At 48.9% G+C, this 125412-nt stretch overlaps 7 protein-coding genes, 1 long non-coding RNA gene and 1 pseudogene across 33 annotated transcripts; 3 read left to right on the forward strand and 6 right to left on the reverse strand.

Annotated features, from left to right (window-relative positions):
• The first annotated feature begins 12453 nt into the window (after positions 1 to 12453).
• On the forward strand, positions 12454 to 16557 carry TUFM (Tu translation elongation factor, mitochondrial). Its single transcript, XM_036303189.1, has 10 exons — positions 12454 to 12585; positions 12689 to 12883; positions 13568 to 13734; positions 13977 to 14081; positions 14168 to 14332; positions 14483 to 14615; positions 14700 to 14804; positions 14924 to 15075; positions 15161 to 15280; positions 16197 to 16557. The coding sequence occupies exons 1-10, from the start codon at positions 12543 to 12545 to the stop codon at positions 16368 to 16370; spliced, it is 1359 nt and encodes a 452-aa protein (XP_036159082.1). The 5' UTR covers positions 12454 to 12542; the 3' UTR covers positions 16371 to 16557.
• Positions 16558 to 19767: 3210 nt separating this feature from the next.
• ATXN2L (ataxin 2 like) lies at positions 19768 to 32093 on the reverse strand. 23 transcript variants are annotated; one of them, XM_036303098.1, is made up of 24 exons: positions 31531 to 32093; positions 30025 to 30061; positions 29746 to 29802; positions 29594 to 29665; positions 29079 to 29229; positions 28332 to 28456; positions 27447 to 27538; positions 26813 to 27013; positions 25800 to 25975; positions 25556 to 25663; positions 24577 to 24789; positions 24412 to 24483; positions 24107 to 24177; positions 23635 to 23927; positions 23485 to 23554; positions 22807 to 22953; positions 22609 to 22681; positions 22331 to 22518; positions 21833 to 21962; positions 21622 to 21743; positions 21245 to 21457; positions 20873 to 21062; positions 20510 to 20546; positions 19768 to 20245 (listed from the first exon to the last, which is right to left on the reverse strand). In XM_036303098.1, exons 1-23 carry the CDS (start codon positions 31830 to 31832, stop codon positions 20515 to 20517), a joined length of 3135 nt encoding a protein of 1044 aa, XP_036158991.1. In that variant the 5' UTR covers positions 31833 to 32093; the 3' UTR covers positions 19768 to 20245; positions 20510 to 20514. The 23 variants fall into 23 exon arrangements, 21 of the variants coding, with proteins under 21 accessions (XP_036158991.1, XP_036158990.1, XP_036158983.1 ...); XM_036303097.1 differs by having other exon boundaries at positions 19768 to 20268; XM_036303090.1 differs by having other exon boundaries at positions 20819 to 21062.
• LOC118652883 lies at positions 31024 to 44583 on the forward strand. 3 transcript variants are annotated; one of them, XR_004966721.1, is made up of 3 exons: positions 31024 to 31178; positions 42903 to 43030; positions 44479 to 44583. It is a non-coding gene; the product is annotated as an uncharacterized LOC118652883 (long non-coding RNA). The 3 variants fall into 3 exon arrangements; XR_004966722.1 differs by lacking the exon at positions 42903 to 43030; XR_004966720.1 differs by lacking the exon at positions 31024 to 31178 and having other exon boundaries at positions 42488 to 43030.
• A 2562-nt stretch (positions 44584 to 47145) lies between these two features.
• On the reverse strand, positions 47146 to 64797 carry LOC118652870 (eukaryotic translation initiation factor 3 subunit C). The gene is made up of 21 exons (XM_036303058.1): positions 64708 to 64797; positions 64434 to 64572; positions 62564 to 62629; positions 62284 to 62473; positions 61787 to 61912; positions 61549 to 61603; positions 61343 to 61446; positions 60867 to 60994; positions 59270 to 59429; positions 59029 to 59132; positions 58470 to 58611; positions 57925 to 58050; positions 57701 to 57794; positions 56708 to 56898; positions 56243 to 56467; positions 50474 to 50837; positions 47997 to 48156; positions 47846 to 47911; positions 47676 to 47763; positions 47412 to 47574; positions 47146 to 47313 (listed from the first exon to the last, which is right to left on the reverse strand). The coding sequence occupies exons 2-21, from the start codon at positions 64532 to 64534 to the stop codon at positions 47231 to 47233; spliced, it is 2736 nt and encodes a 911-aa protein (XP_036158951.1). The 5' UTR covers positions 64535 to 64572; positions 64708 to 64797; the 3' UTR covers positions 47146 to 47230.
• A 15534-nt stretch (positions 64798 to 80331) lies between these two features.
• On the reverse strand, positions 80332 to 81823 carry LOC118652859 (annotated as a pseudogene).
• A 1206-nt stretch (positions 81824 to 83029) lies between these two features.
• On the reverse strand, positions 83030 to 94271 carry CLN3 (CLN3 lysosomal/endosomal transmembrane protein, battenin). Of its 2 annotated transcripts, none has more exons than XM_036303156.1 (16): positions 93443 to 94271; positions 93140 to 93267; positions 92903 to 92990; positions 91249 to 91300; positions 89776 to 89847; positions 89337 to 89416; positions 89144 to 89229; positions 88348 to 88420; positions 88117 to 88260; positions 87231 to 87361; positions 86523 to 86569; positions 86365 to 86433; positions 86217 to 86272; positions 86005 to 86098; positions 83499 to 83639; positions 83030 to 83392 (listed from the first exon to the last, which is right to left on the reverse strand). In XM_036303156.1, exons 2-16 carry the CDS (start codon positions 93183 to 93185, stop codon positions 83273 to 83275), a joined length of 1299 nt encoding a protein of 432 aa, XP_036159049.1. In that variant the 5' UTR covers positions 93186 to 93267; positions 93443 to 94271; the 3' UTR covers positions 83030 to 83272. The 2 variants fall into 2 exon arrangements, with proteins under 2 accessions (XP_036159049.1, XP_036159048.1); XM_036303155.1 differs by having other exon boundaries at positions 91249 to 91345; positions 93443 to 94266.
• An 813-nt stretch (positions 94272 to 95084) lies between these two features.
• Positions 95085 to 100722, forward strand: APOBR (apolipoprotein B receptor). Its single transcript, XM_036303175.1, has 4 exons — positions 95085 to 95468; positions 95801 to 98632; positions 98717 to 98982; positions 99083 to 100722. Exons 1-4 carry the CDS (start codon positions 95112 to 95114, stop codon positions 99150 to 99152), a joined length of 3525 nt encoding a protein of 1174 aa, XP_036159068.1. The 5' UTR covers positions 95085 to 95111; the 3' UTR covers positions 99153 to 100722.
• On the reverse strand, positions 99842 to 105503 carry IL27 (interleukin 27). The gene is made up of 5 exons (XM_036303177.1): positions 104529 to 105503; positions 102521 to 102684; positions 102338 to 102436; positions 101353 to 101511; positions 99842 to 100381 (listed from the first exon to the last, which is right to left on the reverse strand). Exons 1-5 carry the CDS (start codon positions 104557 to 104559, stop codon positions 100130 to 100132), a joined length of 705 nt encoding a protein of 234 aa, XP_036159070.1. The 5' UTR covers positions 104560 to 105503; the 3' UTR covers positions 99842 to 100129.
• A 17830-nt stretch (positions 105504 to 123333) lies between these two features.
• On the reverse strand, positions 123334 to 124719 carry NUPR1 (nuclear protein 1, transcriptional regulator). Its single transcript, XM_036303225.1, has 3 exons — positions 124503 to 124719; positions 123943 to 124090; positions 123334 to 123626 (listed from the first exon to the last, which is right to left on the reverse strand). Exons 1-2 carry the CDS (start codon positions 124615 to 124617, stop codon positions 123954 to 123956), a joined length of 252 nt encoding a protein of 83 aa, XP_036159118.1. The 5' UTR covers positions 124618 to 124719; the 3' UTR covers positions 123334 to 123626; positions 123943 to 123953.
• Between the last annotated feature and the right edge of the window lie 693 nt (positions 124720 to 125412).

Below are 125412 nucleotides of genomic sequence, written 5' to 3' on the forward strand. Positions count from 1 at the left end.
GCGACGGCGGGGATGCCGCCCCGAGGAGCTGGTCCCGGGAAGACCCCGCGAGGAGGCGGAGCCTGGACCGGCGGCCTTGGCTCCTCGAGGAAACGGCGAGAGGTTGGACGAGGCTCCCTCTCCGACCTGGGGATAAAGGCAGGGGCGGGGAGAGAGCCAGGAATAACGCCCGTTTGGGCCGTGTCGGTGGACTTGGGAGGCGGCGGACGTTCAGTCCGGGGCTCAGGCGAGCCATCGAGGCCGGAGACAGAACCTGAGGAGCGTGAGGGTGCAGAGGATGCTCACACCGAGCGCAGAGACCTGTCAGTCCGGTTCCTCTGACCGCCCGACTCCCCGCGCAGTAAGGGAACTGCTTGCTGGAGCGGCTGAAAACCCCGGAGTGGGCTCCGCTTCCTCAGGACGACCCACCGGAGTCAGAGGCCGAGAGGTGCCGGGAGCCCGTGCCCACCTCCTCCCGGCTCCCGGCTCTCCCCGGCCCCAAACGCTGCGTCCTCGCAGCTCAGCGCCTCCAGCAGGAGCATGCCTCTCCCCTGAGGTGCGCCGTTTCCAGAACTGACGTTAGCTTTTCGGTCTGGGTTCAGTGCTCATCCTGGAACACGGAGGCAAGGACCCAGGAGCGTGGCGATGGGGAAAAGCCTGATCTCACACACGCACGTTGGTGCAAGGCCGAGGCTGCCTGGCGCCGTTGGGAACATCCACTGTGGCCTGGCCAGCCTTGGTGCCCCCGGCCTGCGCTCTCACCGGACATCAGCGCACACATAGCCTTTGTTAATGCCTCCGTCCATCTTCGTCCACCCATCTTCCCGGTTCAGAGAAAGATATCGATGGAAAAGAGTTTAGTTCTGTGGTCGCCTTCTTCCTCCCTGGTACTGGACACTCACCTTCTCTGTAGTTGGCCCGTCACTGTCTAGGACAGGGATCGTGGGGGAATGTAAGGAAAGCAAGGGGCTGGTGATGAGGTTAAGTTTGGAAATGTGTCCACGCTGTCCAGTAAAACGTTCTGCAATGAGAGAAATGTCCTATGTTGGCACTGTCCAATGTGGTAACCACCAGCTGCATGTGGCTAGTGTGACTAAGTGTTGTAGGCCCTGGGAATGGCACCAGGTGTCAGACCAGTGGGGTTAGAGTTAGACCAAACCTGGGTTCAGCAACCTTGGTCCTTGGGTTCTGGCTAGGTAAGAATTCAGAGCCAAGATAACATTTATTTGGCAAATCAAGTACGTGTGAAAGAAGTAATTACTAGAAATGGGCTTAGGAAACAAGTCACGAAGGTAAAGGGAGGGCCCTTGGAGCTTGGGAGTGAGGAAGCCAATAGGGGTGAAAGGGGGTGGGGTTGGGGAGGGGGGAGGCAGGGCTAGCAGAGCCCACTGGGTCCCCTTCCTGAGGGTTTTAAGGGTGGAGATTTTAAGGGAAGTCCCAGGAGAAGATCTCAATAGAATAATCAGCTGCTTTCCAGGTGTGTCCTTTCAGGGTTGTGGTTTCCACTGATTGACTGGCGGGCACCAGGAAAGGGGGGGGGAGGGGGGTGTCATTATTCAGCGCAACAGGTCCTGACATCAGCCTGGCTGGTTTTGTTGTTTCTCTGGGCCTGGAGCTGACACATAACTCAGGCATAGATATTACCTCTAGAGAGGAAAGGTTAGGGGTCCAAACCCCATGGCGAGAGATATGCTAGGGGAGGAAAGGTCACCGGGGGAGCAGGGTCCCACCCTTTAATGGATTGTCTGTTGTTAGGCACCTGGGGCTTTACACCCTGGTGACCTGCACCTGGTCCATTGCCCTTGCTCTGCTCATGTCTGTTTAACGGCCTGTCACAAAGAGCATGTGGCTAGTGACTACTGTATCCGTCCAGGAGGTGTCTGGCCAACCAAGTGGAGCTCTTCAGCAGAGATGATCAATGGTCTGACTGCACAAAGCAGTTTAGTGGGGATCAGACATGATAGTGGTTGAAACCATGGATATGAATGACATTGTCCAGGTAATATATGTAGAAAGAGGAGTAAAAAAAATTGCAGAGATGATGTCTTCTTCCCAGAAGCAGACCCTGAGATGAGGATTTGTGTGCAAGTTATTTATTTAAAATGTGCTACAAGAAGAAACCAGTAAGGGAGCGGGGAAAGCAAGAGAGAAAACCAAGCAAGCATGTGATCTCAGGCAGCTTTACCATGGGGGAGCTCTGGATGTTAAGTTATGCCTCAGATTTGTCAGGAAATGAGGGAACTGGGCCTTACATATACCAACATCCCTTAGCTGTTGACCAAGGGTTGCCCCAGGAGATGTCAATTCCAAGGCCAAGCCTCCAACATTCCTCAAACAAAAAACAAAAACAGAAAAGAAAGAAAAACCACCTGGAAGTTCTATTAGAAACCACACACCAAAGACCAGGGGGTGTGGGAGTATAGAGTGTATATGGGGGGGGGGGGGAGGGATGGGCAAAAACAAATGATAAACAGAGATCCATAATACTGCTATTGTTTCTATAATGACTACCATTGCTCAGTGACCTTGGGGAGAATAATTTTAGGGACATGGTGGAAGCAGAAGCCAAATGGTAGAGGATTGAAGAACAAATGGAAGGTGAATAAGTGGGAGGAGGGATGTGGAGAACTATCTCACAGTGTGACCAAAAGGAAGGAAAGAGATATGGCGGGCTGTAGTTTGAAAGGGAAGAAAAGATTTGCCTGTGTATATCCCGAGGAAGACCTACTTATATCAAAAGTCTAAGGAGAAAGGAGCCAGTAGAAAGGATGGTAATTGAAGGAATGAGTTTGGGGAAGGTGGGAAGGATGGGATCCAGGGCCCAGGTTAAGCCAAGATACTGATAAGGAAGTGAGAAACATGGCTTCCTCAGTAAGAGGGCATTTACTTCTCAGGATGCTTTCAGCTACAGTGGAAACTCCAATTTAAGGTTGATTGAACATAAAAAGAGGGGGAGTTTGTTGGTTCACAAATTTGAAAAATCAAAGATAGAATGACTTCAGGCATGCTTAGAGCCAAAAGCTCAATGTCCATTTGAACTTGGTCTCTTTCTCTTAGTTCTGCTTTTTTTCTGGACTATCTTCATTCTCAGGCAGGTTGCACCCTCAGAGATAGCAATATGGCTGCCTGCAGCTGCAAGCTTACCGGAGTAACAACCCTAGCAGAAAAAGATCCTGGCTTTCCCAACAGCTCCAACAAACGCAGTTGGGTTGAATTTCATCAGCTCAGCTTGGGTCACCCAATAAACATCTGTTGTATAATAAAGAATTTGTCTGATCTTTGTCCCATGTTCCTGGCACAGAGGATTAAAAGTACTTGGTAATTCCAGAGTGATAGAAGTGTCTGTTATTCATGAGCCCCTTAGGTGACTCACGGCAGGCCCCTAAATATCTTCAGGATGGGGGCTGGTCACCACAAAGACCAACGTTGTGATAAGAGGGTTGGGATTTTGAGCCAGCTCAGCATCCAAGAGGGCAGGGAGGGGGCCTGGAGATTGTGTTCAGTCACATGGTAACGATTTAATCAATCATGCCTAAATAATGAAGCCCCAATAACTACTCTGGACAGTGAAGCCCAACCAGTTCTTCCTGGTTGGTGAATGCATTGATGTTCCAGGAGGAGGATATGTTGATTCCATGGGGTGAGTGGATGGATGCTTTGTATTTGGACCCTCCTAGACCTCAACCTATGTGTCTCTTCATCTGGCTGTTCCTGACTTGTATCCTTGATTATGAAACTGTAAGCATGAACCATAGTGCTTTCCTGCATTCTGAGTTGTCCTTGCAAATTATCAAACAGGGAGTGGGGGTCATGGGAAACGCCCACATCTGTAGCCAGTTGGTCAGAAGTGCAAGTGGCTGGGGGACTCCACTTGCAGCTGGCATTTGAGGTGGGGGCAGTCTTGTCAAGGACTGAGCCCTTAACTCGTGTCTATGCTAACTTTGGGCAGTTAGTGCCAGAACTGAACTTGGTTAGTACGCCAGTTGGGGTAGAAACAATACTAACCCTGAACCAATACTTGCAACCAGGAGGGATAGAGTATGCTAATTTGTAAACTGGATCGTGGACCCATCTGAGATTGGAGTGGGCTGAGCATGGCAGAAGGTGGTGCTTTAAAGGAAAAACAGGGTCCGACTGAAGGGAAGTGGTTGCTTGTGGGATTCTTCTGGAGGTCATCCTGACCCTCCCTCACCCCAAGAGAAGGGGCTTTCTGGTATTTTGTCTTCTTTCCTGGATGTCACAATCAGCCTTGGTGCTTTGGCCTAGACCTCCTGGCCCTCCAGGTCATACTCGGTTCTGTCAGGGCAGTTTGACAGCCCAAAGAACTCCGGCTTTACTTCGGCTCTGCCTCTGAACGACACACACCATCTCCCTCACTGCTGTCCATCTTCTTCCCTCTGGTTTCAGGCTTCAAAGCGTGTTCCCCTCCAGGAAACCAGGAGTGGCCGAACCACCTGGGCCACCTCTCAAGTGCCTTTTACTTGGCAGCTTTTGGGTGACATTCACTAAGTTTTCAATTAGAATGTCTCCAGTCACATCTGAGTGACACGGGTATGATCAAAGTTCTGTGTTGGGAAGGGCATTCAGGTCCAGCATGGCCTGGGGCCTGGGGACTGGAAGCAGAGAGGAGACTGTTGCAGTGCCTGGGAGAGCTGATGCAGACCTGGCCAGGGTAGTGCAGCGGGGTTATACCAAGAAGAATGTCCAGAGAGATCTCTGAGGAAGCACTGCCAGGCTGGCTGGTGGGGAGAAGAGTGAAGGATGGCCTTGAGCTTCCAAAAAGTCTGTTCAGTGACTCTGAGGACAAAGCTCTGGGTCCTGGTCCTCAATTTCCCATTAAGTTGCTGGCCAGCCCAGTACTCATTTCAATTACAACCTCCTTTTAGAAGTCAGGGTTCCAATAAAGCTAAGAAACCATACGGTTTAACCTTGCCACTCCATCCCCATTTTATAGATAACAGAAGCTCCAAAAGTTAGTGACTCATCTTTATTTTATTTTATTAAATATATTTTTATTGATTTCAGAGAGGAAGGAGGAAATAGAAACATCAATGATGAGAGAGAATCATTGATCGGCTGCCTCCTGCATGTCCCCTACTGGGGATCGAGCCCACAACCTGGGCATGTGCCCTTGACTGGAATCGAACCTGGGACCCTTCAGTCTGCAGGTTGACGCTCTATCCACTGAGCCAAACTAGCTAGGGCGACTCATCTTTATTTTTAAAATGAATGTGAATACAAAATTTGCTTTCTATTGAAAACATCAGAAAACTTAACAAGCCCAATACAAATGCTCAACTGATACGATTCAACACATAATTCCTTCAACAAATACTTCTTCACCTGTTAGGCACTGTACTTAAAAGTAAAAAATAAGTTCTTATTTCATGAGCTGGTGAGACAGAAAAAACAACAACCAAGCAAACTTTATAATTTTGAATATTTAGGTGCAATGACGAAAATCAAAGGGGACAATTGATAACAGGATGACCTGGCGTTACTTTAGATACCAGAGGTGAGACCTGAATGAGGAGAAAGAACAAGCCATGGGGAAAGCTACAGGAAAAACATCAAAGCCCTTGCCGGTTTGGCTCAGTGTGGCTGGGAGGGAGGAAGAGGAAACTCATACTAGATGGGTCAAAGAGGTAGGCAGGGGCCAGATCATGCAGGAGTTTGGATTCTTTAATAACAGCTTTATTGTGATAAAATTTACCTGCCTGCAGTTCATCCATTTCAAGTAAGAGTTTGGTTTTTATACTAAGTGTCATAAGGAGTCATTGAAGGGGGATTAATTTTTCACCCATATTTTAAAGACTGATGTGGCTGCTGAGTGGAGGATGGATTTGACAGGTATTGAGAATAAGAGTAGAAGCCGATGCCGACCAGCGTGGCTCAGTGGACACCTATGAACCGGGAAGTCACAGTTCAATTCCCCATCAGGGTGCATGCCTAGGTTGTGGGCTGGATCCCCACTGGGGGGGCATGTGGGAGGCAGCCAACCAATGATGCCCTCTCATCGATGATGTTTCTAACTCTCCCTCTCCCTTCCTCTCTAAAATCAATAAAAATTATTATTATTATTTTTAAAGGGTAGAAGCTGACAGGCCCACTAGAGAACCTATAAGGTGACCTAGATGAGAGATGATCCCATATTGAACCACAGTGTCCACAGTTGAGCTAGGAAGATGTGGTCACATTCAGGATATATTTTGGAGCAAGAACCAGCAGTGGCCAGGCACAGAGGATATGGAGATAAAGGAAGCCCAGTCCTGGCCTACTCAAGTCACTGTCTCACACGAGTGAAACCAAGAAGTATGTCTCAGGGGACAAGCACTATAATCTGTTAGGATTTGGCTGCAAATAACAGACAACTCTGACACAGTCTGGGTTAAACTATAAGAACATTGTCATTACATACCACAAGGAGTCCAGCCTTCTAAGATCCTCTTTACTTCGCTCTCTTCTGGATTTTGGCTGTATTATTGCCTGGGAACAAAATGGGCACAGGAGTTCTAGGCTCCCCATCCAGACAAGGACCACTCAGAATCAGAAGAAGGTCTATTTCTTTGGTGTTTCCTTCTTAAGAATAAGGAATCCCCCATAAGCAGACCTCTTACTAATCATTGGCCCCATAGGAGTAGCAACCAAACCTAAACAAACCGCCTGGCCAGGAGAATAGGACCATGAGAGTGGACCAGACCTGTCAGGGTTTATCCCCGGAACAGGAGAAGGGCCACTCTGAACAAAATCAGAGCCCTGCCTACAGGAAGATGGAAAATGGTTATTAGCAGGAACTCAAAGTGTCTCCCACATAGCAGAATGAATGGACTCTTGGGGGTGGAGGTGGGGCAGAAGGGCATGTGATTTCAAGAGCATCTTTTTAAAGAGTTCAAGATTCTACATAAAAAACTTTTTGTTTTTAACTATAATCACATAAAATGTTTGAAAGAGAGAACAATCTCTCTCCTTAAGCAAATTCAGTCTCCTAAAGACATAATTGTTTTCGACTTCCTTTGTCTCTCACCCCACCTTATATGCATGCTATCCTAATATATAAAAAGCCAGGGGCCGTCAGGACTGAAACAACCAGATGGATGACCAAACAGCAGGCTGTGTGGGGTGACCAGGCCTGCGGGGGGGGGGGGGGGCAGTTAGGGACAACCAGGCCAGCAGAGGGGGGCAGTTGGGGGTGATCAGGCCGTTGGGGGGGCAGTTAGGGGTGATCAGGCCAGCAGGCAGAGGTGGTTAGGGGTGATCAGGCTAGCAGGGGGGGCGTTTAGGGTGATCAGGCAGGCAGGCAGGTGAGCAGTTAGGAGCCAGCAGTCCTGGATTGTGAGAGGGATGTCCGACTACCGGTTTAGGCCTGATCCCTGGGATCATTGCCAACATAGATTTGGTGAATCTATGTTGGGATCAGGCCTAAACTGGCAGTTGGACATCCCCGAGGAGTCCCAGATTGGACAGTGTGCAGGCTGGGCTGAATTTTTGTGTGAATTTTGTGCACCAGGTCTCTAGTTTTTCTACAGCAGCAAGCCTTCCTCTTCATTTAGCATGACTCACAAGCATTTACACAGTTGGTTGGCAACTCTTGTCTCTGTAGTTTGAACTCACTCCAATATTTCATCCAGCGGCTGTGCCAAAATTCATGCCACCATATCCACGTACGGGACATTTGTGTTCCTCCCACTCTTTTACTGTGACATTGGCCACAGGCATCTGGGGAAATTCCCTGCTACTAGTTCTGCCCCCAACATCAAAGAATACATCTCTGAGCCTGCTCCAATACATATGTGAGACTTTGAATTTGCCAGGCTTGGGGGGCGGGGGAGGGGGGGAGAGCGGGGAGAGAGGTCGCTTTCCTGATGCAGCAGAGTTGTCAGTGCCACCAGCAGTAGCTGTTGCAGAGAAGTCTAAGTCCCGGCATTTAGTGTTTGGTGGCAGTGGCAGTGGCAACAGTTTTCTTATCAGATCAGTTCTATGGCTTGGGAGCTATTCCTCCAGCCCATCCCATAGTTCTATAAGCTGCCCAATACTATCCTGAAACAAATCCCTTTTTCACTTAAATCAGCCAATGTAAAGTCTGTCACCTGTAAATCAAAACTCCTGACTATTACAGAGGCTGCTACATCAACAGCTCTGTGAGAATTTTTCTCCCTTTGGACTTTTGTGAGCAATGTGTTCCTCGAACTTCAGGGATCAAAAGTTGTTTGATCCCTGGTCAGGGTTGCAGAGTTGCAACTGCCTCACTTACAGTCCCTGACTCCTGTTGTGGCCGCTGACAGCCCGGCACTGACCCTACCTTCACAAAATTTGTCATCTTTTCATATCACCCACAATGTTATCTATCAAGTATTATTTCAAAAACTGATTCATTTTTAACAGTATTTACTTATGTCAGTCTTCTTTCTCAAGCTAATTAAAAAAATTAAAATTGATACAGCAACACTAAAACACATTAAAATTGATACAGCAACACTAAGAAGTAAAGTATTGTTCCTTTAAGAAGTTTACCATCCCCCAAAATCTCACAATTCAGTAGTGGTCAATAGTGTCATGGGATAGATTTCCAGGAGTGGAGTGACTAAGGAACAAGAAAAAAAAATGGCTTTTTATACTGTACCAGCCCCTTCCTAAGCAGATGAGGTTGGAGAATCAGGAGATAAGTCTTAGCAAGTTCCTCATTTTATCATTAACACTAGAGGCCCAGTGCATGGGATTCGTGCACTTCGGCGGGGGGTTGTCCCTCAGCCTAGCCTGTGCCCTCTCCGCAGTCTGCATTCTGGGAGCACTCGGGGGATGTCCGACTGATGGCTTAGGCCTGCTCCCTGGCAATTGGACATCCTTAGTGCAGCCGTGGAGAAGCCATGAGCCCGGCTTCTGGCTGAGTGGCACTCCCCCTGTGGGAGCGCACTGACCACCATGGGCAGCTCCTGCATTGAGCCCTCTGGTGGTCAGTGAGCATCATAGTGACTGGTTGTTCTGCAGTTCAGTCAATTTGCATATTACCCTTTTATTATATAGGATGACGCAAATATAGTACAGTGCAGTAGTTAAGTGCACACTTTGGAGTTTAGTTATATTGGGTTCCTTAATCACCTGGTGCTGTTTTCTCACCTGTAAAATGGGGGCAATACCAGCTCCTGCTGATAACTGGAATGGTGAGTTGAGGTTTTTTCCCCGGGGTTGTCTCTCTCAGTGCTGAAGAATGAGCTCCGAGGACCAGAAGATTTAAGCAAAAGTGTGGAAAATTTATTACAAGCAGACTTAGACTCCCCGCATGGGGAGGGGGGCTCAATAATGGCTGCCCATGAGCCCTGTAGTCCAGGGGTATATATTTGCTACAAGCCTGCTTTATATCTACCTGTGTCACCACCTGATTTCTTTGTTCACGCCCAGCAATGGACCTGAACTTTGTGTTTCTATGTATTTGTACACTTTTTTTGCTGCAGGCCTCCCTTGGTTTCCCATACCTCCCGTTCTGTCCAAAAACATTCTATTATTTCAGCATGGTTGTTTTTTGTGATTAGGCTTACTCGAACTGCTGTGTCTGTCCCTGCCTACATTCCACTTGCCTTTGTTTCACACTGGACCCCTGACCTATCTGCCTGCGTTCAAGCTAACTTCTCTCACTACCACACAGGGTAACACTGAGAAGGGTGTGTGTATGTGTGTAATAAATAAATATGGCCCTGACCGGTTTGGCTCAGTGGATAGAGCATCAGCCTGCAGACTGAAGGGTCCCAGGTTCGATTCCAGTTAGGAGCATGTACCTTGGTTGCGGGCACATCCCCAGTAGGGAGTGTGCAGGAAGCAGCTTAATGGATGTTTCTCTCTCACCGATGTTTCTAACTCTCTATTCCTCTCCTTCTCCCTTCCTCTCTGTAAAAAAATCAATAAAATATATTTAAAAACAAATAAATAAATTGGTTTCCCTTTCTGTGCCCAGACCCTACTGAACATAATTTAGAGAGGGGATTCAGGAAATCTTTTTGAAATATAGTTAATTGAGTCCTAGGATCTGGTGCATTTTGGAAACATTAACTAGGGTTAAAAATAAGCATCTGCTATTATCATTCCAGGGTGATGAGATGAGGGATGTGAAAGTTAAAGGTTATATACTCTCCTTGAACTCATTCATTCAGTTAACAGACATCTACTGAGCACTCACTGGGTGCCCCGCCCTGTGTTAGCTGCTGGGGACAAGCGGGAATAAGAAAGACTCAAGCTGCACTCTCTCTTTTTTTAAATGTATTTTTATTGACTTCAGAGAGGAAGGGAGAGCAAGATAGAAATATCAGTGATGAGAGAGTATCACTGATCGGCTAGACCCCCGAACACCCCACACTGGGGATGGAGCCTGCAACCCAGCATGTGCCCCTACAGGAAATAAGCTGCCACTGGGAGTCCAACTGTTACCTGTGTTAACATAAAAACATTCAAACCTGTAAAGAATTTTTGTGAGTTTATTTGAGCCAAACTGTAGACACTTGCTGGGAAGCAGAACCTCAACGGATTGAGATAATGCTCCAGAGAATGGCGGGTTACATCTATATTTATACACTAGAGGCCCGGTGTATGGATTTGTGCCCTGGTGGGGGTCCCTTGGCCCCGCCTGCAGGGATTGGGCTGAAACTGGCTCTCTGACACCCCCCAAGGGATCCCAGATTGCGAGAGGGCACAGGCCAGCCTGAGGAACCCCACTGGTGCATGAATCCATGCACCAGGTCTCTAGTATGCATATAAGATCTTTGGTTAGCCCTAGCTGGTTTGGCTCTATGGGTAGAGCATCAGCCTGCAGACTGAAGGGTCCCAGGTTCGATTCCAGTCAAGGGCACATGCCCAGGTTGTGGGTTTGATCCCCAGCAGGGGGCATGGAGGAGGCAGCCAATCAATGATTCTCTCTCATCATTGGTGTTTCTATTTCTCCCTTCCTCTCTGAAATCAATAAAAATATATTAAAAAAAAAAATCTTTGGTTAATCTCTTCCCGCCCTCCCCTTTCCCTCTCCCCTGTTCCATGTTTCCAAGCCTGTGATTTCCGTTGAGCATCTGCCCCTGGTGGTCAGTGCACATCATAGCTACCAGGTGGTTGGCTGGTAGCTTAGGCTTTTATATATAGACTGCAATCAAAGGAAGGGATGTAGGTGGGTTATATGAAATCCAATGGTGACAGACGAGAGAGGCAGGAAAAAGCAAAACCAGGAAACCCCTGGGATTGGATAAAAAGTAAAATGATAAACACATACTTAGGTGGGTGCAGGAACAATTAACATGATAACAATGAAGGAATTTGTGATATCTGTCCTGGCATCCTGGTTGTGCCCTGAGTGGTCTAGAAAAAGGGAAGTTACAAGTTACCCAGACACTTCAAGGATATGTTATTATAGATGCAAAAAGACAGATAGGCTCAGTTAAGGTAAAGGGTGACCTTGTCAATGAAGATACCAGTCTAGGATGTAACCACCCACCATAACCGTTTAATTTCCAACCATCCTTTGTGGTTACTTTAGTTCTCTGAGTTTGCAAGATCGTCATGCAGGCCTTCCCTGAGCTTGTCAGGTTAGCACCTGGTCCCTTCTGTCCACAGCGGGTTCATAGGTCAATGCTCAACCACCCCACCAGGCCAGCTGGGCTCAAGCTGCTCGTAATGGTACCTGAGGGTGGCCCCTCATCCTTGGTGTCATCAGTAAAACTGGGTGGGTGGGTGAGGCAATCAACAGGGAATTATTTCTGGAACTGCTGAGGTGTGACGGTGGATGGCAAGGCTTGTCTGTCCCCGCAGGCTGTGGGCTAGGAGGGCAGGTTTTTGAGGTTTAAGGACTGTGCGACCAGGAGGCCTCGGGACCCCACTCCTGCTTCTTCTCCAGCTCATTCATTCCCAGAGCAGGGTCTCTCTATGCGGTAGATGTTACTACTGTAATCCCATTTTACAGATAAAAAAACAAAGGCTCAGCACTGAGGTGGGTCTTACCTGAGCCCCACCCCCGAAAGGCGCCCAGGACCCTCTTCCTCAGCCCGCGGCAGGGCCTCGTCCTACCTCCCTCTTGACAGACCCGCGCAGTGGGTCGGACTCCAGGGGTTCGAGTCGTGGACGTTCCCGAGCAGTCCGCGCCGGCTGCCTCTGCCTGGCGGAGGCCGGGAGCCTCCCTCCCCACCCGGCCTCCCCGTCCCTACCTCCTCCCCTAAGCGCAAACACAGCCCGCCGCTCTGGGAACCCCGGAGTCCACAGGTCCTCCGGGCGCTGGTGCATCATGGGAGGCTCACATCGTCCCCTGGCGGCGTCGGAGAGAACTGCGTGCTCCCTCCTCCCGCGGGGCCCGAGTGGGTGTGGAAACCTCCATCCTTCCCCGCCCCCGCGCTCCAGTATTTACTTTCCTTGACGTCTTCCGGCCCGCGCCCGGAAGTCGGCGGAGATGACCATAGAAAACTGGTGGCTAGAGGTGCCCGGATTTGCCCTCTTGGTCCTCACTTCCGCCGGAAGTAACCTCCGGTCGCAATTGCCCTCTCTGCACGCGCGGGCATCAGGTACCTCGCACCGGTACTCGGGGCGTGAGTACGACCACAATGGCCGTCACCACCTTGCTGCGCGCGACGCCCCTCTTCAGCGGTGAGGAGGCGGGGAGGGCGATGACACGTGGGGGTCCGGGGACACGCGGGGGTCGTCGGGAGTGGCCGAGCTGCGACCTGACTGCACGCCTCTGTCCCGGCAGGTCTCGGCGCCGGCCCGACCCCACTCCTGCAGGGCCTGTTGCGGCCGCTGACGGCCCCGGCACTGACCCTCTTGTGCCGCGGCCTGGCCGTGGAGGCCAAGAAGACCTATGTGCGCGACAAGCCCCATGTGAACGTGGGTACCATCGGCCATGTGGACCACGGCAAGACCACACTGACCGCGGCCATCACGAAAAGTAAGCGGGTTGCAGAGGGGGCATCCGGCAGCGCCAGCTCTGCAAGCGGGACCTGGAGCCAGGGAGGCGGGGCCCGCACAGTGGCCGCTGGAGGTGTTTAGTGTAGCCCCAGGAGCCAGAACTCCAGTGGGCGGGGGGCGGGGCTGGAAGATTTCTGTTCAGGAGACAGATTTCCCCTGAACAGAAGAACTTTGTGGTGCATAATTGGGGGACCCTGAATGGCCTCCCTGTAGCCGTAGGGACGGCCCTGTAAGCGGAGGCTTTACCCTAGAACAGCGGTTCTCAACCTGTGGGTCGCGACCCCTTTGGCGGTCGAACGACCCTTTCACAGGGGCCGCCTAAGACCATCCTGCATATCAGATATTTGCATGAGGATTCATAACAGTAGCAACATTACAGTTATGAAGTAGCAACGAAATTAATTTTATGGTTGGGTCTCAACATGAAGAACTGCATTTAAAGGGCCAGAAGGTTGAGAACCACTGTCCTAGAAAGTCGCTGAACGTGACCTTCAGGCCTTTCTTTCTTTCTGACTGGTGATCTCTGCAGAAGTTGAGGGAGGGTCCATCCCCCAGGCTGTCCGATTCAGGCTGTGTAAGTGGGAGGGACCTAGGCGTGCCCTGAGCCCCGCCTCTACCTCTGGAACTATAGCTGAGAGCTGTGTTCCCTTGCCTTCCCCCTTAGTTTTAGCCGAGGGCGGTGGGGCCAAGTTTAAGAAGTATGAAGAGATTGACAATGCCCCAGAGGAGCGAGCCCGCGGTATCACCATCAATGCAGCTCACGTGGAGTACAGCACTGCTGCCCGCCACTATGCCCACACAGACTGTCCCGGCCACGCCGATTACGTTAAGGTGAGAGCATTGCTGGGACAGGCCAGGAGCTGCCTCCTGCCAGGAGAACCGTTAGGCTTGTGGGAGGAGCTTAAGATACTCAAGATGTTTAGGTTTGAGGTCATGGATTTGTGGGCATGGCTGATTAAAGTGGGTGGTGAGATGGCAGAGAAAGGTGAGCCTCAGTTCCTAACGGCTGTGCTTGGCTAGATGGATGTGGAGCTGAGGTCACTGAACGAGGCCGTGTTTCCTCCCCTACCCAGAATATGATCACAGGCACTGCCCCCCTTGACGGCTGCATCCTGGTGGTGGCAGCCAATGATGGCCCCATGCCCCAGACCCGAGAGCACTTACTACTGGCCAAACAGGTATGCGGCGCCTGGGTAGGAGTGGAAAGAGGAAGCGAGGGGAGTTGGGCCGCTAAGGACACCATCTCCCTCTTTCCCATCCGCAGATCGGAGTAGAGCATGTTGTGGTGTATGTGAACAAGGCAGATGCTGTCCAGGACTCTGAGATGGTGGAGCTAGTCGAGCTGGAGATCCGGGAACTGCTCACTGAGTTTGGCTACAAAGGGGAGGAGACCCCGGTCATCGTAGGCTCTGCCCTCTGTGCCCTTGAGGTGAAGGCAGGGTCAGGCAGGGGCTGCTGTGGCAGAGGATGGGGCGGGATAGGCATCGGAGCTGTGCTCTGAGTCTGGGGGGTACTAGTAGTTCTTGGTAAGCAGAATGGAAACTTCAGAGTCCTGCCATACCCCTCCCACCCCTTCCAGCAACGTGACCCTGAGTTAGGCCTGAAGTCTGTGCAGAAGCTGCTGGATGCTGTGGACACTCACATCCCAGTGCCCACCCGGGACCTAGAGAAGCCTTTCCTGCTGCCTGTAGAGTCAGTTTACTCTATCCCTGGTGAGGACCCTGCTCATTTGCATTCTCTTCCCCTAACGAGAGCCTTGCCCAAGGTCCCTAATGTCCGTCCTTGTTCCCTCCCAGGCCGGGGCACGGTGGTGACAGGTACGCTAGAACGTGGAATTTTGAAGAAGGGAGACGAGTGTGAGTTCCTGGGACATAACAAGAACATTCGCACTGTGGTAACAGGTATGGGAAGAAAGCCTTGAGACCCAGGGGCTGGCTCCAGGATGACCTCCTGCCTTGCAGACCCCTGTGCCTTCCCTCTGCTCCAGATGGTCCTCCCTTTCTCCTCTTCTCCCTCCTAGGAATTGAGATGTTCCACAAGAGCCTGGAGAGGGCAGAGGCCGGCGATAATCTTGGGGCCCTGGTTCGAGGCTTGAAGCGGGAGGACCTGAGACGTGGCCTGGTTATGGCCAAACCAGGTTCCATCCAGCCCCACCAGAAGGTGGAGGCACAGGTGAGGCTTCAGGCAAAGGACAGGGCTGACTGAGACGGATTGCCCCCTAGAGGCAGTGCTTCTAGCCACTTGCTCTCTTTTCCAGGTTTACATCCTCACCAAAGAGGAAGGTGGCCGCCACAAGCCCTTTGTATCTCACTTCATGCCTGTCATGTTCTCCCTGACTTGGGACATGTCCTGTCGTATCATCTTGCCTCCAGGGAAGGTATGGTGGGTACAGGGGTGGGATGTGAAGGAGCGCTCTTCCTATTAGGCCTGCGTCACTTAGAGTTCCAAAGATGTGACAGGGCGGGTGACTTTTCCTTGGGTGAAGAGAAGCTGGCTGATGATGTAGATCAGTGGTTCTCAACCTTCTGGCCCTTTAAATACAGTTCCTCATGTTGTGACCCAACCATAAAATTATTTTCGTTGCTACTTCATAACTGTAATGTTGCTACTGTTATGAATCGCAATGTAAATATCTGATAGGCAGGATGGTCTTAGGCGACCCCTGTGAAAGGGTCATTCGACCGCCAAAGGGGTTGTGACCCACAGGTTGAGAACCGCTGATGTAGATGAACCTAGTGATGGAAGGGTCTGGACCAATGGGTTTTGGAGGAGTGAGTCCTCATTCACTATTCCCTAGGCCAGTGGTCGGCTCTTTGGCCCCTTGAGTATGGCTCTTACACAAAATACCGACTTCTGCACATGGGCCACGAAGTTTCAATCTCATTGTATGTGCACCCAGACGTGGTATTTTGTGGAAGAGCTACACTCAAGGGGCCAAAGAGCCGCATGTGGCTCACGAGCCATAGTTTGCCGACCACTGCCCTAGGCTGAAGTAGTTGAAAAACTTAGTTATATTACCATTTACCCAGAGACTTCTATACGTACGGCTTTGAGAAGTTCCTAAGAGACCTACGTAGCCCAAAATTTCAACATTTTCCCTTAAGAACATACCTTAGGAATACTGATCAGTGGTCCTTTTTTTGCCTTTACATCTGCCTGGCAGCTGGGTTGAAGCTGTTCCCAGAAATCATCATCATGCTGCATTTCCCCACAGTCACTTTGGTAGCCAGCAAAACAGTTGGAATAAAGACATCTTGAAGGCCAAGCATGATCCCTGTTTCTGTCCCCTCTAGGAGCTTGCCATGCCTGGGGAGGACCTGAAGCTTAGCCTAATCTTGCGGCAACCAATGATCTTAGAGAAAGGCCAGCGTTTTACTCTGCGAGATGGCAACCGGACCATTGGCACTGGCCTCGTCACTGACACACCAGCCATGACTGAGGAGGATAAGAACATCAAGTGGAGTTGAGTGCGGACCTCTGCTCAGGCTCTTGTATGCAGGGCTGTGCTGGCCAGTGTTCTGTTTCTCATGCCCCCTTCCCAGGGCATAGGCTGCAACCCAGCAGAGTTGCAACTAGACCATCACTTCTCCTGGCCAGAAGGGCCACACGGCCTGCCAGGTGAGGTAGGTCAATAAACTGTTCTGTGAATAGTAAGCTAGCCTGGGTCTTGTGTCCTTTGTTTAAGTTGGAAGGATGGAGGAACATAAAAAGGGAGCCAGAGCCAGGCTGGCGTGGCTCAATGAACCAGGTCATGGTTCAATTTCTGGTCGGGGCATATACCTGGGCTTGATCCCAGTGGGGAGACATGAAGGAGGCAGCCTATCAGTGATTTTCTCTCATCATTGATGTTCCTCTCCCTCTCCTCTGAAATCAATAAAAATATCTTTTAAAAAGTGGGGGAGCCACAAGCCCAGGAGGTGCCCTGGAGCCGGCTATTTTAACTGAGTTCTCTCTCTAGCCTTAGTTCATCTCAATGAAAGCTCCTTTGCTGTGGCAATTGGAGAGAAGCCAAAGGGCTGAAAGCTCGTCTTGTGAGCTTTGTATGCTACAGTAGAATATTAGTGGATGTCTTTTTGGGAGACGGTGGGAAAGGATTTATCACTTGGAGCCAGCATGGGCTCAGCTCATTTCCTCCTTGGGTAGGCACTGACAATGTCTAGCTCTCCTTGTTTAAGCTCTGATATGTATCTTACCTCTGGAACCAGCACCCATGTGGTCTGTGCTTGATGGGTTATTACTGTGGTCACCAATTCCAAATAGGCTTGAGATGATGTAGAATGAAGGTTTCACTTTTCAACGTTTGAGAAAAATGCTGTATTAAATAATCAGAATAAAATGCTGAGGTTTTTAAAAAATTGAGGCCCTGACTGGGTAGTTAAGTGGGTTAGAGCGGCATTCTTGATGCACCAAGGTTATGTGTTTGATTCCTGGTCAGGGCACATAAAAGAATCAACCAGTGAATGCATACCAAAGTGGAACAGCAAATCAATGTCTCTCTAAAATCAATTTTAAAAAGAAAAAAAAAATTGAACCTACTGACCAGGATGCTGCCTCGAAACAAAAGGTAACGTTCAGCAGGGAATAATGGGTCCACCTTTCACACCTGGTCCTGACAAATGAGTATATCCCAGACATCCATCCTACTGAGTCCTGAGAGGAGAGGCTGAGGGCTGTTTGGAAAAACTCAGAACCTGATTTGACTCATGAGAAGAGGCTCAAGGGAAGGAGGATTTAGGATTAAGAGGGATTCCTGGCTGGCTGGAGTATAAGCTCCCAACTTTGAGATTTCTGCTCTTAGGGGTAAGATAAAGCCAATCTGCAATTTTTTTTTTTAAATGTATTTTTAGCCGAAACCGGTTTGGCTCAGTGGATGGAGCGTCAGCCTGTGGACTGAAGGGTCCCGGGTTCGATTCCGGTGAAGGCCATGTGCCTGGGTTGCGGGCACATCCCCAGTGGGAGGTGTGCAGGAGGCAGCTGATGTTTCTCTCATCATCGATGTCTCTAGCTCTCTCTCCCTTCCTCTCTGTAAAAAATCAATAAAATACATTTTAAAAAAAGTATTATAGCCTTGACCAGTTTGGCTCAGTGGATAGAGCGTCGGCCTGCGGACTCAAGGGTCCCAGGTTCGATTCCGGTCAAGGGCATGTACCTTGGTTGCGGGCACATCCCCAGTGGGGAGTGTGCAGGAGGCAGCTGATTGGTGTTTCTCTCTCATCGATGTTTCTGGCTCTCTATCTCTCTCCCTTCCTCTCTGTAAAAAATCAATAAAATATATTTTTTAAAAAAAAGGTATTATAAGAGAGAAACATCAATGATGAGAATCATTGATTGGCTACCTCCTGCACGCCCCCCACTGGGGACCGAGCCCACAACCCAGGCATGCGCCCCTGACCGGAATCGAACCTGGGACCCTTCAGTCCGCAGGCCGGCGCTCTATCCACTGAGCCAAACCAGCCAGGCCCAATCTGCAATTCTTAACACATCAAAAGGACTAGTAGGGCCCTGGCCAGTGTGGCTGTTAAGTGTCCCATTCACCAAAAAGCCACCAGTTTGATTCCCAGTCAGGCACATCCCTAGGTTGTGAGTTCGATCCCCAGTTCAGGTGTGTATGGGAGGCAATAGATGTTTCTCTACAAAATCTTTAAAAAATTCGTTGTTTTTTTTTAGAAGTACTACTACTTGCCCTAGGTGGTTTGGCTCAGTGGATAGAGCGTGGTCCTGCGCACTGAAGGGTCCCGGGTTTGATTCCAGTCAAGGGCACATGCCCAGGTTGCAGGCTCAATCCCTAGTAGGCCCCGTGCAGGAGGCAGCCAGTCAGTGATTCTCATCATTAATGTTTCTCACTCTCTCTCTGAAGTCAAAAATACATTATTAAAAAAAAAAGTACTAGTTAACACCTGCAATTAAATCACTCAGTACTAGAGACCTGCATTTCAAACATCCTCAGGCCTGCCCGGCCAGTGTGGTTTAGTGGTTGTCTCAACCTATGAACCAAGGGTTGAAGTTTGATTCCTGGTCAGGGCATATGCCCAGGTTGCTGGTTGGCTGGGGCACATGCTCAGGTTGTGGGCTTGATCCCCAGTGGGGGTGTGCAAGAGGCCCTATTGCTATTACTATCTCTCCCTCTCGGAAAGGTTTTCCTGCTTCTTCCAACATTGCCCCCACATCCCCAACTGACATCCCCTAGAGAGTTCTTTAATTTGGGACCTCAAAACTTACCCTCCCTCCCCAACCCCATGCCCACCATGTTTCAGATCCTGGGAATTCTTTCCCAATAGCTCATCTTCATTCTTCCTGTCCCAGTCCCAGCCAATTTTCTCTGGCTTTGCTCAGAGCTAAAAGTCCCCTGCCTACAATTAAGCACCAGTCCTTACAATTCCCTAAGGGTGAAATAATCTCTATTTCACAGACAAAACCAAGGCCAGGTCAAAAAAAGAATTCCTACTGCTGCCTGGAACAAAAAACCCCAAACCCCTGAAGCCTGATTTTTCTACATCTCACGCTTGGTTCTTGTCCTAGTGTAGCTCCAATTCCCCATCACCTGGCTCCCCAACCTAGCCCTCCCCCTTTTCCCACTGCAACTTCTTTTTTATAGGTCTCACCCATACCCAAGCCCACTCACCAGTCAAACCTCTATTTCCAGTGGCCACACACACACAAGTGCATTTCAGTCAGGAGATGCACTTCAGGAGGACCAAGCTGGAGGGGAGGAAATTCACTAGGAGGTGGGGGACCTGTCAGCGGTAGAGCCAGAAGGGCAACATCCTCAGGCTGAAGGGCCCACCTTGGGAACCGTATCACACCACGTTTAAGACTGATGGCCACATCTTAACTGTATTCTCCAAAAAGTAAACTTTAGGCAGGTTAAGTTAGTTTAAAATTTTATTTTTTTAATTTTTTTTAATATTTTTATGTAATAAAAAGTAAAAGTCCTTGTCCAACCATCCTTGTGGGGCATCTGTCTCTCACGCAGGTCACTCAAGTTAATGGGGAAGAAAGAACGGGGGCCCAAGTCTGACATATAAATAATAGAAAATAAAAGATCTTCCGTTTCCAGTGGGGGACAAGAGGATGGGAGGGCAAGATGGGGTGGGGATGGGCAGGGGCAGAGCAGGAACCCCCCCACCCCCGCTGGACCCTGGCCCACCCACTTTGAGGCCTCTCCCATTCAAGGTGCTTGGCAGGAATTCCCCAGCTCCCCCGGGGAAAGGGGGGTTTTGGGGAGCTGGGACTGGTCCGAGCTGCTGGGGGAAGAGACATAGAGATCACTCTTCCCTCCACTCATGGAGGTCTCAGGTCGCGGCCAGGACAATCTTCAGTTCCCCGGGGGGTGGAAGGGGAGCTGCTGGGAGGGATGAGATTGAACTGGTTGGAGGGGAAAGAGAAGAGAGCAGGAGCATTAGAACCCAAGCAGCTGTCCCTTCATCCAATGCCGTCCAGTGTGGGGTGTGGGGGGAGTGGGTAGGAGCGGCCTCCTCAAGGTGTCTCATGGGGCTGTCAGAAGCACAAATCAAACACTGTTTCCCAGTGAGCCAGAGCCCTTCCTCGTGTGCCCAGCTCAGCCCCCCACACCCCAGCCTGGCCCTGTCTGCTGCGCTGCCCTTACCTCGGCTAAGTCAGGAGACAGTCGGGGTCACTGAGAGCTGGGGAGGCAGTGGGGAGGGGGGCTGCTGGATCACAACTGAGCGAGGACGGAGGGAAGCAAAGGACAGAGCCAGGAGCAAGCCCCTGGCGGCGGCGACTGTGGCTTCTGCCCACCCTACATACTTCACAGACAGGTGCAGGTCGGCAGGCGCCCTGTGGGACAGCCCTGCCTCCAAGACCCCTCACTCCCCACCCAGAACCCGTGCATCCTGCCCCACCTGCAGCCCATCAGCTCTTCCATGCCAAATTCCCCCAGCTAACGAGAACTCACGAATCCTGTCATCGGCTCCTCCTGGAAATCCAGGCGCCTGGCCAGGCTGCTCACCTTGGGGGTGTCCGATGTAGGGGTAGGGTGAGGGTGTGGAAGCTGAGAGTGCAGGCACCCCACTCTGGGGCACTGCGCCTTGGGGGGGTCCCCCATGGCTCTGGGGTGGGTGCAGCAGCATCACCTGGGGCGGGTGGGGAGCCCCAGGGTGAGGGGGCGGGGCTGCTGTGATTCCAGTTTGGACATGGGCCTGCAGAAAACAGAGAGTAGTTAAGAGCACCCCAGAAGCCTGACAAAGGCGCCAAGAATCCTAGTGTCAGGAGCATGACGTAGAGGCAGCACGGCACCAGGGACTCAGGAATGGGACAGTCTCGTGGCCCAGGTCCTCATGGCAAAACAAACCCAGACAAAGCAGGTTCCTGGAGTTCTTACCTGGGTAACATGGGCCATGTTGGTGAAGCCGTGGGGCAGCTGCTGGTGGGCATGGATGGCATACACAGCAGCTGGTTGGGGGAAGCTGCTCTGAGGGGACTGGGCAGAAGGTCCCGGTGGCAGAGAAGGAGGCGTGCCTGTCAGGGCCCCTGGGTGGTACAGATTCTGCTGTGGCTGTCCACTGCCCAGGTGTGGGGCCTGCCCTGCCTGGTGCTGTCAGGTGAAGGGGAAGGTTAAGCGCCACTCACTGCTCTGATACCCAGGCCTTCTACCCACTGACCCCTAATCCACCCCGCTGGGGAAATACCCCAAGCTCTACCGCTCTCCCTCAGCCACCCACTCCTGCCCCGACCACTCAGCTCCCCCAAGGCAAGCACCTGGACAGGACTGGGGGCCGCATGCTGGGACTGGGGCTGGCTCCCCGTAGGCGTGGTGGCCGGCTGCGGCTGGTGGGCATGGAGCTGCGTGGCATGGTGTGGATAGGACTGGTGAACAGTGGCTACAGATGGAAGGAGAGATAATCAGTGCTGAGCACATGGAGGGGACTGAGGAGCACAGCCTGGAGGGAGAGGGTCCAGCAGAACTCACCATAAAGGGCTTGGGGGGTGGGCTGCTCTGCTGAAGGGTACTGGGGGGTGGAGGACGACACAATGGCCTGGGGATGGCTCCCCGATGTCAGCATGCGTGGGTTGCTTTGAAGCATGGGGGCAAACACCGGCTGGAGTGGCAGAGAGAAATGGTCAGCACAGGACTTGGAAGGCATAACTCTGCACAGCAATGCTCTGGCCTTGTCACAACTACCTTGTTGGACATTCACAAATAACCTAACTACACAGACGCTATTTTACTGACACTTTAGTCAAGGCTTGGGTGATGGCTGGTTTTTAATTTTTATTTTATTTGTCTGGGGCTTGGGTCTTTAGGTGCCTTGCAACAGGTCCTACCAGAGCCAGGACTGAATCCCCAGCCTGGCACCACCATCCAGAACACTGCCTGCCTCTCTCACCAGCTCCTCCGTGTCTGGGAGGTGGAGATGGGATCCTAGCAAGGCCTCTTGCCCCCGTGTCCCTCCCGTGCTTCAGTCACCTGTGAGGGATAGTGGGCCATGGGCTGCATCATGGCGGGCTGGCCCGGGAACTGCTGTGGGTTGTAGGGGATGTAGGAAGAATAAGGTGTGGCAGCCACCAGAGGTGGGCCAGCAGCAGCGGCAGCCTGCATCATCGGAGGGGCCGAGGCAGGCTGGTGTTGGTCCGAGCGCTGGGGAGGCAGGGAGCCTGGGAGCAGAGGAAAAATAGTGCAGAGCTCAAGCTCCATCTGCCAGGAGGCACTGGGCAGCCCCGACTGCCCCTCCCGACCCTGCTCACCTTTTGCTCCCCGGTACTTGCCCTGCTGTCCAGGCACTGAGTTGGATACAGGATATGGATACATCTGAGGTGCCTAGGGACAGTAATGCAGAGAAGGCTGAATGGCTTGCATACAAATGCCCAGAACAGGTCTGACCTGGTCCCTCAGCCAGCCCAACCAAACCTCTTACCCTGGGCCCACGGAGCCCCTTCTCTTACCTGAACAGCTGGTCCCATGTGGATCTGAGGTATGTAGGAAATGTACTGGGGGCTATACAGCCCACTCTGGCCTGCTGTAAGCACCGGGATGGAGGGAGTAGAATGAGTCCGGGGCCCCGGAGAAGTTGGGGTACTGGTGGATTTATTCTGTAAGAGGCAAGGGAGGATGTGTATAAAGTATCTTACGATTTTTCTATTAACCATAACAACCCCCTTGCCTATACAGTAACAGCATTTATGGAGGGAGTATTGTGTCCCAAACACATTCTACACTCTATTTTGGTTAAGCCTCACGTCAACCCTATGAGTTGGACACACTCGAGTTATAGCTGACAGTACTGAGGCAGAGGTAGGTTAAGTGGCTTGTCCAAGATCACAAAGCTTCTAAGTAAGTGCAGGGGTTTAAGCCAAGTCAGTGAGTCCAAATGAAGCTCATGCTCTTAACTACCACACTCAGACAATTCCTGAGCCAAATGCTAAGTACCAGAGAGAAACCCATCAATACTTGTCGGACATATCACAATCCTTTGCCACCCAGCCCTGAACTTGGTCTGTTTTCCCCAAACCAGCCTACACACTTTCACACGTCTTCTCTCTGCCTGGTGGCAAGCACTCTCCCCTCCAGTGCTTCTACCCCATTCCCAAGTCTCCTTTATGGAAGATGCTCCCCCATCTCACCACAGACAGCAGAGGCTTTGCAGGATTGAATTCCTTGGCATTAGGATTCAATGTGGACTTCTTCACTTGTCTATGAGAGAAGAACAAAGTAAATCCTCGTGGCTTGCCCCTCATCGCCCCGACACCCACCCACCTCCCCACCCAACTCACTCGGCAACAGGGCCCTCATCCTTGTCATCTCCCTTGATGAGGCCCACTGGGGGGCTGCCAGTTTGGCTTGGGCAAGGTGGTGGGAGCTGATCTGGCCCCTCGGTGCCTCCTGCTGGTGGCAGGGGCGGTTTGTCCTCCTTATCCAGTAAGGACTCTGTCTTGGAGATCGGGGACCCCATGGGCTCTGAAGTCAATAGACCATCAACTTCCTTCTCCTTCCCTTTGGCCTCCTCCTTTAAGATCCGGGGAGGAAAAGGATCCAGGCAGGTCTCAGGAGAGCTACTGGGCTGAAGCTGGAAGGAGAAAATCACACATACAACATTGGGCCAGACCCAAGGCCTTGCTTCCTTCGTTCACCCTTGCTCTCATCTCTTCTACCCCACCTAGTCCTGTGCCTCTTCTTTAAGTTGCCCAGACCCACTTCACCTTCACCCTGTTAGCATCCTAGAGCTCATCCCCACACTTTTCTCACCTTAAACTGGGCCCCAAACTTTCTCAGTTCTTCCAGCTGAAAGCGTTTCTGTTCATTCTGAAGGCCAGGGACTATGAGAAACAGTTAAGAGAGAAAGTATACATTTCTTTGTTCAAAGGTGGCTACACAGTGCCAGTAGCCCACAGTATAAAAACCTAAAAAACAGAAGAAGAACCCAAGGCCTAATAGACTGTTTTTGTTTTGTTTTGAATAGACATTGTTTTTGAATTCCAACAACTTTCTAACCGAAATGCTCTCCTAATCAAAGGGGCATTATACTTTGGCAGAAAAAAAACAATCCTTACCTTTCCCAGATATCCGGGACAGCTCCTGGGATTCCAGAGTTCTTCCAGGGTCCTTGGCCACGAGTTCTTTTACTGAGCAAGAGACAGACAGACGGACACCTGAAGGTCTTCTTTCCCAGAACCATACTTCACATGGTCCACAGCCCTGAACCATCTGGCTCTTACCATCCGTGGGGGCCAGTGAGATCTTTGGAGAAGCTGGGGAAATGGAACCTACTCCAGGATCCACAACTGATGACGTCACAGGGATGGAAGCTGAAGAGGTTGGTACTGCCGAGCCAATGGGAGGCTCAGGACAGGAGGCTGAGGCTGGGGCAGGGGCAGCCGACTTGGGAGAGCGTGGGGGGTACATCCGGCCCACTGGAAGAAAAGGGAAAGCTGCACAATGGTTACTGCTGGCCAATTATCAATGGGTACAAAGGACTTACTAAAAACACCAAGAAAAGTTGATCCACTTTTTTATATACAAGTTCACAAACCTAAATGCCTAGAAGGGCAAAGCAGGTAAAATGGCCTCATGGGCACCACGAAAGGCTCAAAAAGGGCAGCCATGACTCAGTCCCAGACAACTGAAGCTATGCAGCAAGAGAGGTCAGTGTTGCCTTAGCCGTCTGGCTCAGTGGACAGAGCATCGGCCTGCAGACCTAAGGGTCCCAGGTTCGATACTGGTCAAGGGCACATACCTTGGTTGCAAACTCAATCCCCAGCCCAGTCAGGGTGTGTGTGGGAGGCAACCAATTGTGTCTCTCCCCCTCCCTTCCACTCTCTCTAAAAATCAATGGAAAACTATCTTTGGGTGAGGATTAACAACAACAAAAAGACAAGTCAGTGTTGGCAGAACTTCCTGTATTTCAATAAAATTAGAAATTGTCTGATTTCTCCTATTTTAAAGTGCTGGCAACTAATTTAAACAAAGTTATCTGCCAGCCAGACACACCCACAAATCCAGACACACCCACAAATCACTATACTGGGGTTTCTGCATGAGGGAAACTGAAAAATTCTTTGCTAAAAAGCATAAACCCAAACCTTTCAAAATACTTTTTACATCTTGAAACTGTCTCCCAGCCCAGTATTCCAACAACCGACATTTATATTTCTACAAATTCCTACCCATCTCTTCCTGTGACATGCTGAACTTTACCTGCAGGAGGCGGCGGAACAGAAGCTTCTCCAGGCCTACTGCTAGGTGAAGACAGAGTCTTGGCACCTCTCACAGGCCGCTGTGCCTTAGGGGACATGCGGGAAGGGCCTATTTTTTTTTTTTAAAAGGTGGGAAAAAAAGAGGGAGAGTACCTGCTAGTACATTATCACAAATCCATCATCCTTCCAACCCATTCCTTTCAATAATCCTTCCCTGTCCCCCACAAGTCTGCTTCACAACTCACCTCCATTAATACCACGTGTCTCAGAACCTGGGCCAGGGCTGCTATTGTCAAGATGGTGAGGGCCACGGGGTGGCAAAGAGCTAAGGCCAGGTCGGCCGCCCCGAGAACTACTGCATCGAACTCCTCCCCGGGGACCTTCCCGAACTCGTTGGGGTAGAGGGATATACTTTCCTTCCCTAGGGGTGGAGGGAAGAGTTCAAATGAGGTCAAGTAGCCACAAAATCCACACATTTTGGAAAGATGAAGCCCTTCCTTTTAAAGTCCACCTTCCACCCAAAACACACACACACACACACACACACACACACACACACACACACTCTCTCTCTCTCTCTCTCTCTCTCTCTCTCTCTCTCTCACACACACACACATCTCTCTCTCTCCCTAGCTCCAGCTTTTTGCACTATCCCACTTGAAGACCTGTCCTAGTTAAATGTTCTGTGGCTACAGGCTCATGACCTTACATTTTGTCAACCCTAACCCGACCAACCAGGCTAATATCCCATAATTCTACCACCCCTGTTTGATTCTATTTTCACAAAGGGAGTAATAAGAGATGCATATAGATCAGCGGTTCTCAACTTGTGGGTCGCGACCCTGAAAAATACATCCTGCATATCAGATATTTACATTACGATTCATAACAGTAGCAAAATTAGTTATTAAGTAGCAACGAAAATAATTTTATGGTTGGGGGTCACCACAACATGAGGAACTGTATTAAAGGGTCGCGGCATTAGGAAGGTTGAGAACCACTGAATAGATGAATATGCAGATAAAAAAAGAGAAAGAATATATATCAAAATTCTGAAACAATCTTTTTTTCTAACTTTAGTCTTGTTACTATGGGTAAAGCACTTAACCACTCTAGATTTCAACCTCCTAAAATAGTAATTGGGAATAACTATTTATTAACCTACATCTCATATGGCTGTGAGGCTCAAACAAGAGTGTACAAAACTCTTGGCTCATTCAGTGAGCCCCAAACATACCAGGCTGCCCCCAGGACTTACCTAGACACCAAACTGGGGCTCTCCCGTCCTGAACCCTGCCGCTGGACTGCACTGTGCTTCTCCTCTTCAGTGCGTCCATCATCATTCTCCATGGCAATCCGCAGGCGGTACTGGGGGCTGGATTCAATCTCCCGAGCCAACTGGGCTGCACGCAGCTCCCGCTGACGAAACTCTTCTGAGTTGTCCTTCTCTAAGGGCACCCTGAGAAGACCACCGGAGACCACCACCATCCCAGTGCCAGGGGACAAAAGGGAAAAAAAAGAAAAACATTTCTATCAGTCCTATCACAACCCAGCATTATTTAATGGACATCTACTAAAGTGCCCCAGGCAGAGCAGCAAGGCAGCTCTGATTCTGGGGGGACACTTAAAATACATATTTAAGTACATTTTAAGTTCTAGAGGAAAAGTATGGACAAATGGGCAAGCAATTAGTTTTACCCATGAGGTGGCCTGGAATCAAGATTAAAAGCATATTTTTGAAAGCAGTTCACAAGGCATAACAGGAGTGGGGAGAGGGCAATCTGAACACCCAGAAAAGCATGAAAAAAGCCACGTTCCACCTAAAGACCTGCCCCTCTGTTGGTGACCCCATGCCTCAAACTGCACCATATGTGGAGTACCAAGACACTCACGTGTAAGATGAGAGACTGCTATCATAGGTGGTCTTTACACCATAGTTCTCCTCATTGAACTTGAACATTTCATTGGGGTCCCATCCATTGGACTAGGAGGAAGGAGGGAGAATGTTTTAACACCCAGCGAGGAAAGCAACAATGACCTATCATTTTCTGTCAGACTGAAAAATTGAAAAATCTGACCATACCAAAGATTGGAACACAGCTGTCGAGATTATCAACTAGAACTATCAACTGCACAAATTGGCAGTAACTAGTAAAACTGAAGTCATAAAACCTAAGAACTCCATTTTCAGGTTTATATCCAGAGAAATTTTGGTATATGTGCATGTTCTAAAAATTCAATAAGGCAACTATGACAAAAAAAAAGCACAGATCAGTAGGGAAAGAGAGAAATACAACGTGGGTATTCATAGATAGGTTCATAAGTAGAACAGTACACAACAGTTAAAAGCAATAAACTACATCTATGGAGCAACACGAAACATTCAAAAACAGGCAAAAAAGGAAATTGTACAAATTAAACAGCAATTCTCACTTATGAGAATTTTAAATGATTCAAAGTATAGTAGCTGTTTTTTTGGAAGAGAAATGTGCCTACACAGTATTCACTCTTGTCTAGACTTTGTGTTAAGTTGAAAAAAATGACTTGAAGCAAACATTAACAATTGTCAAGCACAGTCGATGAGAGAACAGGTATTTCTGTTTTGTTACTTTCTGTGCCTTTCCAGTTGGAATCTGATTTCATGAACAGGCAAGAATAAACAATCCCCCCACCCTCCCCAGAAGCAACTCAGTTCCAAGAATGACAGTGGTGTCAATAACCCACACTCTGGCAGCAGAGCTGCCCAGCTCTAAGGGTCTCAGGGAAGGAGACTGTACCATATCAGAATCGAGGTCGTAATCATCACTGTTGCTGTCACCACCCTCCCAGCGCTGAAGCACCTTCTCTTTGTGTTCCCCATTCACTTTCGAGTTCATGGCAATGGCCGAATCAGTGAACTTGTCTGTGGGCACAGAGATGAAGATCAGGAATCATGTGATATCTCATAGGCTTTCCCCCAATGCCCCCCTTCCCATAAATTGTTTAGAAGCAAAGAAAAGTTTACGTGTGCCACGGTTTGGGGGTTGGGTAGGCACAGCATAAAAATTATCATCTTAGCCCTAACCGGTTTGGCTCAGCGGATAGAGCGTCGGCCTGCGGACTGAAGGGTCCCAGGTTCCATTCCGGTCAAGGGCATGTACCTTGGTTGTGGGCACATCCCCAGTGGGGAGTGTGCAGGAGGCAGCTGATCGATGTTTCTCTCTCATTGATATTTCTAATCTCTATCCCTCTCCCTTCCTCTCTGTAAAAATCAATAAAATATATATATTTTAAAAAATTATCATCTTAGTAAGCTCATAAGCAGCAAGGAGTTGAAAAGAAAGCAAACAGGAAGAGCCACAACATAGGCCAAATTTGTCCCACATTATCTTACACATCAAGATATATTCTCAAGAAAAATCCAGTCATCTTCCTCAGAAAACAAGGTAGTAAAATGGGTGGTTATGGGAGCGAATCAAGCATCATGTAACTGCTCTCAGCTCTCCATCACAGAGTGGGTTTGACATAAGAGCATGGCACAATACCTTTAGTGGCATAATTGAAGTCAACGTTTCGGAAATGGACAAGCATGACATCACTTGGCTTAAACACCATGGTGTCCACAATGTCTTCCCGACGAGGGCCACCTACTGGCTCGGATGCTTTCCGGTGCACAGCGTCTACTGCCAGTTCAAACTAAAAAAAAAAAGGTCCCATTTTTCAACACCCAAGGTCAATATATTAAGGCAAATATGACTATTTTTCTCTTTACCTTTCTAAACTTCCCAACATCATGCATAATGTCTTCTCAATATCAGCCACAGAACTTAGCATAAGTCCCCAAATTAAAATTTTACACTTCAAATTTTAAGCGTTTTTACATTAAAAGTACCCAGCCCTCACATTTCAGACCTATGCCTTTCATTGCTTGCAGCACTGAAATCCAGCGCAAGCCTGAAGAAATGCTGTCAACACCACTCTATTCACATCTTCAATGAACCCACTTCATTATCCTTTCTTCCACACAACTCCAAAAATAAGCTAATTTAAGTACACTGACCTTTGAGCTCAGAGTCTTGAAGATACCTTCATAGGTGGTACCATTCTTCACCTTTACATCACAAGTGGAGCCCTAGGAAAGTGTGAAAAATAAGAAAATCGAACAGATGCATGGCATCTCTCCAACAACCTAGAGGTTAGGTACCCACTTACCACAACAGCTGTAAGGAAATGCAGCATTCTGGAATTATTGTAGACACCCTCAAATACCTGTAACATAGGAGGGAGAAATAAATAGCCAGTTAACATCTCACCTTCCAAAAACGCATACTACACACACACACACCTTGTAAGCGCAGGGCCCCCTGCCCTTCTGAGCCTACCCGACTATTTCTGTACCTAGTCTGTCCTATATTCATACACATCCGTCTTTTAGGTCTCAGTACCTTTTTTTTTTCTTGGGCGGGGGGGGACGACATACACACAACTCACCGGTGACTGTGGGGGTCCCTTCCCAGTGCTTTGTCCCCTATAAAAGGAATTAAGAAACTAGTTATTGAAATCTGTTCAATCCCTCTTACACGATTAATTTCAAAGGACTTGGCATCCTAGAACCACACACTATGTGACAATGCTGATCTAGGCTAAACTTCATCGACAAGATTTCCAAACTTTCACCTTATAGAGGAAAAAGGCACAGACATTATATACCACTAGACACATTTCCTCCAAATGCCAGTAAAATAGTCTTCAACCAACCACCAATGTCTCACTTTCTCCAAGGGGCCAAGGCTGCATCCTTCCAAGAGACCATTGCTCCGGCATTACATAGATAATAACCCATCTCGGATGTAAAAGCGAAGCTCCGCCAGTACAGACCCGGAAGTCCCTAGCTCAGGCACGTTACCTCCCAAACAGAAAAGACAATCCTTTTCAGGGCCTTACGCCCCAATTCCTGGGAGGACGGTAGTCCGTCTACCACCCCCTTCTCGGCCTCTTTACACATTCGGCTGGTCACCCACTCTGAGCGGGTCGTCAATCGCTAATAACCCCGCTCCTCGCTGGCTGATGTAACCAGCGGTGGAGGAGGCTGATGAGGGGGCCGTTGGCGGGGCTGGGGGACAGCGCAGCCGCAAAAGGTATCCACCGAGAGGCCTCGCCCGGTCTGCGCCTGCGCACTAAGACCCACGGGCCTCTTCAAAATACCCCCTCCCGCGATCGGAACCCACTGCGCCTGCGTGTGCCGCCACGCTCAGCTGCATTAACCCATACACAGAAGAGACCGAGCGGTGTCTGCCACTCAGCCACGACCCTCCACGCACACTCGCAGCCACTGCCCTGCTACGGGGCTCGCGGAGGCCCGGGTCTTCGGACGGAGCATCCGCGCGCACGTACGCAAAGGGCGCGCGCGCTCTGGAGGTTCCCGGGCCGCAGTCCCCCCAGGTCTCTCCTTCCGTCCCCCCGCCCAGCCCGCTCCCCTCCTACTGGCCAGACCGGGAAGGGGGAGGCGGCAACCCGCTCCAAGTCCCTCCCTCCCCATTGGCCAAACTGTGGGCCGCGCGCCCCCCTTCATTGGCTACGGCCCGGACCCCTTCCTGCAGCTGACTCCCCATTGGCTGAAGCCGGGAACCGCGAGACCCTTCGTGGTAATGGAGCTGGGGACCCCGATCACCTCTTCACCCCCCCAACTCCTCGTTCCGATGCGCTAGCGGGGTGCGCCCCGCCTGCCCCTCAGGCCCAGGCTGCGAGCCCTAACTAGGCTGAGAGCTGAGCATGGCCCTTCATTGTCCCGGTGGCTGTGGGGGGGCCCTTTCCCTCTGACCTGTTAGGGCCCATCCCCAGCCGCATGGGGGGGGGGTTCCCCCGTCCCCCCTCAAAGGTGGCCAGGCTAGGAGCCCGCCTCGCGCGGTGTACTGAAGTCCAGACTGCCGGGCCGGAACCGAGCCGCTGCCGCCCTGCAGCCTGCGCTCCAGCGCCCGGAAACCCAACCCTCCTCACCTGGCGCTGCCGATGGCCGCTGCCCCTGGCCTCTCCTGGTGTTGCTGCTGCTGTGACGGCGGCTGCGGCGCCAAGATGCCCTCGGCTCCCCGGCGGAGCCCGCTCCCGGCAGCAGACGCAGGCCCCAGGCAGGGGGAAGCGGCAGCGGGAGGTCCTGGGGGAGCCGAGGAGGAGGCCAGGGGACCCGGGAGGCCACCGTTGGGAGGGCTGGTGCCCCCGGGAAGCCGGCGGGCCACGGCCTGTTGCGTGGGGGGCGGCTGCTGGGGCTGGGACGTCTGTTGTGCCGGCTGAGGCTTCAACATGATGGCAGCGTCCGGAAGGGGAATTAGGGGGAAGGGAGGGAGAGGAGGCCGCGGCTGGGCCCCCGCCGGAGAGCGCGGGAAGCGAAGGGGATTGGGAAGCTGGGGACCCGCCGTTGGCGGGCGGGGGGGAAGGCCCGCAGTGTCGGGGTGGATCGCGAAGATCGCAGCGCGAGGAAGCGCCGCGAGGCGGAAGGGGAGGGGGTCTCGCGGGCCGGAGGAAAGCGAGAGGGCGCGAGCCGGGCTGGCGCGCGTGCGCGTCGCCGGGGACGGGGAGGAGGAGGAGCGCGCGGGCGGGAGGTACCGAAGGGGGAGGGGCGGGCGGCGGCGTGGAGTCCGCGCGCGCAGGGGCGGTTAGCTGGGGCGGGAGGAGAGAGAATAGAGGTGAACCGCGCGCCCCCAGCCTTTCGAGTGGGGAAGGGGCGGCGCGGGCGCTCACGCGCGCCAAGGACTTAGGGTCTCTGGTTCTCTAACAGCGCTGGAGGCTGCCGGCCGCGGTCGCTCCACAATGAGCGTGTGAAGCTGTGGGGGAGGAGCCGAGGCGGCCGACAGGAAGGAAGAGCCGGCTGCCCCGCCCACGCCGCTGGCGTAGCGTGGAGATGCCTCCGCAGGCTGTGAGCTGTCACGACGTAACGTGTAGTTCTTCCGCCATTTGTGGCCCCGTGGGCGGGTCAAAGTGCAAAAAAAAAAAAAAAAAAAAAAAAATCCAGGGACGAGACAAGCTGCTGTTCTTTGGTGGTTGGTAGGTTTCATGCGGAGCTACTTCCGGCCTTGTCTGCTTAAAAAAAAAAAAAAAAGATGGGCTTTAAATATATCAGCTTGAGCACGCCAATCTTTGCAGATAAATCTATGCCTAATGCTAAGTAAATGTAAACTTCAGTGATTTTAAACCTAAATGGTTTGTTTCTCCAAGCCCTGGAATGAACCCTTAAACCAGTGGTTCTCACCCTTCTGGCCCTTTAAATACAGTTCCTCATGTCGTGACCCAACCATAAAATTATTTTCGTTGCTACTTCAAAACTGTAATGTTGCTACTGTTATGAATTGTAATGTAAATATCTGATATGCAGGATGGTCTTAGACGATCCCTGTGAAAGGGTCGTTGGACCGCCAAAGGGGTCGCGACCCACAGGTTGAGAACCGCTGCAAACTGTAATAATAGACTGCTCTGAAGGCCCAAGTTCCCAGGGTCTCGTTCAAAATGCTGCATGCACCTCACTCTGCAGTGAAGACAGCCTTCATTCGTTTAAAATTAGGCATTGCGACGTTAGACTAGATGCTCTGTATGCAACTGTAATTAAACCCACTTTCTGCCCTCAGAGTTCAAACTAGTGGTAGATTCAGACAATTCAATGACATCGGATGAAGCGCAGGGCACTCTGAAAGCAGATAGGAGTAACACCTAATCAAGTGTTGGGTAATGGATCTCTAGGCAGGGGGAATAGGATGGGTGGAGCTAAGAAAACACAAAGAGGGAGGAAGTTTAAAAAAAACACAAAAACTGGAGAGGAAAGCAACCTGGGACCAGATTTTTAAGAGACAGACATTAACCTTAAAGCAGCCTTTTACATAAAATGAAGAGATCAGATTTGTATTTTTAAAGGGTTACGCATGGCAATGGATCAATGTTTCTCCCCTCCCTTCCTCTAAAAAGCAATAAGAATAAGCCCTGACTGGTGTGCTCAGTGGTTAGAGCGTCTGCCTGAGCACCGGAGAGTTCACAGGTTCAATTCTGGTCAAGGGCACCTACCTGGGTTGCAGTTTCAGTCTGGGGTGGGAGGGTGGGGTGTGGGGAGGCAACCAATCCATGTGCCTCACATCAGTGTTCGTTTCTCTTTCTCTTCCTCCCTCTGTCCTTCCCTCCCTCCCACCCTCCCACTCTCTAAAAAAAAAAACCAATGGAAAAAATATCCTCAGGTGAGGATTAATAAAATCAATAAAAGTAAAGTAAAATCAAGGATTACTCATTGCTATGTGGAGAATGGGAGATGGGTCTGTGGTCTTAGTCCCAGGGAAACTTTTAATATCTCAGTCTTTCACTCCGGGCATTAGCATGGGAACGCTTCCCCAGCCCTCTCCTCCAAACACCCACACACCTAGATAAAAATCTGCCTTACTCTTTGGGGAGTATTCCTTCACTCCTAGCTTCAAGTGTGTTAGTCTCTCTTCCTGCGTGTTTGCCCAGCAATTTGCCCCACTTTATCTAAGAGTTCCTTGAAGTCTGTCTTCTTACTCGTACTGCTCCTTCTGCAGGACCTGGCAGTGCAGGCAGTCAATTACACCCTTGTGAAGTGAATGAGTCCCAGTGGTATTTTAACGCCCCCCACCCTTCTCCTGCCTTCCCTCTTAGATTGGACAGTCTGTTCAATGCTTCTGACTCTGGCTCTATTTTTGTTCATCAGTTTATGTTGTTCATTACATATTTGTTTTCTTATTTCCCCTTCTTCCTTGCATAAAAGGCATCATAGTTTATACTCTTGAATTTTGCTTTCTTCACTTAACAATATATCATGGAAATTACTCCATACCAAATCAGTGATAGCATTTCTAAATTACATACAGTAAAACATTTCATTCACTTACCAGCTGAATGACTGTTTACCAGCCACTGAGCTAGACGCAGAGAGGGAAATGAGTAAAACACAGTCCTTTAATGACGTTAGCCTCCGATAGAAAGGAGAGCACATAAAAAACCATCAGTGTTCAGAGAGCCTGGAGAAGGGACCCAATGGTGGGATGTCCCAAAGGACTGACACCTAAGCTTGAAGAATGAGAAAGTAGGTGAAGAAACAGCACGTGTAGAGGCAGAGTTGAGTGAGGGCAAGGCATGTTGGAAATGGCAGTTTAATGGGGCTAAAACTTAAAATTTGAGTGTGGAAGCAGGATGTAGAAGGGGGAGACAGAGGTGCCCACAAGGAGGCTGGAGAGGTGGCATGGCACCAGGTGATCCAGTTAATCCCAGGAAAAAGTTGGTCTGTGTTGGGCATCCAGGAGACATGGTCTTTAAGAGATCAACCAAAGGACTTGCATGCATGCATATGAGCATAACCAATGGACACAGATAGTAGGGGCGTGAGGGTATGTGCTGGGGGGTGGGAGCAGCTGGGGAGAGGTCAATGGGGGAAAAGGGAGACTTATCTAATATTTTAAACAATAAAGAATTTTTTAAAAAGAAAGAAAAATGTGTGGCCTGGCTGGAGTAGCTCAGTTGCGTGCGTATTGTCCTGTGCACCAAAAGGTTGTCAGTTCACTTCCCAGTCAGGGCACATACCTGGGTTTTGGGTTCAATCCCTGGTCAGGGCACACATGGAAGGCAACCAATGATGTTTCCCTCTCCCATCTCCTAAGCATGTCCTCAGGTGAGGATTAAAAACGAAAGAAAGAAATGTGTCTGCAAATTTTTGCAGAGAAAAACTCAAGAAGGATAACCCCCAAACTAATAAAATTGGTTACCTATGAGGGGCAGGGAAAATGAAGGATCATTTGGTTGTTGGGTTACATTCTTTAAAAATGTTCTTATTGATTTTGAGAGGAAGGGAGAGGGACAGAGAAATGTCAATGAGAGAAACATTGACTGGCTGCCTCCTGCACACTGCCTACTGAGGACTGGGCCCCAAAACCAGGCTGTTCCCTGATCAGGAATCAAATCAGTGACCTCTTGGTGCATGGGACAATGGTCAACCACTGAGCTAGGTTGGTTGGGTGGGTTACATTCTTGACGGAAGCTACAGAGCTCTGACTGGGAAGGGTGAACTTCTGTGAGTATGTTTTGACTTTTTAAATCATGTTAATGGTCAATATATTAAACAAAAGGGTGGGGGAGCCCTAGCTGGGTTGGCTCAGTGAATAGAGCATCGGCCTGTGGACTGAAGGGTTCCAGGTTCAATTCCGCTCAAGGGGGCATGCAGGAGGCAAATGTTGTGCCCAGATTTCAAGATTCCCAAGGGCCCACCAGGGAGCCAGCCAGTCCGATGCAAAAGCAAAGAGTCCTTCATTTCGAACTAGTTCGGCTCCCCGACCACACTCACCGATGCAACGGTAAGCCCAGTGGCCGAGAGCGCAAGGCCTGATGGGATTGTGGGTTTTATAGTAAGGGCAGGGGAGGGGACTGTGGGCCCCGCCGATTGGCCAGGCGCCAGTCGGGTCTTGTTACACAGGATGTGGTCATCTCTATGGCGCGCACGTCCCTTGATTGTCATTGGTTAGTTTAAAGAAATCCCGGGCGTGGCCAGCAGGGGCCTGGGCTTCCGGGAAGAAGGTACTCTCCTGAGCACATGGCGGCTGCCCCAAAAATGGAGGACCCAGGGCAAGATGGAGGGTGCAGTCCTAGCCCCCCCCAGGGCGAGCTGAGCCCGGGCTCCAGGGGCCAGTCCGGTTGCCGGGGGTCCAGCAGATCGACCAGTTCCAGCCCAGACAGGAAGTCCACGTCCTCCATCTCCTCCCCGGGGGCGCCGGCGATCGCTTCCTCTTCCATCTCCTCGGGTGAGGCACACGCCCCGCCCCGCCACTGCCGCTGCCGCGCGGGTCTGGTCTGGGGGCGGCAGGCGGGTGGCCTGCGCAGGGCTCCCGCCGTGGGCTGGGGAGTCGGTGCCCGAGGCCGCCAGCAGCGTGGTCAGGCTGTGCCTCATGGGGCCCGGCGGCCGGCCCACGTAGGCCCCGCGACGACTCGCCCTTTCAGCAGACAATCAGTGATTCTCATCATTTATATTCCTTTTTCTCCTTCCTCTTCTGAAATTAATAAAAATAAAAGATAATTTTTAAAAAGATGGAGGACATCTAAAATCTGAATATAGACATACATAAAGGAACCCAACTCTATTTTAGATGGATAAAAATAACATGGAAGGGGGAAATAGGACTAATTCAACTAACTTTCAAAAAAAAAAAAAAAAAGGGCAAATCTTGAATTAGTAGGTTTGCTGTGGTGGCAAGGGCATGGCCATTCTGAAACTATTGGGTGTATTGTGGATTGAGCACATGAGTAAAATATAGATGGTAGGAGGCAGGGTTCTCACGAGGGAAGTAGGGAGAAGCAGATATAGGATGAATGAAGTGAACAAAGACTTTGTGGGGAGTAGGATGGGAAGCATAGAATTTATGGAAAAAATAAGATAGGTACACTTACACATGCCTAGTTCCCAGATCTTGCTTCTACATGTTCCATACAAAGGACCAGGACTCCTTGAAGAAATGGCTGGTTGCAGCCTGGACAGGAGCAAGGAAGATAGCAGATAAGCTTGTGCTGGGGTCCAGCCCCAGCAGGTCCAGGGGTTCCCCAAAGGTGTGGACAGAGTCAGCGAAGAAGGAATGACACGGAGACAGCGTTCAGTTGATCAGCAGCCTAGCCAGGATCTCTAGCCAAGTTCTGGTCAGGATCTCCAGCGAAGTTCTGGTTAGGATCTCCAGCCAGGTTCTGTGTCCATGTTCTCTTGCTAGGTTCTCCAGCCAGGTTCTCCAGGTTCTCCAGCCAGGTTCTATCCAGGTTCTCCAGCCAGGTTCAGTCACCAGGTTCTAGTCAGGTTCTCTTGCTATGTTCTATCCAGGTTCTGTAGCCAGGTTCTGTCTCTAGGTTCTTCAGCCAGGTTCTGTCGCTAGGTTCTGTCTCTAGGTTCTGTGGCCAGTTTCTGTCCAGGATCTTTTGCCATGTTCTCTCCAGCGAAGTTCTTCTGTCTCTAGGTTCTGTGTAAGTTCTGTGTCTAGGCTCTGAGTAGGTTCTGTCTAGGTTCTGTCGAGCTGTTGTCTTGTTACATCTGTATTTATACCAGTTGATTCCAATCCTATCAATCTCTATTCCAAAGGTTAGGGCATTTCTTATCTCCATTCCAGGGAGTAAAGATTATGTAGCTTAAGCATGATTGTTCGTAGTTAAAGTGGTTAATTACCCACCTGGCACTTAGTTAAGGGGTTTTATTCCCTCCCTAACTTTGGGGGGAAATCCCTACCTGGGGAAACAACCTTTCTCAGAGAGGTGACCTTGGTTAAAACACATAGTGCCAAGAAGGTGAGCAAACATATTAAGAACAGTGTGCCATATATGCCAGGTCCCTTGAAACAGCAAGGATGGACCGGCTCCCGGCAAGCTTGGGGTATTTTGTTGAGCTAGGAAAGTACTAAAAAAAAAAAAATTATAAGGGCCACAAAGAGACACAAGAGCCAGCTTTAAGAAGCCAAATCTGGCACAATTTGAGCATCAAAAAAAGTTCAGCAGTAGATGATAACTCACTGAATAAAAGAACCCATGCATTCATATTGTTAATAGATATACACATATATGCATATACACCTAAGAAGAAGAAACATACAGGAGAAATAATTAGGCTATTCTTCAAATATCCATGGCATGGGAGAGAAAGGTTGAGGAAATATCCCAGATTAAAGGAGGCTAAAGTGGCTAATAACTAAATGAAATACTTGATCCTGGCCTAAATTCAGGGGGGAAATTGCTATAAAAGACACTGATGAATTTGGAGTATAGGCTATAAAGTATTACATGCTTTATACTATACCTGAGTGTGATGACTGTAAATATGTAAGCATTTATACATAGTAAATATACACTGAAGTATTATGTGCAAAAGAATATGATACATGCAGCCTACTATTAAATAGTTGAAGTTTATAGATTATATGTAGGATGTGCCCAAAATGTATACAAGCACTTTGAATAATTATAAAGGCAGTGTTTATTAAGATACATTTCATTTTCAAAATTGAGCTAATCAAATGTATACATTTTTTTGGGATACCATATATAGTCAGCAGAGCTCAAAGTTGCCAAGATGGTAAGCATAAATTCTACAAGTGGGTTATCCTATATAATAAAAGGCTAATATGCAAATTGACCGAATGGTGGAACAACTGGTTGCTAAGACATGCACTGACAACCAGGGGGCAGACGCTCAATGCAGGAGCTGCACCCTGGTAGTCAGTGCACTCCCACAGGGGGAATGCTGCTCAGTCAGAAGCCCTGAGCCGGGCTCATGGCTGGCGAGTGCAGTGGCGGTGACCAGAGCCACTCCTGCCTCCACGGCAGCGCTAAGGATGTCCGACTGCTGGCTTAGGCCCGCTCCCCATGGGCCTAAGCCATCAGTCAGACATCCCCCAAAGGCTCCCGGACTGTGAGAGGGTGCAGGCTGGGCTGAGGGGACACCCCCCACCCCTGCAAGTACATGAATTTCGTGCACTGGGCCTCTAGTTGTTTAATAACATGCTATTTAGCATCCATGTGTTTGAATGTTTTTGAGTGTTTTTACTGTAGTTGATTTCAAATTTCATTACACTGTGATCTGAGAAGATGCTTGATATGATTTCAATCTTCTTGAACTTGTAGAGACTTGTTTTGTGTCCTAACATTTGGTTTAACTTTGAGAATGTCCCTTGTGCACTTGAGAAAAATGTGTATTATGCAGCTTTTGTGTCAAATGTTCTATAACTGTCAATTAAATCCATCTGATTCAGTGTGTCATTTAGAGTCACTGTTTCCTTGTTAATTAAATTAAATTTTTTTTTTATTGATTTCAGAGGAAGGGAGAGGGAGAGCTAGAAACATCAATGTTGAGAAAGAACCATGGATAGGCTGCCTCCTGCACGCCCCCTACTGGGGATCAAGCCTGCAACCCAGGCATGTGGTACCAGGAATTGAACCGTGACCTTCAAGTTCATAGGTCGACGCTTAACCACTGAGCCATGCTGGCTGGGCTGTTAATTTTTTTGTCTGTAAGATCTATCCAGTGAAATCAGTGGGATATTAAAGTCCCCTATTATGACTGTATTGTTATTTATCTCTCCCTTAAAGTCCTCTAGAAGTTTTAAAAATATATTTAGGTGTTCCTATATTGGATGCATGTATGTTTACCAGGGTTATATCTTCTTGTTGGATCAATCCCTTTAGTGTTATGTAGTGACCTTTGTTGTCTCTTGTAATGGCCTTCATTTTGAAGTCTATTTTGTCAGATATGAGTATTACTACCCTAGCCTTTTTCTTTTTAAAAATATATATTTTTATTGATTTCATAGAGGCAGGGAGAAGGAGAGAGAAATATAAACATCAATGATGAGAGAGAATCATTGACTGGCTGCCTCCTGCATGCCCCCAACTGGGGATTGAGCCTGCAACTCAGGCATGTGCCCTTGACTGGAATCAAACCTGGAAACCTTCAGTCCACAGGCTGGCGCTCTATCCACTGAGCCAAACCAACTAGGGCTACCCTAGCCTTTTTCGTTTCCATTTGCATGGAAAAATTTTTCCATTCCTTCACTCTCATCCTGTGTTAAGTCTTTTGTTCTTAGTTGGGTCTCTTATAGACAGTATATAATTGGGTCATGTTGTTGTATCCATTCAGCTATCCTATGTCTTTTGATTGGAGCATTTAATCTGCTTACATTTAAGGTTTTTTTTAAGAGAAATTGACATTTATTTTCTTTTTTAAAAAATATATTTCTTTATTGATTTCAGAGAGGAAGGGAGAAGGAGAGAGAGAGAGATAGAAACATCAATGATAAGAGAGAATCATTGCTTGGCTGCCTCCTGCACACCCCCACTGGGGATTGAGCCCGCAACCCAGGCATGTGCCCTTGGCTGGAATCAAACCCGGGACTCTTCAGTCCGCAGGCCAACTCTCTATCCACTGAGCCAAGCCAGCTAGGGCTACATTTAAGGTTATTGATAGGTATTTATATATTGCCATTTTAATTCTGTATGTCTATGTTTCTCTATTTCTTCTCATTACAGCAGTCTCTTTAGCATTTCTTGCAGTACTGGTTTGATGGTGATAAACTCCTTTAGTCTTTTTTTTGTCTGGGAAGCTCTTTATTTGACCATCTATTTTGAATGATAACCTTGTTGGTTATAGTAATCTTGGTTTCAGACGCTTGCTTTTCAATACCTTGAATACTTCATGCCATTCCCTTCTGGCCTGTAGAGTTTCTGATGAGAAATCAGCTGACAGCCTTATGGGATTTCTTTTGTGAGTAACAAATTGTTTTTTTCTTGCTGCCTTTAAGTTTCACTCCTTGTCTTTAATTTTTGCCATTTTAATGATGATATGTCTGGTGGTGGGCCTGTTTGGGTTCTTCTTGCTTGAGGTTCTCTGTGCCTCCTGGACTTGTGTGACTTTTTCCTCCATCAGGTTAGAAAGTTTTTCTGCCATTATTTCTTCAAACACGTTCTCTATCCCTTGCTCTTTTTCTCCTCTAGCACACTTATTATGTGAATATTGTTACATTTCATGTTGTCTCACAGCTCCCTTAAACTGTTCTCCTGTTTGTTGTTTTTTTTTGTTCTGTTTTTTTGTTCTGTTTTGTTTTTTTGTTAATCCTCACCCAAGGTATTTTCCCATTGATTTTTTTAGAGAATGGAAGAGGGTGGGAAAAACAGAGAGAAACATCGATGTGAGAGAAGCACATCAATTAGTTGCCTCCTGCACACGCCCTGACCAGGGCCCATGCTAGGGAGGAGCCTGCAACCAAGGTACATGCTCTTGACTGGAATTGAACCCAGGACTTTCAGTCAACAGGCTGATTCTCTAGTCACTGAGCCAAACCAGCTAGGGCCACCTGTGTTTTTAATTGTTTTTTCTTTTTGGTTTTCTGATGGTTTTCTATCATTTTCTAATTCACTGATCTGATCCTCATCTTCCCCTAATCTGCTGTGTATTCCTTCCACTGTGTTCATTAGTGTTATGTCCATCTTCTTAGTTACTATATCTTTTTTCATGCTGTTGAGCATCTTTGCCATCATCATTCTGAACTCTATGTCTGATAAATTTATTATCTCCATTGTATTTAGCTCTTCTGAAGAATTCTCTTGTTCTTTTGTTTTGAGGTTGTGTTTTTGTCTCCTTATTTTGGCTGCCTATTTGGATTTGTGACTATGTATTAGGTCAATGGTTCTCAACCTTCCTAATGCCGTGACCCTTTAACCCTTTGCGGTCGTATTAAATTTGGACATGGGTGTCATACTGGTGGGAATTAATTTCCATCGAAAGAGCAGTGATACATAACATGCAAGATTATGAAGGATAAACAAGATTTATTAATTCTTTTTTGGAACTACGTCACTACTAGTAGAATCACTACAAACATTATCACTTTCTACCTCAGTCAGTATTCAAGGTGCCAAAATAAAACTCGTTACTTTCAGATTTGCAGTACACTTCTTTCGGTAACTTTCTTTTTGCCATTTTGCAGTATTATTTTGAAATATCTTAACAAGTGAGAATGCCTAATTACAGTTAAACATAATTTGTAAAGCTTTATTTGAAATTCTGTGAAGTATCTCCGAAGCTTGTCGATTTCTTCACTCTCAAAAGGCGACTGACTTACCACGGTGTTTTGCATGGCGAGTGTGGAACGACTGCGTTTGTTTATATTGAGTTTCTATATCTCCGATTTGTCGGGGCAGTGTTTTGGTTTGTGACAAGGTCGCTTAGACACTTAAGAGCTTTCAGAGAAATTATGAACTGATACATGAATGAATAGAGTTAAGATTCGTACGGTTCCTTGTTGTGGTGGCTGAGAGCAGACATATGACCGGAACGGTAAAAAAGCTTTGGTGGCTGAGAGTAGACAAACGACCACAAAGGGTTAATACAGTTCCTCATGTTGTGGTGACCCCCAACCATAAAATTATTTTCATTGCTACTTCATAACTGTAATGTTGCTACTGTTATGAATCGTAATGTAAATATCTGATATGCAGGATGTATTTAGGTGACCCCTGTGAAAGGGTCGTTCGACTCCCAAAGGGGTCGCGACCCACAGGTTGAGAACTGCTGTATTAGGTAGATATGCTACACCTCCCAACCTCTAGTCTAGTACAAAGATTCAAAGCCTCCAGAGACCCACCTCTGCCTGCAGACTGACTGAATTCAGTCCTGAGTAGCCTCAGGCTATTGTCCACAGGTGGGGTGAGAGAGGTTTTCCAACAGGGTTGGGCAATTGCTTCTGCCTGGAGGCTAATTTTTGTTCTCAGTCTCTTAATGGGCCTGAGAAACTCCACAAGGTTGGGCAACTGCCTCTCCCCAGTCAAAAAGAACCTGGATAGCAAAGGTCTGAGAAAGATATCCTCCACAGCATGCGGGAATGACGCAGCACAGGAAACCAGGCCGCCTGCCTTCCGAGTTCCAACCCCACAGCCCTCAACCCTCGCTTATGCTCACACAGCTCCAGTCCACTCTGCCCTCCCTCTGCTGGAATCCAAGGTGAGTGGCTGCACACGAAATTTTGTGTTTTGGCCCTTTAAGAGGGTGCCTGCATTTCCAGCCGTCTCTCCCTGGCAGACAGCAGCCCTTCTGTTTTTCCCAGCCGGATGCTATGTGAGCCCCTTTCTCAGTTCTGGTGCTCTCTGTTGGGGGGCCCAGCTTGAGGTTTAGACCCCAGAGTTTTCAGTGGCAAACCACACAGCTGAGATATCTCTGTGGAACTTATGTAGTATTAAGCACATTCATATTGTTGTGCAATTATCACTACCGTCTATCTCCAGAACTCTTTCCATCCTGCAAAACTGAAGTTCTGCACCCATTAAGCAATAAGTCCCCATTATCCCTTCCCTCCAGGCCCTGGTAACACCATTGTACTGTCTGTCTCTAGGATTTTGAATACTCTAGGTATGTCATATAAGTGGAACCATACAGTATTTGTCTTTTTATATTATTTCATGTAGTAATAATAGCTGCTCTATAGTTTTGATATGGGTTGGCAACTGTCAATGGATGTTTCCCTTGAGAAGTGGTCACATGGTCTTTCTGGAATGTATCCTGGACATTTTGACTATTATGCTGTGAGATTCAAGGTTCTGTTAAAATCCCCTCATGAATATTTTTGTTTCAGAGGCAATTTAACTTCTGGTCAGAAAGACAGGGCTCTTTAGAAGTTTTAGCCACCTGTAACACCACTACTGTTATGGCTCTATGGCAGGGCCACCCTTGGGTGAAACAGGAAGAGAAAAACAAAATGGTGATTACCTTTCTTCTGAGTGTCCCCTTTTCCTGATTGCTCTGCTGGAAAACAGTTTTAGCTGTCAGGGCCAAACTGTTTGTCTTGCAACTTTCGCCTGCCTTCAAAGGTCGGAGAAAAAAATAGATTTCATACTGTCCTCTCTAGTTCACAGGGTCCCTTCCCCTGGACATCTGGCTAGAGCTAAGATGGGTTCTTTTAGGGTTTTGCAACCTGACCTCAGAGGTAAAAGCCATGAAAAAGAAAATACCAGGGAACACTTCTGTATGGATTAAGTTTGGACTCCCTTCCCTAATCTGACTGCTTTCATTTTCCCGTCCTCAAGTAATTTTATTTTCCCTAAGTTTTAGTTGTAATCAGTGGGAGAGAGATGCTTTAGTGTGCCTAAGTCTTGGCCAGCACTAGAGGTTGGAAAGCAACTTGTGAGAGCTCATAAATCTGTACTTTCACCAGAGCCAATACTGTTGTTTTCTATCTAAATTTGCTCAAATTGATGCTGGGAGGTTACATCTGAGAAGAATTTGTGAATCTGAACTTGCTTTCACAGAAACAGCTGTGTCAGCTACATTTGCTCAACTTCATGGCAGGAAGTTAGTTTTGAGAATTTATGAATCTGAGCTTAATTTTCACAACAAATGCTTCTTTCTTGTTTATCCAGATTTGCTTTTAACAAAAATTGTTTTTTATCCTCTAGATTTGCTGGGAAGCTGCTTTTGAGAACTCTTGAATCTGATCTTGTTTTCATAGAGGACTATTTTTTCAGCTGGATTTGTACAATTAACTCATCTTGAGAAGTTAATTTTGTGTGCTCAAATCTGCATTCATTTGCACAACTACTGGGTTTCATCTAGATATGCTCAAACTCACACTGGAAAATTACTTTGTTTTCAAAACACTATCTCTTTTTTCATCTAAACTTGCCTAAAATTTTGTTTTGTGAATACTCCTCTGAGGATATTTTTCCCACTGATTTTTAGAGGGGAAGGGAAGTTTAACTTTTTGAAAAACTGCCATATTGTTTTCCACAGTGGCTAAACCTCACGCTGGGCCCAGCAGAGCATCAGAACTGAGACAGGGGCTCACATAACATCAGAGAAGAGGAACTTCGATGTGAGAGAGACATGGATAGATAGCCTAGAGAGACTAACTTTTCTTTTTTTTTTTTTTTAATATATTTTATTGATTTTTTACAGAGAGGAAGGGAGAGAGATAGAGAGTTAGAAACATCGATGAGAGAGAAACATCGATCAGCTGCCTCCTGCACATCTCCCACTGGGGATGTGCCCGCAACCCAGGTACATGCCCTTGACCGGAATCGAACCTGGGACCTTTCAGTCCGCAGGCCGACGCTCTATCCACTGAGCCAAACCGGTTTCGGCCTAACTTTTCTTTTTTAATTTCTAAACATTTTTATTTATTTCAGAGATGAAAGGAGAGGAGTAGAGAAAGAAAGCACAATATCAATGATGAGAATCATTGGTCAGCTGACTCCTGCACGCCCTCTACTGGGGATCAAGCCCACAACCCAGGCATGTGCTCTGACCAGGAGTCAAACTGTGACCTCCTGGTTCAAGGGTCAACACTCAACCACTGAACCACACTGGCCAGGACCCACTACCATACTTTTGACAACCACTTACAAACCACTCACTTCAAAATCTTTTGTTTTCTCCATTCTGTGATAGACTAATTGTCCCCCGTGTCTACTCTCTTTTATTTATAATCTCCCCAAGTTTAAATGAATACACCCCAAGTTTAAATGAACACACAACTATTCAGCTAGAGGCATTTTAGTGATCCCCACAGGGTAGCAAGTATATGAGACTAAGTTCTAGCCGATTATAAGAGTGCAGTTTCCAGGCCCTCTGCTTCCTCTTTCCTTTCCTATGGACTTGAACAAGGATGTGGGGCTGGTAAGCCAGCTTTAACCATGTAGATGAGAACCACCACCCGGGGGAGGGGGAGAGGGGGAGGGGTTGGTGGAGCAGTAAGACGTGGAACCCTGAATCCCTAGATGATCTTGTTTAACAGTTGCTTAACCCTAAGCCTGGACCACTCCCTGATCCCTGGACTGTCACATGAGAAGTAAATGACAGTGACCCTCGAACAATATGGGAGTTAGGGGCGCCAAGTTTCCATGCAGTTGAAAATCTGTAACTTCTGACACCCTGCCCCAAAACTTAAGTTGTCCCTTGGTATCTGTGTATAAGTGGACAGCCCAGTTTAAACCCATGTTGTTTAAGAGACAACTCTATTTTGTTTGCATCAATACTGTGGAGTCCCTTTGTTATAGCAGCACAGCTTACAGCCTAATTAATATGCATACCAAACTCATTTCCAGCTGCCTTGCTTATGCCCCCAATACCTCAAATTCAACGTATCAGCCCACCCTGCATCCTGTTGTTCTTGTGTTCCTAAACACAAAGAATATTCCAACTACTTCTTGATAACGGCTCTATCACCTATATATCCCATAAAGAGAATCTGTCATTCTCAAGTCAAGAAACTCCTACTACTCTCAGGTTCAACTGGCCAGAAAGTCCAGCTTGTTACCTATATCCCTCTTCAATCCCTCACCTCTGATCCTAACCATCCTGGCTTTAGATGCTTTTTACTTTCTGATTGGCTCTCTGCCTCCAACTTCATATTTTACAATGCTGCTCCACGACCATTCTTAAAACTGAATCCATTTGTGAATTTTGTTTCCGAAAGTCCAAAGCATTTCCAGTCTTTGTCCTCTACACATACACTTTAATAAAAACCACACTGTCCTTTGCACTTGCTCTCACTCCTTTGCCTACATCAGTGCTTCTCAAATATGGTGGTGTATTCTTTTTTAAAAAGCTCCCAATTTACTGTACATCAATACTTTTGAAAACAGTGCACAAATGAGGTAAACAATCACATGCTTCACCGTCATGATAATGGCGAAGTTTCTCAGTGCCTATGCTTAACTGTGGTGCCTGTTGTGTCACAGACTAATTGCGGGCCCACCCTGGTCCAAGGACCACACTTCACACAGGTTTAGGCAAACTCTCCTTTTCCTGATGGTGCACCACCACCCATCCACCCGCAAGGACGAGCCATCACTACAGCCCACTCCATTTTGTTTTCTGATATTTATGCCCCACAGTCATATCCTGCTCAAATATCCACCATCTTTCCTTCACACCTGTTATAACTTACCACGTTGCTACAATTTTTTGTTAAATGCAAAAGAGCAGCAAGCTCTTTGAAGTCAGAGATATGTACAAGTTATTTCTGCCTTGTGCCTGTCATATGGTAGAAGCTAAGAAATAAAACTAGCATAATGAACTGCCTAAACACCTCTGTGGCGACATGCAGACAAACAGGAACTATAACAAGTTTAAATAGACCTTTAATGACTGGGATGTGGTTTAGGACTTAAAGGTTGTTGAGTGGTCTAGCCACGGGGGCAGAAGTGGTCAGTAGGCTGTCTGAGACTGCTGCTGGCGGTAGCCACCCCGGCGCATGTAGCCTTCGTTTTTGCGGTAGCCATCCTTCTGGTCTGCAGGAGGGAGACGGGAAGGGGAGGGAGTGAATGCCAGCGGAGAGACAGGAAGGGAGTCAGGACGCTGGGAGAGCAGAGGGGATGGAACCACTCACCTCGGAAGTAGCCACCATAGGTACCCTGCTTGTGGTCAAACACCCGCTCATTATTTTCCACCAGGCTGCCCAGCTTTTCCGCCAGCTGCAGAGCCAGGTTCTGTTGGGCAGTGGGCTCCGTGCGGTGCATCACCACTGTCTGTGTTGGCTGGTCCAAGGAGGCCTGATGGGAATGAGCCAGAGATAGGGACAGGACACAGATCAGTCCCTTCCACTCCCAACTCCCCGTGACTCACCTGCCCATTTACCACCCCTGGCCCTTACCATCAACTCCTCATTAATGATCATTTTGCTAATGATGGAGTGTACAGTGGGTAGGTCCAGCTCAAACATGTCAGACAGTGTCTCCATGCTGGGGAGAAAGAAGACAGGGAGCAACTAGGACCTGGGACCACAAAGCTGGGGCCGCTCTGCTTCCTCAAGGCTTATCCTACCTGATGGAGTCATAGACACTGCTGTAGGTGAAGAGGTAGGTCCGTAGTGACTCTTCCTGGATCTTCCTATGGGATAAAGAACAGATCTTCAGGGAAGGAGACCAACCAGTCTTTTATTCCCCACTCACCACATTTCCCCTCCTCGGCTCACCTAACCAGCATGGTTCGGACTTTGTCAGCCTCAGGGAAAAGGTCCCACACTTTGCCATTCATCTTCTCATTGATTATAAAGCTGTGGCAGGTCTTCCAGTCACCCATCTTCATAGCCTTGGAGGCAGCGACCACATGTTCCCTCATTGATTCAGGGGGGCCTGAAAGGTGGGGAATGAGGCAGGGACTAGGAAAACCGGCACCAGGGTTCTGGCCCCAAGCACTGCTCAAGGAGGATCACAGGCTGGGAGAGCCAACAACCAGCCTGGAGACCTTCCCATCTCTCCCCTGAACAGCCATGTGATTGTACAAGTCCTTTACTATCAGAATAGATTGATTTAGATTTAGACTAAATCAGTCCATGATGTGCTTAGGGAACCAGTGACCTCCTTGAAAACGTTGACAAATTGCTTTGGGTATCCTTATGTATATTATTCTAGAAAAAGGGTCCATAGTTTTCATCAGATTCTTATAAGGACCCTTGACCTAAAAAAATTAACATCTCAACTGGAATGGTAGTTATCCAACTTCCTTCCTTCTTATACCACCTTCATGATTTGTGCCATATCTACTATATATCACACTGTTATCAGTTTATTTTTCTTTAAAGTGGCTCACTCCTTTTCTTAAAAAAATTTAGCCTCGCCCTAACTGGTTTGGCTCAGTGAATAGAGCATCGGCCTGCAGACTGAAGGGTCCCAGGTTCGATTCCGGTCAAGGGCATGTACCTTGGTTGCGGGCACGTCCCCAGTAAGGAGTGTGCAGGAGGCAGCTGATCGATGTTTCTCTCTCATTGATGTTTCTAACTCCCTATCCCTCTTCCTTCCTCTCTACAAAAAATCAATAATAATAAAAAAAAAATTTAGCCTCACTTTAAATTTAAATTTTGATAAATCATGGGTTTGATATGCTGATGGACTTTGGCCCCCAAAATACAGTTGTGAGAAATAAGCCAGGAAGATAGATATGGCAAAAAGAGGAGCTGGAATTCAGGGCAGACAGTAAAGTATAAGGGCTCCAAGACTGGAAATGGAGGGCAGGTGAAGGGAACCATGAGCGGGGCGAAACCTAAAACGGGACAACAAGCTTAAGCATGCTCACGGCTTAGGCCCAGGTAGAAATGTATGAACAGGGCTAAGTATAAGGAAAGACACACAACCCTTTGGTGTTAGCTTCCATTTGATCACGTCTGAAAATCAGGCAAGGTTAGAGGTTCAAAGGATATTTCTCTACAATCCAAGCAGTAGTGTAGAGCTGAACTAGAAACTGGCTTCTGGCTCCACTGCAGGCACTGACACAGAATGGTAGGAACTGCGGTGAACTAGAGAGCACTAAGAGATGCTGGAAACACAGGCTTTCACTGGAAATTTCCAATTAAAGCAAGTATCACCACATAAGCCAAACAAAATCTGCCTAAGGGGCACCTGCACTTCAACAGGACCACACACACAGCCAGCAGAGGACAAATCTATAAAGGGATGCGGCCGTGTACAGTAAGCCTGACTCACTTGCCAAGTCCTTCATCCCCACTGGAAGGGCACAATTCAAATTCCTTTCCCAGTGAAATCACAACTCACTCAACTGCTGGGATTGATGGATCAAATCTTTCAGAAGTGATCAGAGGGGCCAATGTTAGATTCTGGAATGCCAAGGGTCTAGTTGGTTGGCTAAAAAATAATGCGCATGAAGGGGAAAAAGAGGAATAAAGGTTAGAGAGGCACACATCAGCTATGTTAAAGTTAGGCAAGTCACTTAACTTCCGTGCCTCAATTTTCTGAATCAAGAAAAAGGGGGTAATAATAGTATCTACATTACAGAGTTATTAGTAATAAAGAATAAATTATTTTTACAGTGCCAGGCAGGAAAAAAGTACTATAAAATGTAAATTTATATTAAGTAAGAAATGCCACTGGAAACAGGTCATGAGTTTTACTTAGTGACTATGGAGAGAGAGCTTTACTCTGTAGGCAATGAAGAACCTCTAAAGGTGTGGGGGTGTATAGCAGCATAAATTCTATAGAAAGGCAAGGCTGACAAGCAGACTGAAATGAGAGAATAACAGAAAGCAGGGAGCTTAATTTGTAAGACAGAACAATGTATCCTATGGTGAGAGATTAGAGAAACTATTAAGTAAAAAGGATGCCTTAAGGTTCTCTATGAAGATATCATTAAATCAAATAGAATCAAATTATTCCCTTTAGCTTCTCTCAATCCTTTTATTAAAAGTAATCAACGAACAACCTGGTTGGTCTGCAGGTCACGGTACAATACCCGGTCAGGGCACATGCCCAGGTTGTGGGCTTGATCCCCAGTAAGGAGTGTGCAGAAGGCAGCCGACCAATAATTCTCTCTCATCAGTGATGTTTCCATCTCTCCCTCTCCCTTTCTCTCTCTGAAATAAATAAAAACACTTTAAAAAAAAAAGTAATAAAGGAACAAAGAAGTGAAGTTTGTCCCACTACAGAGCCTCATACTCACCCAACAGGGGCTGTCGCTCGCCCACCCGCAGCTGGTGATGGAACTGCTTGCTGATCATGCGTCGGCGGGCATCACTTTCATGGGCGGCCATGTAGGGGATCTCCAGGAGCATGGCAGACACCAGATACACACACTCCAGCAGCTCCAGGTTGATGTGCAGGTGGAAGGGCACCTGCCGGCGCCGCTCCACCTTTTCCTGCTCCTGGTTGCGCTCCTGGAGGCTGCGCAGCAGCAGACCCTGACCCAGGAGCTCCTTGGCCCGGCCACTTGACTGGATGTCCAGCAGGGCATTGTGGGCATCCTTGGTCAGGCCCTGGCGGAAGGCACAGATGCCCAGCTGCACCATGGTGCGGTTGTACAGGATCTGGGAGCAAAGGATGATGCACTCAGAGGTGACAGTGATGGGGCAAGTCATTCCAAGTTGTTCATTCATTCAACAAATATACAAATACTCAACAAATGATATACTGATGTGGTGAGCAGCAGGCAATAGGATGGGACTGAGAACAAAACAGACAAGTCCCTGCTCCACCACAGAGCTTCCATTTTAGGGATAGGGTGTGGAAGAAGAAGAACCACAATATACAGGTGGGACTCGTGCTAAGGAGGAAAATAAAGCAGAGGAGGAAATTAAGGGAGTTTATGTGGTGGTGGTAGTGGTGGGAGCTCACCATTTTATACAGGATAACTAGGGAAGGCCACATCTTGATGGGAATGTTTAAATAAATACAATAGAAAAAGAGGGAGCAAGTCCTGCAGGTAACTGGGAGAAAAGCATTGTAGAAAAAAGAAAAAGCAAAGCCAAAGGCCATGTGCAAGAGTTGTGCCAGGTGTACTTGAGGAACAGGAATATGAAATGGCCACGGCTGATAAGAAAGATGTGATCATAAACCAGAGGATGAGCAAGCACAGCCATGTAAGCCAGGTTAAGGATTTTAAGATGGAAAGCCATGGGAAGGTTTTGAGCGAGTAAGTGATATAATCTGACGTAATTTAATATGGCTACTTTGGCTACTGTATTAAGAATAGCCTTCGGGGGTGGGCTAGAAGTGGTCAATGGGGGGAAAAAAGGGACATATGTAAAAAAAACATCCCAATAGTTTTTTTGTTTGATTGCTTCTTTTTAAAGAAGAGCCTGGCCGAAACCGGTTTGGCTCAGTGGATAGAGCGTCGGCCTGCGGACTGAAAGGTCCCAGGTTCGATTCCGGTCAAGGGCATGTACCTGGGTTGCGGGCACATCCCCAGTAGGAGATGTGCAGGAGGCAGCTGATCGATGTTTCTCTCCCATCGATGTTTCTAACTCTCTATCTCTCTCCCTTTCTCTCTGTATAAAATCAATAAAATATATTAAAAAAAAAAAAAAAAAAAAGAGAAGAGCCTGAAGGTCAGAAGTAGAGAGAGACCAAGATGATGGTGGCTTAGACCAGAGGGTAACATTGAGTGTGATAAGTGGTCAGATAAGGATTTTGAACAGAAATGGCTGGGGAAGCAGATGTATGTGAGAGAAAAACAAGAATCATGGATGATGCCAAAGTTTCTGACCTCGGCAACTGAAAAATGGACTTGCCACTAATTAAGGAAAGATTGTAAGCAACACAGACTTTTTAAGGGAGGAAAGACTAAGTATTAATAACAGCAAATACACAGAGGTCAGTATCAGTCATAAACAGATGCAAAGAACCTTAAAAATTATTAGTAAACAGAATCTAGCAACATTTAAAAGAGATAATAAATCTTGACCAAGTAGGATATATTCCAGGAATGAAGGCTTCTATAAAAATCTAAAATCATGGTTATTCACCAAATGAACAGAACAAGGGAGAAATTAACTGTGTATCATTTCAATAGATGCAGAAAAAGCTTTTGACAAAATTCAATATCTGTTTTGACAAAAATTCTCATTGAACTTGGATCAATCTGAGAAAGGATATTGACCAAAATACTACAGCTAACATTATACCTAACAATGCATTTCCTAGAACGTATTCCCCTCATTAAGAAGCGCATGACTGTACTAGAGCTAAGTGAATTTAGCAAAAGGGTAGGATACACTGGAAGTTAACAATTGAAAAATGATTTTTTTTAAAAAAATTACATTTACAAAAGCATCAGATATCACATGATATTCAGGAAAATTTTTTAAAAAGATGTCTAATACTTCCAACATTGCAGAGAGAAACTGAAGAAAATAAATGAAGAGATAACATGTAAGACTGAAAGGTTCAATGTTTACTTAACATGTGAATTTTCCTAAAATTATTTTATAGATTTGATAAAATCCCAGCAGATGTTTTTGTAGAAACTGACAAGCTGACTCTAAAATTTATGTGGAAATGCAAAGATCACAAAATATCCAAATCACTGCAAAAAAAAAAAAGTTGGCGGGCTCTTCTCACTGACTTTGAGAGTTACTCTAAAGGCACAGCAATCAAGACAGTATTATAATGACATAAAGACAGACAAAAACATGAATGAATGGACCAGAATAGAGAGCCCAGAAATACACTCACACTTAAAGGGTCAAGTAGTATTCCACAAAGGCACCAAAGCAATACAATGGGGATAGACCTTCTCTGACCCTGACTTCACACCATACGCAAAAATCACAGATTTAAATGTGAAAGCTAAAACCGTAAGAACTTAAAAAAGAGAGAGAGAGAGAGAGAAGAATATCTTCATGAATTACAAGTAGGCAAAGGTTTCTGTCACTAGGACCCAGAAAATAACCATAAACAAAAAAACTACACCAAAAGGAATGGTTAAGAAAATGAATAGGCAAAGCACAAAATGGAAGATTATTTGGAAAACTTTGACCTGATAAAGAACTGGCATCTAGGATATATAAAGAATTCCTACAACTCAATAATAAAAAGACAAACAATCCAATCTTTAAAAGCAATAGGCAAAAGTTGCTCTGGCCGGTTTGGGTCAGTGGTCACAGCGTTAGCTTGTGGACTGAAGGGCCGAGTGTTCAATTCCGGTCAAGGGCACATACCTCCGTTGCAGGCTGGATACTCAGGGCATGTGGGGGTGAGGGGGCAACCCATCGATGTGTCTCGCATCAATGTTTCTCTCCCCTTCCCTTCCACTCTCTTTGAAAATCAATATCCTCGGGTGAGGATTAACAAACAAACAAAAACAGTAAGCAAAAGTCGACCAGACATTTCATGAAAGAAGACAGATAAAGGATAAATCAACAAAAAAATAATCAATTTCAAGAGTTTTTTTGGAAATACAAATGAACACCATGGGATTCCATTACACAACCACCAATATGGCTAAAATTAAAAAAGACCTACAATATAAGACAGTAACAAGGAACACTCACACATTACTGGTAGAAATATGAAATGACATAACCAACCACCTCAGTTTCTAATAAAACTAAACATACACCTACACTATGATGCAGCAATTTTACTCTTAAGTATTACCCAAGAGAAAACATATATCCACAAAAAGATTTGTACATTAATGTTCACAGAAGCTTCACTCACAAACTGGAAATATACCAGCAATCTATCCAGACAAAAAGAGATCAAGAACTTGTAATCAAAACAGTATGGTTCTGGCATAAAAACAGACATAGATCAATGGAATAGCGAGTCCAGAAATAAACCCACACCTTTGTAGCCAATTAATATTCAACAAAAGAGGCAAGGATATACAATGGGGCTAAAGAGTCTATTCAATAAATGTTGTTGTACAGATACGTGCAAAAAAATGAAACTGCACCACCTTCTTACACCATACACAAGAATAAACTAAAAATGGGTTAAAGACTTACATGTAAGACCTGAAACTATAAAAATCCTATAAGAAAATATAGGCAACAAAATCTTGGACATTTCTCTTAGTAATATTTTTTCTGATATATCTTCTTGGGCAAGGGAAACAAAAGACTAAATAAACAAATGGGACTACATCAAATTAAAAAGTTTTTGCACAGCAAAGAAAACCATCAACTAAATGAAAAGTCAATGAATGTGAGAGCATATTCACCAGTGATACATCTAATAAGGGATTAATATCCAAAATTTATAAGAACTCATACAACTCAACATCAAAAAAACAATCCAATTTAAAAGTGGGCAAAGGACCTGAATAGACACTTCTCCAAACAGGACAACCAGATGGCCAATAGACACGAAAAGATGCTCAACATTCCTAATCATCAGAGAAATGCAAATTAAAACCACAATGAGATATCACCTCATAACTGTCAGAATGGATACCATCAGTAAATCAACAAGTGTGGGAGAGGATCTGGAAAAAGGGAAACCCAGTGCACTGCCGGTGAGAATGCAGACTGGCGCAGCCACTATGGAAAACAGTATGGAGGTTCCTCAAAAAATTTAAAATGGAACTTCCTTATGATCCAGTGACTCCACTTCTGAGAATATATCCAAAGAAACCCAAAACACTACTTCAAGAGAATATATGCACCCCTATGTTCACTGCAGTCTTATTTACAAAAGCCAAGCTATGAAAGCAGTCCAAGTGTCCATCAATAGACAAGCAGATAAAAAGCTGTGGTACATTTACACAATGAAATATTACTCTGACACAAAAAAGAAAACTTTACCATTTGTGATAGTATGGATGGGCCTAGAAAGTATTAAGTGAAGTAAAATCAGTCAGAGAAAGACAAATACCATGTGATTTCACTTATAAGTAGAATCTAAAGAACAATATAAACCAACCAACCAACCAACCAACCAATCAGAAACAGGTACATAGATACAGAGAAGATGGATGATCGCCAGAGGGGAGAGGGATTGGGGAACTAGGTGAAAAGGTGAAGGGATTGATAAATACAGATTGGCAGTTACAAAATAGTCATAAGATGTAAAATACAGTAGAGGACATATAATCAATAATATTTTAACAACTATGTATGATGCCAGGTGGCACCAGAATTATCAGGGGAAACACTTTGTACACCTGAAACTAATATAAAAGTAAATTGTAATTGAAAAGAAAAAGAAAGAAAAAGAGTAAAAAAGAACAAATGAGCCGAAACCGGTTTGGCTCAGTGGATAGAGCGTTGGCCTGCGGACTGAAAGGTCCCAGGTTCGATTCCGGTCAAGGGCATGTACCTGGGTTGCGGGCACATCCCCAGTAGGAGATGTGCAGGAGGCGGCTGATCAATGTTTCTCTCTCATTGATGTTTCTAACTCTCTATCTCTCTCCCTTCCTCTCTGTAAAAACTCAATAAAATACATATAAAAAAAAATTAAAAAAAAAAAAAGAATGAAAGTGCTATTTAAAAACCACCATCAGAAAGGTTCACCAAATGTTCACCACATGAATATTAATTATATTAAGCACACATTTAAAGACACAGCTTCAACTATCCTCACAATGCAGCCACACACAAAATTATTTAGTTGCTCCACTGTTGTGTCCCAACACATCACACTACATTTGGATCCCTGTCTTCCAATTGGTTTGACAACTTCTTAAAGAGTTCTTTTCACCTTTTTAAACAAGATGATCACCTAATGTTCCGAAGTAGACACATTATAGGAATAATAAATGTTAGTTGAACCCAAATCTCTATCCCACAGGACTCTAATGCTGTTGGACCAGTACAATAAAATGTTAATATGCAGGAGGATCAAAGAATGCTGGCAATTGGGAAAGACCAAAGGTTTACTTACATCTGAATCAGCCAAAGTGACTAATTTGATTGAGCCACTCTGTTCCAATAGGGACCTGGCCTGGTCTTCCCTTTGCCACTAAAGCCAGAGCGTCTCCTCATCCTACCTGTACTGGAGGGTCTGCGTGCTGAATGTTGTCTTGTAGGTGGCTCATAAGCATGAGGTCACGGGCCTGGTACCAGCGGGAGTGCAGGGCATGATGGTAGATATGGCAGAGGATGGCGCACGTGCGAATTCGGTCTGTGCGGTCTTTGGCATAGATGTACTTGCAAAGTCTCTCCATCAGCAGAGCTGAGTCCTCGCCCTCATTTTCTGCCTGATCTTGGTCAGACTGGGGGGCAGGGGAGCGGGGGTGATGTTATTGGTTGGTGAGGGGAAGGGTAGGTACCAACAAAGACAGTGGCTCTAAATGGCTTCGGCATTAGCAACCAAATATGAGACTCCACCCAGCCTCACCCTAGGAAGTTCCACTTCAGGAAGCTCCCAGGGAAGGAAGGTTTGCCACCAACTCCTGACAGATATGTACGACAGACTGACGTATCCCTCTCCCGACACTTGGCCAAGCACTCACCTTTGAGGAGCCCTCAGGGAGGGTAAGCTGCCGTTGATGGGCCTTGTAATCAAACTTGTAGTAGGTGTGGAGAATGCGCCTCAAGTAGACACGACAGATCTCCTCAGTGGTCCCCTTCTCTTCCAGGTAGTGTTGCACACGCTCAATGATGGCACACACCTGCGCCTCATCCTTCAGGTGCTCCACATACTCTGGCAGGGAGAGCACCATCCCCAGCTCAGCCAGGCACCCAGGCTTTCTCAGTCACCTGTCCCTGACCAATCCAGTTGCCTATGTATGTTTTCTGCACCCATCAGATCCTGTCCTGGCACACACCACGCTCACTTTCTGTTCCTCCTGTTAGGTGTTTTCTGCTATTTCCTCCCCTGATTAACTCCCCCTCCTCCTCATTCCGATCTCACCTCAAATGGCCTCTACCTAAGGATGCTCTGTTCAACCATTATCTAAAGCTGCTACTCTTCGAGGCTCTAGCACAGGTCCCAATTTGAATTTCTAATTCCGAGTTTATATCATCTAAAATTACCTCATTTGTTTATTTGGGGAAAAACAAAGGTTTACTGCTGTCCCCCAGCACTGAATGTGAACTCAATGAACATGAAGGCATATAGCTGCCTTGTTCACTGCGACACCCTTGACTCAGTGGGTACATGTGGGCATTCACATTTTACTCTGGAAATGTCCTGTATTTTCCCCACCCCAATGTCCCTGATCCAAGCTAAACAAGCCAAATGGGCAGAGGCCGTACCCCAATGATTCCCAAAGTGTGGTTCCCAGACCAACAGCACCACCTGGAAACATGTTAGAAATGCAAATCTGAGGCCCCACTCAGCCCCATTGAATCAGAACTTATGGGAGAGTGACCCAGTATCTCAGGCCCTCCAGAGTGAATGCTCTGGGGAAAAAACTGGCTTTCCAAATGCTCGTTTAGTATAATCCTTAGTTTTAGTCCTTGCACATTTCCTCTCACTGATGTCCATGCTTGCTCAGGCTCACCTTGGGAGTGAGGGTCAGTATTTTGCATTATTTTGGTAAATTCTTCATCCATCCGTTCCACCAGAGTTAGGATACAGCCACGGACACGCAGTGGCTGAAAAGATAAAGGAGTAGTAAACCAACCAGCCCATACCTCAGTCCAAACTTAATCGTTATTTCCATCAAGCTTTCTCAAAGCAGACAACATACACATCTCCAATTAGCCTGCCAATTCCTCTCTTTACCTGGTCAACATTATGCAGGTTCTCACTCTCTTCCAGAATGTTCTCTCCAACAAAGATGTTAGGGTTTGCAAACAGGATGTCCATCAGCTCATTGATGCAATCCAGGCACTTCTGCCACATCTCAGGCTGCCAAGAGATCAGATGGCAGTCAGAGGTGTGCAGGGGGAATGAGGAGGTGCCTCCCAAAAGCCCCTTCACCAGAACACACAGAGCCTTCAACTACTAAGACTGTTTCCACAGACCTTGAGGTTTTAAAATATATTTTTATTGATTTCAGAGAGGAAGTGAGAGGGAGAGAGAGAGAAACATGAAAGATGAGAATCATTGATTGGCTGCCTCCTGCATGCCCCCCACCGGGGATCGAGCCTGCAACCCAGGCATGTGCCCTTACCTGGAATTGAACCCGGGACCGTTTAGTCCACAGGCTGACGCTCTATCCACTGAGCCAAAGCAGCTAGGGCCACAGCCCTTGAGTTTTAAGACACTAGGCACCTTCCCCTAACCCACCAGCTCAGCCTTGGAATGCTCCTCTTTATTGCCCTCACCTTCATGTATGTAGCCAGGTTGGGGTTGTAGTCATAGAGAGAGGCGATGATATTGAACTTGATCTTAATGGCGACACCCTCCCCAAGATTGTTTTCAGAAGCGATCTGAACCAGCAGCTGTAGCAGTTCAATCTGGGATGCACTAGAGGATCCAGAACATGGTGAGGCATCAAAGACAAGTCAAAAATCTCATCCTGTCATACAGCATGCTTCCTTTGCACAAGTAAGGCAGCCTCATTCCCAATACCCCCATCCTCACTCCTATATACTTGCTTCTCCTTTATAAATTTCAAACAGAAACAGCACTGATGCTAACAAGCTATCATCCTCTTTAGTCACTGAGTGACTAAAGAAGGTGAGCATTATTCCCATTTTATAGATGGGAACAGTCCTAAGAGGACAAGTGATTGACTTAAGGTCAAAGGGAGAGTAAACAGCAGAAAATGGACTGGGATGGTTTATGAAGACCATTCCTTCTATGGAGCCATACACACATATCTTCCCAAAACAGGCTCAACCTCCACCCTGTAGTCCCACAACCCGGATCCACGAATCTCACCGATCAGTTCCTTTCTTGCCGCGTGCCTGCAGAATCTCATTCAGTTTCTTGATGACAACAGCATGGGTGATCTCAGTGCCCTTGGCAAACATTTTTGGTTTCTCCTAGGCAACACAGATCCTGTCATGTGCAAGCCAACAGGAATTCGTTCCTGCCTTAACTTTTCTCCCAACCCAATCAGACCGGGCCTGTATGCTCTTCCAAACTGTTTCCCAACTCATTTTAATTCTAAAATTCTCACCTTAACGAGGGGCACTCCACCTCGGACCCTTTCCCACTCCCCGCCTTCATTGTCCTCCTCCTCCTCATCCAAGCGCTTAGATTTCCTATCGTGCTTCTTCTTGGCTTTGTCCTCCCGTTTCTTCTCAGCAGCCTTCTTGTCCTCCTCTGTGGCTGGGGCTCTGCCGGGAGACACAGGAAATGAGAGACCAGTCCCCTTCTCCCTACCACTACAGAGGAAAGAGTCCTGCATCCACGCTACACTCTACAAGAATGACCTGAAGTTAACCATAACCACAAGGACCACTAAGCATTGAATTTGCTGGATGACTTTCCAAGGTATGTCACCATTTTACACCCACTGAGAGACTCTTATGAAGGGAACAATATGGCCTGTTCTAATAAGGCGGAGGTAACCAGGCCGCTGCAGACACAGAAATAGCCTGTCATGTTGCCCCACTGCTAATCTCTAAGGTTTCCCAGAGAATCCCTAAGAAATATAGTTGTTCTCTGATACTAACTGCTCTGTCCACACTGACCTGGGAAAAAATTTTAAGTTGATTAGTTGGTGGCTAGTAAAAAGACTTTCCTAAGTTTCTTTTTTTTTTAAAAATGTATTTTATTGATTTTCTACAGAGATGAAGGGAGAGGGATAGAGAGTTAGAAACATCGATAAGAGAGAAACATCGATCACCTGCCTCCTGCACACTCCCTACTGGGTATGTGCCCGCAACCAAGGTACATGCCCTTGACTGGAATTGAACCTGGGACCCTTAAGACCGCAGGCCAACGCTCTATCCACTGAGCCAAACCGGTTAGGGCAATGCCAACTTTTAAAAGCAGAAAAGCCAACACAAAAAGCAGCAATAGTTCTGCCGACTAAAAGAGCAGTGTTGCCCAGTGTTGCTCAGTGGTTGAGTGTCGACTCATGAACCCTGAGGTCATGGCTCGACTCCAGTCAGGGCACATGCCAGGGTTGCGGGCTCCATCACCAATAGGGGAAGTGCACAAAGCAGCTGATCGATGAGTGTTAAGTAACTTACCCAAAGTTGTACAGCCACTAAATAAAAGACTAAGTTTTCCCATTCTATGACTGTCCCAGGAAAATTCGGGAAGGCTTGCTATATACTAAGAAGTACTACGGTATACACTAAGATCTCTGAAATAAAGATAATAATAGCTACCATCACTAAGAGCTCCCATTTCAATACTGGGCTAAGCCATTTCTCTATATCACCTCTCTATTCTTGCAGCTATCCTTGAGACAGGGTTAAGTACCATCCCATTTTACAGATGAGGAAACCAGAGACGGAAAATGCTCTATAACTTGTCCAGCATTGCACAATGAATCAGTGCCAAACTGAGATTTACACTCAGTCCACGTGTAGTGAATAATGTCATCGTTAAATATTTGGACTCTGGAGCTTTCAAACCCAATCCTCAGGACACATTAGCTTTGTGAGCTTAGCCAACTAGTGTACTAGACTCTGAGATCCCTTTGTGAAAAGGGAGCAGCTGGCACCTACAACCTGAAAGGACTCCATGGAAGAAGCAACCACCTTCAAGACGATTAAAGGTGTCCTACTCTTCCCACTGTAGCGAGGTACCACTTCTCTTACTTTTTAAGGAATCTTGAGGCCAGCACGGTCTGTTTCCCTTCCTCCTCCTCTGAGTCTGAGTCAGAAGATGTTGAACCTGTGTCCCACTCTTCATCCTCTTCTGAATCTTCTGAGTCCTCATCTTCATCCTTGGAGGGAAAAAAGGATCAGTAGAGACAAGATGGGGAGATTGACGACTCTCTCTGCTCCCGTAACACACGTTTCAGAGGCTTACAGAACAAGAGTGGTTCTTCATGGAATCAGGATATTAAGAGCTAGATTAGACCACCAGGGCCAGAGAGTAGTGACTTGCCCCAGAATCCAGTTTTCCATATTCCAGTGCACTCAGTGCTCTGATCCAAGAGGAAGTCTGTTCTCAAACCACACTCCACTAAACCAACCCCTCCTAACCCTAGGGTTCTATGAGTCTTTTCTTCTCCCAAGAATGGCCCACGGGAAGCAAATCACCCCTCATTATATATAACCCTGGCTCTGACCTCCATCTTTTTGAGGAACTTGCGACTCTCCCCAGAAGGAGCTTCTGATTTCTTCTTCAAGAAAGCCGCAGCACTGACTCCGTCCTCATCCCCATCTGAAGAGCCTGGTGGGAAGAGCAAGGCTGAAGGACAACCAAGAAACCAGGCCAAGGGACCCACTAACTTTAGACTTCCTAACCATTTGCAATAAGGGTATTCTCTCTCACCTTCTGAATCCTCCTCATTCTTCTCAGCATCTTCATCTGCAGACTGCTCAGGGTTCTTTAAAGAGGGGAATAAATGAGAAAGTAATTAAGGATGCCTACCAACCACCACACCACACTACCCCTCCACCCTGAGTTTTGTCATGACTCCTTCTGTCACATCTCCCATGTGCAAATGTTCTGTCTCAGTCATGAGGTCACTGTCCCCACAGTTCAAAGAGTCTGCGCCTAGCACCCCCACCTGCTTATAATTTGTAATATGGGACTCAAAATCTCGGTTATATTTTCGGATCTTCTGGCGCAGAGTGCTCAAGGCCTTGGCGTTGTTCTTGTTCATCTTCTTCTTTCCTTCCTTATCTTCCCATAGCTAAAGGAACGAAGAGAAGAAAGGAATCTGAGACTAAATAGTACTTCCTAAATTTCAGGCTTTACCACCATTTTTTAGTCTATCTGCGTACCATCCGTACTACTTATTACACCTGTTATTTTTAAAAGACCTTTTACATATCACCACTAAAAGTACAAAACCACAAGTAAGAGATAATGTAAAAATAAATACAATTAAAATTCTTGACTAAAAAAGGTTCTTCTCTTCACTCTATCCCCTTATTCCCTGTGTTCTGAGAAACACTGTATATAGGGCAAACCACCAAGAGGGGATATGATCCCTGAAGTGGGTTAGAAGCAGGCCCCAGGTTCACATTCCCTTTTGGATCCCCTTACCCACAGGAGTCACACCTCATTAAGATAGTCCTCCAGATCAGCCAGGATGCGGATATAGAACCGGGGGACACCTTCCTTGTCCACAATGCTTTTAGCCTTCCCATACGCCTTTCCCAGGAGCTCAAATTCTTCCAGGCACTTGGTGACATCCCGAATTTTCATGGCATTACGGATGGTCCGGATAAGGTTGGTCAACTCCTCAAACCTGGGTTGCGAGACCAACAGCATATTGGACACATTCACCATCACCAACCATCCAATTTGTCACTGCTCCAGAGGCTCCCCATGGCCTCACCTCTTGTCCTTGGCACTTCGAACCACTCTCTTGGTATCTTCTTCATCTTCACTCAGCAACAATGGCCTGAAGGAACAGAGACCGTTAATCTCCCTTTCTATTTCCGGTGTTTCCAAGTGATCCCTACTTCTCTTCTCAGATGGGGAAGATAGAACTGAGTAACTTAGGCCATTGGTACCACACTCACCCTACTTGATCCTTCCTCTTCATAGCCTCCTCATATAAGACTCAATCTTTTTTTTTTTTTTAATATATTTTATTGATTTTTCACAGAGAAGGGAGAGAGATAGAGAGTTAGAAACATCGATGAGAGAGAAACATCGACCAGCTGCCTCCTGCACATCCCCCACTGGGGATATGCCCGCAACCCAGGTACATGCCCCCGACCGGAATCGAACCCGGGACCTTTCAGTCCGCAGGCTGACGCTCTATCCACTGAGCCAAACCGGTCTCGGCAAGACTCAATCTTTTAAGCCTACTTCAAGTAAGGCCTTTTGCCAAATGTTGTGGAGCACACACAGATCTCCATCCTCTCAAAAGTAAACAACGGTGCTTGTGTACTATGCCACAAAACTCACTATGTGAAGACAGGCACTAAGAAGTACTGAAAGAAGCTGAGAAAGGGGCACTGTAGCTAGAATGAATGGGCAAGTGTTCAGGGAGGTGGTACCTGAACTAGGTCCTAGAAAACAATGTGTCCCAGAGTGTCAGAGGCCAAGGACAAAGAAAGTCTCAGTGGCTTTAACACCTCCACTGCCAGTATTTTTCTTTTCTTAAATTTTTAAATTGATTTCAGAGAGGAAGGGAGAGGGAGATAGAAACACTGATGAGAGAAAATCATTGATCGGCTGCCTCCTGCACAGCCCCCACTGGGGATCGAGCCCCAACCCAGGCATGTGCCCTGGGCCGGAATCGAACTGTGATCTCGTGGTTCACAGGTCCATGCTCAACCACCAGACCACACGGGCCGGGCAACCCATATTTCTCTTTAGTAATGAGAAAACAGACCACAGACAGCATTCAGCTATCAGTCTCTCTCTTCTATCTTACTAATTTCCCCCAAACCCCCTCCCCCCACATCATCCTTGTGCCAGATGCCATGCTAATCTATATCTACATATCTATCTATCTACCTATTTATCTGTTTTTCTTATTGACTTGAGAGAAACATCGATTTGTTGCTCCCCCTATTCATGCATTCATTGGTTCACCTGACCTGGGATCAAATCCGCAACCTTGGTGAATCAGGAGGAGGCTCTAACCAACTGAGCGCTCCCACCAGAGCCTTCCAACATGTATTTTTAAACAGTAGACAGTCATGTGGCAAAAATGATGATGGTGCCGTGGCGTGTGACAGCAAGCTGAGAAACACCACGCCACTGTTACAAAGGGTGAAAAGAGATTTTAATCTGCAGGGCGGGGAAGGACGTTTAAGCGGAGGTAAACACCAGGAATACAACAGGTGTTTTAAGTCCCCGCCCGCAGCGCCAGGTGGCTGGGCTTCAGAGCCACAGCAAGGTGCCTTTTGGGGTCCGATGCCGAACAGAGGAGGGGAGGCTGGGGGTGCACCAAGGCTGTGGACAAGGAGGCCAGTGAGGAAGCTGATGCAACAGGCCCGGCCGGCGGGAAACCTCTCGGACATCCCTGTCTCCGGTGGGTTCCCAGCTCACGGAGCCCTAAACGTGAAGGCTGTCCCTCCAATGCCGTTCCGGCGCCTTAAACTCTCAGCATCCTCAGAACCCGCTTTCGCCGCCTCCCAGGGAACCTCCCGCTCCCACCTCCTTTCTCCCCCATCCCGCCCGCACGGCCTCCCCACGCCCGCGAACCCGCGCTTCCCGAGTGGGCACACGACGCCAGCCCTGCCACTCACTGTTTGCCGTAGTTGCCCCCGACAGGTTTGGTGACGAGCTCCTCCCCGGACAGGGACGACTCGGACTCGCTGTCCGAACCGGTGGTAAAAAACCGCGACATGGCGACGGCGCTGAGGGCTGCGGCGGGCGCGGCCGGACCTGCGGGAGAGCCGGAGTGACGCGCCGCGAGCAGGGGCCCGAGCCGCCGCCTCCCGGCCGCCACCCAGCACCGCCCCTGCGCGTACCCCGACCCGGGCCCTCCTTCTTGAAACACGCGGACCAAGAAATACCTACCGGCTGGGCCTGCGAGTCACACCGCGAAACAGCGGAAACGCGGAGAGGAAAGAAGGCGGCACTGACGTCACTTCCGGGACGCCGGCAAACGATACCCGGCAACTACAACTCCCAACGGCCTTCGCGCCGCACAGGGGCGGGGACAGGCCCGATGCGCCCTGGGAAGGAAGTACGGCACCTCTACATGCCCTGATCGGGCGGCGCGTTGTCATCCTTTATCACTCACAGATTTCGAGCCTCACGCCTCACCTGTGGAATCAGGGTCTCAGGGCCAAGAGTTTACTTTTTAAAAACGTGCAAGTACCCGGCCGGCGTGGCTCAGTGGTTGAGCGTCAGCCTATGATAAACCCGGAGATCGCGGTTCGATTCTGGTCAGGGCACAGTAGGGGGCGTGCAGGAGGCATCGGATCAATGGTTCTCTTTCATCACTGAGGTTTCTCCCTCTCCCTCTCTCTGAAATCAATAAAAAATATTTTTTAAAAAAGTGCACGTGATGCTGATGAGCTGCTGTGTTTTGGAACTAGAGCAAACTTCGTCGGTCAGACTTTGAATTCAAATACCAGCTTGGTCACTTGTTAATGTTTGAAGTTAGGCAAATTTCCTAACCTCTCTATGCTTCAGTCTACCCAAGCTGTAAAATGACAATAATGACACTGACTTCATAGGGTGTTATGAGAATTAAATTCCTTAGTATATATGAAGCATTTAGGACAGTGCCTTGTACAAAATAAACATGTAGTAAGTAATTGCACAAATACTTGTTTACTGAGCATTTGTTATGAACCAGCAGTGTCCTAGGCACTGGATGCAGCAGTGAACAAAACAGAAAGGGACCCTAATTTCACAAGGAATTTATATTATAGTGGACTGGTCAATTAACAAGTAAACATAATTTTAGATTGTGATAGCACCATAAAGAGATTAAAGTGACTGGTTAGAGTGATTAGTTAGGAAGATTCTTTTGATTAGGAAGGTCAGGACCTCTGAAAAGGTGACAGTTCAGCTGAGATGCACATGATAGGAAGGAGGGAGCCATACAGAAGGTCATCTAGGGAAAGAACGTTCTCAGCTCCCAGCCAAGGGGAGCCGCAAGTGTGAAGGCCCTCAAGCAGGAAGGAGCTGGGCCAGGTCCGAGAAATAAAAGAGGCGGCCTGTGTGCTATCAGCAAAGTGAGCAAGACATTAATAGTACAGAAGTAGACAATTCTAGATCATACAGGTCCTTGTACGCCTATGGATTTAAAATCCAGGTGGGTTGGAGAAACCACCAGCAGGGGTTTTAGCAGCACAGAGACTGTTTTACATTTTTTAAAGGTGGTTTCATTCATTCAGCATTTGCTGCTGTCTGGGCCTGTGTTCAGCACTGGAGCCACAATGCCCCGCTGAAGGAAAAGTGGGGATTAGCAGGTTGAGGGGAAAGATGGGGGCAACTTGAGGTTGAGAAAACAGTATGAACAAAATCCTGGGGACAGGAAAACTCAGGGCATAGTCAATGGCTGGTATATTGGGGCTAGAATATGGCAGGGCCTTTATATACATCCTGGCCTGTAAACCCTGTTCCCATTCCTCCCTCCCTCTTTCTCCTCCCCCGCTTCCTTCCTCTCCTTTCCTCCCTCCCTCTCTCCCTAAAGATCCACTTGATTCTGAAATCATCCTCCTCACCTCCTAAAACAGAAATGAAACACACTGACATTGCCAAGGGAGCCAGAAGTAAAGGGTAAGGCAGGATGAGTGAGACAAAGATCGCCATCACTAAACATGAAGAAATGCAAATTCATACTAAAGCTAAGCTACTGATTTTACAGTGATTTCCCGTTACTCTCAAGACCCTGATCACTTGCAAAGGAAAAATCATATCAAACTCTCTGTTTTTTACCAATCCTTTACTAAGTCATTATGAAAAATTTAAATTGAACAGAAAGGAGGCTTTTTCAGTAAACCTTTTATGAAAAATGTAACATAGGTAAGTGACAGATCATAAGTACACAGCTTGGTGAGTAGTAACAAAGCTAGCACACCTGTGTAACCCGTGCCGGTCAGGGCACATACAGGAATCAACCAATGAATGCATTAATAAGTGGAACAACAAAATTGATATTTCTCTCTCTCTCTCTCTCCTTCCCTCCCTCTTCTTTTCTCTCTCTAAAATCAATCAATAAAACAAAATCTTTACAACAATCCTGTGAGGCAGGTACGATTGTCCCAACTTTAGAGAAAAGGATGTTGACATCCTAAGAGGTCAAATGACTTGCTCAAGTTCAATTGCTAGCCTGTTTTCCAACCCGGACATGATCTTCCAGCCAAGTAAACCATGGAGAGCTTCGCTCTTTTAGAGCCCTACCCTCACGATTTTTGAGTTGCCACAACTTGGTCTTGTGAGTAGGATGGATCGAATGAGGGCAGCAGAGTAAAGAGAACCTGAGAATGTCTTCCTTTCTAAGCGTAACTAGGCTGCATAACTGGAGCCAAGCAGAACATGGGTGTTTTTCTTTTGTGTGTGTGTTTTTAAAAATATATATATTTTTTATTGATTTCAGAGAGGGAGGGGGAGGAGGAAAGAGACAGAACCATCAATGATGAGAGAGAATTACTGATTGGTTGCCTCCTGCATGCCCCTACTGGGGATCGAGCCAGCAACCCAGGCACGTGCCCTTGGCTAGAATCTAACCGGGGACCCTTCAGTCTGCAGGCCGATGCTCTATCCACTGAGCCAAACCAGCCAGGGCTTTCTTGTGTGTTTTTTAGGACAATAAGCACCTTTATGACGTGGGCTAAGATAGGAGGGAGGGCGTGTGTTTGCCTTTCAGGGCCTGGTTTCCCTCAGCTAGAGCTCCAGTTCCTTGCCCTCCAGCAGAGAGTCAGCTACTGGCCACACTGGCCCGTTCCCGAGAGAAGCACGTAGGACGCTTGCCCTGCTGGACCTGCTCCTCGAGAAGACTGCTGATTTTGGCATTCTTTCTGCTTTCATCCTACTTTTTCTGAATTTTCTTTGAACATTTTTTGTTTAAAATCTCTTCCTCCTCAGGGGTTGGCTTGGCCCAGGGTCAGTGCCTAGTGCAGTGATGGCGAACCTATGACACGCGTGTCAGAGGTGACACGCAAACTCATTATTTTGGTTGATTTTTCTTTGTTAAATGGCATTTAACTATATAAAATAAATATCAAAAATATACAACTTTGTTTTACTATGGTTGCAAATATCAAAAAATTTCTATATGTGACACGGCACCAGAGTTAAGTTAGGGTTTTTCTCAATGCTGACCCGCCGAGCTCAAAAGGTTCGCCATCACTGGCCCAGTGGGACCCTGCGGCTGCGGTTCGGTGCGCTGTCAGTGAGCCCGAGGGCTCTTTTCTAGGGTCTAGGTGCGCACCAGTTCGCGGCTGGGTGCGCGGTCGACAACATCAATGATCCCTGTGTTGCCCGTACAACTCTCGGAGCCCCGGAAGAAGTTGTCCCCGTCCAGCCTCAAGGCTGGGTACTTCTTGTTGCCTCCTGCACGTGGACTGTGTGCGCGCCTCGGGGCAACCCCAGTGCTGGCCGCAGGGCACCCCAGCTCATGTTTTCGCTTCTGTGGTGGGTCTTTCTCTTGCTCTGAGAGATGACCATGGCTTGGCGCCGGCTGTGAAAAACAGGTCATGGGTGTTTTTTATTGATTTATTAAATATGTTTTTTTATTGATGTCAGAGAGAGGAAAAGGGCAAGAGAGAGCGAGAGGAACATCAATGATGAGAGAGAGTCATTGATATCGGCTGCCTCCTGCCCGCCTCCTACTCGGGATTGAGCCTGCAACCCGGACATGTGCCCTGACCGGGAACGTGACCTCCTAGACCATGGGTCCACGCTCAGCTGTGGAGCCACACCGGAAGGGCAGAGCATGGGTGTGTTAAATGGGTGAGTTTAGTTAAGGCCTGGGTTTTAATGGGTCCTTAACGGTCCAGAGCAGGAAGTACACCCTGGAGGAGCTTTGATCAGTCTGGTGTGGCCAGTTCATGTGGGCGTCCCATTTCCCTTACAGGTTGCTTCTCTGCAAGTGCCTGTAATCATGCGACCAACGAGCAGCACGCTGATGGTCATTATGGCGTTTAAGTAGCAATTCCAAAAGCATAAAGTCATTTGAAACTCATGGCAGACTTCAGGTGGGCGGGAGCAGCAGATATTACTAACCTCATTTTACAGATGAGAAAACCAAGACTGTGAAAGGGCAGGTGATGGCCGAGCTAGTGTCAGAGTGAGGCCCTGAAAGTAGGTCCTCTAATTTAGCGGCCACAGAAGATTTTTCTGGAGGTATTGCTTTATTTTCTAATGTTGACCATAGCAGGATACATCATAATAGTGGAAAAGGAGTGGATTGAGAGGAGGCAGAGAATGGAGCATAGTGGCGGGGGGAAGGGGGTAGCATTAGGATTCCTCTCTGGGACTTAAGTCCTAAGTATTCACTTGTCTCTAGCTACTGAGGTCTCAGCATTGGAAGACCCAATGCCTCATTTTAAAAACAAATATCTCTTAAAAAAAAACTACAAATATCTTGAAACACTTCATGAAAGTCATAGATAATTTAACTTCTGACTCACACTATTTTATTTTGTGTGTGTTTTATTTTCCCAAATTGCCCCAAGCTCGAGACAAGGATAATATCTTCTTATACATCTTAGTATCCCCCTCAATGCATTTCACATAGTTTGTTTTCAATAATGTGTTCTTATTATTATTGAAAGACAACATACATACAGCTAAGCATACCAACTGTTGTTTTAAAAATTATATTTTTATTGATTTTTTTTTTTTAAAGAGAGGGAAAGAAATATCAATCAGCTGCCTCCTGCACGCCCCCTATCAGGGATTGAGTCCGAAACCTGGGCATGTGCTTTGACAGGGAATGGAACCAGTGACCTTTTTGGTGTATGGGACAACTCCCAATCAACTGAGCCACACCGGTCAGGGCTGTTTTGCCTGTTCTTGAGCTTCATATAAACCGAATTATAAGGCATGTCTATTTTTTTGTGTGACTAGCTTGTTTCAGAAGCCTATGAGATTCATATATGTTGTTACATATACTTGTGGTTGCTTCTTTTTTGATTGCTGAATAGTCTTCAATTGTGTGACTATGCAGCAATGTATTAATTCTTCTTTTGATTTGGCTTGCTTTTGGTCTGGGGCTATTCTGAATAAAGTTTCTATCAACATTTTTTTATGTTTTTTTTGTGGACATGAATACTTACACTCTTGGGTGGGATAGGTGGGCCATAGGGTAAGTATATATTCAGCTTCAGTTAATCCTGTCATGCTCTTAAGTATATTTATAAAGGAGAAAAAGGAATTTTAAAAATAAAAACATGTATTTAATTATGTAAATGTTGAGACATGATTTCCCTATAAGATACAGAGAAGTTAGAGATTTGCATCTGCTTGAAATGACATAGTTTAGGTTTATGACAAGATAATTATACTATGAAAAAATGTTAGGCTTTTTTCTTTATATTTGACATGTTGAAATAGGTATGTATAAATAGGGTGAGGCAAAGGTAGGTTTACAGTTGTTCAAATGGAAAATAATTCAATAATAATACAAGACTAAACTGATTCATGTACTCACAACTGTAAACCTACTTTTGTCTCATGCTGTATATATACTTAGCAGTTTTATATACAGTAGCATCCTCTTAGTTACCCATGGTCAAACCTGCTCCAAAAATGTTAAAATAGAAGATTCTAGAAATAAAAAATTCATAAGTTTTAAATTGCACATCATTTCTGGGTAGCATGGTTATCAGATTGACTGTCACAGTGTCGCAGTGCTTGTGCTCACGATCCTTATTTTAATTAATCATGGCCCCAAGGTGCAAGAGTAGTGATGCTGGCAACTCAGATATGCCACAGGGAAGCCATAAAGTGCTTCCTTTGAGTGAAAAGGTAAGTATAGTATAATAAGATATTTTGAGAGAGACCACATCCACATAACTTTTATTACAATACTAGAGGCCTGGTGCACAAAATTTGTGCACAGGTAGGGTCCCTAGGCCTGGCCAGCAATCAGGGCTAATCTGTGGGGCAACTGGCAGGGCGATTGGGGGGCCCCTGCTGGCACCCACCTTGGCTGGCCTGGGGCCTGCGGGCTGGGAGCAGCTCCTGTGTTGAGTGTCTGCCCCCTGGTGGTTAGTGCGCAACATAGCAACCAGTCGTTATGCTGTTCGGTCTATTTGCATATTAGCCTTTTATCATACAGGATATTGTTATAATGTTTTATTTCATTATTATTATTTTTTTATTAGTTAAGGTATTACAAATGTGTCCTCATCCCCCCCCATTAACCCCCAACCTCCCCCCTCCCCCGTCCCGCACACTCATGCTCCCATTCCCCTGTTGTCCATGTCCATTGGTTTGGCTTATATACATGTTACAAGTCCTTCAGTTGATCTCTTCCCCTTATCCCCACCCTCTCCTACTTTCCTTCTGGGGATTGATAGCCTGATGGCTGTTTCTCAGTCTTTGGATCTGTCCCTTTTCATCAGTCTATGTTGTTCTCTATAATCCACAAATGAGTGCGATCATGTGGTATTTATCTTTCTCTGACTGGCTTATTTCACTTAGCATAATGCTCTCCAGTTCCATCCATGCTGTTGCAAAAGGCAAGAGTTCCTTCTTTTTAACAGCAGCATAGTATTCCATCGTGTAGATGTACCACAGTTTTCTAATCCACTCATCTGCTGATGGGCACTTAGGATATTTCCAAATCTTAGCTTTGGTGAATTGTGCTGCTATGAACATAGGGGTGCATATATCCTGGGTCAAATGGGAGTTCCATTTTTAGTTTTTTGAGGTAGCTCCATACTGTTCTCCACAGTGGCTGCACCAGTCTGCATTCCCACCAGCAGTGCAGAAGGATTCCTTTTTCTCCACATCCTCTCCAACACTTGTTGTTTGTTGATTTGTTGATAATAGCCGTTCTGACAGGTGTGAGATGATAACGCATTGTCGTTTTGATTTGCATCTCTTGTATAATTAGTGGCTTTGAGCATGTTTTCATATGTCTTTCGGCCTTCTGTATGTCCTCTTTCGTAAAGTGCCTATCTTGGTCCGCTGCCCATTTTTTTATTGGATTGTTTATCTTCCTTTTGTTAAGTTTCATGAGATCCCTGTAAATGTTGGAAATTAAACCCTTATCAGTGGTATCATTGGCAAATATGTTCTTCCATATAGTGGGTCTTCTTGTTGTTTTGTTGATGGTTTCCTTTGCTGTGCAAAAGCTTTTTATTTTGATGTAGTCCCATTTGTTTATTTTCTCTTTAGTTTCCATTGCCCTAGGAGCATTATCAGAGAAGAAATTCCTTCGGCATATGTTTGCAATTTCACTGCCTGTGGATTCCTCTAGTATTTTTATGGTTTCCCGTCTTACGTTTAAGTCTTTTATCCATTTTGAGTTTATTTTTGTGTATGGTGTGAGTTGGTGGTCTTTATTGATTTCAGAGAGTAAGGGAGAGCGAGAGATAAAAACATCAATGATGAGAGAGAATCATTGATTGGCTGCTTCCTGCACGCCCCCCACTGGGGATCGAGCCCGCAATGTAGGCATGTGCCCTTGACCGGAATCGAACTCAGGACCCTTCAGTCCGCAGGCCGATTCTCGATCCACTGAGCCAAACTGCCTAGGGCTTATTTCATTATTAATTTCTTCCCCCACCTGGGTAGAATTTATAAATTAAACATATCATAGGTATGTATGTATAGGAAAAAACATTGGATATGTAGGGTTCAGTACTATACACAGTTTCAGGCATCCAGCAGGGGGCCTTGGAAGAATCCCCTTTGGATAAGGGGACAACTGATTACTCAGAGTCACAACGAACGAGGTAGCTACAGTGCAGCTAGAAAACAATGAGGTTTGCTGGGTGTTGCCTTCACTGAGGGGGTTTTCCACAGAGAGTGAACAGCTCTTGGTAAAGATCCCAACAAATCAAACACAGTTGTCCTTCAGTGTACATCATAGTTGAATTCCTGGAAAATTCAGTGTATATTAAAACCAAGCAAGATATACTTTGGGCTCATGCCTAAAATGAAGTTAGATTCTTGGCCCGTATTGTTAGATGTCTGAGGCCGGGGAGGGTACCGAAAAGCCACTCAGGAGTGGGATGATTGTTCTCTATACAGGATAATGCACTTGGCAGGATGGCTTGGCCCTTACCCTCCATTCACAGTGAGATTCAAACACCCGCGGACTTCCAAAATGACCACAGTGGGGCAATGCCACCCCACAGAGAACCACTCTTTAGACCCCTCTGTTCAGGACAGTAAATAATAGCCACCTGTGGCTTATTATATTTAACTTAACTAATTAATATTAAATACAATTAAAAGTTCAATTTCTCAGTTATTTCAAGTGCTTAAAAACCACATGTAGCAAAACTTCCCACAGAGAAAAGGCCTGATCCAGATGGTTTTACTGGTTAATTCTACAACCAGTTATAGAAGGATTTACACCAGTTTTTCACCAACTGTTCCAAAAAAATAGGGAAGGGCATATTTCCCAACATGTTGTATAAAGCCCATATTACCGATTCCAAAACCAGACAAAAACGACACAAGGAAACTACAGACCAACATCTCTTATGAATATAGACACAAAAATCTCCTGAACAAAACACTAGAAAATCTAATACATAGACTATGACCGAGTGGGGTTTATTTGGAATGCAAAGCAGGTTTAAATATGAAAATGAATTAATGTAATACATCGTTTCAATAGAATAAAGAACAAAAACCACATGATCATTTGAATAACTGCAAAAAACAAAACAAAACAAAACACAAACCAAAACAAAAACAAACAAAAAACCCCAACAAAACTGACAGCATCCAAAACCCCTTCATGATAAAAACATGTAACAAACCTGGATTCAAAGGGAACTTCCTCAACAGGATAAAGGGCATCTACAAAAACCCCACAGCTAACATCATACTTAATGATGAAAGGCGGAAAGCTTTCCCCCTACGCTGAGTAACAAGACAAGAAGGTCCACTCTTGCCACTTCCGTTCAATGTTGTGTTGGAAGTTCTAGCCAGGGCAATCAGGCAATAAAGAGAAATAAAAGGCATCCAGATTAGAGAGGTTTTCAGAAGACATAATCTTGTCTATAGAAAATCCTAAGGATTCTATACAAACCTATTTGAAATAATAACAAGTTCAGCAATATCGGAGGGTAAAATATCAGCAGATAAAAATCAACTGTATTTTTAAAAAATATATTTTATTGATTCCTTACAGAGAGGAAGGGAAATGGATAGAGAGTCAGAAACATCAATGAGAGAGAAACATCTATCAGCTGCCTCCTGCACACCTCCCACTGGGGATGTGCCCGCAACCAAGGTACGTGCCCTTGACTGGAATCGAACCTGGGACCTTTCAGTCTGCAGGCCGACGCTCTATCCACTGAGTCAAACTGGTTAGGGCTCAACTGTATTTTTATACACTTGTAATGAACAATCCAAAAATGAAATTTAAAAAACAATTGCCAGGCCAGAAGGGATTGGCATGAAATATTCAAAGTGATGAAAAGCAAGGATCTATAACCAAGATTACTCTAGCCAGCAAAGCTATCATTTAGAAGCGGAGGACAGATAAAGAGCTTCCCAAACAAGCAAAAGCTAAAGAAGTTCATCACCACCAAACCAGTATTACAAAAAATGTTAAAGAGTCTTCTTTAAGAAGAAGAAGAAAAAACTACAAATATGAAAATGTCCATAACTACACATCTATCAACAATGACACTGAATACACTAAATACTCCTATTAAAAGACATAGGTTGGCTGAATGGATAAGAAAACGAGATCCTTACATATGCTGCCTACAAGATACTCACTTCCGCCGAAACCGGTTTGGCTCAGTGGATGGAGCATCGGCCTGCGGACTGAGGGGTCCCAGGTTCGATTCCGGGCAAGGGCATGTACCTGGGTTGCGGGCGCATCCCCAGTGGGGGGTGTGCAGGAGGCAGCTGATCGATGTTTCTCTCTCATCAATGTTTCTGGCTCTCTATCTCTCTCCCTTTCTCTCTGTAAAAAATCAATAAAATATATTTAAAAAAAAAAAAAAAAAGATACTCACTTCCGATGGAAAGACACACAAACTGCCTGGCCAGTGTGGTTTAGTGGTTGAGCATCGATCTATGAACCAGGAGGTCAGGGTTTGATTCCTGGTCAGGGCACATGCCTGGGTTGCGGGCTCAGTCCCCAGTGTGGGGTGTGCAGGGGGCAGCCGATCAATGATTCTCTTTCATCATTGCTGCTCAGTAGGCTCGCCAGACGTGAGCCTGGTGTCTGGCTCCCCCTGTGGGAGTGCACTGACCACCAGAGGGCAGCTCCTGCGTTGAGCATCTGCCCCCTGGTGGTCAGTGTGCATCATAGGCTTTTATATATATAGATAGCTAATATATGGAAGCAAATTAAGTGTCCATCAATAGGCGAAGGGATAAAGAAGTGGTACATATATACAATGGAATGGGTGCAGTCCACCCATGCACCAAGAGATCACTGGTTTGATTTGCGGTCAGGGCACATGCCTGGGTTTGGGGCTCAATTCCTCAGAAGGGGACATGCAGGAGGCAGCCGATTGATGTTTCTCTCATCACCATCAGTTTTTCTTTTCTTTTTTTAATCCTCACCTGAGAATATTTTTTCCCATTGATTACCAGGCAGAATGGAAGGGAGAAGGGGCGGGGGGGGGGGGGGGAGAGAAAGAGAGAGAGAAACATCGATGTGAGAGACACATTGATTAGTTGCCTCCTGCACATGCCAGACTGAAGCCGGGGATTGAACCTGCAACTGAGGTATGTGCTCTTGATGGTGATTCGAACACAAGCCCCTTCGGCCCATAGGCTGATGCTCTAACGACTGAGCAACCAATCAGCACATCATCGATGTTTCTATCTCTCTCTCCCTCCCCTCTCTCTAAAAATCAATAAAAACATTTGAAAAAGTACATCTTAATTCAGAGTAGCCACATTTCATGTGTTTAATAGCCACATGTGTCTAGTGGCTACCATTAAAAACACACACACAGCAATGACCTAAATAAGTGGAAAGACATTCCATATTCATGGATCAGAGGAGTTAATATTGTTAAGATGGCAATACTCTGTAAACTGACCTACAGATTCAGTGCAATCCCTATCAAAATCACAGCTGGCTTCTTTACAGCAATTGGCAGGCTCATCTTAAAATTCATAAAACAATATTGAAAAAGGAGAACAAAGGATTCACTTCCCAATTTCAAGAACTCACTACAAAACTACAGTAATCAAGACAGTGTTTTACTGGCATAGAGTCAAACTGAGAGTCTAGAAATGAGCCCCTCCGTTTACCGTCAATTGATTTTTTCAACAAGGTACCAAAACAAAGTAGTAGGGGAAATCTTTTCAATAAATGGTGCTGGGACAACTCGATATGCACATGGAAAAGAATGAAGTTGGACCCTGTGATGGGGGGCCCCAAGACCACACCCAATTTCAACGATTTGCAGGAAGACTCACATAATTCAGCATAGTCATACTTTTGGCTATGATTTACTCGAGTGAAAGAAAGCAAAGCAAAATAAGCAAAGGGCAAAAGAAGGCTCATGGTGTGAACGAAGTCCATGGGAAACCAAATGTGAGCTTCCGAGGGTCCTCTCCCATTGAGGTCACATAGTATATGCTTAATCCCCCCAGCAAGGAGTTGGAACAACGTGTGTGAAATGTTGCCAACTAGGGAAGCTCATTAGAGACTCAGTGTCAGGATTCTTATTGGGGCTGGTCACATGAGCCTGCCTAGCAAGTACCAAAATTCCAGACCTTCAGAAGGAAAGCAGGTGTCCAGCATAAACCACATTGTTTGTATAAACAATGTAGGCACAGTGGGAAACAGCCTGAAATCTGTTTCCAAACTCCAGCCAAAGGCCATTTTTGGTAAGCAGGCTTTTACAAGGTTAGCTGTTTGAACCTGTTATGTTAACTCTTTCTGTACAGACCCCTACCTCACACCACATAAAAACAAAACAAAAAAACAAAACTCAAAATGGACCAAAGACCTAACTGTAGGAGCTAACACTATGCAACTCTTGGAAGAAAACATAGAGGTAATTCTTCATGACCTTGGACTTGGCAAATGTTTCTTAGATGACTTCAAAAGCACAAGCAACCAAAGAAAAAATACATAAATTGGACTTCATCAAAATTAAAAATACTTGTGCATCAAATGACATCATCAAGAAAGTAAAGTAGGAGAAAATATTTGAAAATCACACATCTGATAAGAAACTTTATCTAAAGATATAAGAAACTCTTACAACTTGAAAATAAAAAGGCAGCCTGGTTGGTGTGGCTCAGTAGTTGAGCGTCAACCCATGAACCAAGAGGTCACCAGTTCAATTCCTGGTCAGGCACATGCCCAGGTTTCGGGCCTGATCCCTAGTGGGGGCGTGCAGGAGGCAGACAATCCGATGTTTCTATCTCTCTATCCCTCTCCTTTCCTCCCTCTCTAAAATAAAATATTTTTAAAAAGAAAATAAAAAGGCAAAGAATCCAATTTAAACAGGGGCAAAGGATTTGAATAGACATGTTTTCTCCAAAGAAGATGTAGGAATGGCCAACAAGCACATGAAAAGATGTTCAAAATCATTAGTCCTCAGGGAACTGTGAATCAAAACCACAATGAGACACTACTGCATACCCAGTAGAGGGCTATAATAATAATTAAAACAAAAAGGGCAATAGCAAGTACTGCTGAGGACGTGGAGTATTAGAGCCCTCAGACATGCTGGTGGAATGCAGAATGGCATAGCCACGTTGGAAAACAGTCTGGAGTTTCCTCAAAGTATCAAACAGAATTACCAAGTGCCAGCAAATCTACTCTTAGGGATTACCCAAGAGAAATGAAAACGTATGTCCACACAAAAACTGGACAAATGTTTATAGCAGCTTGTTCATTACAGCCCATAAATGGAATCAACCCAAGTGCCTGCCAACTGCTGAATGGATAAACAAAATGTTGTATATCCACTCAGCGCAATAAAACTCAACCATAAGAATGAGTAAGGTGATTTCCAACATGGATGAATCTTGAAAATATTATGCTAAGTGAAAGATGCCAGTCACAAAAGACCACACACTATGATTCCATTTATAGGAAATGCCCAGAATAGGAAAATCTATACACAGAAAGTAGACTGGTGGTTTCTTAGGGCTGTGGGGGGATGGTCAGGAAGGGGTGGTAGGTAAAGGTTATAGGATTTTTTTTAGGTGATAAAGGTGTTCTAATTTTGACTGGTGATGGTCATACATATCTTGAATTATACTGAAAACCAATTGTATTGTAGGTGAAGTATCTATAATAATAAAAGCATAGTATGCTAATTAGACCAGACAGCCAATAGACCTTCTGGACGATCTTCTGAATGAAGCTGGGGCTGCGAGGGCCGAGCCCCTTGCATGAATTTCGTGCATTGGGCCTCTAGTATCTCAATAATGCTGTTAAAGTTAATTTTTAAAATAATCGAGATTAAGTATGTTTTTACTCACTTAGCAAAGATTTCAAAATGATTGTCCCCAAGTGCAAAGAGGGTGTGTGACAAGCAACTGGCGCATATGAACTGCTATAGCAAACAAAAAACCTTCAAAAACATTGTAGAAAACCCAAAACAACATCAACAACCTAAAAAAAATGCTCATCCCTACAAATTTCAGTTTTGAGAATCTATCCTAAACACTCATATGTAGAAAAAGCATAATGCACAAAGGTTTATTTTTTTATTATTTTAAAAAATTTATCTTTATTGTTGAAAGTATTACAGATGCCCCCTTCCCCCCCCCCTCCCCATTGACCCTCTCCACCTTGCTCCCGCCCCCTCCCCAGGCCTTCACCATACTATTGTCTGTGACAAAGGTTTATTTATTTATTTTTAAAAATATATTTTTATTGATTTCAGAGAGAAAGGGAGAGGGAGAGAGAGATAGACACATCAATGATAAGAGAGAATCATTGATCGGCTGCCTCCTGCACACCCCCACTGGGCATGTGCCCTGACTGGGAATCCAACTGTGACCACCTGGTTCATAGGTTGACACTCAACCACTGAGCCACACTGGCCAGGCTCATCATTGATGTTTCTATCTCTCTCTCCCTTTCCCTTCCTCTCTCTAAAAATCAATAAAAACATATATTTTTAAAAATTTAGCAAATAAGGGTAAAATGTATACTCTGAAAACTACAAAGCATTATTGAAAGAAAATAAAGGAGACCTAGCCTGGCCGGTGTGGCTCAGTTGGTTGAGCATCGTCCTGTGCACCAAGAGGTCACTAGTTGGATTCCTGGTCAGGGCACATGCCTGGGTTTAAGGCTCAATCCCCTGCAGGGGGTGTGCAGGAGGCAGCCGATTGATCTCTCTCTCTCTCTCTCTCTCTTCCACTTTTCCTCTCTGTCTCTCAAATTAATAAAAAAATATATATTTAAAAAGTTCGTAACTTTATAAAAAATATTAAGTATAAGTACTCGTATACATAGATATAGCAAATATGGTAGAGATAGTAACAGCGAAATATGGGAAACATTGCTAAGCCCACATCAGTTACTTAAAATATAACAATCTGTGCATTTTACTGTATATAAATTGTACCTAAAAAGGACTGTACAACCTGACCAGTGAGCCTCAGTAGTTGAGCATCGACCTATGAACCAGGAGGTTATGGTTCAATTCCTGGTCAGGGCACATGCTTGGGCTGCAGGCTTGATCCCTGGTGGGGAGTGTGCAGGAGGCAGCCGATCAATTATTTTCTCTCATCATTGATGTTTCTCTCTCCCTCTCCTTTCATCTCTGAAATAAATAAAAACATATTTTTAAGAAAGGACTGTACAAAAATATTGGATTCTAGTTAATAATGTGCACACCGAAGCATGCAGAGGGAAGTGTATTCAAGTTGGCTCCTACTTTTTTTCAAGTTAAACACGTTTATTGCACATTCACTGTAGGCAACTGCCAAGTCCTCAAAATACAAAGCTTATGTTACCTTTGAGGATTACCTTTGAGGTAATGTACCCTTTGAGGACTGCAGAGATATACCAACTGTATAAAAACGACTTGGTGGAAACATGTAGGAGAGGATAATTTGAGCGAGAAAAAGATGGCACTGGAGGTTTGGGAATGGATGTTTCAGTATAAACAGGGTTCAGAGGTGTGAAAATGTGGTCTACCTAAAGATTTCTTCTCATCTGTCCCTTAGTTTCCATGCCTTCAGCCATTTTCTACCTCTGCCTTCTCTATATTTATTTTTGCCACTTTATCCTTGCAGCTCTTTCAACTCCCTTGCCTCTAGTTCATCCATCTTTCTACTCACTACCACTTAACTCTTGCGGGGAGCACTTTAGCAAAGCTACTTCAAAAGCATGAAAAGTCCAATGGAAAGATCCAATAGTTTCACACACAGCAATTCATACTAAGGAAACAGAGATGCTTTCAAAACCTAAATTGCTTAAGTGTTATTTATATTAGCATAAATAAACTTAAATGCTTAATAGGGAACTATTGGATAAATTAAAATACATCTTTAGGAGACATTAAACCATTAAACTTTTTTTTTCAAGGAATATTTAATAAGGCAGACAACATGCTTCTCTAACATGTATTTTTATATCACAGAAGCTGATATAAAGCAAAACATCCTGTTTTGGGTGAAAATGGTCTGCTTTATGTGTATACACTGAAAGCAATTTAAAATGTACTGTAATTATCATTTCAGACTTCGGAATTTGAATAGATGCCAGTGTCTTCTCTTCCTTCACATGGGAAAAGGAAATTGCTTTGAAAATCATTTGAAGCGTGGGCAAAAACCCCACAGCTCTTTTTGAGGCTCACTCTGTCGCCTTCCCCATTCAGATGATGCAAGGAAAGCTTCAATTCAACCTTTTAGAGAAGATGCTCCGGCTCGCACGATCTCATCGACGGGGAGAATGGTGGTGGCAATCACAGGGCAGGCGTGACGAAGCTGTGTCCTTTGCACAGTCGTTATCCCAGTGCCGACTCTGCTGCTACCACTGGCTCACCTGTGTTCAAGTCCACACCCACAAGTGGACCTGATTTCGGACATTCTGAGTGTTTCCTGAAGATCAAAACCAGAATTCTGAGCAAGAACCTTGGGAACAATGAGCACATGAGCAGCAGCAAATGCTTGAACTCCAAGCTGGGCCCTGCCCTTTACCCCGGGCTCATGTTTGATCAGGGCTTCTGCCATTGCCACTTCCACTGCATCAGCGCCTGGAGCGACACAGCCATCAATAGCATTTCAACGGCCCTCAAGACATCTCTTATTTGCGTCTTTGATTTGAGTGACTGTGCTTACTTGGTCACATTTCTCAGTAAAGGTGAACTTCTGTTCTCCCAAGGGATACTCATAGATAGGTCCTGCATGTCCCCATCGAGTTAGGCCACCAAAAGAATTTAGAGCTGCCCCACCACAAGCAAGAATCAGCCTTTCCATATTTCTCCTCTTAGCTCTGTGCAGCCGCTATGCCCTCTTTTACAAGAGCATCTTAAGAAAATAGGTCAATTCCCATTTGATTAATAACAACAAATCCTTTATCTGAGTTACCACAGGGTTTCCTTTTCAGTTCTACTATTTTTTTTTATATATATATATTTTATTGAGTTTTTACAGAGAGGAAGGGAGAGAGATAGAGAGTTAGAAACATCGATGAGAGAGAAACATCGATCAGCTGCCTCCTGCACCTCTCCCACTGGGGATGTGCCCGCAACCCAGGTACATGCCCTTGACCGGAATCGAACCTGGGACCCTTCAGTCCGCAGGTCGACGCTCTATCCACTGAGCCAAACCGGTTTTGGCTCCATTCTACTATTTTTTAACTCTATCTTCAATGAATCTTCCTTCAGTTTTTACTGTTTCTCTCTTCTGCATTCTTGTAAAAAAAAAAAAGCCAGAATTCACTCCCCCCCGCCCCCCCATATTCTAATGACACATTGCATTTGAGGATGTATGCATCTTCCACTCTCTTTTTCATGTCAGGATGTCATGCCCCACTATCCAAAACAAGACCTGCTATGAAGCTTGTATCAGTTTCAAATTTATGTTTCTGCTCCATGATCTCAATCATTAAGAGGTCAATAGGTTCCTCTTGCTTTTTAATGGTCAAAATGGAGTCAACTACAGCCCCTGCTAAGACATCAGCACGTTCAGCATGAACTTTAGTACAGAGAGATGCTTGGCCACATCCTGAGTGTTTCTCTGTCCATCTCTTCGCTTACTTACTTTTTTTTGGTCACAGAGGTAGACAAATGAGCTGTGAAAGAAGTGAGCCAGCTGCGTGGTTGCAGGAATCAAGTTACAGAGGCAGAAGGGCCCTTGGAGCTTAGGAGAAAGAAAGCACAGGTCCGCGCCTTGAGGGAAGGGGCAAGGAAAGGGGTGTGTGTGTGTGTGTGTGTGTGTGTGTGTGTGTGTGTGTGTGTGTGAGAGAGAGAGAGAGAGAGAGAGAGAGAGAGAGAGAGAGAGAGAATGAGAAAGAGAACAAGAATCTCTTTGCTTGTTCTAAAAACGGAAGTACCTCTTCCTTTGCAGCTTCAAATCCTTGTTAAGATTTTGGGATGAGACCTTCAGACACGTAGAGACCCATCTGTGTTAGCAGTTCTCCAGCGATTAGGACACTGGAAGTGGTTCCATCATCTGGGCTCTCTCCACTTTGGCTACCAAGGAGGCTGTTGGGTACTGAATTTGCATTTCAGGAAGCAGCACTTGCCATCTTTAATAAGTTTGATGTCCCCAGCACCAGAAACAAGCATCTTTATGGTGCTTTTAGGCCCCAACTTGGTCCTCAGAATGTTCTACAACCCCCAGGCTGTGTTGATGTCAACCGCCAACACTATCTGGGATTGGGCCACCTCAGTCTTGGGGTGTAAGGTCTTCACAGCTGACCAAGCAGAAGAGTAAGAGACCCGGCGTGAAGAATGCCCAAAGCCAGCTCCCAGCCTCCTACTTTGAAGTGCATTACAAGAATAAGATGGACTGATGGAGAGCTGATGCAGCTACAGCAAAGTGGTTATAGCAGAAGCCAGGCAGTACCTATGTGAGTGCTCACTGCACAAATTTTCAGCTTCCCTGCGTGTTTGAAACTTACATGCTGGAGAAAAATGTGTATAGACTGCCTCATAGTGAGCGAGCGAATTAATAAGCCTGAAAGACTAGGCAGAAATCTGCTGAAATGTTGTCTTTACACTCTCCTGTATATACTCCAAAGTGGGCTGGCATTACTTTTATAATAAACTTTTTTTCAAGAAGGAAAATGGCACCAGAATCAATCAATAAATATAGGTATTTATTCCAAGGGCATAATGCCAAGAAGAAAGTCCCAGAGATCAGTGTGGAGTGGGAGAAAGCTGCTGCCCCCTGACCAAGGGTGGATGAAACCTGGTGCTTCTCTACAGCCCAGCTGTGCCGGGAAGTCCAGGGGCAGAGCTCATGGCTGGGCCCTGGGCTGTGGGCCCGGGGTCTGGCCTGCCCATCTGCCAGTGAGTCCTGTGTCCCAAGAAGCCCAGTGTCAGGAGAGGCGGCAGAGGAAGTCGTGCAGGGGTAGGGCCAGGAGCCCTGACAGGGAGATCCCCAAGGTGTCGGACACACAGGCGGTTGCCATGGCAAATTCCCGGTGCTCATCACTGGTCTGGGGGACGGGGGACAGGGAGCAGGGGTGAGGCTTCCGTTCTCCACACCCCTGCCCTGGCTTTCCCCAGAAAGGCCACCCACAGCCCTCGCCGACCGGTGCTGACCTCCAGGGCGATGTTGTGGAAGGTGTTCACGTAGGCAGCACCCCCCAGGAGCCCCTCATACAGAACGATCAGGAAGACGATGTAGATGCTCGGCAGGAAGCTCAGCCATACGTCCACCAGCAGGAAGACCAGGTTGAAGCACTGTGGGTGCAGGTGGAGGGCAGGGCTGAGCCTGGACTCGCGGCAGGAGAAAGGGAGGCTGCCATCCCTCCCGTGGCCCCAGTTCTTGGAGACACTGATGAGGGAGAGGGCTGGCAGGCTGGGATTGAATCCCAACATCCAGCTGGCCTACCAGACCCTGGGATCTGGGTCACGCCTTCTCTCTACCCTATCCCACATCCCAGACCCCATGGGTCCCCTCTCTGGCCCCTTTGCTCACGTCACTCCTACTCCCTGGAATGCCATTCCACCTCCCCTCACGTGGGATCCCTTTGCCACTGTCCAGAGCTCAGCGTGGACCAGGGTCACTTACTCCTGTGACCTCATTCCTCCTCCCAAGGGCTCCTGAGTAGTTTCCCCCATTGAGGCTACGGTTAGGCCAGTGGTTCTCAATGGGGCTTGATTTGCTGCCCACAGGACGTTTGGCAATGTCTGGAGATCTTGGCTGTCACAACTGGGAATGGAGGCTGCTATTGGCATCTAACGGGTGGAGGCCAGAGGGGCCGGACAGCCCACCACAAAGAATGATGTGGCCCAGCACTGAGGTGGACACACACCAGCTTAGCCGTTCCCACCTCATTTAGGAAGCCTCTCTGACCCCACCCAAGGGTGTAGGTCCCTCCTCAGTGCCCCAGCCCCTCAGGGGATCCCAGTGTCCCCTCCGGAGTGCAGGGTTGTCACCAGGGCGGTTCATGACTTGATGCACACGAGGGTCACCCACAGGCCTCACCCTTAGAGGTCCTAATTCATTCCATCTGAGCGAGGCTCAAAAATCTGCATTTAAAAAAACACTCTGGTAATACTAACATGACCTGTGAAACACTGCAAACACTTTCATCTGCGGCGTTAGGCTATACGCTTTCTGTAATGGAATTAAATGATTATATGCCCCTATTTCTACAAAGCAGTCTTGGTTGAAATTATATATAACTAAAGTCATAAACTACACATCAGCAGTATCTAATGAAGAACCCTGAGTTAAGATGTATTAACACAACAATTTGGGCCTTTGCTTCTACAGAGCCCTGGGCTGGCGGTACTGCTTCAATAAATGAAGGAGAAAGTTAGAGGACATTGGCATGCTGTTGCCATAAGGTTAAAGTGTAATCTATACTTATTCTAGATCTTGTTATGGATTTAAGTACATTAAAAAGGGCAAAGGACATTCCTATAGTAATTGAAAGTTTATTTTAATAGTTACCTACGGGGCTATAGAAACAATACATGCTGATTATGTAAAAGCACTTTTCTTAGCCCAGCTGGAGCGGCTCAGTTGGTTGGAGTGATGTTCTGTACACCAAAAGGTTTCAGGGGCAGGTTCGACCCCAGTCAGAGCACATACAGAAAACAACCAATCAGTGTTTCTCTCTCACACTGATGTTTGTTTCTCTCTCCCTTCCTCTCTCTAAGCATGTCATTGGGTGAGGATTTTAAAAAAAGTGCTTTTGTTAGACTGTTGTAGGAAAGGTGTTTGTTTTCTTAAAGCTGTAGATTACTTTTGTCATGGGTAGTTGAATTTGCTCACCAGCCTTGAGACATACAATCTGTTGAGAACAATGTCACTGATCCTATATAATAAAAAGCTAATATGCAAATTGACCGAATGGCAGAACGACCGGTTGCTATGATGCGCACTGACCACCAGGGGGCAGGCGCTCAATGCAGGAGCTGCCCCTGGTGGTCAGTGCGCTCCCACAGGGGGAGCACTGCTCAGCCAGAAGCCAGGTTCATGCTGGCGAGCGCAGAGATGGTGGCGGGAGCCTCTCCTGCCTCCATGGAAGCTCTAAGGATGTCTAACTGCCGGCTTAGGCCTGCTCCCTGCCTAAGCCATCAGTGGACATCCCCCAAGGGCTCCTGGACTGCGAGAGGGCGCAGGCTGGGCTGAGGGACCCCCTGAGTGCATGAATTTTGTGCACCAGGCCTCTAGTTCTATTATAATTAACCATGCAGAATAAAAGAACTGTGCATTTTCTTATTGTTAGAAATGTTATTTGAAGGCCTGTGTCTCTGCATGAGGCTTGTGCAAATAATCATGATGTAAGTGATTCTAACTGATTGAGACACAGTATAAAGTCCTGTTCTTTCATTCCTCTTCTCATCTCTATTTCTTACAACTACCTTGAGAAGTAGATGGTGGCCATGCCTGATTTCTAGATCAGGAAAACAGAAATTGGTTTGGAGACCTGCCCTATGTCACACAGCTACTGAGTACAGGAGCTGGAATTTACATCAGCTTTGCCTGGCTCCGAGGACACACTGGACACGCAGCTCTGATGGCCTTCTGTTCCTGTGCTTGGGGAAGTTGGGAGCGAAGGTGGGAATGGAGTGGGGGCCAGGGGCCTCATACCTGCAGCAGGGCCAGGGCCCACGTGAACTGGATGTGAAAGCAGCGAAGAGAGGAGCGCGAGGCAAAGACGCCGGCCTGGTACAGCATCTGGTACCTGAGATAGGGGCAGGGAGGAGGAGGAAGCCCTCCGGTGCCTACTCACATGGCAGCCCCTCCTACCCCAGGCCCACCCGGCAGACTGCCCGTCCTGCCACCCTCCTCACTGCTCTCACCAGCGGTACTGCTGAGCGTGACTCAGGGACGTGTTCCGGAAGAAGAGGAGCTCAAACTGCAGCAAAGACCAGACAGGGAGATGAATGGGGACACGTGGGCCCCCACCTCAATCTCTATTCCCACACCCCTCCCGGTGCCCTCACTCACAAGCCCCTGATTGATGAAGTACTCAGCAAAGTAGACCAGGACCAACGGGAGGATGTAACACTGCAGGCCCTGGAAGAGCCAGAAGACATAACGTACGTGGTTGGCTGGGAGACGGGCACTGGCCACGGGCGGGGATGGGCCCCAGCCACCGTCCATACCTTGAACACAGTCCACTTCTCCTGAAGGGAGAGGCCTGGGCTGGAGTCTGCAGAGGAGCAGGGAGAGAAGGGCAGGTGAGGTTGGCATACGGGCTCCTGCTGGGAAAGAATCAACCCGCCAAGGTGGAATTGTACACTTAAAATGGTCAAACAGGTCAACTTCATGTTATGTGCATTTCACCATGGTTAAAAAAAAGACAAGACCTCTTCCTGGCTCTTGTACAGTTTGATGGCTGTCCAGCTCCACCCCAGCCACACTGGCCCTTCTTTCTGTTTCTTGAACATCCCGGCTCGTTCCCACAGCACTTACTGCTCCCTCTGCCTGGAACCTGCTCTCCCGGATGTCCACGGGGCTGAGGCCTTGTCTATCAAACTTTAGCCCAATGACACCTCCTCAAAGAGTCCTTCACTGACCACCTCCTCTAAGCAGAACTCTCCACTTCCCCCAGTCGTCATTTTCTAGCACATCACTGCCTTATGTCCTTCCAGCACTTACCAATATGTTTCTGATTCCGTTGTTTACGAGGCGGCCTCATTTCCTCATCTTACTCACCACGCACCTCCGTGATTGGAGGGTCTGGCACACAGTAAGTCCCCAATGAGTATTTCCTGACTAGCTGACTGTGGTCGGCTCTCACGCATCCCCTTCCCCTTCCCACGGTGCACTGTGGGGAGGAAGGCTACATGAGGACCCCCTGTGTCTCCAACCTGGCTTCCACTCGGGGGCCTCGGGGGTCTCAGGGGCCTCGCTGCTCATCAGGGGTTGCCGAGCTGCCCTCTCTGCCTCTTCTTCCCCTCCAGGGTCCTGGGGCCCGGGCGATGTGAGCAAAAAGAAATAGCTAGGAGTAGGTGGAAGGAGAGAAGGGCCAAGAGCCTCTGTCAGCGGGGAGAGGCACCCCACCCCCATCCTGTGCCAGAGCCCCAACTGTAGAAAAACGCTTTCTTCCCTGGAGCTGGAACTTGTCTCCTTGTTGCTTCGACCGGGGCCTTCGCCTGACTCCTGGCTCACACTACGCCAGCCAGCTGTTTGCTTGACATTCCTCTAATGGCTGCTCTAGCTACTGCTTATTGTGTGTTCATTCTGTGCTAGGCCAGAACCTCCCAAACTTCACTTATGTTTTGTCTTCATGCTGTTTGCCACATCCACGTTCCTCCTGTGTATAATATGTTTTACTTAATGCGTTCCTTCAATTGATTCCCTTTTTCTACATGGCCTTGTCCTAAGCAATAATCTGTGAAATCACAGGTTTGATTGACTGGTTAAAATTTTTTCCAAATACACATCAAATTAATCAAGTCCACCCTCAAGTCACCTTGGGAACCACACTGTACTGGATGCTTCACACACATCGCCTTGCAGGGAAGCAAGGAGAATGGCCACCGTTTGAGATATGGGAACACCGAGGGTCAGAGAGGTAAAGCAGCTTGTCCCATCCCACATGGCTAACAAGTGACGGCTCCAGGCTCAAATCCAGGCCTGTCAGAGTCTAGAACCTGCATCCCTCATAACAAGGCTGAAGGGATCTGAGGATTTGGATCCTGATCTAGTTTTGTCTCCTCAAACCCCTCTTCCTCCCAGCCCCGCACAGCTTACCTGGCCAGCAGCAAGGCGGGGATGCCCAGCATGGACAGCAGGGTGTGCTGGGGGGAGAGGCCCACCTGGGTGAGGCCCAGGTAGGACAATGCCCCCAGCAGCCCTGCTCCTCCAGTACCTGAGGACCACCAGGAGATCACAGCCCTGAGGAGGAGGACACTGGAGCACTAAGAAGGACCAACGCCAGCGGTGGGAACTCCTCTCCCCACTCCCCGCTCCCTGCCTGCTTACCTGGGGTAGAAGGCGGTGAGTGAGAGGAAGGTGACCTCCCCCAGACCTGATGAGATGCTAGCCAAGACCACACCTGGAGGGAGGACAAGCACGACAGTGGCCATACTTAGCCTTTCCCCATACCCCAATCCCTGGCGGTGTCTGGCTATGGCCTCCTCTGCATCAGCTCAGAGGGGCTAAAAACAAATCCCTGGATGGGCGGGGCTCCGGATCTGAAGTAGAACCAAACCCTCCTCTGAATGCCCTCTCACAGGGAATGAATGGCACTAACACCCACTGTCATCAAACCAGGAGCAAAAACTCATCCTGGACGCCTCCTCCACCCTTGATGGAGTCTTGGTTCCTCTGCCCAGCTCCATCTCCATCTCCATCTAATCCAGCGGTTCTCAACCTGTGGGTCGCGACCCCTTTGGCGGTTGAACGACCCTTTCACAGGGGTCGCCTAAGACCATCCTGCATATCAGATATTTACATGACGATTCCTAACAGTAGCAACATTACAGTTATGAAGTAGCAACGAAAATAATTTTATGGCTGGGTCACAACATGAGGAACTGTATTTAAAGGGCCAGAAGGTGGAGAACCACTGATCTAATTCATCCATTTCCTCTCATGTCCCACCCCTCCTACCCCTCCAAATTGACCTCATCTCCCGTCTTCTCCTTGAGCAGTCCTAGCAGCTTCTGAGGGTTACAAAAATAATCTCTTCCCTTTGTGGAGTTGGGGTTACTACTCCCACAAATGCTCTGTTGCCTTTCCTCTGGGCCCCCCACCTGACACAAAATCTCATGCTCACCACACAGGCTGGTCACCACCGAGTGGGAAAATGCAACCAGGATGAAGCTTCCAGCTGCACAAACCCCACTGAAGAGAACCCGGGGGCTGAGGGGGAGGGGAGGGAAGGGCAAGGTCAGCTTTGCTTTCACCCCTTTGCCCTCCCAGCCTCCTCACAGACCCCAGCCCCCCTCTTCCTGCCCCCTGCCCCACACCTGTAGGGCAGCAGATGAAGGCCAAGGGGAGCCAGCAATTTGATGACGAGCGTGGGCAGGATGTCTGCCAGGAGCACCGCCTGGGACAGGAGGACAGAGTGAGACCCCAGACCTTCCCCGGGACAAACCTCTGAACCAAGTGGCCAAGGAGACCTGTGACAGGCTCTGAATTCAGATCTGGGTTCAAGTCCCAGCTCTGCTGCTCCTTAGCTGTGTGTCAGGTATTCACATTCTCTGACTCCAGTTTCCTCATCTGGAAAATGGGGATGGTTACAGTGCCTAGCTCACAGTACTGCTATGTGGATGAAATGAGCCAATATTAGCTACACACAGAGAGGGCTCAGGGAATGGCAGTCTTAATGATTATAACTAGGACAGTCCCAGCTGGATGCTGAGGGGGTGGGGCTGGGGGTCAGGGGAGGACCAGATGGGTACTCACAGCTGTGGAGACAGAGTTGCAGTCAAAGCGAGATGAGTTATTGTGGGGGGTGGGGACTGGGTCTGGGTCTACCTGATGGGAAAGAAGGAAGTGTTTCACCCAGGGAGGCAAGAGGGTAGACCAGTGGTTGGCAAACTCATTAGTCAACAGAGCCAAATATCAACAGTACAACGATTGAAATTTCTTTTGAGAGCCAAATTTTTTAAACTTAAACTATATAGGTAGGTACATTGTTATTAACTTAATCAGGGTACTCCTAAGCTGGCCTTTGCTAAAAACGTCCTCAATCTGATTGAGGTACGTTCGCTGAGGTCGACCCCTTCCAACTCTCCCATCCACACTCGTCCTGTATACTCGTTTCATCTATCTCCTTTCCGAAAACCGACTTCTGCGCATGGGCCACGAAGTTTCAATCGCACTGTATGTGTGCGCCTGCACATGGTATTTTGTGGAAGAGCCACGCTCAAGGGGCCAAAGAGCCGCATGTGGCTCACGAGCCGCGGTTTGCTGACCACTGGGGTAGACAAACAGGGCCTGGCTCTAGTCTCAGCTCTGCTCTGACTTGAAGGATGGTCTTGCGTCAGCACTGGCCTCCTGGACCTCTGTGTGCACAATGGGAAGGAGGAGGTTGCCATAGAATGGCCCCCTGGCCAAAGATGGCCCTGTAAATAGACTTAATTGGGTAATACATTCAGGAACTTTTATTTAAAAATGTGGGTTTCGCCCTAACTGGTTTGGCTAAGTGGCTAGAGCATTGGCCTGCGGACTGAAGGGTCCCAGGTTCGATTCCGGTCAAGGGCATTATCTTGGTTGTGGGCACATCCCCAGTAGGGGGTGTGCAGGAGGCAGCTGACCCATGTTTCTCTCTCATCAATGTTTCTAACTCTCTCTCCCTCTCCCTTCCTCTCTGTAAAAAATCAATAAAATATATTTTTTAAAAAATGTGGGTTTCCAGAAAATCTAATCTTGAACCAAATTCCTTGTTGGACCTGCAAGGTGGCAGCTGCTCCCCTTGGACATGTGCCCTCGAGATCCTCACAGACAAGAGGTTCTTAACCAGAGGTGATTATCTCCCACAGGAACATCTGGCAATGTCTGGAGACATTCCTGATTGTCACAGCTGGAGGGCAGAGGGTGCTATTGGCATCTGGCAAAGAGGCCAGGGATGCTGCTAAAGACCCAACAATGCACAGGACAGGCCCACAATAAAGAATTATCCAGCCCAAATGTTAACAGTGTGAGGGTTAAGAATCTGCCAGAGACCCTGGTCCTACCCCGCCAACACCTGAGTGTGTACACCTGGCACCAACTGACTCTTAAAGACCCTTCCTGCTCTGAGATCGGGGAGACTGGGAACTTTAGCCCCTTGCCCCACCACTTGGCTACCCTTCTATGAGTGTTTCAAGGGCGCTTCTGCCCCAGGTGAGTCCCTCCTCTCTTCCCACAGAAGTGAAGGTGGAGAGGGTCACTTACATGGCTTTGGTTTCCAGATGCCCTCTTGTGGCCGAGGATGTCATGAGCAGCACTGAGCATCACCACGTAAGAGAAGTTGTTGCAAAGGCCCAAGAGCCTGGAGTGAGGACAGATTTCCCCCGCATTTACTGAGATATAATGGACATATTAGAACAGATCTTAACCTCCTTTCAGGCCCACAATCTAACCGCAATCCTAGCACCAATCCTCCCCTTTCCTTCAATCAAGCTCCCACTTTTTTCTCTATCACCAGACTCATCTCCATTCAGTGTTAGGGTTGGAAATACGGGCTTTGGGATCACAGAGTTGGGTTCACATCTAATCTCCCAGACTTCTCCCAGGAAGAGGAGAGAGTCTCCTTGATGACTGTTCCTCTGAGCTCCCCCCAGTTCCTGGGGCATTTCTCATCCACTGAGCCTCTGTCTCGGATGCGCTGTGGGTCAGTAGAAAGCTCCTGGGGCTTGAAACCAAGGGCTATGTTCAGGCCCCAAGTCTGCTGCTTCCTACTTGTGTGGCCTCGGTCTACTCATGCGTCAAGCGGCGACACAAATTTCTCTTCCACCTGGAGCAGTTCCAGAAGGGTCAAAACAAGATAATACCGAAGTCCTTTATGATCCATGGAGGACCTTGTTTGCATACGCTCATCCTCCAGGGCAGCACTCAGTGATGGGAATGGAACTGGGCCCAGCGCCAGAGATTTCATGGGTCCTTTTCACAAGCCCATGGAGGGGGGACTATTGCTCTTCCCATTTCACTGCTGAGAAACAGACTCAGAGAGGCTATGTGACCAGAGTTACATGGGAAGTCACTTCCAACCCAATCTGCCATCCAAGTCCTCGATGTTTAGGTGGTGCTAGGAGGATTTTTCAGCACTTAAAGTAATTTTAGGAGGCAGATGGATGCTCTTATAAAAAGTGCCCAGCCCTGTGGCTTAGTGGTTAAGCGCTGACCCATGAAACAAGAGGTCACAGGTCAGGGCTCATGCCCGGGTGGTGGGCTCAATCCCCAGTAGGAGGCATGCAGGAGGCAGCCGATCAATGATGTCTCTCTCTCCCCCTCTCCCTTCCTCTCTCTCCAAAAGTCAATAAAAAATATATTTTAAAAAGTAGCGATGCACTTATTTAAGTGTGCATTAGGAAAATATTGGCTTTCCATAGAGTAGTGATTTAAAGTTTTCTTTAAAAAAATACATACAGTGCCCCGGCCGGGTGGCTCAATGGTTAGATATCAGCCAGCAGAGGGAAGGGTGGGTGAGTGTGGGAGGCAACCAATCCCTGTGTCTCTCTCACCCCGATGCTTTCTTCTCTCTCTCCTTTCTCCCTCCCTTCTACTCTGGGAATCAATGGGGAAAATATCCCCAGATAAGGATGAAAAGAAAAACCCCAAAACGTATATTTATGAATTTAAAGGCTTAATTGATTGGAATAAAATCAAGTAAGTAATCCCACAGGTGGTATGAGGATCTGGCCAAAACGTTAAGGTGGTAAGTAAATGAGTTAAATTTGGGAAATTTACACATTGCCTCAGGCAAACCAAGTGGTTCAGTAAATATCTGTGGATTCAGCTCCCTTTCCAACTCTCTACCCCCCTCTTTCCTCGGGTGGCCTCCCTCTTCCAGCCCCTTTTCACTCTGTTGAGCTCTTGGGCCGCTCACCAGAAGCCCATCGCGTTCTTCCAATGGGCGCCCTGCCGGTCCGGCGGCGGGGGCCGAGGTTCCCGAGGTTCCTGGGCCGTCACCGCTCCTGCGAGGGCGAGAGAAGGCATGACCCCCACCCTCTCAGGGGTATGGTGACCGCACGGTGTCCCCCGGGTGGCGCCTGCTCCGCTCCGGAGCTGTCAGGGGGGTCCCGGCCAGAGGCAGTCGCTGCAGCGCGGGGGCCGCAGTACTCACCCTCGGAGTCTGAAAGGCGTCGCCGCGAGCCCGCGCTGCCTCCCATGGCATCAAGTTCAGGGTCCCCAGGGGTCCAAAGTCAGCGCACGTTCGGAGTCGGCTCCGATGGGACCGGGAGGGTCTGTGCCCTGTGAGAAGGGTCAGCGCCCCACTGCTGGTCCCAGCTGCGCTTCTCTGCTGCGCCCCCCGAAATCCACTACGCGAAGCCGGGGATCCATCTCGTGCTCTCCCACGCCCCACCACGCCTCACCCGCCGGACTCCGCCCCCGCCCCTCTAAAGCAGGGGGTCCCTGCAGCCTGTACCTTTAAGAGCAGCTGAACATTCCGCACCACGGAGCAGCAGGTCGGCGGGTCACGTGACGGCGTCGGCGGGTTCCCCCATCACGTGCTCGGAGGACCTCACCACTTCCGGGTTTCCTCTCTATCTTCGCTGCAGGCCTCGCCAGCTCCGGGGTGTGGGGCCGAGAGAGGCCAGGAGAACCCTGGGACCGCTGGTTTAAAACTGCAGTGGGCGGGATCAGCACGAAGAGCCCTGACGTTAGATGAACGGCGCCCGCGGCCGCGGCGGGTCCTGTGCCAACACTCATCATGGCTGCGCGCGGCTTCAGCGCCCGCGGCCCTCACCTGCCAGAAACAAATATGGCCGCCCGGCGACTCATTTCAGCCACGACCGTTTCTGGCCTGGAACAAAGACGGACAGCTGCAGGCCGTTCTTATTCCTTTCTGTTGTCCTGACATTGCTTTAGAAACGGAATGTAATGGTAACACCCGCCTAAGAGAACGTCATGAAGTATTTATGGGCAGTATCCAAGGCGTTAAGAGGTCCCTTTACCAAATCATTCTAGAACCAAAGAATATCACAGGAGTCCAACCCCCGCTTTTACAGGTGAGGAAACAACAAAAAAGGAAAGTTACTGATGATCATACAAAGTTAGATGTGAAGGTGACCTTAGGAAAGCAGCTGGCTGAGCAGGCTGCTGGGGATTCCTGCCTGCTCCCAGGGGGCCAGACCAGCCGATTCTAAGGCCCAAGGTTCTGATTCTGTGATCTCATCCCCTTTATCTAAGTAGGAATTTAGGAAGTGGGGCTCCAGAAGCGGATTAGAGGAAGAGGTGGAGATCAATGCCACTTCACATAGTCCCAAATAAGGAGGGATTCTCTCACCTTCCTCTAGGTCAGCGGTTCTCAACCTGTGGGTCGCGATCCCCTTGGGGGTCGAACGACCCTTTCATAGGGGTCGCCTAAGACCATCGGACAACACATATACAATTACATATTGTTTTTGTGATTAAGCACTATGCCTTAATTATGTTCAATTTGTAACAATGAAATTGTCACCACAACATGAGGAACTGTATTAAAGGGTTGCGGCATTAGGAAGGTTGAGAACCACTGCTCTAGGTGGTAAAGCAGCATTCTGTGATTTCTCCATTACCTCCTTCCCCCGCTGACATCTCCTACGGGCTTCCAATCCCTGTGCCCCCCTGTGTCCGCTCTTTCTCACAAGCAGGCCGCCAGGCTGCTGTTAGAAATGTGCTCCTTTCCCTTTGGTCTTCCCAGGTCACTCAACCAATGAAAAGTGGGGTTCTACACCCATGCAGGGCTCTAGAAACTCATCAGTGTGTCATACATGGCCTCTGCCCCCAAGGAACTCACAGGAGGGTGGGGGGCAGACACAAATAACCACAATTCAAAACCTAGCTAAGTTTTGTTTCACAAGAATGACTCGGCAGATTAGGAACAGCATTGAAGCCGCCAATCCAGCCCCTTCTTCCCCTTGGGGAAGCATTAATGACCCTGAAATGAGAAGCCATAGCTCTTACCAGCCCCCTACCTACTCCCACTCCTCGTCCCCAAGCGAAACAGGAACCACAAACCCCAGCTTCCTCTCAAAGTGGCTGTGGCTTGTGGGGAGGCGGAAATGGCTGAGGTGTGAATACAAGACCTGAGTCACTTGAGCTGCAGTTGCCACATGCACCCTCCCCCATCCCCAATTCTGAGGTCTCCTGCTCCCATTTTTTCCCTTTCTGGCTTCCGCCTTTGCCCTTTAGCTCAAAATATGCACCTGAGTTCCTTGTGGGGTGCACACCCATTTCCCAGCCTGGGCTGGAAGCTGCCGTGGGCATTGCAGAAGGTGGGTAGGGCCTGGGGTAAGGATACGTCAGGGGGAAACAGGGGAAGAGGAAGTGCTTGGGTCCTGGGTAAGACTGGCTTGTCTTGGTGGGTGGGGACGGTCATTGTCAGCTTCTCTGGACACACAGACACAGACAGGATGGATTTCCTCCGGCTGCATCTCCCAGGGCTGCACCAGGCCTTGAGGGGGACACTGGTGAGAGGGGCAAAGAGATGCCAGGGACTTTCACCCTGCTCCCCGGGACCTCATCTTCCCTCCTCCCTTTGAGTCTCTCAGACTTGAGATTCCTTCCCTAGGATAAGGCAGCCTCTAAAGCAATCTTTTCTGGATTTCAATCCTCCCCCCTCCACAAACCTATCCACATACCCCAATCTAGGCCCTTTCCTATTCCTTCTGCAGATCCTGTTGTCCTCCTCCCAGAACCCAGAACCCCTCCTCCTATTCTGAGTTCCTCTGTCCCAGGGCCCGCAGGAGAGAGCTGGGCCTTCCCTTAATGCCTTTGTCTTCCCCTCTCCCCATTCTTCTAGGATTCCTTAAGTACCTTTGTCTCCTACCTTTTGGGAGATGAGGTCCCCACTGTAGAGAGGGGAGAGGCGTGTGCAGCTCAGGAACTGGGGGAGGTGGCTACAGGAAGGCCAGGAAGAAGTGTAGAGGAGGAAGCCCAGGAGGCTCTGGAGGTTGTGGGAGGCAGCCAAAGCAAGGGGGACGGAGGACTGAGAGGGCCTGGAGAGGCTAGAAGACACCAGGAGGGAAGCTCAGCTACAGAACAGACCTGGAGTTGGGGAGAAGGCAGCTCCCATGGATCTCAAGGAGACAGGCAGGACACTGGGGCGCGGGAGGCAGTCAAGGCCTCCAGGTGCCAGGAGCCAAGTGCCCCCTTGGAGGCCAGAAAGAAGTCTGACGCAGGGTCTGAGGCTGGCCGAGACGGGAGCAGCCCAGCCCAGGAGAGTCAGGAGTGCAATGAGCAGGAAGTGAACAGAGAAGAGACACCGAGAACCTGGGAACAGGAGGAGGAGGAGGAGGAGGAGGAAGAGGTCAGGGCAAGAGAGCCAGGGGGGGCCAGAGGGGTGGAGTCAGAGTGGACCTGGCGTAGGGAGCCTGAGGGAAAGGCTGGTGCCCATGGCCAGAGGGCGGCAGGGGATGGCAGGGAGTCAGAACAGGAAGTCAAGGAGGCCGTTGCAGAGGAGACCCAGGGAGCTGGGGCCAAAGAGGCTGGGAGGGAAGGAGGGGTGGTGGCCGTGGAGAGGGATGGCCAAAGCACAGAGGCACCGGGGACTCAGGACCCAGGGGCAGCATCTGAGGATGGGGCAACCTTGGGCAGAGAGGAGGTGAGGACAACCTCAGGTGGGGAGGAGGCCTGGGCAGTGTCAGGTGGGGAGGAGGCCTGGGCAGTGTCAGGTGGGAAGGAGGCCTGGACAACCTCAGGTGGGGAGGAGGCCTGGACAGTGTCAGGTGGGGAGGAGGCCTGGACAGTGTCAGGTGGGAAGGAGGCCTGGACAACCTCAGGTGGGGAGGAGGCTGGGACAACCTCAGGCACAGAGGCGGCTGACTTCCCAGGAGTCAGGGAGACAGAAAATGGGGCAGTCCCAGGAGATAGGAGCCTAGAGGGTACTGGGAGAGTCTGGGCCCTAGGAGAGGCCTCCAGGGGAACCCAGGAGGAGGAGGTGGGTGGAAATAGAGAGGCTGAGGTGAGCCTGTGCCTGAAACAGACTCCGGCCCTGGGAACTGAAGGAATGGGAGAAGCGGCTGAGGTCCAGACAGCAGGGAAGGAGGCCGCGGAACGCCAGGGGGCAGAGTGGGAGGCAGGGGAGGGCTTTGAGAGTCAGGCAGATCAGGAGGGGAAAGAGGCCAAGGCAAGGCAAGACACAGAGATCAGGGCCGCTCAAGCCAGTCCGGAGGAAGTGGTGCAGGCACAGGGGGCCAAGGAGGAGAAAGAGAGTGGCTGGGCCGTAGAGGCTGAGCTCTCCCAGGACCAAGTGGCAAACAAGGCTGAAGGTGATGCTGACTTTGAGGCAACCCCAAAGGCCACAGCGGAGAAGGAGTTCGGGGAGAAGAGGAGTGAGGAGGGAGCTCAGAGGGGTCGAGAAGAATTTGGGGTCGAGGGTGGTGGCCCAGAGCACAAGGTCACTGAAGTGTGGGACGCTGAGCAGATAGGCGGCCTGCAGACCCCCGTGGAACACCCCGGGGAAGAGCAGCAGGTGAAGGAAGAGCTCTGGTGCATTCCAGCCCAGAGCAAAGGGGAGACAGAAAGGAGCCTGGAGGGCAGTCCCCGGCACACGGGGTATGTGAGGCCTGAGGCCGAAGTCTGGGAAAACCGGGGGAAAAGGGATGTGGAGAGAGGGAGTACCCAGGAGGAAAAAGTAGGTATGGAAGAGGAGGGGGAGGCCGCGGGAGGCCAAGAGCCTGCACTGCCACAGGTCCTGGGGGCAGGCGGAGAGTGGAAGGAAGCAAAGGAAGCAGGGCGTGGAGCAGAGAGCCAGGAGCTGGGTGGAAGGCACGGGGCAGAGTTAGGGACAGGCTGGTCCCTGGGTGAGTCAGATGCCAGAGAAACCGAGGGTGAGGAGGTGGGGGCCGCAGTGTCCTGGGAGGCAGAGAGAACACCCCGGGGAGGCGGGAGGCTGGAGGAGGCAGCGCCGAGCTCCCAGGACAGTGAGGACACACCGGCCAGTTCCTCGGCTGCCGGGATTGTGGAGCATAAGGCAGCTTCAGATGAGAGGGCGGCTGGGACTGGGGAAGGGCCTGAAAGAGAGATGGGGGAAGTGTGGGATGGGGCATTTGGAAGAGGCTGGGACTCAGAAGGGAGAGAGGAAGCTGGCAGAGGGGCAGAGGCGATGGAGGCTGCAGAGGGAGAGAGCAGAGGCGGGCAGGCGTTTGGCCTGGAGGGCTCCGCAGACGAGGAGGTTCCTGGCCGAGGTGGCCAAGTGGAGGCTTTTGAGGCTGGGGAGGGTGAGCCCGGCGTGGAGGCTGGGGAATCGGCAGTGGCAGACGGAAGCTGTGGGATGGGTGTCTTTACCTCGGGCTCCCAGGCGGTGAGGGCAGAGGGGACCATGGTCGTCGTGGAGGCCGAGGGGTTCCCAGAAGGGCAGATGCTGTTAGAAAAAGAGGCTGGGGCACAGGAGGCAAGGCAGCAGGGACGAGGCAGCGAGGGGCAGCGTGGGGACCACGGCCCTGAGGCAGAGGCACACATGCCCTGTGCAATGGAGGACGTGGCGGTGAGTGGACACCAGAGGCCAGAGGCCAGGGAGCTGGAGGCAGAAGACCTGGAGGATGCCCAGGGCCGGGAGGACCAGCCAGCAACCCAGGAGCCTGGGCCACGTGAAGAGGCTGCCCGTGGGGATGCTCAGGGCAGCTGGAGTGAGGTAAGGGCTCCGGGAAGGGTCCAGGGCCAAACAGACCAAAATCCTGAAGCCAGCCCCGTACCACTCAGTGCTCCCTCCCTACAGGCCCTCCTCCCTGTGTCTCGCCTGGACGTCTCTGTCCCGCGGAGCCGTGTGCTCCTCTCCCGCAGCTCCTCACAGCGTCGCTCCAGGCCCTCTTTCCGGCGCATCCCCGCCCCTGAGCAGCAGCAGGAGCCTGCCAGCCCCCCACCAGAGGAAGAGCTGTCAGCCCCTGAGCAGAGACTTCTCCACCCAGAGGAACCCCCAGAGCCAAGCCTCCCTAGGTCTGAAGGGACCCCAGTGCCAGCTAGGAGAAAGCCCCTGGGACACGGGTAAGCGCTGGGTGAAGTGACTGGGCTGGGCTGGGCTGGGCTGGGCAGGAGGAGGCTCTGGACACTGGAGACCAGCTCCCAGCCTGTCTTCCATTTCCAGGTTTGGCTTTGCACACCCCGGCATGATGCAGGAACTGCAGGCCAGGCTGGGCCGGCCAAAGCCCCAGTGATGGCACTGAGACCCAGGAGCCAGGCCCTGAGTGAGAGGCGGAGGGCTCGGCTGAATGCTGCTCAGCCTGCCTCCTTCGGCCACTTGGATGCACCCTATCCACCCGCTGGGCCTCAGTTTCTTGCTGTTTCATCCACGAAGCAGACAGAACCAGCCATCTCTGAGAATCATGAACTTAAGGAATCTGACTCTCCAATGCAGCTGGTGGACTGCCTGCCCCATGGGGACCACTGCTCACAGCCTGTCCTGACTCCCTCCCCAACCGGTCTGGGCAGCTGTCTGGAGGCCTGAGAGGGGACAGGGACAGTCTCCCACAGCCTCCCCTCTCCGCTTGCCCCCACTTCCCAAGCCCCTCCCCAAGCCAGGGAGAGCTGTGGGAGGAAGGCAAACCTCTGGGGTGAAGGCAGCCGGAGGAAAGGGGTGAGGAGGGCCTATGGAGCTGCATTTACAATCAAAGGTTTGATGTAAGTGGACCAGCCACCTTAAGGCTCCAAAATGGGAGCTCAGCCTCAGAACTCTGCTAGTTACTGTGGCAACCACCAACTGAGCAAGCCAGAGTGGAGAAAGGTAGGCCAGGAACCCCAACGTGTAGGAGCAGAGAAGGATCCAGGGTGGCCAGAGGCTGCAGAGTCCATTCTGCGCCCCCTTTGGGTATCAGACACCCCTTCTCTGAAAAGAAGCCGAGGCAGAGAGAGGGCGAGAGTGCTTTATTAGGCACCCAGAATGGCGGCCTCGCCGAGGACAGCCAGCAGGTCCCAAAACAATAAATATCCCATCATTTCCCTGAACAATAAATAAATATCCATGAAATAAATATCCAGTCAGGACTGGAGGGGCCTTAAGTTATTGGGGAGGGTTTGGGGAGGGAGGGCAGTGGAGTCCTGCCTTGTCTAAGGCAGGGAGCTGGTGGCTGTCCTGTTGGCCCAGACTCGTTGTGAAATCCTAACCGGCGAGGGAAGGGTCTGAGAAACCACTCCATCAGGGCTGGGAGCCGGCCAGTGTTGGGCACCCCAAGGCCTGGCCTGGGTTCTTAGCTTGGGAGAGCAGCAGCAAGTCCCGCACGGCCCGCGACAAGACCAGCTCCAAGGAGTGCAGCAACTGGTAGGCATAGAGGAGCTGGGGCCAGGACATCCGGGCTGACGTCTGTGAGGGGCCGTCCAGGGCCCCTGGGGGCAGCCCCTTCCCCTCCTCGTTCTCCTCCTCGGGGAGGCTGAATCCTGCAGCCAGCACCTGTGAGGAGAGGCTCACGGTCAGAAAATGGTCCAGCTGAGATGCTGAGCGAATCCTTGTTCCTTTACGTGCCTAGTGGTGCCACATGACGTCAGAAACCATAAAGCCGTGATTTCCTTACTTCAGCTCTTCCATTATGTCATCACCTCGTGTACCCTGCCTGGTTTTTTTTTGTTTCAAGAAAATGGAAGTCACAGAGCAAGCTGGTGCTCGCGGAGGGAGCTGGCTCACTCACCCAGGATTGCTCTAGGCCAGTGATGGCGAACCTATGACACGTGTGTCAGAGGTGACACGCGAACTCATTTTTGTGGTTGATTTTTCTTTGTTAAATGGCATTTAAATATATAAAATAAATATCAAAAATATAAATCTTTGTTTTACTATGGTTTCAAATCAAAAAATTTCTATATGTGACACGGCACCAGAGGTAAGTTAGGGTTTTTCTCAATGCTGACCCGCCGAGCTCAAAAGGTTCGCCATCACTGCCCTAGGCCCTGGGGTTCTGGAAATTCCTCTCTTAAGGGTCATCTTAGGATCAGAAATGGGCAGAAAGGTGATACAGCTCGTCTTTCTGCTGCTTGCACTTTTGATTCTCCTTTCAATAAAGGTAACATTATTTCCCTGTGACATGTTCAGCAGGACCTGATGATGTCAGAGGATGACAGGGAAAAGGGAACCGACTTTATTATTGGTCCTGCTGTGCTGGATGCTGTGCTGGGTGCTTCAGAGCTGTTCCCTCATTTAAGACCAAGACCCCAAGAGATTCAGGTAGAGCCAGGACCTGCTGCAGCCACACACACACACACACACACACACACACACACACATCCTTCACACGTACACACTGGGAGGATCTGGAGGATCTCCCTTCAGACTTACCCCACCTGTGGGCATAGGGGTATTTTTAAAAGGGAGCCAATGACTCCCAGTTTTAGTCTCTGGGGGTCAAGGAGGGTGGGTGGGTACTCTACCTGGAAGCGAAGATGCCGCTGCAAATCTCGGAGATCCAGCCTCATGGCCCACAGCTTTAGCTTCTCTGAGCTGGTCCAGCTTCCCTGGGTCCCCAGCCCTCCCAATAGGGCTTGAAAGGGGTGCAGTGTCATGGAGAGGAAGGACAGTCGCTCTGATCCCTGTGGAAGCAGAGGGAAGGGGTCAGAAAAGGTCCACAGGGCAAGGGAGACCCACTTCAAACCCAATCTCCTGTCTCTCTGGGCCCCATTCCCATCCCAAACTCTACCCGAATACCTGTTCTGATCCTCAACGTCATCTCCTCCAGTTCTTCCCTTCACTCATCACCAATCTAGTCTCCGCTGTCTTTGGCCTCTATCCTATCTCCTTTCGCAGCCTCACTTTCAGTTGCATGTACGACCTCATATCTAACACCAACCCCATCTCCACTGTCTTATCACTCTACCCACAAACCCATTTTATTCCTGTCTTCACCATCCCATCCTATCTCCATCTCCTCACCTGTTTCAGTCTGTTTCCAACCTCTTTCCTATCCTTACTCCCATTCCTACTCCCAATTAGATTCCTTAACCATATGTCCAGACTCATTCTCTCTATCCCATCTCCAACTCCATCCCAACCCCATTCCATTCCCATCCTCACCAGTAATCCACACCCCTTCTCATCCCCAACCTTCTTCCTATTTCCAGCCTCTCCCCATTCTCATCCCTCCTCCATACTAATTTCTATTCCTAATCCCATTACATTCCCACCCCACCTCTTTCCATGCCCAGCTTCACTTTTACCTTCTTTTTAACTCCATTTCTTTATTCAGCTTCATCTTTATATCGGATGACATACTTAACCTCATCCAGACTCTGTCCTTTAATTTATCCACAAATCTTTCTTCAGTTCAATCCCTGATTTCATCTCTATCCACCCAGCCCAGCTTTATTGCCAGCTCACTTGCAGCCCTCCCCCCCACCCCCCACAACCTCTCCCACTCACAGAGAGGCTGCACCAGGCCTGGAAGGTCAGGGAAACATTGGGGAGCTGCTGTCCCAGGGGCAGGAGGTCCAGGTTCACTCCTGGCAGGTGAGCTTCAGCCTGTAGGGCAAGGTCTGTTAGTGGGGGCCAGATGGGAGTGAGGGTCTGTCCATCCCCAGAGCCAGTTGCATTAGGGAAACTCACAAAGCGGTGGGCCTGGGCCTGAACCTCGGACAGTAGCTTCCTGGCAAGATGCAGGCTGACCTTGAACTCCTCCTCTAGGCTCAGGGGGAGTCTCCCTGGGGGCCTTGGAAATCCCCAGACACCAGCTCGAGCCAGGAGCAAGGAGAGCAGCAAAAGGCCAAGCCCTGGAGAGATGAGGAGAGGGTGGGCAAAATGAGGGGAGAGCTTGAGGAGAACTTGCGAGAAGGGAGAACTCAAGAGAAGGTGCCTTTTCTGAGCCTGTGCTATGGGCCTGTGTATCATCCCACTGACCCCTCAAAAACCACTAACGGAGGGAAGCTACTGAAGACACCATATGGCACATCTGTGTGACTGAAAGGCAGTGCCCTTTCCCCCAGGCAGACACAGCCTTGCACAGCCCCCACTAACTCCCTTGGCTAAGTGTCTTTTCCAGTGAACTAACTGCACAACTCTGTGTGGCAGCCTGGGTGCTAGTATTCTTCCCATTTTGCAGATCAGAACTGGACTCCGGATCTGTCCAGACGCAGACCCTGTGAGCTTCCCCCAGGGATCTGAGAGCAGGCACCACCTCCCCTGGAGCAGGCACTCTGTTCTGCCAAGGATTCCTTGGGCTTGGCCTCGGGCCCCAGAGTGGCTGGCAGCCCTCCGGCCCCAGAGTGGCTGGCAATGCTGGAGGCTCTACCCCAGGGAGTCAGAGGGCAGACCATCGAGCCGCTACCAAGGCGAGTGGGTCGCTCTGCAGTGCGGGAGGAACAGGGGTGCCGGGAGGGGGAGGAGGCCTGGAACGGGAGGTAGAGCCTGTTTCTCATTTGGATTCTTTCCTCAAGCAAGTCACCTCTTATTTCTGTGCCTCGGGCTCCCGTCTGTAAAATGGGGGAGTCGGACTAGCCGATTTCTGAAAGTGCTTCCTGTCCTGTGTTTCCTGAGCAAAAGGAAGAGGCACAACGGGGCGGGAGCTCTGGGAAGAGAGCAGCGTTCAGCGGTTTCTCCCTCAGGGAGAGGAAACCTAGCAATCACTGGGTTACACAATTCTCCTCGAAACACAAACCAAAACAGTCCCTAAGCCTGTTCCTGCTCGCCCCCTCTCCCTGCCTCTTCCCTGTCTGTTCTTGATCCCTCGCCCTCGGCTCTGCTCCTCAAAATGTCCTCCCCGTAAAGACCACGGGGAGTTTCTGGGTAGGTCCCCCTCCCCCATGGACTTCCAGAGAGGGCTTCCAGTGCCTGGCTCTCAAATTTCCAGGCTCCCTGGCTTGGGGGCCAGTCTGGGCTCCTGGAGACTTTGGGCAGAGTGGGGTTTTTCCCAGATCTGTGTTGAGGGAGAGGGGTGCCCAGACTGGTGGATATGGCCCACCCAGAATTGAGCTGTGTCATTTCCTACTGACCCTCCACTTCCTGCCTGAGCTCTGGAGCCCCCAGACCCTTCCCTTGGCAGACAGTCCTGGGTCCTTGGTCCTGGCCATTGAAGGTTCTGTCCCATCCTTTAGTCCTTGGTCCCTACTCTGACCCTGCTATCTGCTCTGGTCCCAGCCTCTGAGTCCTTCAGTCTCCAACTGCAGAATGGACCTCCCCCCAGGCTTCGAACTACAGACCCCTGTAGTTAGGCTGCTGACGCCTTGGCCACAGCCCCTGACATGAGCCAACTATTCCTGCTGTTCTTTCTCTAACCAGCCCCAGTGCTCAGCCAAGCTTATTCACTCCAACCCAACTCTTCATTTACCTGCCAGGTCTGGGTTCTGATCAACCTGCCTGTCCAACTCTCTCCATCCATGCCAACCAAACTGTCTCATCCTCTATCCAGTCGAGGCTGAACCATCACCTGACTGTCCAGCCCTTCTTCCCCCTCCATGCCGGCCTCCTTCCCATCCTTCCGTCAGCTGTATCCTTAGTCTGCCAAATAGTAGCCCCTCAGCCCTTCACCCCCACCCACACCAGCCAAGCTCTCCCATCCTCTGCCCAGTCTCAGCCAAGCCTCCCACCCCTCTGCCCCAAGCCCTGGCCTCAAACTCACGCCAGCCAAGGTCGCCTGCCTTCTGGCCCATGGCAGGGCCCAGCCTCTTTGGCCAGCCATCTCCCGGGCCGGGGGAGTCTTATACTGGGGGCTGTGCCCAGTTTCACTTTCCGTGCTGCTTGTACTTTCAGCTTTGCTTTAACTCAGTCTTCCCTCCTCACCGCCCCTTGCTAAATGGGGAAATGTAATTTCCCTTCCCAGAGGGGGTGTGGTGGGGGATGGTGGGAAGCTGGGGTTCTGTCAATCCAAGCTGATGACCCTGCTGAGCTCCAGGTCCAGTCTTCCCCTCACTTCCCCACTCTCAGGTGAGCCACCTGTTCTATTTGCTGGTAGGTCCCAGAGACTTGAATCCCCTCCTGTTTCTCTGCTCTGTCGTCATCGTTCTAGTGCCATCACCACCCTACTATCCTTCAAAAGATGAATGGCCAGGTAAGATGACTGTCCATCAGAGGGGACTTAGGGTCTTACTCTCTTCTGGTTTACCAGATGGCTGAGGAAGGGAATACAAGGGAAGTTGGGGCTCATTGGGTGGCTGGGATGGGGCTTTGTGTGGGGCAGAGAGGTCTCAGTCTGAGCAGAGTCAGGGCTCAGTCTACAGCCTAGGTCAGGGCTGGATGAGAAGTTTAATTCAGGGCCAAGTACTCAGTCTTTCGCCAGAGTCAGATCTTGAATTAGAACTCACTCTATAATTGGGATCAGAACATGGTCTAGGGTTGGGCTCAGAGCTTTGTCTGGGGCTAGCATCCTGGCTCTGTGTTTGGGGTCAGAGCTATTAATGGCCTGGGGGCTCTATGTGGGATGAACTAGGGTTGGGCTCAGTCCAGAGTGGGTACAGAGCTCGGTCTGTGGTCAAGATTCTGACAGCTTGTGACTCGGGTGAGGGCTGGGATAAGAGCTCAGTTGATGAGCAGGTTAGGGCCCAGCCTGTGGCCAGGTTGGGTTGTGTGAGGTCAGGACCAGGCCTCAGCCAGATTCCAGAATAGTTTCTGCTCTGTAAACAGCTGTCAAGGCTGGGTTGCATCAACCACAGATCTTCCTTCCAGCACAGCCCCGCCCTAAGCCCCACCCTGGATTTCCCATCTTCAGGGAGAAAATGGGGGTTTCTTGGTCTTCCCCAAGGCCCACTGCTGCCACTTTCCTTTTGGGACCTGCGGGGTTTCCCTATTGGGTCCCTGCTGTGAGACAGAAACCAAGGGGGCTTCCCCTTCCTATGCCCTGTCTCCTCAGCCCTGCCTTGGCACTGCTCACCAGGGTAGCCTGGGACCAACTGCCAGGGAAGTACCAGCACCAGCCAGGACTCAATCCCTGAGGACTGTGGAGGAGAAGGAGAAGGAAGAGTGATTGGCACTTGCCTAGCCCAGACTGGTTTCCCTTGCTGTGCCCCCAGTGGTGGCAGCTAATTCCCCCCCGCCCCCCCATGCCATGCACCTGGTGCTCCCTGCTGGAGGGGGGGTCTTACACATCCTTAGGCTCACGGTGAGGACCGACAGAGGCTCTGGCTGGCTTTCCTCACATCCCCAAGTCTTGCCATCATCCTAGAGACATGCCCACACACTCACTCCCTGACCATAGCCATGCCTGACCTCTCAAATCCTGAACCCCATCTCTTGCTCTCTGGCCCTCCCAACCTTCTCTTAGGGTTCCCCGAGACCTCTGCCCCTTGCTTCTCTGCCCTCCTCAGTCAGGCTGCAGCTGGCTCCTCCAGCCTCACCTCTCACTCCCACTCTACTCCCGCTCCAGCCCCTGGAGCTTCATGCTTGAACACGATGAGCCACCTCATACTTCTTTGCCTTTGCACAAGCTGGTCTCTGCCTAGAATGCCCTCCCTGCCTTATAGGTCTTGTCACAGGCTTCCCCCTGAATGGCTTATTCTTTCCTGCCATAAAGCTTGTCTGCAATGGGCATTGAACATTTGCTTATCTCGCGCACTCTCTCCTCACTCATACCACTCCAGCCATACCGGCCTCCTCGTTGCTCCTAGAACATGCCAGGCATGCTCCTGCCTCAGGGCCTTTGCACTGCTGTTCCTTCTGCCTGAACACCCTTCTTCCAGATATCTGCAAAGCGTACCCTCGCCTTACAATCTCTGCTCAAATGTCAAGTTCTCAAATAGCGTCTTTAGGGACCACCCTACTAAAAACTGCAACCCTGCCGCCAGCCCCCTCTACTCCTCTCCTGCATTTTCCCCCTGCATAGCATTTTATTTTTTTTAAATATATTTTATTGATTTTTTACAGAGAGGAAGGGAGAGAGATAGAGAGTTAGAAACATCGATGAGAGAGAAACATCGATCAGCTGCCTCCTGCACATCTCCTATTAGTGATGTGCCCGCAACCAAGGTACATGCCCTTGACTGGAATCGAACCTGGGACCCTTCAGTCCGCAGGCCAACGCTCTAAGCACTGAGCCAAACCGGTTTCGGCAGCATTTTAGATATATAATATTTTTAGATATTTAACATTTTCTCAATCATTTTTCGTTTGTCTTCATGTACATGAAGATGTGGGTTCCAGAAAGGTGGGGATTTTTGCCTGTTTTGTGCCCTGATGTGTCCCCAGTAGCTGACAATAGTAGGTTCATGTTTACTCACCCAACAAATCTGTCTTCCGCCCCGAGGGCCTCATCGAGGTTCTGCTCAGGCTGGTGATCTGTAAGCCACCGGGGGAGCAGCAGGTCTGGAGCCAGCCTGAGCCCTGAGGTCTCACTGCCAGCCTCCTCCCACTCTGGCCAAGGCTTGGGGCACCTGGACATGGCCCTGGCTGATGATCTTAGCAGAACCTTGACAAGAAGCCAGAGGGCTAGTGAGGGCCCCGCCAGCCTCTGCCCACATCCTTGGAGGATGGGCCTGGGCCCATCTCTGCCTACCTGGGCCTCAGTTTCCACAAGAAGATCTTGGTTGGTGGGCTGAGACGTGGGCTGGGGCCGGTGGGAAACGGGAGGGATGCGGTGAGGGGTGAGAGCTGCGGGAAAGGAAGCCCAGAGTCCCGTGTGGACTGCAGCGTGCAGCTAACCCCGTGGGCCTCAGGCGACTCACGGCCTGCCCTGGGCCTCAGTTTCCTCACTGAAAAGTAATAGCAATTTTCAAATGATGCCACTATTACTATGGACAGAATGAAAACCTAGAGGATTTTTAAAAAGAGAAAGAACCATACACCCATTTCCTGATTGTTTTCCAAGCCCTGACCCAGCTCTGGCCTGTGGAGCACTCCACGGGGTTGCCTGGGAATCCTGAGCTCAGGAACCAGAAGCTTCAGATGTGACATCAGGATGGAGTCAGGAAGGGAAATGTCTTATTCAAGGCCACCCAGTGGATCAGTGACAGAAGGAAGACTGGAACTCAAGTGGGGAATCCCTGGGTCCTGTGATGTCATCATCGTTGAGGCTTGGAACAAATCCCTAAGTGAAACCCAGATGGGCTTTAGTGCAGGCGGGAAGGCTGGGGGGAGGTGAGGTTGGAGCTGGGGCCACACCTCTGAGTCTCCCGCACATAGGATATGAGACCCTGAGGCTAGGCAGTGCAGTGCCCACCCCCTCCCAGGAGAGCGGGGGTGGGGTGGGGTGGGGTGGGGGACGGTGGATGGTGGTGGTGGTGGAGGTGGAGGTGGATGAGGCCTGGAGTCCCATGATCACTGGATCTCTCTCCCATCGTTCACATGCACCCACCCCACCCCACACCCAGGGCCTAGCAGGATTTATTTGTACCCTTCCCACCCACCTTTGACCCTGGGAGAGGGAGCCTGGCGAGGGGAAAGGGTCCCACCTCTCTTTTCCCCATGAGGCCATGGCAGGCACGTGGGAGGGCTGAGAGAAAGGGGGTGGGAGGACTTCCCGTGGACAGGATGGTCATCCCTGGGTGTTCTCTGTAAACTCCACAGGAACACAGGGCGGGAAGGCTGAGCTGCACAGGCTGCGAGGAGAAGGTGGGAGGCCAGGTTTGTTGAGCACCAGGAAGGAAGAGCCGAAAGCCCAGCAGGAGGGCTACAGAGGAAAAGCACCAGCCCGGGGAAGAAAAGTCCCGGGTTGAGTCCCGGCTCTGCTCTGCCCTTTCCCGTGTACACCCTCTTGAGCAAGATGCTCCAAACACGCGATGCCTCGGTTTCCCCATCTGCAGAACGGGGCCCACCTCTCAGCCCATGAGCGGAGGCAAACCTGGGAGGCTGCAGGGTGCCATGGATCAGACAGCCCCGCTCTCCTTTCACAGCTCCAACACTTCCCAGTGCGACCGGGCACAAACCTCCCTGTGCTTGGCTCATCCACCAGGTGGGTACACTCCTACCAGCGGACAGGACTGCTGTGGCAGTGACGCACATAGACAATTGGCACTGCCACTCAGTAGCTGTGTGATCGTAGGCAAGTTATTTAACCTCTCTGTGCCTGTTTCGTCATCTCTAGCATGAGGAACATAGTATAAAACTGTTTAGAGCAGTGGTTCTCAACCTTCTGGCCCTTTAAATACAGCTCCTCATGTTGTGACCCAACCATAAAATTATTTTCGTTGCTACTTCATCACTGTAATGTTACTACTGTTATGAATCGTCATGTAAACATCTGATATGCAGGATGATCTTAGGCGACCCCTGTGAAAGGGTCGTTTGACCGCCAAAGGGGTCGCGACCCACAGGTTGAGAACCGCTGGTTTGGAAGCCTCAATGAGCTATTGTTTGTAAAGTGCTTAGAACAGGGCCGGCCATGTGACGAGACTGTAGGTTTTAGCTATTATTAGTAACATAAGGTCTGACCTACAAGGAAGCTCTCAAAAATAAATACACGGGGGCCACAGGCAGAAGGGACCTGCAGCAGAAATCTCAGGGAGCCAGCCCATTGGGCGCTGGGCCCTGTGTGGACAGCCACTGCTCTGAGGACCTCTGGGAACACACACTTCCAGGCCAGGTGATGCTCTACCAGGCCTCCCTATGAGAGGACTTGGAATAGAGACAGACCCTGGGCTGAGCCTCAGGGCAAGCCATGTCAGGTGTCTGAGAGGGGCAGACACACCCTGGGCAGACAGACACCAGGTCCTTCAGCAGCCCTCATCTCCAAGGTGGACACTGGGCCCCACTCCCAAACTGGGGCCCTCACCTGGCAGCCTCTGTGGAGTGTCAGGCCCCCTGGCCGCCAGATCCCTTGCTTGTCCTGCCCACTGCACACACCCTGCTGATATTTTTATGTGCTATCTTATTCATACAAAAGAAGTATACCAGTTAATAATGTGGATTTTTTTCAATAGATGGAGTTACACATATGTTGATATATATGTGATTTGATATGTATGCTATTTTGTTGTATTGACAGCAAGCTTTAAAACTTCATATGTCAAATTTGCTGAAGGTGTTAACATCATAGATATTTTTATGCTTAAAAATGTCAAATTTCATGCCAAAAAGAGGGCATTTGAAAGAAGTTTTAATTCATTATTTTGAAGAAAAAGTCATCGTATACTTTTAGAAGCTTATGGTGAACATGCTCCATCTCAAGATACTTGTGAACGCTGGTTTAAACACTTTAAAAGTGATGATTTCGATGTGAAAGACAAAGAACGTCCATGTCAACTGAAAAAGTTTGAAGACCAACAATTACAAGCATTATTGGATGAAGATGTGTGTCAAACTCAAAAACAACTTGCAGAAAGATTAAATGTTGCTCAGAAAACAATTTCTGCTCATTTACAAGCAATGGGAAAGATTTTAAAGGGAGGAAAATGGGTGCCACATCAACTGAACGAAAGACAAATGGAAAACCGAAAAGTCATCAGTAAAATGTTGCTTCAATGGCATGAAAGAAAGTATTTTTTGCATCGAATTGTGACTGGCGGTGAAAAGTGGATTTATTTTGAGAATCCCAAATGCATAAAGTCATGGATTGATCCAGGTCAACCATCAACATTGACTGCAAGGCCAAAGTGCTTCGGAAAGAAGACAATGCTTTGCGTTTGGTAGGATCAGGAAGGTGTGGTGTATTATGAGCTTCTAAAACCAGGTGAAACCATTAATACTGATCGCTACCGACAACAACTAATCTATTTGAACCACACTTTGATCATGAAATGCCCAGAATGGGCCAGAAGACACGGCAAAGTAATTTTGCTTCATGATAACGCACCATCACACACTGCAAAACCAGTTAAAGACACGTTAAAAGATCTTGCCTGGACAGTATTAACCCACCCACTGTATTCACCAGACCTTGCTCCTTCAGATTCCCACTTGTTCCGATCGATGGCACACGCACTTTCTGAGCAGCACTTCAAAACAGACGAAGAAGTGGAAAATTGGGTCTCTGAGTGGTTTGCCTCAAAACAAGAAAAGTTCTATTAGGACGGTATCCACGGATTACCTGAAAGATGGGGGAATGTGTAGCTCGCGATGGACATTACTTTGAATAAAGCACTTTCGATGTTTCTCTTGAAATGATCATGCTTTCTTTGATTACAAAATCATCCATTATTAACCAGTGCACCACATATATGTTTCTGCCGACCTACTTTTCTTCTTCCTGTCTCAGCTGTGGTCCTGGGTCCCAACAGGCTATCTGCATGACCGAGTCACTGATTCCCACGGCTCCTCATTCCACCCCGAGTAAAAGCGAAACCCTTTCAGTGGTTTACAAGGTCCTCATGACCCTTCCCATCGACCCCTTTTGTCCTCTCCCTGGCCTCCTAGCTGCCCTACAAACACTGCAGGCTCACTCCTACCCGGCGAGGGCCTTTCTTTGTACCTGCTGCTTCCTCTGCCTAGCAGCGGTCGCGTGGATCACTGGTGGTCTGTGAGGTCCTGAAGTTTGGCGACCACTAGCCTAGAACACTCTTCCCTGGGCTCTTTAAATACCTGGCTTTGTCCCTCCTTCAATTGTCATTCTCTCATAAATGCCTTCTGCCCTCTGTGACTCTGAGGACTGTCCGAACCATTCCCATCTACATTAAGACCCTGTGTGCAGCCCTAAGATCTAGATGTTAGTCTCTTAGCCTTTCAACTTTTCTACGCCTTCTGTACCCTTCCCAAACCCATAGGTTCTGCTCCAGACCTCAGGCAAGTGGAATGGACACGTTCACTCCTCTCATGCTTCTGCAGGAAGTGCCCACCTGGGTCGGAGGGGAAGACAGAATTAGGGCGCTATGGTCTTGGCCCGCAGGGCGGTCATCTCTCTGCGAAGACTGGACAAATATGTGAAACCAGAGAGTGTAAGACAAAGCAGGCAGTTTGTAAGTTACTGGGACACCTGGCGAGCCTCTTTTTGGCCTTCATTTCTTCACCTGGAGAATGGGTATGGCAGTACCTTCCTCTCAGGGAAAGAGAGAGCACTTGAAGGTGTGCTCTGGTGACCTGGAAACTGGAAGTGCTAATAATATTGAGAGCTGGTGGAGCAAAGATGGTCAACTGGTCAGAGGGTGAGAGGATGACGAGAGAAGAGCATTCCACCTGTCCACCATTCTTTTTACACACACACACACACACACACACACACACACACACACACACACACACACAATTGATTTCAGACAGGAAGGGAGAGGGAGAGAGAGATAGAAACATCAATGATGAGAATCATTGATTGGCTGCCTCCTGCACGCCCCCTACAGGGGATTGAGCCTGAAACCCAGGCATGTGCCCTTGACTGGAATTGAACCCGGGACCATTCAGTCCGCAGACTAACGCTCTATCCACTGAGCCAAACCAGCTAGGGCTTTACATATATTTTCAAAAGCACCTGGATTTTCCTTTGGGGAATTATCCATCTCCTCTCCAGAGGCTGACATCCCCACGTGACCCAGGCCCGGCCAGCCCCTTGTTGCAGTGAGCAGTTCAAGAACGGAGACGTGACACACCGAGAGTTAGTCCTGGGCCTGCTGGCAGGAAGGGCTTTCTCTCTGCAGGGATTGCTAGGCCGGTAGAATGTGAGCCTGAGCCTGCCTCAGACGGGAGCCAGTGCAGGGAAAGCAGGGCTGAGAGCGACTGAGGGAGACGAGAACCTTGGTGATTATTTATTTTAAGCTCCTGGATCCAGCTTTTCCGGTGGCAATTTATTCTGAAACGTTCAGTTTCACAAGCCAGTCTTCTTTCCTGCTTAAGGCACTTTGCATTGTGTTTCTGGCACTGGTAGTAGATGCCCCTCCCCTGCTTTGATCTGCCTTCACAATTGATTTCCAACATAAAAAATCTCAGACTAGATTTTAAAAACCATGATAAACTCCGATGGTGTCATTTAGTAGAAAGAAGCCAGTGACAAGCACATTCCATAGAGAAGGAACAGTGTGAAAACAGTGGACGCTCGGTCCGTATTTACTGAGCACCAACGCGGTCAGCAATGGGATACTAACAACAATGTCCCAGGCACTGTTCTAGGCACCAGAGCTACAGCAGTGAATGAAGCCAATAGAAAGTTCTGCCTTCGTGGAGCTTATACTGGATGGAATAAAATTAAAATTATAACTAAAAAATGTACCCAAATGCTTATATGTCCCAGGCACTTTTCAAGAATGGGCATTTAACCCTCTGTTGTGGATATTATTGCTCGTGTTCATTTTATACAAAAGAGGACCCTGAGGCCCAAAGAGGTTAGGCTTTGTGCTCAATGTTAAGTTAGTGAGTGGCAGCTTTGGGATTTGAAGCCAGGATATCTGGTTTTCTTAACCACTATACTGTACTGCCTAGGACAGCAGTTAGCATTTGCTGAGCCTTCTCTGTATGCCAGTCACTGTCCTGACAGCTTTACATGCGTAAACTCACGTGATCCTTAAAACAGTCCATGTTCCAGGTGAGGAAACTGAGCAGCGCCGCCTCCAGCTCTCTGAGCTCCAGCCGCAGGAGAAGGGGGGAGTAAAGAGGTCTCTATACCATGGCGCCTACAGAGCGGACCGCCCGCAAATCCACGGGCGGTAAAACACCAAGGAAGCAAATGGCTACCAAAGCCGCTCGGAAGAGTGCGCCCTCTACTGGAGGGGTGAAGAAACCTCACCATTACAGGCCCGGTACCATGGCATTTCGTGAAATTAGACATTATCAGAAGTCCGCTGGGCTTCTGATTTGAAAACTTCCCTTCCAGCGTCTGGTGTGAGACATTGCTCAGGACTTAAAACAGATCTGCGCTTCCAGAGCGCAGCGATTGGTGCTTTGCAGGGTCACGTGAGGCCTGTCTGGGTGGCCTTTGTGAAGACACCAACCTGTGTGCTATTCATGCCAAACGGTAACAATTGCACCCCGACGGGGACCGAACCTGCACCCTGGGCATGTGCCCTGACCGGGAATTGAATTGGCGACCTTTTGGTGCATGGAATGACGCTCAACCAACTGAGCCACACAGGTCAAGGCACACTTACTGGATTTTAAAAAAACAGGTCAATTTCTTATTGATGGCAACTAAATGGTGTTTTAGCATTTTAATCATACAGTGGACTCCATCCATTCACTATACTTTCTGAGTTGTCCTATGTGTAAGTAGATATTTTTTAAAAAATATATTTTATTGATTTCAAAGGGGAAAGGTGTGGGAGAGAGAGATAGAAACATCAATGATGAGAGAGAATCATTGATTGGCTGCCTCCTGCACAGCCCCCACTTGGATTGAGACCCAAAACCCATGCATGTGACCTGACCGGGAATCGAACCATGACCTCCTGGTTCATAGGTCAATGCTCAACCACACTAGTCAGGCAGCACATATTTTTAATGTTGTGTGTTTTCTGGGCTGTTTCTGTAACTTTGCTATTAAGATATATTAAACTATAACAAACCCCAACAATAGCAGAACTGAAATTTGAACCAAAACAGTATGACTTGAGAATCCACATTCTCTTTCTTCCCAATTTTATTGAGATGTAATTGACAAATAAAATTATGTTATTTAAAGTATACATTGTGATATATGCATACATTACAAAAGCTTTCCCCCATCGAGTTAGACAGCACATCCATCACCTCTCAAACTTATTTATTTTTTGTGTGAGAACATTTAATTCTATTGTCTTAGCAAATTTTGATTATATAATACAATGTAATCAACTATAGTTCCAAGAGTCCACACTCTTTTTTTGAAAAAAAAAAATGTTTGTATTGATTTCAGAGAGGAAGGGAGAGGGAGAGAGAGATTGAAACATCAATGATGAGAATCACTGATTGGCTGCCTCCTTCACACGCCCTACTGGGGATCAAGCCCACAGTCTGGGCATGTGCTCTGACTGGGAATCAAACTGTGACCTCCTTGTTCATCATGGTTCAACCACTGAGCCGCACCAGCCAGGTAAGAGTCCATACTTTTTTTTTTTTTTAATCCTCACCCGAGAATATTTTTCCATTGATTTTTAGAGAGAGTGGAAGAGAGAGGGAAAGACAGAGAAAAATATTGATGTGAGAGAAACACATCAATTGGTTGCCTCATTCATGCGCCCCAACCAGGTCCCAGACAGGGAAGAACCTGCAACTGAGGTATGTGACCTTGATTGGAATCAAACCTGGAACCCTTCAGTCTGAGGCTGACACTCTATCCACTGAGCCAAACTGGTTAGGGCAAGAGTCTATACTCTTAACTACTAGTCATACCACCTCTAATGAATGAACAAAGGAATGAAAGGGCCAGAAAACAGAAACATTCACCCATAAATGAAGGGGCAGTGCCCTGGCTGGTATGGCTCAGTTGGTGATGAGATGTGGTTCATCTATAGGTCACTGGTTAGATTCCCAGGCTCAATCCCCAGTAGCAATAATGCAGAAGGCAACCAATAGATGTGCCCAAGCCCTGTATTGATAAAGCCATGGTCCCTCCTGTATTGAGTGCGATGGGCCCTAACTTGCCCTGCCTGCCACTCACGGTCCAATATCTTGCCAGGATGGGTATAGTGAGCAGCACAAATCAGAAGAATGCAGGGAACAGCCCTGGCTGGGTAGCTCAGTTGGTTAAAGAGTCCTCCCCATATGCCAAGGTTTCAGGTTTGATTCCCCAGGCAGGGCACATATTCTCTCTCTCTCTCTCTCTCTTTCTCTCTCTCTCTCTCTCTCCAATCAATCAATCAATCAACAAAAAATTTAAAAAAAGAAGAATGCAGGAAACAGAAACACAGTGAGAGGGCAGAGGAGAGGAGAAGAGCAAGTCAGGAATCTCATGGCCATCCCCTCAAATTCCAGAATCGCTTGCCTGCCCAGGAGTAGGAATATGCAGCCCAAGCTTTCTCAGTAAATGCCAGGAAGCAAGGAGGGAGGAAGGCAGGGACCCTGGTGCAAGAGCAGGAGCTGGGGCAGAGGTCAGCTGCCCCTCCTCTTCCGTGGCCCCCGTCCTGCCTCTTACTCACCTGGGTGGGTGACAGGTCTTGTGGGTAGACGGGCCCACTCAGCAGGACCCTCTCGCAGAGCTGGTTGGTCAAGACCTCAGTGCCCTCACGCTGTCTCCGCCGGCCTGAGAAACAGATGCCACTGCCGACCTGGCCCTGGAGGAGGAGGGCAGAGCAGGTCCAGCCAACTCGGTTAGACGCAGAAAATGTACATGGACTCCCCTTCACTTCCTTTCATTTCCAGGGAAGCAGACGCCCTCAAATCGGCTGCACGGCCGCGCGAGTGGGGAGGGGCCCGGAGGGTGGGGACAGGGCGGCTCCTGTGAGAGTCTCTGTCTGGACTTGGCTCAGGGCTCCAGCTCAGCGGCCACAAAGCTGCCGCAGGCCTCCTAGCGAGTCACTGTCCTTTCAAGCCTTAGCTCCCGGGTCTGTAAAACGGGATGGCGACGCCTGATGCTGGGTGAGCTTACTGGGAGGCCAGACCTGTTGGAGGACCAGGGAGGGTAACTGTAACGTGGGAAGGCAACTTTATGCAAACAGGCTCATTTTTTCAGAAAGAGTGGGACTCTGACCGGAAAAGATGAGAAGAGACACGTCCCCAGCAACAGGATGGTGTGAAGAGAGACCGTTTCTGACACATTCACTCATGGATATTTACTGTGCACCTGCTGAGAGCCAGGGACCAGCCCTGAGGAGGCGGCAGCGAAAGGCGCTTAGAATAAGTGCAGGTGGTTGAGATCCTGTGTCAGATGGGCAGTGGGAGCCCTGCTGGGAAGGTGGTGACAGAGTGGCTCCGACAGGGCAGCCGCGGGCCCCAGGGGGTGCGTCTCCTCCAGGAACAGGGCAGCAGCTGACGGGGGACAGCGGGCTGGGGGAGGGAGAGGGGGGAAGGTGGAGGGGAGCAATTAGGCCTCCTTGCCCAGCCCCAAGCCCACCCCAAGCCCGCTCTCTGCCTGTGGCCACTCAACTCCTCTCCTTGCCTTGGGTTTCCCAGCTGCCAGTGGTCGCCTCCCCTGACCCCAGACAATAAATTAATAAGTAAAATATGCAGTTTGTCAGACAGTACTATGTGCTTGCTCTTAAGAAAATAAACAGGCCCTAGCTGGTTTGGCTCAGTGGGTCGAGCATCGGCCTGTGGACTCAATCCCCAGTAGGGGGCGTGCAGGAAGTAGCCGATCAATGATTCGCTGTCATCATTGATGCTTCTATCTCTCCCCCTTCCTCTCTGAAATCAATAAAAATATATTAAAAAAATAGGACTATCATCATGAGTCACTCCCTACCTTCCCTCTGGCCTTTGCTTAAAGGCCACCGTCTCGGGCAGGCTTCCCTTGACATTCTTATTTCCTTTGTGCACCTGTACTGTTTGTCTGCCGCCCTAGGATGTGAGCTCATGAGGCAGGACGTAGTTTACCTCTGTACCCACAGCTTTTAGAATCCTCCCTGGCTCAAATACTTGCTGAATGAATAAATGATCATCTCCTCCAACAGTTAAAAACCAAACCAAACCAAACCAAACTTTCCCACCCGGTTCTCCAGAAAACGGAGACAGGCAAGGCGCACGGAGCGGTGTGAGCATTCTGGGAAGTGATACAACCCAACTTTCGTTTTATAACTTACGTGTTTCGCAAAAGCTGGCAGGAGGGGATGTTGGGTCATTCAGGGGGGCTGAACCCGAGGTGGGGGTCATCTTCTGGTTCCACAACATGAACTGCTTTTGTAATCAGAAAAGCAAGGAAAACCTTGTTTTACGGAGAAAAGGAAGTGCTTGCTTCGGGTGGACAGATGCCTGGGTTCTGGGTCTGGCCCCCGGGAGCGGCCTCCTTTGTCAAGGCTGGCAGCTTGCACAGGGATCTGGGACTGGAGTCCCCTGCTTCTTTGCCTGCTCCCCCCAGGCACTCCCTGAAGTGCACAGAGCTCTCTAGATTCTAGAACAGCCATGGGCAAACTACGGCCCGCGGGCCGGATCTGGCCCGTTTGAAATGAATAAAACTATTGAAAAAAAGACCGTACCCTTTTATGTAATGATATTTACTTTGAATTTATATTAGTTCACACAAACACTCCATCCATACTTTTGTTCTGGCCCTCCAGTCCAGTTTAAGAATCCATTGTGGCCCTCGAGTCAAAAAGTTTGCCCACCCCTGTTCTAGAAGGTTTGAGCATGGCTATCAGCATACCCGGTCGACTTCTGGCTCACCCTGTGGCAATGATGAGCTCATGGCCCAGGTCTTTTCTCTCTCACAGGGCTTGGGAAATATTCAGTGCGATAATGATTAGGTCATGCATCTGGTGTGAGGTCACACAGTAAAAGAGCTGAGTCCAAACTCTGTGCTGTTAGTCGCTACCCTGCTATCTCCTCAAGTTCTTTTTCTGGCTCTGGTACTCTGCTAAGTGCTTGGAAAACACAATTTCCTTGTGTTCTCAAAACCATGTCGGAAGGTGGATGCGCTTTGCATCTCCTGTTTACAGCGGTGCAAATGGAGACGCGGGGGAAACGCTAACCTGTCCCGGGTCACAGCCAAGTTTGCAGACAGGATCTGGACATGGGCCTGGGGGACACCGAGACCGTTTCGGCCCCTCTTGCTGTGTAACACATCACCCCCAAACGCAGTGCTGGAAACACAATTTTGTTATGCTCCCAGGTTCTGTGCTCGGAAATTACCGTGTCTCTGCTCCACAGAAGCTCAGGCCTCATCCCAGAAGACGCAGTTGCTGGAGGTGACTTGACACCTGGGCCTGGAACCCCTGCAGGCTCCCGTCCCTCACGTGCCTGGACCCTGAGGATGGCTTTCAGCTGGGACCCCACTGAGCTGAAGGCCTGCCCGCCAACATGTGTCTCCGCCTTGTCTCTCCACGTGTGCAATCTTGGACTTCTGCACAGCAGGGTGTCGGAAGTACAGGAACCCCAGGGAGAAAGGGGCGTGTGTGGCACCCCCAGATGGCACCACCTGTGCCATACTTTATCAGCCAAGGCAGCCGTGAAGGATCTTGCGCGTTCAAAAGGAAGGCACACGGTCCCAGGCCCCTCAAGGCCACACCATGTGGAGAGCGCGTGGGGTGGGAACTCCTGCTGGGACTGTCGTTGGTAAATATAATCTGAGACAGAAGCCTGGAGTCAGTGGTCCTCAACTTCACTGCACACTGCGATCACGTTTCTTTTCTTTTTTAAAAAGAGTATTTTTATTGATTTCAGAGAGGAAGGGAGAGTTAGAAACATCAATGATGAGAGAGAATCATTGATCGGCTGCCTCCTGCACGCCCCACACTGGGGATCGAGCCTGCAACCCGGGCATGTGCCCTGACCAGGAATCGAACCGTGACCCTCTGGTTCATGGATTGAAGACCAACCACTGAGCCACGCCGGCCAGGCTAGAGTCACCTTTCAGAGTCTCAATGCCTAAGCTGTACCCCAGACCAACGACAGCGACCCCGGGAGCGGGAGCCACGCACCAGGATTTTCTTTAACTTCCGTGTGCGATCAACGAGGCTTTCTCCCAGGTTTGCCAAGCACCTGGCAGGGTGGCTGGCTCATGGACAACCAGCGCGTCTCCAAGTGTGAAAACCTATGGCTCTTCGTACGCAAGGTCATGGTAGTTCGTGCGCAGGTGGACTGGAAAGTCATACCATGATAGTTAGGCGTTTCTCTTTACTTGTCTTCTGTGACAAGGGATTGTGGGTTTCCATCTTTGGTGGTTGTGCAGTTTCCTTTTTAAATACATTTGAGTACAGAAGGGAGGAGGTGGAGGTCATGTTTAGAATTCTAAGTAAGTAGTGGCATAGGGCGAATGCACATGGGGCAGCAATCACCAAAGTGCTGCGTGAACGGTGAGGCTGGGAAAGCCTGCGTCAGGGGGGCAGGGGTGGCCGTTGTGGCTGTTACCACGCCCAGCATCATCTTGAAGGACTGCTAGCTGCACATCGACTTTGGGTGATTCTGAAATTTTAAAACCCGACGTCTGAGAGCTGGCCTTGGAGAAAGGAATGGGCAGGCGGGGGCCAGGGTGCTTGTGAAGCAAATTCAGAGCCCAAGTAAGTGTCCTGGTTCTGCCAGGAGCTGGGAATCCTTTGAATGAATCGCGGCAGCCTGAGGGGAAGTTTCCGTAAGCCCTGAGGGGGAAGAGAGGTCAGTCATCTGTCTCTTTCTCGGGAGGAACCCAAGAAATTGGGGAAACAGATAGCACATGCGACCGGAGGTGAAAAGAAAGAGTGTAGGAGAAGAGGGGGTGGAACAGGAGGGAGGTTCTGGAGGGGTAGAGTCAGGAGTGGGTTCTTGTTGCCCGGCCGGCGAGGCTCAATGGTTGAGCATCGACTTATGAACCAGGCAGTCAGGGTTTGGTCCCCGGTCAGGGCATAGGCCCGGGTTGCAGGCTCCATCCTCAGTGTAGGGCGGGCGGGAGGCAGCCAATCAATGATTCTCTTTCATCATTGATGTTTCTATTTCTCTGTCCCTCTCCCTTCCTCTCTGAAATCAATAACAATATATTAAAAAAAAAAAAAAAGAGTGCGACTCTAACCCCAAGGTCCTTCCTGACCAAACATTCTGTAATTCCAAGAACTGCCTGGTTCCTGGAACACCCGCTTAAAGGCCTCCAGGCATAGGTTGTGCCAGGGAAGGGCGAGGCCAGGGAAGGCCAATCAGAGGCCAGGAGCGAGGGGTGGCATGTGGGACCTCCTGGCCAAGTGCCATAGGACCCAGTATCCAGGGTGTGGTCACAGCCAGCGAGGCACAGTGCACTTCCCAGCTTGTTTTTTCCTTTGACATAGACAGAGGAGAGGGTAGTCTCACCATCTGGTAGGTTAGAAAACGGAGGTTCAGAGGACTTACTGACCAGAAATTAACTAGCTTCCAGGATTCCTCATTGTCAGTATTCATGTTTCTTCTCAGGCATGTAGCATAAAGGGAAAAGCCCAGAGGTAGAAAATCAGATAGACCTGAGTTCAAAATCCCAGCTTCTGCAGGTTTTGGCTGTGTGACTTTGGGCAAGTTACTTGACTTCTCTGAACCTCAGTTTTCCAGTCTGTAAAGTGGGGTCAATAGTGGTACACCTATAGGGTTACTGTAAGGATTCAGTGACACAATGCCTATAAAGCACCTATCACAGAGGGACAGCCCAGTGCATGGAAGCTGTTGGCTATGATTTTTGAAGCTGACATAGCAGATCTGTGCTGAGCTGAGAGCTCACTGCCCCATGCTGCTCCTGCCATTTGCCTCCTGAGTTCAAGAGCTGACAGTGGCCCTAAGGTCTGGTTCCAATCATACCAGGCTCCTATTTGTCCCTCCGTGCAGTGCATGCCTCCAGCCAGGCCGCTGTACACTAGGCATCCAATAAGCATTAATTGATCGAATAAGTCACATGTGGGAAGAGGAGTTGGAACGGGAATCTTAAGGAGCTGTATGGCAAATGACGGTGAGTTCTGGGCACAGGCTTCCTGGATGAGAGCCAGAGACGGGGACGGGCTGTGGGGGAGGCGAGGGGACAGGCGGTGAGGGCAAGCCAGGGATGACTTTGAAGAGGGGGAGGCATTTGAGCTGAGCCTGGTGGGATGGGCGGGATTAAAGGCAGCTTGGACAGAAAGGACCAGGAAAACAGGAGCTTGCTCTGGGGTAGGTGGGAGTCAGGCTTCAGTAGCTCTGAGAAGGAACCAGGCAGCTCCAGGCAGCAAGTTCCCTGTCCCAGTGATGGCCAAGCAAGCAGGTGACTCCAGCAGGAGCAACTGGGGTTGGGCTGGGTGCCATTTATTTATTTATTTATTTATTTATTTATTTATAAATATATTTTTATTGATTTCAGAGAAGAAGGGAGAAGGAAAGATAGACACATCAATGATGAGAGAAAAATCATTGATCAGCTGCCTCCTGCATACCCCCTACTGGGTACCGAGCCCGAAACCCAGGCATGTGCCCTTGACTGGAATCGAACCTGGGACCCTTCAGTCCACAGGCCGACGCTCTATCCACTGAGCCAAACCAGCTAGGGCTGTCTATTTTTTAGATGTTTTTTTAATTGATTTCAGAGATGGAAAGAGGGAGAGGGAGTTAGAAGCATCAGTGATGAGAGGGAATCATTGATTGCCATGCCTCACACTGGGGATCAAGCCTGCAACCAGGGCATGTGTCCTGACCAGGAATCGAACCATGACCTCTTGGTTCCTGGGTCGACACACAACCACTGAGCCACACTGGCCGGGTTAGATGCCTTTTCATCTCCTCAGTCCGAGATCCTGTGTGACACAGACAGGAACAGTCCAGGCTGTTCCCGGGCTGGACTCGGGGGAGGCCACTGGATAGAGATTCCAAAGGCGCAAGCTGGCCTCAGTCGGCGGTGCATGTGCATCTGGTACCGCTCCAGCAGGCGCTCACTCCTCTGTCCCTATTCTCGGGTCCCTAAGAGCCATTGGTGCCCAAGTTCTGCAGCCGAGGGCTGGCATGGAGGGGTCAGGAGAGGAGAAAAGGCTCCACTCAGGGCCTGACCGACTGGTTTCCTCCCCCCACTTACGTTGTCTGTGGAAAACGCTTCTTGCTGGTTTTGTCCAGTATTCACTCTCTCCTGCTTTCCTTAAGAACAAAACCCGCCCGCCCCCAGTTTGGCTAACACGTGGCTATGCAGCTAAATCTAGGTTTTCCGAAGCTTTCTCGTAGCTGGGTGTGGCCATGTAACTAAATTCAGAGCAGATGTGATGTGTTGTTCTGCTTTTAGGTTCTGGCCTTAGAAACGAGTTGCGGTGGCCCGCCCTGGCCCTTCCCTGTTCTCCCCCCACAGGCTGGCCCTGGAGCAGCCAGCGTGGGCCTCAAGGTGGAAACCATGTTCTGAGGTGGCAGAGCCAAGGGCTGAAGGAGCTGGAATCCCTGACACGTGGCGTTGCCATTTTGGTCCTGGGAGCTGGTCTGTGCCAATGAGATGCCTTTCTACCCATTTGGTTTGAGTCTTCGAGACAGCGGCCCAAACGCGTATCTCAGTCAGTATGTCCGCTCAGCTCCCATCACTCCTCTAATTTGCCCCACGTTCTTCTCGAACCTGGTTCCGAGACGGGTAACACCAGGTCAGAACCTTCCTGCCCCGGCTGACCTCCCAGAGCCCTGTCCTGGCGGCCCCCGAGCAAAGGGGCCCCCTCACTGAGGACCTTAAGGGTCCTGGGAGCCCTGCGGCACTTGGGGCGAGTCCCTTAATGGTTTAAGTCTCGGCTTGCTCCTTTCGGCACCAGTGAAGAAATTCCCTCCAAAAGGTGGTTTTATAGGAATACAACATGATCAACAAGGTGGCTGTTCTGCTGGGGAGGGGACTGTGTCATGGGCAGATTAAAAAGAAACGGACGATTGTCCTTGCACCCAGAAGAGACCACAGGACCGTCTGCACCAAAGCGCATGCCCACCCAGACCAAGCCAGAACACACACACACTCCCCGCTGCAGGCCCCTGCAAAGTCAGACCCCCCCCCCCCCACACACACACACAGTCACCGAATACAGACCCGAACCAAAGCTCTCGGTCCACGCGGCCGCAGACACAGGGAGCCGGCGCGCAGAGCCACACCGAGAGGACAAGACTCACAGCTGCTGCTGCACTTTATTGCCGCCCGCCCGCCCGGGGAGCTCCGGCTTCCTCGGCGCCTTTCTCTTTGGGGCGCCCTTGTGGCTTTGCCCCTCCACGCCCGCCCTGCCTCTTGCCCCCTATCTTGCCCTTGTTCTGCAGGTGCTCCCTTGGGGGCCCCTCAGAGCCTGAGGCAGGTGGGGGAGTCCTGGGAGTCGGGTGGGCGAGCAGGCCCGGGTCCTGCCTCCGGGCGCGGGGTCCTCCGTGGTCCTGCCAACGTCGCCGTGGGGGGTGCGTGCTCCGGCCTCCTCTGGGGAAGGAAAGCAGTTGGTGCGAGGGACAGAGGCCTGGGTCATTCTGCCATCACTTGCTCCGTGACTCCAGAGAAAGACCCTCTCCTCTCTGGGCCTCAGTTTCCCTCTCTGTAAACCACATTTCCCTCCAGTAGGAAAAGGTCTACGTGTCCCTCTTTGCAGCGGTCACTGGGAAACTGAGTCAAATGTATGTCTCATTTTCTTCTGTGTTGAGACACCAGGTCTTTAATCCCCCCTCCCCACCCAACCAGCACCTCCCGTCCTGGCCCTCGAAGCGGAGGGTCTCCCGGCCCTGGGCCCCTGGCACCTCACCTCCCGCGGTCTCAGGGCCGCGCCCCTCGCTTGTTCCGCTCCGTGTTCTGCAGCTTGGTCACCAGCTTCCTCTCGTGCCCACCAGGGCTGGGGCGGTTGGTGTGGGCAGCGGCTTCTCTCTTGGTGCGACCTTTCCGGCCTCCCACTCCTGGGAACGCAGGCGAGAGCAGAGTGAGCGGCTGGAGGCAGCTGGCCTCCCAGGGAGGCGGTGGAAAGAGCTCGGGTTGGAGTCGGGAGGCTGGGGTTGCCACCACATAGCTTTGGGGCAGTGGTTCTCAACCTTCCTGATGCTGCGACCCTTTAATACAGTTCCCCATGTTGTGGTGACCCCCAATTTCATTGTTACAAATTGAACATAATTAAAGCATAGCGATTAATCACAAAACCAATATGTAATTATATATGTGTTTTCCAGTGGTCTTAGGCAACCCCTGTGAAAGGGTCATTCGACCCCCAAAGGGGTCGCGACCCACAGGTTGAGAACGGCTGCTTTGGGGTATAGTCCCTATTCCCCGCCGGAGGAAGGAGGGTCAGAGTGGAGGGGCAGGGCCAGGCCTTACCCAGCTGGGAATACGCCAGGCTGTAGAGGTCGGACTCGTCCAGGCTGGGGTCTTCGTCCTGTGGGCCCAGGGGCTGCTGCGACGAGCTGGCTGCTCTGGGGAAGGTGGCCATCATGGCTGGCTTACTAGTACCTCACTGTCTCTCTGGCCTTCTACAGCTTAGTTTGTGTCTGGTTTCCTGGCACCTCCCAGCTCACTGGATCCGACTTATAAGGCCATGTCTCCTCCTCAGCGGCTGTAGCCCAGCCCCGCAGGCCCTGTCTGATGCAATCTGGCCCTTTCCCAGAACCGCGGTAAACACCCAGTATGAGGGGGGAAAAGTCAGTCTCGTGAGTCCCAGCCCTTTGCCCCCCACCCCCCACCCCCCCGCTCGCTGGGGCTCGCCCCATCCGCCCTGGTGTTTTCCACAGAGGAGATTCCCTGCCCCTCAGCGAGGAGGGGCCTGGCAAGGTCTGGCCATAAATAGTCCTTGGGAACATGGCCAGCAGGGACCTGAGGGCTGCCCACTCCTTCCTGTCCATCTGCTGCCCTCGGCCACGTGCCCCTTCTGGGGTAGGGGTCATGGTCACACGGCTGACCCTCACTCCCACCCCAGTTGTGGCTCAGACTCAGGACTGTGTGGCAGCATATGGGGTAAGGAATGCGGGGAGAGGATATCAACAAACTAGCACTAGGTCAGTGGTTCTCACCCCTATCACTCCTTTTCCCAAGAAACACCTTGGAAAGCCCCCTGAATATTCTGAACTGGAGCCCCTCGGTCATTCCCTTCACCTGAGAGGGAGGCGAGCCGAGTGGTTACAGGTGCAGATCTTGGAGCTGGATCTCAAGCCCCTGGTCCACTACTCCTGTGTGACCCCAGACAAGCCACTTTACCTCTCTGTGCCTTGGCTTTTCCCTCTGTAAAACGAGG

This window comes from Myotis myotis, unplaced genomic scaffold (genome assembly GCF_014108235.1).
Source record: "Myotis myotis isolate mMyoMyo1 unplaced genomic scaffold, mMyoMyo1.p scaffold_m19_p_35, whole genome shotgun sequence".
Classification (NCBI taxonomy): Eukaryota; Metazoa; Chordata; class Mammalia; order Chiroptera; family Vespertilionidae; genus Myotis; species Myotis myotis.

Coding starts and splice junctions, on each gene's coding strand:
- TUFM (XM_036303189.1), top strand. CDS start 12,543: ATGGCCGTCACCACCTTGCTGCGCGCGACGCCCCTCTTCAGCG. Junction 12,884..13,567: donor GACCGCGGCCATCACGAAAA/GTAAGCGGGTTG, acceptor CTTCCCCCTTAG/TTTTAGCCGAGGGCGGTGGG. Junction 14,805..14,923: donor CATTCGCACTGTGGTAACAG/GTATGGGAAGAA, acceptor TCTCCCTCCTAG/GAATTGAGATGTTCCACAAG.
- ATXN2L (XM_036303102.1), bottom strand. CDS start 31,832: ATGTTGAAGCCTCAGCCGGCACAACAGACGTCCCAGCCCCAGCAGCCG. Junction 29,666..29,745: donor ATTTCCTTACAGCTGTTGTG/GTAAGTGGGTAC, acceptor ACACTTTCCTAG/GGCTCCACTTGTGATGTAAA. Junction 21,744..21,832: donor CACCCCCCAAGCCCTTTATG/GTGAGTTCTGCT, acceptor TTCCATCTGTAG/CCACTGTTCACCAGTCCTAT.
- LOC118652870 (XM_036303058.1), bottom strand. CDS start 64,534: ATGTCGCGGTTTTTTACCACCGGTTCGGACAGCGAGTCCGAGTCGTCC. Junction 61,913..62,283: donor TGGAGGACTATCTTAATGAG/GTGTGACTCCTG, acceptor TCGTTCCTTTAG/CTATGGGAAGATAAGGAAGG. Junction 47,314..47,411: donor CTATGGTGGCTACTTCCGAG/GTGAGTGGTTCC, acceptor TCCCTCCTGCAG/ACCAGAAGGATGGCTACCGC.
- CLN3 (XM_036303155.1), bottom strand. CDS start 93,185: ATGGGAGGCAGCGCGGGCTCGCGGCGACGCCTTTCAGACTCCGAGG. Junction 89,417..89,775: donor GCAACTCTGTCTCCACAGCT/GTGAGTACCCAT, acceptor CTCCTGTCCCAG/GCGGTGCTCCTGGCAGACAT. Junction 86,434..86,522: donor AGAAGTGGACTGTGTTCAAG/GTATGGACGGTG, acceptor TGGCTCTTCCAG/GGCCTGCAGTGTTACATCCT.
- APOBR (XM_036303175.1), top strand. CDS start 95,112: ATGCACCCTCCCCCATCCCCAATTCTGAGGTCTCCTGCTCCCATTTTT. Junction 95,469..95,800: donor AGGCCTTGAGGGGGACACTG/GTGAGAGGGGCA, acceptor CCATTCTTCTAG/GATTCCTTAAGTACCTTTGT. Junction 98,633..98,716: donor CTCAGGGCAGCTGGAGTGAG/GTAAGGGCTCCG, acceptor CCCTCCCTACAG/GCCCTCCTCCCTGTGTCTCG.
- IL27 (XM_036303177.1), bottom strand. CDS start 104,559: ATGGGCCAGAAGGCAGGCGACCTTGGCTGGC. Junction 102,685..104,528: donor GGCAGGCGACCTTGGCTGGC/GTGAGTTTGAGG, acceptor TCATCTCTCCAG/GGCTTGGCCTTTTGCTGCTC. Junction 101,512..102,337: donor AGGCCTGGTGCAGCCTCTCT/GTGAGTGGGAGA, acceptor CTGCTTCCACAG/GGATCAGAGCGACTGTCCTT.
- NUPR1 (XM_036303225.1), bottom strand. CDS start 124,617: ATGATGGCCACCTTCCCCAGAGCAGCCAGCTCGTCGCAGCAGCCCCTG. Junction 124,091..124,502: donor CCTGGCGTATTCCCAGCTGG/GTAAGGCCTGGC, acceptor CTGCGTTCCCAG/GAGTGGGAGGCCGGAAAGGT.